Raw genomic sequence first — 144,179 nt, forward strand, 5'->3', positions numbered from 1 at the left:
CTTTTTTCTAAATTATAATTAGGGCCCGCCGAATGGCTGACGCCCTATAGTGATCAGTCTGTCTGTCCGTCCCTCCGTCTGTCCGTCTGTCCGTCCGTCCGTCCGTCCGTCCGTCCGTCCTTAACAAATTGTGTCCGCTCTATATCTAGAACTGTTATGATTTCAAAGTTTATACTTGACATGTATATTAACCAACACCAGAGGGTGTGTCATAATGTATGTACAACTTCCTAGATCAAAGGTCAAGGTCAAAAACTTTGGTTTTAGTTGACAACCCCATGTCCTATTGTAAAGATCGATCGTGTCCGCTCTATATCTTGAGAACTGTTATGATTTCAAAGTTTATACTTGACATGTATATAAACCAACACCAGAGGGTGTGTCATAATGTATGTACAACATCCTAGGTCAAAGGTCAAGGTCAAAAACATTGGTTTTAGTTGACAACCCCATGTTTTATGGTAAAGATCGTGTCCGCTCTATATCTTGAGAACCGTTATGATTTCAAAGTTTATACTTGACATGTATATAAACCAACACCAAAGGTGTGTTATAATGTATGTACAACTTCCTAGATCAAAGGTCAAGGTCAAAAACTTTGGTTTTAGTTGACAACCCCATGTCCTATGGTAAAGATCGTGTCCGCTCTATATCTTGAGAACCGTTATGATTTCAAAGTTTATACTTGACATGTATATAAACCAACACCAGAGGGTTTGTCATAATTTATGTACAACTTCCTAGGTCAAAGGTCAAGGTCATAAACTGCGGTTTCAGTTGACAACCCCATGTCCAATGATATAGAGATACAAATTTTTTACCACACATTATTTACAGCGGGCCCCACAGAGATGGCTCCCATCTCAATGATATCTAGTTGTTTTAATTGCTATTTGTATTATGTATTTACCTGCTATGACTTTGGTTCAAACGTGATATTCTTGCAGGTCATGCTACGTCATTCTGTGGCATTTGTTAAATGTAACTGAAAAAGAGTGGAAAAGTATCTCATTAAAATGTCACGACAATCCCGATGTTTAACACCATTAACCGAAATAGATTTATCTACCACGATCTTTTGTCTGTAAATCGATTCGGATCGATATTTTAAATATCAAGTGTGTGTAATGATTGAATTCTATGGTATATATTACTGCTTGTACAAACCAAATAATAAATATACGCTGACGCCGAGATTAACGATTTTGAATAGATATAAGAAGATGTGGTATGAGTGCCAATGAGACAACTCTCCATCCAAGTCACAATTTGTAAAAGAAAAACCATTATAGGTCAAAGTACGGTCTTTAACATGGAGCCTTGGCTCACATCGAACAGCAAGCTATAAAGGGCCCCAAAAATTACTAGTGTGTAAAACCATTCAAACGGGAAAACCAACGATCTAATCTATATAGGCACTGGCTACGGTTACATGGAAATGTAACAATAATAAAAAAGTTATTGTTACATTGGAGACTAATTGCCGGAATACATGGTTGGCTAAGGAAACGATTAATTACGAATGTAACAATAATATTTGAGTCTACGGTTACATTGCGTCATTGTTACATTAAAGACTGCAATGTACGCAAGATATATTAAACTTAAACCTTCTATAGTTTTGTTGCTTGATTCTTCGATATGTACTAGATACTATTAGTGATAAATAATAATAATAATAATAATATTATTCAACAAATAGTGTTTAAATAGTATTAAGCATTGATTTGATTGTTTTGATGTTCTTAGATATATTAAAATTGAGTATGGAAATCGGGAGTGTGTCAAAGAGACAACAACCCGACCAAAGAGCAGTTTAGTAGTGCCAAAGGCGACAAATATAGTTCAATGGTTCGCTGTTAAGAACTTGGGCTGAGAAAATGTATTTACTGGTTTGTGATGGCTGCTTGGAGTGATTTCACAAAAATGCGTCGGACTTAAGCATGGTCCAAAAAAACAACATACTGGCCTGATTTGTGGAAACTGTCATTGTAAATAAAAAAATTAATTAACTATGACGTCATGTACATAACAACATTAGAAAAACAACAAAACTAAAGCAAAATGTTGTTTTTTATGTTGACACTCTATGAAAAAGGTCTGAGACCGAAACGTAGAACTTGAACATTGTCTTTTAAATCATTGGTGCAAATTCAATTCATTGTCCTATAAATTATCGATTGTTAATTGATCTGCACGAGAGGGTGACTTTAAAAAAATGTTCCCCAGTGAGCCATTGGATACATGCAATAGGCTCCAAATGCAATGTTATCCGAAGTTTTACGAAACTGCTAAAATGGCGAATGTTGCTAATTTTTAAAAGTATATTTTCTTAAGTGGCAAACATATTTGAATGCCTCTGGGGCCCTACCTTTTCACATTTAAAACCCTTTAGTGGTCGGGAGAGTTGTGTACCGCATGTAGTTACACTACACCACTACTGATTTTTCCTTTTTGGTCCAAAGATTCCCCCATAAACCTTCAATAGATAAAACAAACATATGTATTCTGTATTGCTATGAATCTCAGTTTATGACCAAACTCAGTAAAGACACGTCATTGTTACATTTGGTTGTGACATTCAACAATACCTTCCGTTATCTGGGTGATATTTTTTCGTTAAATAATCCAGAGTTCTCTAAATATACTACCGAAATTTAAAAAACTTACTTTAACTAAATCTAACATAAACAACAGTAGTTGTCCTTTTTTGGATTTGGACATTTCAATCTCTAAAGGAAAACTCCATACTAAAATTTCCGACAAAAGAGACGACTTTTCATTCCCTATTGTTAATTTTCCTCTTTTAGACGGCGATGTTCCTTTGGCTCCATCATACGGTGTTTATATATCCCAACTCGTTCGTTATGCCCGTGTGTGTAGTGATGTCATAGATTTTAACGAACGTAATCAATGCATCACTGGTAAATTATTAAGTCAGGGATTTCGTTACCATACATTACGTAAAACTTTTATTAAATTCTTTCATAGATACAAAGATCTGATTAGTAAATTTGGCTGTACCTGTAGAAAACTGATTGAAAACGGTATTTCACATCCTAAATTTTACAGTAATATTGTACTAAAAGCGCGGAAATCACTATGTGATCCGTGTAAACTCATCGAACCTTTAAACAAACTTATTAGTAAAGGTTATCTTACCAATGTTGTAATTAGATCTTTGAATATAGTTTACATTGGCACTAATATCGATTTTGTCATCAGCAAATTAAAACATAACTAAATTTGTATTCTTTTCAAACGGGATGTATAAAGACACACCCACGTTCATTTTGATCTATGAAGAAGTTAACTCCTAACTATCCTACTGCCTGTCGATACATTCATTTTTGGCATTGCACAAGTCATGTGTTTTTTGACTGTCCATGACGTTAAAATACTAAATCCCTGGGATGTGTTTTAGTTGATTTTAGTCTCTGATGCATGATTTTTTATTATTAATTGTTTTTGGCTTTTAACTAGCTGTCAGTAACTGCGAGTACTCTCAAATCGTACTTTCTTGTTTATTTGACCTGTTGATACTAATTGTAATGCTTTTTTGTTATTTAATGTTTACTTATTCAGGGTTATGTCTGGTATATATACCAGCTTTGATAAGTGTTTGGTATTACTATAAATTTTTACTTCTTCGTACTATGAACATCAAAATTATTTATTGTGTTAATATATTTCCTTTCTCCATTTGAACTGTACACGTATACCTAACAACAAAATTATTTTCATTGACTTGTGTTTAAAGTAATTGCAAAGGGCTGATATTTTTGTTCAAGCATATTGTTTTTCTTAAATTGTTTAACATTTCACAGCGATATAACATGTTACTTTAATTATTCTTCCCTTAGTTTATTTATTTTGTATTTACATTGTATCATAGATCAAATTTATTTGTTCAGTGTATGTTCACTGGTGTTAATATGTCTTTTGATTGAGTTAAGCCATTTCAATTGATATTTTATAGTGTGTCTTTCTATGTTGTGATATTACACTATTGTTTCAGATGAGGGTGAAGGTTTGGTACCATTAAAACGTTTAAACCCGCTGCAATTGTTTGAACCTGTCCTAAGTCAGGAATCTGATGTTCAGTAGTTGTCGTTTGTTGATGTGGTTCATAAGTGTTTCTCGTTTCTTGTTTTTATATAGATTAGACCGCTGGTTTTCCCGTTTGAATGGTTTTACACTAGTAATTTTTGGGGTCCTTTATAGCTTGCTGTTCGGTGTGAGCCAAGGCTCCGTGCTGAAGGCCTTACCTTGACCTATATTGGTTTACTTTTATAAATTGTTACTTAGGTGGAGAGTTGTCTCATTGGCACTCATACCACATCTTCTTATATCTATATATGGTCCACAATTTCACAACCCCTACAAGACATATCATTATTTTGGTTTAAAGTCAATTCTGTACTTTGAGAGGACTTAAGAATTGCAGACAGACAGACAGACAGAATATTATATATCCCTAAGCTATCACTAGCATGGGTATAATAAGTCTCTTTTCAAAAGGATTAAATGGATTCAGGACAGCCAATAATTACATGGTTGGTTCACTATTGTGGATACTCATATGAATCTTTCCAATAACGTGTGGAGAAAAAATTATCAAATCACTATATCTAAATTAAAATAGCATCTGCATGAAGTCTGCGTCATACGACGTAACAATTGTTTGTCAATGAACAGCCGACATCTTTATGAGACTGTCCCTTGCCAAAACAGAATGGATTTATGTACGTGGACTCTTTAATTGGAGAAATTAACTATTTTTTTAATCTGTCGCCATCTTAGAAGAAGAAATACTTAGGTTAACAATAGAGTAGTCAGATGTTTAGAATCATCCTATACTACTCCGTTTAAAAAAAAACGTCTTGTTGTAATATTTGAAATAGCTCTCGCCGCGATATAGACTTTTTGTGCTGATGTAGCGTAAAGCAATCAACAATCAATCAATCAACATATACTACGACATCCAGATTATACATTCGATCTTCCTTATTTTTATTCTTGATAAAAATATAGGTGGCACAGTTGCCTCATTGTCTCAATGGAAGCTACGCCCCTGTTGAGAGCTTTTAAATGCTTATATTTGCAGAATGCCACAAACGAAGCATCAACGTAACATGCCTGCACTTAGCTAGACTGTTTATATTATATGTTATTCTATGTGATCTTTCTCTCTTTTTTGATAACTTAGTTGTTCATAGTTGTTGTGGCTTGCTGAATATAGAATACTATTTTATTCGGCGATCCTTTTCTCGTCACTTGGCGTCCGTCGTCGTTAACTTTTACAAAAATCTTCTCCTCTGAAATTAAGTACTGGGCCAAATCTGACCAATCGTTCCCACATTTATTATCATAATATGTGGTATCTTGTTTAAAAAATGTTTCCGTTGACCCAGACTGCTAAAAATCATGGCCGACATGGCTAAAAATAGAACATAGGGGTAAAATGCAAGTTTTGTCTATTATCTTGAAAACCGTTATGAATATAGAAAATCTGACAGGGCAAAAATGTACAGAATGTTTAGATCTATCTGCTGTTCATTGGCGTAAACACTGTCAGACGGCTTCTTATATGAGTTATTGCCTTAAGATGTCAAATTATACCTTTTTTTCATTTTTGCCTATCATTTTGAAAAGTATAACAGATAGAGACAAACTTTTATTATGAAAAATTATCAGTAAGACAAGATCTACAAATCATTTAAGTAATCGAATAGACGATTTTTACCGTTTTTTGCGTGTTTGCCTAATATCTTAAAACTAAAATGTCAAAATGTTCAACAAGTCAAGATCTACAAATACGTTAACATGACAAAAAACGTCAGTCGACTCCTTATTGAAGCTGTTGACCTTTTATGACGATACTCCCCAATTTTTTTAATGTTTCCCTATTACTATGAAAACTATAATAGATAAATAGAAACTTTAAATAGCAAAAATGACCAACAAGATAAGATCCACAAATTTGTTATAAGTTAGGCCGTTAGTTTTCTAAATCGAATTGTTTCATATTTTTCATGTCGGAGCCTACTATACGGTATGGGTTTTCTCATTGTTGAAGGCCGTACGTTTGCCTATAATGACTTACATCCACTTCATTTGAACTTTGGTGAATAGTTGTCTCATTGGCAATCATACCACATCTCCTTATTCAGTATATCTACGGTATAGTGTATAGTGCAAGACCAGAATATTAAAATAAAACATTAAAAATAGAAAAAGGTTTATTATGAATATAATTAGTTAAAACATATACTAAGGGTAAAAAAAGGTAAAATTGAACGCAATATTTATTTAACAAATGTGAATTGATAAAGAAGCTATATCGTTCTTTCGTGTGCGCGTAGTGATTTTGTATCAGTAACTGACACACCTCATCCTTTCTTCTCCGTTATAAAAAAAATAGCGTTTCGAGCTGGAGGTCGTCAAATTCTCCGACTCATGCTTATTTGTCAACTCTCATATAGCTTAATCATGTTTATCGGACTAAGACAGGTTCAACATAGTAATATTTTCCACTGGAGGTTTAATTATCGGAACATCGTCAAAGCGCTAACGGTGTACTTTCAATCTTGTGTTGTAACAATGCTTAACTTGACAACGTTTTTCGTTGCATTTCGGGAAGCCGACGTTGCATTGCATTGCATTGCAAAGTTTGGCAGTCAAATCAGCTGTCTGAGATATTCAATTATCTTATAACCACAAAATGGGTACATCTTGTACAAAATTCGGAAGAGGAAGACAAGAAAACATCAGGAGAAGACATTTTTCAAGACTCAGAGAGTACCTATCGGCAAAGTTTCAAAGACTGAAGGGAAATCGAGTTGTTGAAATCAGACTACAACAATCACCTATGCCATCTTCATCCAAAGTGAGTAACCGTACATACATTTTATCAACAAAGGATGAAGCCACACGTGAAAATATGGCACCAAATGACGTGGTAATGGAACTCAACAAAAGTGCATCCATTTGTAGCGCATTCAAAAATGATGAACAAGACCTGGAACTTTTGAAATTAGAAAACAATGATGAAATAGGAGCTGCATCCACTATTTCCATTGAAGATGCATCTACTATTTCCATTGAAGAAGTGCTACCTAAGGCCAAGGGTGGTCGTTCAACTACTCAAATTTTTAAATCAAATATGATTAAGAAGGAAAGACCAAAAGCCGCAAAAGGAGTGAGAACCTCCATGCAAGATGTTTCTCTTCCCGGGGAAGTTGTGCCATCGGATCAGTATGTGTCAAGATCAAAACTGCCACTCGTCTCTAGAACACAACTTACTGTTCCAGCGATTAAATCAGTTCAACAGATTTGCTTAGACAATTGGATGTATCGACATATGGATGATAATTAGAATGTTTTTTTTAACCTTTTTTATGTATTCATAACTTAAAACTTTTTTGTGACCTATCATCAGTAAACATAACATGATGGCATCGCGTTCATTATGCATATGACACGTGATTTGCAGAACAGGATTCAACCCTCTGGCGCACCGTGAAAAGTTGTAAGGTTGTAAGTCACTGGCGTAGATGGAATAAGCTCGTAAACTTGACCTGCTGCAAATCAAATCTTGATTATGGTATGTTTATTGTTATAAATTCATGTCATTTGATAAGGGACATCATAAATATAAATATCATCATATATGTTATTTTATGTTTAAAACAATCATTTGCCTACATCTAAGTCATGATTTATGACTTTGAGGTTTTTCCATGGTTAAAATCTATGATAAAGTTAGTGTTAGGGGGACCAATAATCTTCAAGGTAGTGGTGAAATTCATCTTGACTGTTTTGCAATGACACATTAATATCATGCCATTTTGTATAAAAAAAATTGAAAACCAAATGGCAAATGTTTCATTTAAACAGTACATGTACAGGTAGAAGAGCTTGCTTTGCGAAGGAGGTTTTTTTTCTACTGAAAGCCAATAATGGCGATTAAAAAATCATTTAAATAAAATCAAGCCATAAGTTGGTCACTGTAACCTAATTTTTACTCTTTATTGATCTATTGGTTTAAGTTTTTGTCCATAATTAGGAACCAATCAGTTGCCAGTAAACTTAATTTGCGACAATCAAATACAAGATTGATGCCTCAAAAATTGCCAATTCAATACAGTTATCTCCTAATTTCACTTCAATCATGATGATTCAGTTATACATTTCAAAGTGTTCAATATTTGAAAAAAAAATTAAAGACCTATAGTTATTTTGGGAAATTCTACAAACAATTAACAAATTCTGAAATATGTCATATACTCATATTAGGATCTATTTGCCACTACCAAAATTTAAGACATTTTGTGCAGTATGTAGAAATTATGTTTATCTACTCACTGAATCATTGTGTTAATGTAAATAAAGTTATTTATTTTTATTCTAGAAAATTGATCTGAATGTTCATATATATTGTGAAGCAATATTTAATAAAATTATATCTTTTCAAATGACATATGTTTTAGGGAAGTTTTAAAGGCAACATTTATGTAACTGGGAAAAAATAAGATTTTTGTGGTTTTAACATTTGGTGAAAAATCATTATGCATACGAAACATGATTTGTAGAACAGGATGCAACCCTCTGGCGCACCGTGAAAAGTCGTAAGGTTGTAAGTCACTGGCGTAGATGAAATAAGCTCGTAAACTTGACCTGCTGCAAATCAAATCTTGCTTCTGGAATATTTATAGTTATAAAATTGAATTCATGTCATTTGATAAGGTACATCATAACTATTCTATGTTAATTTTATGTTTAAAAAAAATCATTTGCCCATTTATGTCATGATTTGTTGACTTTGAAGTTTTTTTCATGGTTAAAATCTATGATAAGGTTAGTGTAAGAGCTAGAGACTTAAATGTCAAGTCAATGATATTTGGTATGTAGTAAATTAACCATTGACACATATAGTATGTATTAGATTATTCAGCCTTACATTTCTAGTCATGGTTCATTGACTTGTAAAGTTATCATAGTTTAAATTGGGCAACGAGACCCTGCAACCTCGGGTGCTCATGAAAGGTAAGCATGTCTTGTTTCCTGTAAGACACCCCTGTTCGTAGCTGAAAGATTCCTTTTATTTCCAATTGGTCATAAGGTTGCCTTGAAATGATTTAAATGAAACTTGAGAGATGGAATGTCTGTAATTCTTTTGAGTTCAACATTTACAAATATTGGTCATTTTCAAAGATTTAAGTTTCGGGATGATCAAATTAACATTCATTGTCAATTAGATTCAAATAAATATTAGCATATGGCAATTATAGTGTTTGACTAAAGTATTCAGCTTTCTGTCCGATTATTTTTATGTTTCCAGACAATAAATTATATTGACAAGGAAGAACATATTAGTTTTGAGTTATGTAGATTAAAGTTGAAATCACTTTGTCGAAAAAAATAGATTTTTCACTGAAACAATGGTTTCTGGATGATAACTTAGTTTGTCTTGGCAGAATTTGATGATGTTTACATATACTTTATAGATGGTTACAAACAAAAACAGGATTGGTTTTTCAGACCGCCTCGGTGGTGTTATGGTTAGTGTGATCGCCTTAAGTCGTGGAGGTCGTGGGTTGAAACCTCGGCCAGGTTAAACGTGGGAACAGTATAACTAACGACTTGAAAATTGGTATTTGCTGCTTATCCGCCAAACATGGCATTACGGAGTTGGAGCAGAGACTACTTGGCCCGGAGTCAGAATAATGTTTCAGGGCAAGATGACATGTCTTCCTGCTTACTGTTGAATTGTGAGCTGGCACATTAAAAATCTGGCTCAGCATGTTGGTATAGTATAAAGCAGGGTCAGTATTCATTTCTCATTATCATATTCTCGTTCTGAATATGCATCTGATTTGCTACTGGTTGTTAAACATCCATCCATACATCTTGGATTGGTTTTCTGAAACATATATACGTCTTAAATCACTCCTGCATATGGTGGCCGCATGCCATTTCGCGTTTTCGCGTTTTCTCCTTTCACTTTCACCCGAAATCGAGAAATCGGGAAATCGGGAATTCGAGAAATCGGGAAATCGAGAAATCGAGAAATCGGGAAATCGAGAAATAGAGAAATCGGGAAATCGAGAAATCTAGAAAGCGAAAACGAGAAAACGCGAAGGCGAAAACGCAAAAACGGGAAATAGATTTCGCTTTCTCGATTTCTCGATTTCCCGATTTCCCGATTTATCGATTTCTCCATTTCTCCATTTCTCGATTTCTCGATTTCGCTTTCTCGATTTCCCGATTTCTCCATTTCTCGATTTCTCGATTTCGCGTTTGCAAAGTGAAAGGAGAAAACGCGAAATGGCCGCATCCGGCCACCATACCTGCAAGGATTTAACAAATAGCTATACTAAACTTTAATAAATACACTAGAATATGAATATATCGACAGTCAATCATCCTAACGGAATAAAGAATATTCATTCTAGCAGGAACAGATATTATGTCAATTGTCAATATAAGTAGCTAAAAGATGGCAAGCTTTTTAAAAAAGCTATTACATTTTACCACAACGATCATATTGACTAAACATGTAAAGTAATAAATGACTGGCGGTTCAATTGGCTAGGGTTCTATAGCACAGGTACAGGGGGTCATGATGACGTATCCTGCCCTCCCCCCTTTTTTAGAGGCAATATTTTTTTTTCAAAGTTCTGATTGCAAGCCATTTTTTCATATAACATGTATAAATAACGTTTATCTATCTATTTCCTTTCCACCTGTACTCATATTTTTACTCATTTGTGTCGTTTTACTATCCAGTTATTTTTTCGACTATTATATAGTTTACCGATATAAAAATGGCTTCCTTGCAATCAGGAACTTGGAAAAAAATATTGCCCATGTAAAGTTTTGTTTTGAATATTTACATTAATTGGACAATGCAACACTAATAAACCACTTAGATACAATTGAAGGTTGTGTGTGTGAATGAATAATCAAAATATTTTATAAACTAGTGTCTTAACGACTGCCAAATTGGGGCAAATGAGAGTGTTTTGAAGGGCGAGTAGGGTAAAGAAAAGGTATGGAAACGACATTCCCCCAACGCTAATTTATTTGTTGAATTATTTTCAATAGAAATGAAGTTTTTTTTATCACTTAACATCGATCTTTAACAATTTAATAAAAAGGCGGTTGAGTTTTGTGAGCGTAACTTAAACCATGCAAGTAAGATTTTGCTTAGTTTATTAATATGTTTTATGCATACCACTGAAGTATAAAAGAAGAGTTTCTTAATTTAAAGCGATCAATTACTACATTAGTAAGCCGCCTACCAAAACCAATAACAACAGCAATTTAAAGGGAAACTTCGCAAAAAAATGAAAAATTTATATTATGTTCATTATGTATAAAACGCACAAATTCATAAATATTAACGTTTTATTCCCCTAGATAAGAGATCAGCATCGTCTATTCAGTTCGTAGTAGGCTTTTTGAATGTTTTATTGACGAATCAATTAAAAGAGTGTCCTGTGTTAGCATTCCTTCAAACAATTTCAGGAGAAAAAAAAACAATATTAATTGAGCAGCAATCGATACAACAGAAATAGAAAGAACGGAAAGAATCAAAGAGACGGGACGGAATAGTTTTTTGGAGGAACACGGAAAGTAAATATAGGTGGATGTGGCTGTAGGAAAAATACTTTATTGGGTTATATACAGCCAAAGAACATGTTTTTCTATTTTTGGAAAAAAGAGACGAAAGATACCAAAGGGATATTCCAACAGGAACAGACATTAAGTTTTCAGTATGATTGTTTGACTTTTCGCAATTCGTTCTTCCAGAAAACAATTAAGAACCATTTAACACAAATACACGATATAAAAAGATGTGGTATGATTGCCAATGAGACAACTCTCCACTAGAGACCAAATGACACAGAAATTAATACAACATAACACGTATGCTGTAAAGGAACAAAGGGATTAGGTTAGATGTATATGATGTATACATATATAATTATTTTTTTTTTCTTTTTTGATAAATATAATAAATAAATAAGATTTTTTTTTTTTTCATAATTTTGTTTTACGTATATGCAAAACGACATCATTGAATTTTTTTTTTTTTTTTTTTTTTTTTTTTTTTTTGCTGTACTTGTTGAAACTGTATTATAAACTGGATATCACATATCCTAATTACAATTACAATTACATTTTTTCTCACATATAATGCATTACATTACAATTAATTTGCCTGTGTAATGCATTACATTACACATTACTTTTTCAATATAAAATCTAAAAACATTTAAAAAACAGATTTTTATAAGAAATTGATAAATATTACTGGGGTATATGTACATATATATACAGTGTTAGTGACATAGACTTCAAATACTTGAAAAATAAATAAATTATCATATAATTTTGTTTCTAACATTGATCACTTACTCATTAAGACATCATAAAGGGATTTCAAAGGGATATAATAAATGTGCCATTAAAGGATTATCTTGTTAAATGCCTAAGGACTCTGTGAGGACAAACATAAGTTGAGAAGATTTGATTGCAATAAAAACATTTTGATATTAATTAGGTGAAATAACAACCACAGTTTGGTGTAAAAATGTTGATTGACATATTCAATCTTTCATTGAAATACATGTAAGGTGTGTATAGAATTATGAAAATTTCATCTTCATATTTTTTCCATTCATCTATATAGTTTTGTTTGATAATTATTTTAGAAGATTTTTTTAGGGCAAACTATCTATAATGATTTAATACAGTAATTAACTGTGACAATAATTTTATTCAATACTTTCTTTTGTTTTTGTTAATATTTTATTTTTATTTTACTATATTCTTCAATTTTATGTATTTTACCAATTTGTAATGAAAAGTAATGTACAGTAATGGAGGCATTACATTGATTTTTAACTAAAGTAATCATAACATTACATGTAATTGTAATGCAGAAAATGTGCATTACAAATTACTTTGCATTACATCGAAAAAATGTAATATTACAATGCATTACAATTACAAATTACCATTACCCCAGGCCTGGTTGTAGGTTAGGGCTAGGTTTTAGGGTTAGAGCTAGCGTTAGGTTTAGGTATGGGTTAGGGTCAGGTTCAGAGTTAAGGATAGTTGAGTATAGCTGTATATGGGTTTAACATTGGAATAATGATGATGATGATGATGATGATGATGATGATTTTTTGAGGGAGTTGGGAGGCGGGAGGTGGGAGACAAAAAATAGGTGGGAGAGAAAAAAAGATTTTAAAAGTGGGAGGTGGGAGATAGGGGCGGGAGGTGGGAGAAGGGTACCCCCTGTCCACCCCCTCAAGACTAGAACTTAGTTTATATTTGTTCTGCATTGGAATTATAAAAAGGTTATGTTAAACTGAGACCGTAGTTTATGTAGTCATGCTACAGTACTTTCCAAATAAATCCACTTCTTGATATTGACTACTACAATAGTCAAATCATAGTTTATATTATGCTCATTTTTACCCTCTTCTTCCTTTCATTTCTATAACAATCTTGTCCCGACACATACCGGACTTAAAAAATTATAAAAAAAAAAAGAATTAAAAAATGCAGTAGTCGGGATCAAGTAATGGGTTTTAGGTATGAACTGGTTTCCGAAATAGTTGTCCAACTATTATTCTTGAAAAAAAATGCATTTTGTTACCAGATAAGCCATGGCAGAAAAGTTTGATTTGCAAATAAAACGGGAACTCTTAGACTCGTCATTTAACGGGTATAAATTGTCGTTAGACAGTTTGCCCATATACAGTCTACAACTTGGAAATGGTAAATTGCTTCATTACTTTGCCCTAGTACATCTGATCTGAGACTACTATGTGTTATCTGCTGGGAACAGTATATATAGACAATAACTGTTTAGTGTCTTTAAATATCAGCTGTATTTGTACGAGGCTAAGAAACAGGTGTAATGCGAGCTATTACTCCTGTTTCGAGCCGAGTTCAAATATAGCTGATATTAAAAGACACTAAACAGTTATTGTCTTTATCCTGCAATTAAATTTGTACATTTTCTCCCACACCCAATCGTTGAATTTGTTTTTGAAAGAAATGGACATGACTTAAACGTGGACCGCAATGAGGACCCCAAATTGAACTGTGACGTAAACAGTAATTTGACATAACCGTTCACTCGCAACAGAAGCAGGATACCAGGAGACTACATACGTCTAGTATACGTATATAGCTTCGTGTTATCTGTACACCTGTATTGGTATAGTAGAAAGGTCGATTGCAGGATAACAATATATATGTTCCTGGTGTTATAGTAGTCTCAGATCTAATCAGTTCCAAATAAAACACCTTGTCTCATTGATTTACCATCAGTCAGGGGACTTATTGAAATAAGTGATTTTTAAATCACTTATTTAAGTAGCAAATTTGAAGTATTGTCACAAATTGTGATTTTGTAGTTTTACCAAAATTTTAAACACATAGGTTTAGATAATATCTTTTCATTAGTAAAATTGAAAGAAATGAACTTTTTGCTTCTTTTAAGCAGCAAGGTTTATGCCTTTGATGCAATTATTTAGCTGCAAATTCTATTTTAGTTGAAAAAATGCTATAAAAATGGCTTTACAGAATAAACTGATACTTTCTTAACAGATTTTTCCCAGCAGTGGGAGTATTTTTCCTGTAAAATTCAAGGTTTCATCTATTAGATTATGTAATAAAATTCTACTGGTCGCCATCAAAATTTCACTGTTCGGGGGTGTTAAAATTAGTGGGGGTTATTAAAATAATGATACTTGAAGAAGTGATTTTTTGGAAGGAAATTGAGGTATGATACTTAAACAAGTGATTTTTATGTCATTATCCTAGATTTAGTACAAGGTCATCACCTGACATGACCCGGTCACCCTATCAACACAGATGTTGGTTCTGATAATTTTAGCAACATAATTAGTCCTTGGATCATTAGTATTCTATATTTAAAGCTACAATAAAATTTAATCACTTAGTCTAGTGATTAATTTGTACTACTTAAATAGGTGATTGTTAAAGAAAGACAACTCTTACTTCCAACCTTTATGGACATAATGTTACTTGAATCAGTGATTTAGAAAATCACTCATTTAAGTAAGTCCCCTGACTGACCATGGTTGATCAAAAATGTATTAATTGAATTGGAAAATTAGTTACATGTACATGTATCAAGGTTATGTATTAAGTTTCTGGCAATTATGCGCAAAGTTTTTAGAAATCCCAAGAACCCACTAAAAATAAGAATATTTTTGATATATTAACTAAAAACAAACATATGTTACTACAGATTAAGAAAGAAAGAGCAGACAACTCAAGAAAGTATCTGTAATAACACATGTATGTTTTTTTTCTCTAATAACTTATTTAAGTTACACCCTTGACTGTCTCCCCTCAGTTTCTAGCTGGGTCACATGAAGGAGTGTGAAATTGGGTATTACAGATACTAATGTATCATAATCAGGTCAGATAAATGTGTTATATATTTGAGATATATAACTCCCAACTACTAAGGTATGTACAATGTAGCAGTGGCAATCATGGCAATACAACTTATAAGTGAAGGAGACCTCATGAGTAAAAAGTAAAATAACAAAAATAGCGAAATCCGAGGAAAATTCAAAACGGAAAGTCCATAATCAAATGGCAAAATCAAAAGCTCAAACACATCAAACGAATGGATAACAACTGTCATATTCCTGACTTAATACATTGATTTGCATGACACGTAATGAATAGATGGGCAATATAAGAACAAGAAAGAGTTGTGGTAAAATATCTAAAAAGTTCAATAAGCTTGTTATTTCTATAGCATTAGAAATAATATTTTTACATCTTTATGCATATACCATGTATACAGGTTCAATCTATGATTCTTAACAGCATTCCACCAAAATGAAAACAAATGAAAAATATATGTCTGAATAAAAAGATTGTCTTTTTGTTTCATCCAGTTTTCTTTAAATTAAGATGTTTTGTGCTTAATTTGTAGATAATCTGCAAATATGTTCCAGTGCTATAAGAGATGAATTAGAATAACGTTTATTATTAATTTTTCCAGGTGTAGAGAAGGTGGATCTTACAGACAGTCAATATTCATATCATCATGCTAAGATTCTTGGACAACACAATCATTTAGCTTTAGATCCATGGAATCAGCAGACGGTCTATTATATTGATAAGCAATGGTGTATCAACAAAGCCTTTATTGCAGTAAGTTAATTGATTACATTTTTTAAACCTCTGGACTACAAATAAAATTAGAAGATCATGTTTAGTAGTAATAAGTACATGTGAGACTTCAATCTGGCAGGCAGTATACCATGAAAGTATGAAGAAAGAATGTTTTCTTGAAATTGCAATAATTTATTTCACATTTTTGTCTATTCTTAAAAATTCACAATAATGAATGCACACACTTATTTCTGAATTAAAAGTATATATTGAAATGAAGGGGACTAATGCAGCCCCTCTCAAAATTAGATGTATTTCTCCCTTGTAGAATCAGGAAAAAAGCAACCCCTTTTATGGCAGCATACATATCTAGATCTTTATATGTCTGATTAATTTTAGAACCTTAAGTGTGTTTGTATTTTAGTCAGACTGATGTTGGAATGCAACCAATCCAATATTGAAAAATTATATGTATATATTCAATATTCTATGAAGGGAATATTGAAAATGTATCCCTGAGGTGAAATAGCCTTCTTGCACTAATTTGACATAAAGAAATCATCAATAAATCAAACAATAAGAAATGTGGCTAACTAGCTTCAGTACTTATTATACATATATCTTAAAACTAATTACTAATGTTCTACATTGTAGGTGTTATTGCTGTATTAGGTGTATGGTAAATTGAATAAACACTGACATTATAGAATATAACATTACATTTCTCTCTTCACTGTGATGGCTTTACAACTAAATGCAAATTTGATAATTTGTTCCAACTTAATTGCATAAACACTCTTAAACAGTCTTTAAAAGTGCTCATTTATTGTTTTAGGACATGCAATTGAACCAGACTGAATCCATTCTACAAATCCCAGATTCAACCAATCAGAAACTGGTACCAGAAAGAGTCAATCTTTGTTTACAGTTTGTTTCCACAGACATGGCAGTTGTGACTGATGGAGCTGGGAAGTTGCATCTCATAAATACAGGAAACAGAGAGGACAGATCAACAAAATGGACAGTAAGTTAAAGTACTAACGCAAAATATAGTAAGAAATCATTTCATATATCCTGGTCCATAAGTTCAGGGTAGGATCTAGCTATCAATTGACAACCATCAATAAATTATTTAGAAAAATTATCCTTAAAAAACACTTGATCATTTTTGGAGTATAAACATGACAACAGAGTACACCATTCTTTTGCCTGATTATCTTTTTTCGAAACAACAATGGTGGCCATTAATAAATAAAACGTAAGGGTAAAGTTTCTATAATTACAAAGCCTCTTTAGACAGCCTTCTATGGAATCTGGGTTTAAGGACCTACACCATCCAGTCAATATAGCCACTGTTACTAATAATAAAAACTTCTGTATTTTAAAATTCTGATTAAATAATTGATATTACCATTTAAACCACTTTGGGCAAAATTGTTATTTGTATGATTCTATTTTCTCTAGCTAAATCCTTGTGAAATAGTCCTGTTCTTGTCTATCCTACATTGCTCATATTTTTATGCCCCCGCCGTAGCGGAGGGGGCATTAAGTTTTATCCTTGTCCGTCTGTACGTATGTACGACGTACGTATGTCCCAAAATTGGTTCCATCCTCTAACTTTAGTTTGCCTCAACCAAATGTTATGAAACTTATACACAATGCTTATTACCACAAAACACAGATCAAGTTTGAATTTTGGTGGCGTCACTTTTACCGTTCTTGAGTTATGCCCCTTTACAAATGGAAAATTGCTGAATTTATCGTCTCCGTTCTCTAACTTTAGTTTGCCTTAACCAAATGTTATGAAACTTATACACAATGCTCATTACCACAAAACACAGATCAAGTTTGAATTTTGGTGGCGTCACTTTTACTGTCCTAGAGTTATGCCCCTTTACAAATGGAAATTTGCTGAATTTTTCGTTTCTGTTCTCTAACTTTAGTTTGCCTCAACCAAATATTATGAAACTTATACACAATGCTTATTACCACAAAACACAGATCAAGTTTGAATTTTGGTGGCGTCACTTTTACCGTTCTAGAGTTATGCCCCTTTACAAATGGAAAAATTGCTGAATTTTTCGTTTCTGTTCTCTAATTTTAGTTTTGCCTAAACCAAATGTTATGAAACTTATACACAATGCTTATTACCACAAAAAACAGATCAAGTTTGAATTTGGGTGGCGTCACTTTAACGGTTCTAGAGTCAGTCAGGGGAGTTACTTGTACAAGTGATTTTTAAAATCACTTTCTCAAGTGATTTTTTCAACAAAACTAGAGTTAATTCCCTTTCATTACTTTTTAAAAATCACTTCTACCAGTGATTAGAAATATTTTTTAAAATCACTCATTCAAGTGATTATTATGTTTGGAAAAGTTTCAATAAGAAACCAGGGTTATCTCCCTCTTTCAGAGGACAACATCACAACAGGGGTCATTTTGACATTAGCTAATAGAAGACACCTGTTTAAAAGGTGAAAATAAATAAAAACTAACTTGTAAGGAGAAAAATTTATTTTCTGAACAAACAATAGCATTAGAAATGATTAGTAGCAATCTGTTCAAATGGTCTTTCAAATAAACTGCTTGCATATACTGTAATAAAGGGACATAACTCACAAACTGTAAAACTGATGCTACCATATTTGTACTCGTGCTGAGTTTGGCGGTAATAAGCATTGTCTATAAGGTTCATTACATTTGGTTGAGGCAAAGTTAAGTTAGAGAACGGAAACCAATTTTGGGATGTACAGACAACATGGACAAGGGTAAAACTTAATGCCCCTACGCTACAGCTGGGGCATAAAAAGGAACAATAAAAACTCATAAACTGAAAATGCTATATATATATATGACCAAAAAAAATCACAAACATTTTTACATACATTTGTAGAAAACTAAAGACTCAAACAGTAATAAATAAGATTTTCAGGTCATAATTATAATTTGTAGTGAAGTTAATGGAATATAATCATTCATTAAAAAAATAGTATTGATCACTGGTATAAATAAAAATAAAACACTTCAAAGGGTGTCTTTCATCACATACATTTTGAAATAATGTAAATCACTGGTACAAATGATTTTAAATCACAGCACAGAGTGATTTCATTCAATTAGAATGTTAATCACTTGTACAAATGACTTAAAATCACTGCACAGAGTGAATTAAAATGTGTGTTTATCTCTGATACCAGCAGTATTTCCAATTTACTTCTATGGTGAAAAACAGATATGTTTTTTTTTTAATTCAGATTAAAAAAATAACTATATTTATCAATCAAATCAAATCTGTTGTAAATTGTATAATTTCAGAGGGCTGAAACAAAATGTGTGCAACAGCAATTGAATCTTAATAAACAAAAGGCTCTCAAGAGCCTGAATCACCTACCTGTTATTTTTTGCTTAAATCTTTCATCAATGATTATTTTTGCTTTTCAATATATATTAATAATGAGTGGCTTAAAAATACCATTTAAATGTTCTTTAATGAATTGGTGGCCATGTTTGTTGGTGGATCAAAACTTCGGATACAATTTATAAACTAGATACCCTAATGAATATTCATTTAAAGTTTGAAGGTATTTGGCTCAGTAGTTTCAGCGGATAAGTTTTTGAAATAGTTTATGACGACAGACGCCAAGTGATGACATAAGCTCACATAGGGCACTTCCGGCCTCAGTCAGCTAAAAAGGGGGGATGACTTGAGTGACTTTTATTTACTGTTTAGAGTGATTTCAACAGAACACTGGTAGAAGTGATTTCCAATTAGAAACCCCTCCCCTATTAGAAATCCAGTACCAGAATATTAATCTTTATTTAATGACCAGGACTAATCATCAATGATTGAACTCTGTTGCAGATTTTAGTCTTTGTAAGGGTTGAAACAGAATGCAGAGGTCATAAAAGTTGTCAAATTTTGCAGTCCTAGGTCATTTGAATGTTTTTGTCAGAATATAACTATTTCTATAAATTTAAATTCAGATAACATTTTGTTGTAATCTGGTTCAGCAAGGGGTCCTGACTGTCCAGCACAAGATCATTTATGAAGAAAAAATTGATTTATCCAGGTGCTTAAAACCCAAATCATTTCAAATTGCAATTAAAATTTATCTGTAAAAAGGTTACATGAACTCGTTTCCATATTTACCATTATACATGGATGAAAGCAGGGTTCAATTCTAAAAAAATGTTTATTCCTCTCACATTGTCATGTCCCTGGTCAGGATCCTTAAATTAATTTCAAATTACCTTCAAAAACTGACTTACTAAAGTAAACTCTTTGCATTGATTACAAAAAAATTATCAATCAGATCTAATCTATAATTTTTTAAGAAAATTTCATAGGGCAAAAACACGATAACTGCCAAACCATTTATCAATTGAAAAAAGGGAGGGTGCTATGCTTTCTTTTTTATTTTTTTTGCTCACTTATTTGAAAGGTCAGACAAACTAACAAATTAATGTTAGGCCAGGTCTAAATTTAAATTAGGTCGTTAGTTTTCTCATTTGAATTGTTTTACATTTTTATTTCGGGGCCTTTTATAGCTGACTATGCGGTATGGGCTTTGCTCATTGTTGAAGGCCGTACAGTGACCTGTAGTTGTTAATTTCTGTGTCATTTGATCTCTTGTGGAGAGTTGTCTCATTGACAATCATACCACATCTTCTTTTTTATATCTATTACAAGTATTAGCTTCATTGTACTACTACAAGTATTTTCAAATGTATTTTTTTTCTTTTATGTGCACGATGTGTTCTTTATTTCAATAAATTATTTGAAAATAGGTGTAGCTTGAAGGAAACTGTTGGTTTTTTTTTTGGGGGGGGGGGGGGGGGGGGCAAAAGTACAAATATCTCAAATTTTCACAATCCTTTTTTTTAGTATGTTTAGTTGTTTAGTTATAATAACTTTAACTAATGTAGTGAATTTGAATCTTAATCACTGTGTAGAGTGATTTTAATTAATTTTTCTACGTGCATCACTTCAACCAGTGATTTTTTTTTACTTTAGCTTCAAAATGCCACAGATCAACTTGATCATTATGATGATGATGTACAAATGCTTTTTAAGTGTATTGGTTTGGGGGGAGGGGGGTATTTGAGTGCACATGAAAGGTTTTCCTGACAATTACACCACAAAGTGTTGACGCCAGAAGGAGATAATATATATAATACAGCTTTTGACAAGAATATTTTGTAGTATTTGTGATTATTGTTACCCCTTGAATGTTTTAATTGATAAGAAATATTTATAGCACACAAGGTATTTATAGCCAATTGACCCAATTTATTTATTGAACTTGTCAGTGATCATGGTGATATTTACCAACTAATGTATAAGGGGTGTTAAACCATATTTTCTCATTCAAATGCATTGATCGTCCAAAACTTGGCTATCATGTGTAAAACGATACAAGTGAGTGTTCGGTAAACAGGAAGTAACTTTTAGTTGTTGAGTGATGAATCTGAAAACGCATCACAGGGTATACATGTGCAAATGAGCAAATATTTATATTATTTGAAGAAACTTTTCCCAAAGAACTGTAAATCTATCTTGTATTAAATGGTCAAAACATGTCCAAGAATTTTGTAATATTTCTGGACTTACATGTATATCTTCTTTATTATTAAAAATAAGTGTACCCGTCTTTTAGAAAAGTTGTTCCAAATTATGAAATACATGTATAATAATTTTTTCCCTTTTAACAGTCTATGCCAAACAGTTTTAGAGTTTGTCTGACTGAAAAAGAAATTTGACCTTTTCGTCTATATTTTCAACTAAAAAAATCTGAAAATTTCTGTCTGACCGAATGACTTTTTGTCTGACATTTTGTTGGTCAGTCAAAGTTTGGGATAAACTGTTTTTAAGTTAAAAAATATAAGTTTTACGTTTTACAACAGTGACCCCTTGTCTGAGGGACAGTCCCTCATTAAAGGGATATCCCTCATTTGGGGGTTGTTCCCAACCTGTTATAATAGTTAAGAAAACCCATAAGACCACGCAGTCCAGGATAAATAATAATGTAAATCACTTGTACAAATGATTTCAAATCTGATCACTGCACAGAGTGATTTACATTAAATAATATAAATCACTTGTACAAATTAAATGATTTCAAATCACTACACAGTGATTTTCATTATGGTCAGATCATATGTTTTCTTACCTCATATGAATTTGTACTATGCATGCTTTTTTAATGGACATTGTGACGTCAAAATGCATTCTTAATAGAAAGACAAGGGTGCAAACGCTGAAATGTCTCGCCTTCTTTACTAATCATTGATACATGTATCATGTTGATAGTCACAAATATAAAGCTTAACTACAACTATCACATAAACTTAACATGATCCAATAAAATGAGGTCAAGGTCATATAAACCAAACAAGAAATACATTTACACCTTACAATCATTCAATACACTAAATATAGTTGACCTATTGCTTATAGTTTCTAAGAAACAGACTTAATCAAGAAAACTAAACATTGACCAATGAACCATGAAAATGAGGTCAATGTCATATCAGTGTTCTAGCTTGAATCTCAGGGCAGAAGGGTGCTAGTTGTCTGAAAGGGCACTTTAGCGTTATAACCCAGATTTTAAGGGTAATGTTGGACAGTGTATAAATTACCTTGAATATTGCTAGGCTCAGCTGGAGAACATTAGTTGTATGATATGAACCATGCCAGGCAGACATGTACAGCTTACAATTCTTCCATACAACAAGTATAGTCGACCTATTGCTTATAGTTTAAGAAAAACAGACCAAAACACAAAAACTTAATACTAAGTAATGAACCGTGAAAATGAGGTCAAGGTCAGATGGCATCTGCCAGTTGGACATGTACACCTTACAGTCCTTCCATATACCAAATATACTAGACCTATTGCTTATAGTATCCGAGATATAGACTTGACCACCAAAACTTAACCTTGTTCACTGATCCATGAAATGAGGTTGAGGTCAAGTGAAAACTGCAAGCTACGCACATACCAAATATAGTTATTCTATTACTCATAATAAGAGAGAAATTAACTTCACAAAAAATCTTTACTTTTTTTTCAAGTAGTCACTGAACCATGAAAATGAGGTCAAGGACAATGGACATGTGACAGATGGAAACATCGTAACATAAGGCATCTATATACAAAGTATGAAGCATCCAGGTCTTCCAGCTTCTAAAATATAAAGCTTTTAAGAAGTTCGCCGCCGCCGCCTGATCACTATCCCTATGTCGAGCTTTCTGCGACTTTTGTCACAGGCTCGACAAAAAACCTATAAGACCAGGATAAATAACAATGTAAATCACTTGTACAAATGATTTTAAATCACTGCACAGAGTGATTTACATTAAATAATATAAATCACTTGTACAAATGATTTTAAATCACTGCACAGAGTGATTTCTATGATGGTACAAATGATCTTACTGCACAGTGATTTTTAATAATTTCATATAACATGCATAAATCTGAATGTTAGATTGTTAGATCAACAAGCATTCTGGGAGTATTGCATGGAAATATATAGTCCCCTACCCGTTAAAAAATCATTGTACTGGAACAAAATGCTAACTTGATCTGTAACTTGTCATGATAAAACTATATAACAATTATCAAATTAATATCTTCAAGCATGACGAAACAAAGTGAGGAAAACTGATTATTTGAGTGAATTTTCCAAGTACAAGGACCATAACTCTGCACGAAATCTTCAGATTGGAACAAAATTCAAACTTATCTGTGACTTGTCAGGATAAAACTATATACCAAATATCAAATCAATATCTTCAAGCTTGACCGAAAAAAGTGTGGAAACCTGATTATTTGAGTGAAATTTCTAAGTTCAAGGACCATAACTCTGCACAAAATCATCAGACCAGAACAATATGAAAACTTGATCTGTAACTTGTCATAATAAAACTATATACCAAATATCAAATCAATATCTTCAAGCATGAAGAAAAAAGTGTGGAAAACTGATTTGTCGGACTGACGGATGGACAGACAGATGGACGGAGTGCAAACCTAAAGTCCCCTTCGACTTTGTCGGTAGTTAGAGGACTTATAAAAACAACAAATATGAAATATGCATGATAATGTGATAGAACATTTAATGCCTAATGCAGTAATGGTTAATCACATAGTCTATATATGCAACTGTTTATCTGTTTATTTTCCTGAAACACATAGTACATGATATGCACAATTTATACAACTGCATGTACAAATGTAATAAACTATATAAAAAATACACTTGGAGATAAATATGCAAGTTATTTGTTTACCATTTCTGGCAAAAAAAAATTATCTTTGCATGTTAGTTGTTACGAAGTTTGGTAAAGAAGATCTGCTTTATTAAGTCTGTATTTATCAAATAAATATTTAATATTTCCGTTTGCAGTGTGAAATTATAATAAAAAAAGAAAACGCACAATGATTTCATATTTATTTTATCGTGCCAAAATTAATTTCTGACATTCTGACAAACATGCACGGGGAAATTGTTTAAACTTTTTAAGTCGTCAGGAGTTAATCCCCTTTAAGTTAATACCATTCCCAAAAATCACTTGCTGAAATGATCTTTTGTACCTGAATAAAAAATATCACTCATTGGCGTGATTTCCAATCTTCAGAAGGTCCAAATTTCTGACCACGCGAGTACTTGCATTTCAATCGAGAGTACGTATATTTTTCAACGTCAAAACGTAGTTTAAATGTAGAAGTTTATCGGAAAAATAATCACAGTATCAGCAAAAATCTTATAAAATCCCCAGACTATTAATATTTCGAGGCTATTTTTAGTCATTTTCAATCAATTTTTGTAAACTCCTTATCTTGTCAATGTTTACAGTATTTTCCCACCATATCTTTGGAAAACCATGTGGTTTTCGCAAAATCTCGCGAGATTACAACGAGCTACAAATTGCGGGAAATTCAAATTTTCAATTTTCTTTACCGATCGCTATGTTTCTATGCAAAAATAAAAAATCACGCAAATAAGTGATTTTAAAAATCACTTGTACAAGTAACTCCCCTGACTGAGAGTTATGCACCTTTAGAAATGGAAAAATTGCAAAATTTATATTTTCTAAATATCAAGTAATTTTTATAATTAGAGTTATCTTCCTTTGTCCATGATTATAGTTGAAGCAACTACAATCAATGCTTTATACAATGCAATGTTTAATTTTGACTTCCACTGATAAAACAAAGATCAAGTTGAATTTGGGTAGTGTCACTTTAATCATATTATTGAGTTATGCCCCTTTATAAATCGAAAGATTGCAAAACTTTTAGTTTCCATTCTGTAACTTAAGTTTGCCCCAACCAAACATTATGAAACCTATACACAATATTCATTACCACAAAACTAAGATCAAGTACAAATTTTTTGTTTCCGTTTTTCTAACTTTAGTTTGCCACAACCAAATGTTATGAAACTTATACACAATGCTTATTACTACATTATACAGATTAAGTACGAAATTTGGTGGCAACACTTTTACCATTCTTGAGTTATGTCCCTTTATAAACATAAAAATTGCTGAATTTTTTGTTTCCGTTTTCTAACTTTAGTTTGTCTCAACCAAATGTTATAAAACTTATACACAACCGTTCTAGAGTTATGCGTGTTTACAAATAGAAAAATTGCTGAATTTTTAGTTTCTGTTCTTTACTAAGTTAGCCTCAACCAAATGTTATGAGACTTACACACAATGCTTATTACCACAAAACTCAGATCAAGTTCAAATTTGGGTAGAGTCACTTTTACCGTTCTTCAGTTATGTCCCTTTATAACTATATGATATGCAAACGGGGGCATCATCTGTGTCCACATGTGGACACTATCCACATTTATTTACTTCATTTCTTTGTGTATTGTGTATATTTTCACTAAAAACTTGCATGTTTTATAATATAATCATTGTATTATGATGTTTATGTATCTTGCCTGACAAGGGCTCATGATTGGTAAATAAAAATAATGTCTAATGTTTAATGTCTACTTTTACACTTTCTAATATTTTTTCAGTTATCTGTAATTTTACATTTACGGTACATACTTTTCTTGTCTTTAGATTGTATATTCACATGATGTCTTGGATGACAGTAAGCCATTCAGCCTGACCTATACTGTTTACCACAGAGAAGGAGAAACCCACAGTGTAGAATGCCTGTGTTCTTATGTCTTAGAAACAACCGAGGAACAGAAACACAAATACAAAACATCATTCCTGACCGTCTTAGAATGGATCTCTATTTCTTCTGGTATTAAAATTTTATAGTTGAAAATGTATAATATATAGTTATATTTATTATTTGATGGAACATTATATTATCCACTTACTTAAAAGGGGGTATATAGTTTATATTTTGTAGGTTATGAGTCTTCAAAATTATGGCACTCAAATTTCATCATATCGTGACAGATATTGAATTTCAATCAAACTAAATTCTTGTGATTGGATCCTTATTTGATTTCTAAAAATTAGAAAGTTTTAATTAAATGCTTGCATGCCATTGTATTATGCCCAAATTTGTGTATGAATTATTTTCTTCCTGTTGATGTAGTTTATGATACTGCAAAGCACTCCAAACCTTTTTAGAAAGGTTAAACGTGTGATATTTTATTGCACTTTCAGAAGATTACAAAGCATGGTCATTAAAAAGACACAGAAGACTTTATGGCAGGAAGCCATTTGATTATGCTGCTTTTGACCAATCAGGGGACTGCATTATAGTTGCTGCTGAATCTGATGTTGAGTTTGTGTATGACTCTGTTAAACCCATTGTTGCTAGTGAGAATGTAAATGTTAATGCAAGCAATACATCACCTGGTATGTTTATACAATATGTAGACCTGATTTAAAAGCAAATTGTTTGTCATTGGTCAGTCGACTTTAAAAAAAAAAGTAGGCCATTTGGTCAACAAACAAACAAAGTTGATTTGGAAAAGTGAAAAATAAAGAGTAAATTTTTCAATAGACCAAATAATTTTTGATTTGATATGGCTATGGCAACCAATACTGATTTTAGTTATAGCCTAAATAATGAACTAAGCAAATTGTCATAAGTCAGTGAAATTTATTTCAGTTTGTATATCAAACATCACAAAATGAAATAATTCTTGTGATCTTATTCTGAGTTGATCAATATACTTTCCCTGGCTGTTGATTATTTATTTATAATCAACATGTGATTTGTTTGATTTCAGATTGTCACGAAAAAAGGTGACCATGTCTGATGACTTCACATAGAAAGAACACATCTTTTTATAGACCATTGAAAAAGAAGAACAAAGCTTGCCTACATATTGTCTAAAAATCATTGGGAGAAACAGTGTCCACCACAGAAACTTGGTTTTCTCTACTCTCCACAAATAAAATTTTAAGATTTAAAATGCTTGACAAGTCTTAAATTTGAAAATCTAACTGTCTCACTCATGCAGAAAAATATTGTATGACACTCAAATGCAATGGTAGAATCTATATTTATCATTCTGTTATTTAAGTCTGCTTATTTCAGAATCTTGTCCTGAATACACATGGAACCAGAATGCAGAGGATGTCAACATCCAGTTTACTGTACCAGAGGGCACAAAAAAGTCTGACATATATATGACCTTGACCCATAATAAAGTCAACTTTGGTATAAAGAATGGCAAAGTGTTACTGGAAGGAATGTTACATGGATTTGTAGATGTGGATGGTAGTACCTGGATAATGGAGAAACAAATGTAAGTGTATAGACTTACTCTAATGCATTCAGTTTGATACAATATATCTTCTTTGGAAATATACCCTTTTCATAAATTTCAAAGCATGCTCTTATTGTCCCCCCGTAACGCATTGCGGGGGACATGGAAATACGGGGTGTGTGTCCGTCCGTCCAGTTTTGTTAGCGCTCTCACAGTTACAGTTCTTGCCAGATTTTTATAAAACTTACACTATAGGTTAATATCAGCAATATCTCATACAAGTTCTATAAATGTGGCCAACCAACTTTTTATGCCCCTGCCATAGCGGAGGGGGCATTAAGTTTTACCCTTGTCCGTCCGTATGTACGTACGTCCCAAAGTTGGTTTCAGTTCTCTTTAGTTTGCTTCAACCAAATGTTATAAAACTTATACGAAATACTTATTACCACAAAACACAGATCAAGTTTGAATTTTGGTGGCATCACTTTAACCGTTCTAGAGTTATGCCCCTTTACAAATGGAAAAATTGCTGAATTTTTTGTTTCCGTTCTCTAACTTTAGTTTGCCTCAACCAAATGTTATGAAACTTATACACAATGCTTATTACCACAAAATACAGATCAAGTTTGAATTTAAGTGGTGTCACTTTTACCGTTCTTCAGTTATGTCCTTTTATACCTTTATATGATATGCAAGCGGGGGCATCATCTTTGTCCGATGGTCACATTCCCTGTCTATTTTAAAAGAGTTATCATGGTTATGCCCTTGGAAATATTAAATTTATGGAAAATGGCCTTGTAAGCACTCTCACGGGTACTATTCTTGTCAGATTTTTATAAGACTTATACTATAGATTAATATCAGCAATATCTTGGATAAGTTCTATAATGGTGGCCGATCAAATTTTTTTAAAAGAGTTATGCCCCTTGGAAATATTAAATTTATGGAAAATGGCCTCATTAGTGCTCTCACGGGTACAATTCTTGCCAGATTTTTATAAAACTTATATTATAGGTTAATATCAGCAATATCTTGGACAAGTTCTATAATGGTGGACGATCAACTTTTTATGCCCCCGCCGTAGCGGTGGGGGCATTAAGTTTTACCCTTGTCCGTCTGTACGTACGTACGTACTACGTCCCGAAATTGGTTTCCGTTCTCTTAACTTGAGTTTGCCTCAACCAAATGTTATGAAACTTATACACAATGCTTATTACCACAAAACACAGATCAAGATTGAATTTTGGTGGCGTCACTTTAACCGTTCTAGAGTTATGCCCCTTTATAAATGGAAAAATTGCAAAATTTTTAGTTTCTGTTCTCTAACTTAAGTTTGCCTCAACCAAATGTTATGAAACTTATACACAATGCTTATTACCACAAAACACAGATCAAGTTTGAATTTTGGTGGCGTCACTTTAACCGTTCTAGAGTTATGCCCCTTTATAAATGGAAAAATTGCAAAATTTTTATTTTCTTCTAAATATCAAATTATCTTTAAAATTGGAGTTATCTTCCTTTGTCCATGAATTAACTACAATCAATGCTCTATACAATGCAATGTTTAATTTCGACTTCCACTGATAAAACACAGATCAAGTTGATTTGGGTAGTGTCACTTTAACCATTATTGAGTTATGCCCCTTTATAAATCGAAAGATTGCAAAATTTTAAGTCTCCATTCTGTAACTTAAGTTTGCCCCAACCAAACATTATGAAACCTATACACAATATTCATTACCACAAAACTAAGATCAAGTACAAATTTTTTGTTTCCGTTTTCTAACTTTAGTTTGCCTCAACCAATTGTCATGAAACTTATACACAATGCTTATTACTACATAATACAGATTAAGTACGAAATTTGGTGGCGTCACTTTTACCATTCTTGAGTTATGTCCCTTTACAAACATAAAAATTGCTGAATTTTTTAGTTTGTCCCAACCAAATGTTATAAATCTTATACACAACCGTTCTAGAGTAATGCGTGTTTACAAATAGAAAAATTGCTGAATTTTTAGTTTCTGTTCTCTACTTAAGTTAGCCTCAACCAAATGTTATGAGACTTACACACAATGCTTAGGCCACACCAATTTGATTAATAGTTCTTTGGATTTTCCAGCTCCTGTTTTGGAGAAATTGACTTTTCAATAAAAAAAAATAATAACCGCTTCCGCAAATCTTACGGCCGCATGCCGCTCCAAATTTATTTTCTCTTTGAATTTTTTTTTTTCACATAGACTTTTTATTGCTCCGATCGATTCAAACGCACGTGTGATAATTCAAATTGCAAATAAAAGGTCAAAAATCGGGATGCCAACATGCAGTTGTGTCAGCTCATTGCCTTGGAGAGGTAGTTACTGAACACACAGTTATCCGAAATGCATCTCGTTTTATCTATGAAGACCTGTTCTAGGAGACAAATATTAAAAATCTGTCTTTAGATGACCATGCACGATTATATCAATGTTCGTTAGAACCATCGTCATCCCCAATCATTGTTTCAACAGACATAGACCTGAATCTGAATAAGTACATTGCAAGGCCATGATATGGCATCAATGGCAACGGAAAAAAGGCGATGGAAAATTAGTCCCACGATATGAGAGCAACCGAAGTTTTACAGCTATCAATTGTCTTGGCACACACGAGATTGTTTAGTAGTCTATTCCAATAAAACATTGTTCTTACAAAGAATGACTGTTTATATTGACTCTATGTTGTTCAGATTTGCTACGTGGAATTTTGAAACACTGGCTGCTATTATGTACAAATTTATCTACAATGCTTGTTATTTTATAGACTTATCTATCTTTGATGAAAATAATATTGAATTCCCATGAATTTTAGAAAAAATCACAGATTTATCTTATTTTGATGAAACCCCATGGCCATATGTCCTTGTTAGTCTATTGGTATGGAAGCAGAACTCTTTTGTAAGGGAAAATTTAACAGTTCCAACGTTCGAGACCAAAGAGGTGGTATTGTGATTGGCATGCTCATAATAATTAGGGATGTGTAATTGGTTCAACCACTTCTAGTCAAGCTAAAGAGTTTAAAATGCATTGCAGCCTTTAGGAGCAAAATGAAAGAGTATTTTGCTGTCAGAATAATGCATGTGAATGTGGGGACAGGTATACGTATTCTAAGGGAATATTTTAATACATTGAGATCTACATGCATAACAATATAACTATCTTACTCATAATGTTGTTGAAATATTCACCCCATCATTATGTTGATCATTAGTAGGTATAGATAAATAGTTCCAAGTGGACATCAAGCAGCCAATAAACAATCATTACCATATATTGATATAATGAAAACAACTATATATAAAAAATATTTAATATTTTCCAGGGGCATTTTTTTAGATACATACACATATTTAAATTTATTCAACATATGTCATTTACCTAACTAACATAATTCCTCTTGTTAAATTGCATCTGCTATGCTTCCTTAATATATACACATGCATGAATTTTAATGCAAATTCACGCAGACAAAGCTTATTTGACGAAAATAATCGAAATTAACTAAACCACAGCGAGACAAGAAAGTTGGGTATGGTTCATGCACCAATTCATCAAATTATATGCATTAGAGCATGTTTCTTCTCCTTTTTCTATGAAGTAACCCAGTTTTAGCATGTACATAAATTCTAAATCGCACAATTTAAAAAAAAAATTATACTGCTCGCTTCACTTGCAGAGCACCCGCCTCATAAAAACTAATTTTCAAGAAAAAAATACAATTAAAAAAATTTCGCTCGCTCGCCCCATATTTTTTGGAGCTTTTTTCCGAAGAACTACAAATCAAATTGGTGTGGCCTTATTATCACAAAACTCAGATCAAGTTCAAATTTGGATAGTGTCACTTTTACCGTTCTTCAGTTATGTCCCTTTATAACTATATGATTTGCAAGCGGGGGCACAATTTGTGTCCACATGAGGACACTATCCACATTTATTTTAAAAGAGTTATGCCCCTTGGAAATATAAAATATGTCCAACGCGGGGGACATTGTAACTCTGTTCTTTTATTCATTAATAAGAACTTCTGCAAATGCCAAATTTCCCCATCAATATTTTAATGACCTTACTAGAAAAACATTTTAGTGTTTACATAATCTGATCCAGGAACAATATTATTTATAGGGTAATAACAATTAACCTTATTTGAAAAAAGAAAAAAAAATTTAGATGATAATGCTTTTGTAGTAAATTAATGATTAATGACATGGAAAACATTAAAATAACAATAAAAAATAATTTTACTTGTTAAAAGAACAAATTTATTGAAGTTTTTATGAAAAATTACTTTTAAGGGATAGTGGTGCACACAATATTATTCATTTAATGTGAACATTAGTCCTTTTTTCTCTGAAAGTAAGAGACCACTGTCCAATATTTACTGGTGACCCTCATACAGACACATCTGTACTTAGTGTCTTTTTGTTGTTTGGATGTACAAGTACACGGCCACGTCCACTTGTATTTGTATTATTTGTATTTTTATCCATCTGATGAGTTAAGCCTCTTTCAACTGATTTTTTATAGTTCGTTCTTATGTTGTACTGTTACACCACTGTCCCAGGTTAGGGGGAGGGTTGGGATCCCGCTAACATGTTTAACCCCGCCATATTCTGTATGTAAGTGCCTGTCCCAAGTCAGGAGCCTGTAATTCAGTGGTTGTCGTTTGTTTATGTGTTACATATTTGCTTTTCGTTCATTTTTTGTACATGAATTAGGCCGTTAGTTTTCTCGTTTGAATTGTTTTACATTGTCATTTCGGGGCCTTTTATAGCTGACTGTGCGGTATAGGCTTTGCTCAATGTTGAAGGCCGTACGGTGACCTATAGTTGTTAATTTCTGTGTCATTTGGTCTCTTGTGGAGAGTTGTCTCATTGGCAATCATACCACATCTTCTTTTTATACGACCGCAAAAAAATTTTGTGGTCGTATATTGGTATGACGTTGGCGTCGTTGTTGTTGTAGTCGTCCGAAGACACATTGGTTTTCGCACTCTAACTTTAGTTTAAGTGAATGGATCTCTATGAAATTTTACCATAAGGTTCAATACCACAAAAGAAAGGTTGGGATTGATTTTGGGGGTTATGGTACCAACAGTTAAGGAATTAGGGGCCAAAAAGGTGCCAAAAATGAGCATTTTTGTAACTTCCAGACATAATTTGTGTGTTAGTGTATGGATCTCTCTGACATTGTACCATAAGATTCCATATCACAAAGGGAATGCTGGGATTGATTTTGGGGGTAATTGCCTCAAAATTTTAGGAATTAGGGGCCAAAAAAGGGGCAAAAAACAAGCATTTTTCTAGTTTCATGACAATAACTTGTGTGTAAGTGTATGGATTGTTCTGAAGTTGTACTACAAGGTTCCATATAACAAAGGGAAAGCTGGAATTGAGTTTGGGGGTAATTGTCCAAAACGTTTAGCAATAAGGGGCCAAAAAGGGGCCAAAAATAAGCATTTTTCTAGTTTCCAGACAATTACTTGTGTTCAAGTGTATGGATCTCTCTGAAATTGTACTGCAAGGTACCATACCACAAAGGGAAGGCTTGGATTGATTTTGGGGGTAATTGCCTCAATATTTTAGGAATTAGGGGCCAAAAAGGGGCAAAAAACAAGCATTTTTCTAGTTTCAGGACAATAACTTGTCTGTAAGTGTATGGATCTTTATGAAATTGTACTACAAGGTTCCATATCACAAAGGGAAAGCTGGGTTTGAGTTTGGGGGTAATTGCCCTAAACGTTTAGGAATTTGGGGCCAAAAGGGGGACTAAAAACAAGCATTTTTCTAGTTTCCAGACAATAACTTGTGTTCAAGTGTATGGATCTCTCTGAAATTGTACTGCAAGGTACCATACCACAAAGGGAAGGCTGGGATTGAGTTTGGGGGTGATGAATCATAAGGGGGTTCAAAAAATTTGGGGGAGGGATTTTTTTTCCTTTTTTTCCTTTTTTTTTCTTTTAAATTTTCCATTTTAAATTGGTTATTTCTGATTTATATATAAAAGCAAATAATAATGATATGGTTTGAATAGGTAAATTAAAAATTTTGAAGTTCTTAGACCACATTCATTCTGTGTCAGAAACCTATGCTGTGTCAAATATTTAAATTTTTTTTAATCACAATCCAAATTCAGTGCTGTATCAAGCTTGTTTATATTTACAGATAGCAATGATTATGTTTTAACATTTTCTTTTGTAATGATAATGATGAATCAATAATAGGTGGTTCATATAGAAATTAAAAGATGTGGTATGATTTCCAATGAGACAGCTCTCCACCAGAGACCAAGTGATGTAGAAGTTAACAACAATAGGTCATCGTACGGCCTTCAACAATGAGCAAAACCCATACCACATACATGTAGTAAGCTATAAAAGGCCCGGAAATGACAAATGTAATACAATTCAAACAAGTAAACTTACTTCCTGATTTACATACAAATCTAACCATCAGAGACAATGAGGGAAAATTAATATATATCCCAATATAGGTTATTGCAAGTCATTAAGCGACAACCAGGGGGCTTTTTAACGACCTTGACTACCTATGAGGGTCTTGCACGGTCAGAAAAAATTAGGAGTGGAGATGCCGGGGATTGAACCCAGGACATTTCACAAGCAAGTCATTTAGCAGTTTGGAAAGATCCATATTTAGGGTAAGCTATGGAAGCTTATTTGCAGAAATATGCTACTTTTGTAGGATTGAGTTAACACTATGCAAACAAAGTGGTGAATCTTGGCAGGGTGTTGTCATGGGTGATAATAGAGGGGAGATGACCCTTGATCCTGCAGTTGTAGAAGAAATACATCAAAGATTAGCTGGTCTTACTTCTTATGAAATGGTGAGAGTTTCTTTATATTTTAGAAGATGTATTTGTATTTAGACCCCTCTTCCAAGAAATTTGTTTTGCATGCACACGTATAAAAATAGCAGTTTTTATCCAACGCAATCATAGGTTTGAACGTTGTTTTCAGTTTAGACTTGTTTATATTTTAGAAGATGTATACATCTTATATTTTTTTATGTTGAAGTAATAAAGTATCTTAGGAGAAAAGCAGATTGAATAAACAGTTGAAGTTGGCTCTTCTCATAAATGCAAAGTACACATAAAGAATAAAAGACTTCTACAAAACTGAATAGTACATCTTATTACACATCACTGATCTTTGTATAGTGCCATATAAAGTATGAATATAAATGGAAATCACTACAGTCACAAAATGCAATAAAAGTTTTACTTTTCATTTTGAACATTGGACTGTGAGGTCATTTCAAGAAGTGACCTTGGTTGCTGAGTGGTCTAAGCATTTAGTGAAAACTAGTTCAAAGCCAATTAGAGGAATTTGGTGTTAATGAAAGATCTTTGATGGTCACTGTTAAATTTATTCACAACTTTGTTTAGACTTGGTAATTTATAACTTCACATATTGTTTAGACTCTGTTGTTGACAATTATATGTTGACCTTCATTATATCTTTTTAATTTTTTTGTTTGGTTGCTGCCTCATTGATATATATTCCACCTGTTTTATTCTTAAGTAAATATATTTTTTCTTAAGTAAATATATTTTTTAAATTAGTTAACATTTGTCCACCAAACACCTGTCTAATTAGAACATACATCAGATAAAAATCTTCAGTTATAAATGCATTTTGGTACAGTTGCTTACACCCATGTTGTGTGGACTCTGGTGGATAGTTGTCTCATTGGCAGTCATACCGCATCTCCTTATTGTTATATTAATTAATAAAGTTGTAATTTCAGAATCCAGACCCAGAAAAGACGGGCAATCAGCCATTTAATGCACAACAGCTAGAAGAATGTGATGCCTTTCCCGATGATGGCTTTGGTTTGTTGAGGATTGATGGGAATTCCCATAAAATTACACACAAGGTTAGTTACAAGTGTTTTGATTACCAAAACAGAGTAATACACATGAATGTAAAAAAATGAATTAACAGATACTGTGATATTTACAAAAGATGGAATTTTTAAGGATTTGTTGATTTTATATGATTTGATGAATAAACTTTCATCATTATGTAATGTTTGAGAGCATAAAAATCAAAAGGGCCTAGAGAATAAAAATTAAAAAGGACCAATGCATAAAAATCAATGGGTCTATACCGAACAGCCAAAACTGTTATATAATAGAAAAGCAAAATATATGGGGTATTCATCCATGACATAAAATCAGTACATGCACAGCAAAAAAACACACAAAAAGCAAAGGAACAGCACTTTTATTGTTGTTCTTCATCTCAAAGTCACAGTGAGGCTTTCAACACGGAGCAAAAAAACTCTCACTTCACTGTAAGTTTAAGACAGCCCCTAGCACCGGCTTGAGCAGAATTCTTTGCACAAATAATTTGGATAGACTTTGTAAGATATAACAGCCAAATCGGGCCCGGTCAAAAAGGAACATACTGGAAAGTAGAACAGATTTAAAACAAAATAGTTCCTACCCATAGGCATAATAGGTGTAAATATCAAACTATGTAGAATATATTTTAGTAATTAAGGTATCAGATGAAAGGTGAAGGACTGGTGATCCTTGCAGAACAAATATTGACTGATAATTTTTAATAAAACAAAAATGTATGAATGAATTCTAAAATTGAGGGCATATATTGCCTGTTTCTCAGCTTTGCCTAATGAAGTTGCGTCCTTATTGTGTGTAAAATAAATGATGATTATTCTGTTTTCAGACAAACCTTGGCAGTCACCAATGGTTATTCCAATCAAGACTGGAAATTGACCAGCCGCCAGCATTATGTCTGAGACATGATGTCGATGGTTTAATGATTCAACCTCAAAACACTGTGAAAGAAAGTGAAACGCCTTGGCATCACACAGCCACATTCAATGCATTTGGATATGTGCAGGCTTCTAAACAACAAAGACGATTTTCAGTCTGTGCGCCAGATTGTTCATATGCTGCAATTTGTGACTGTGTTCGACACATTTATATTTATAGGCAGCCTACAGCAATTCTTTCTCCATTGAGAAACAGAAAAACAGGACAGGAAGTTGGTGCTGTTGCCAAGCAACAGTTGGTTTCATTAGATGCTGTTAACAATATTATTGGGATTCAAGTGACAAATGATTATATTTTTGTTACAACTGAAAACAAACTGTATTGTATCACAGTGATTTCAGCTGTAGTGTAAATAAATAAAAAAATATTGAAATTATAATGTTATTGATTTTGTTACAAAGGAAACCATGTCATAAATCATGATATTTCATATGTAAAATTAGATAGATACTAAAGAGCAATGAAATGCTAAATTTGAAATGGACAGACAACACAATGGCAAAAGGATTAAAAGACAAAAAAGTCCACTAAACACTATATTATAGACATTTAAATATTGAACCAATCTTATCAAAAGCAGGGATGAACTCGGGTAAATTATGAAATAAATTCATAATGGAACAAATATAAGGGTTGTCATTTTCCTGAGTTGGTACAGACCAGGAAAGAATTTGCTTTAACACAGAAGTAGCCTTTTCACAGTTTCACTAGTATGTCTGTATTTAGATTGTACTACTTGAACCTAACTTGAAACAGTAGTTATTAATTTTTACTTAAACATAATATTTATCTTTTTATCATCATGATCATGTGACTTTTTGTCATATTATGGCATATGTAAGTTGACATGATAGTTGAATTATAGATTTTAACTTCCAGTGGCAAATATAAGATGTATTTCAAGGAAGAGAACATTTTTGTGTGATTTGAAATTTATGTGCGCCAATCCAAGTCTTTGCTCATTTTTGTCTTGCCTCAGGTAAGCCGAAAAAAGCCAGACTTATGCATGCTGATTTCATCAGCTTCAACAATGTATTAGTTTGTGATTACGTCAGTTTAAGGGGAACCACTAGTGGAAGGTCAATGATATTTGGTATGCAGTTTTATTAGCATTTCCAAATTTCATTTCTCAGTCATAGTCTATGGAATTGGAAAATTTTTCATGGTTTACATAAGTTTGTTTCAACAGTTTTAAGGGAACCACTTATATTTAGTCAGGGGTATTTGGTGTGCAGTTTTATAACATTAGCATTTCTCATTTCCACTCAGAGGTTATTTGGCCCTGCACCTAGAGTCATGGTTCATTGACTTTGAATGGTTGCATAGTTTATATGTTTAAAGTATTTTCATTTTAATTTCATTATTTGCATTATACTATCAAAATTACATAAAGATGAGACATATCTCTGTGTTTTTTTTTCAAACTTTTATATTTAGCCAAGTTTTTGGGTTAGAGAATTTACATGACTGATTGTTTTTGAATGGTGGCATCATAGAAATAGATAAGAGACATTTACCAATTTGCTTGTTGTGGGATGCCTAATCATCATAACTCCAATGTGGTTAAACAGGAGTAAGACAGAACAGAAAATGTTACTAGTGAAACCTTCAAGAGCTGATTTTACCCTCTGTTTTTTGGTAGGGTTTGTGTTGCTCAACCTTTAGTTTTCTCTGTAGTGTTTTGTGGACTTTTGTTTGTTTTAAGTTGCATTTCTTCGAATTATGGTTTGTGAATGCCCCTTGGTATCTTCCTTTTTTTTGGGGGGGGGGGGGGGGAGGGAAAGTGTACCACTGTTCTTCTACATCATCTTTTTTTATCCCAGTTTTACCTTATTGTTGAGGCAGTACTGGTATCAAAATGACCATAAAGCCTTATTCTAAGAACGGTTTTCAAGGGCAAATACCACAAAAACATTTTCAGCATGTCCAAAAGTAGTTACAAAAGTGGATATTAAAATTTCTGACATGAAATGAAAAACTGCAGTAAAAAAAGACCTTAAATACTGTAAGAAATTACATTAACAAGACCATAATAAAAAAAAAAATTCTTTTACAATAATTACAGGCTACTTGCACTTTATAACATGTCTATAGTAGGATTAAATTGTAGTTCCCATGGCATATATTATTAAGTTAGGAAATCTGACAATGAAACTATCTAAAAAAAATAACGGAAACACTTGTCAGAAATGGACAAGTTCCACATAATGGCCGCTAGGTATAAATGAATTATTTCTATAATCAAACAAAGCTGCCACTTTTAAACTGTGTGTACATCAAATTTAATATTGTGTGGTGGCAAATTATCACACATAAATGTGTATGTGGTGTTCCATGATTGGAAGGACATACATGAAAAAGAAATAGAAGAAAGAAAAAAAACAATTGTACCCTTCAAAGATAGATATTTCTTTGATGTAAAAACATATTATTTACATCATAAAAATATGTATAGTGCAAATGTTATTTTTTTTCATTTTATAACTCAAGCAGGTGTCAAAGATTGCAAATATAACTAAAAATATGTGTAGAAATATTATGGTACAAAATGTAATATTTAATTTAGCACTTTTATACGACTGGGTTTCAATTATGTTCCTGCTATTGTTTGTGAGCTCACCACTAGACATGGGACCAGATTGAACTAAATTTGGAATGGGATTTTCCAGCAGACACTGGGTAGCGTTAGTTTTACTTTGAGGAATGCAGTTTACACGAGTTCTTCGACGAATGTCATTGTTGTGTTAGACTAAATACACATTTACTTACATGGTAAACACAATATCGAGTTAATGCTTCATAACAAAATGCTTTAAAAAACGGGGAGAACATTTTGATTTATTACAGTCTAAGAACAAGAAAATCCTCATAATTTTTTTTTACAAAAGCGAAAGTTATCAGGTCTTGTTTTCTTAAAGAGGCCTATATCTGTTATTTTATTGTGTAGGGTATTTTTAAAAGAAACAAATGCCTGTTTTTTACTGGCTCAGGTGATATAATTACAGATTAATTAATTACAAGGTTAAACATTGCCATAAACTATGAACCCAGACTACAATACACCTTATTGCTATTTAGTTCATCCGGGAAAACAAGTCTTCTTCTGAATACGGGACTAGACTCCTAGGTAGGAGTGTAAAACTTCCCGGAACTTGTGTGCTATGTACATATGGACTTAATTAAAATTAATATAATAAAGAAAAATAGTTTACAATAACATATATACATTATGTACAGTGGCTTGGTAGTTTAATAAGTTGTTGTGGGACCTTCAAATGTTAGAGTGGATATGCCACTTTTGAAGGATTCCAGGGTGTCAGACATACCTATTGCTTCAGGTAGTGAATTCCAATCAGAAATAGTGTGAGGGTAGAATGAAAATTTGAAGAAGTCTTTATTGGTATGACGTTGGCGTTGTAGTCGTCGTCGTCGATGTCCGTCGTCGTCCGAAGACACATTGGTTTTCGCACTATAACTTTAGTTTATGAGAATGGATCTCTATGAAATTTTACCATAAGATTAAATACCTTAAAAGGAAGGTTGGGATTGATTTTGGGGGTTATGGTACCAACAGTTCAGAAATTAGGGGCCAAAAAGGGGCCAAAAATAAGCATTTTCTAGTTTCCAGACAATAACTTGTTGAACGGTGTATGTATCTCTCTGAAATTATACCACAAGTTTCCATACCACAAAGGGATGGTTAGGATTTGCTTTGGGGGGGTTATGGCTCAAACCGTTTAGGAATTAGGGGCAAAAAAGGGGGAAAAACAAGGTTGTCCTGGTTAATGGACAAATACTTTAGTTCAAAACACAATTTAAGGTAGCACAATACAAAAGCAACTAAATTTTATCAAAATTTCATTTTCGGCTGTTTTTGTTACTTCTTAATATTCAAAAACCACAGAAGAAAAAATTATTTACATATCTTGCAGTGTTAATGAGTTTTGATGATAATTAGTTTTATAAACAAATGCACGTGTCTGACTGATACAAGATAAGAACATGTGGGCAGTACTATGTGGTTAATTAATAGAATCATTTGATAGCTTTACAACCACTGGCCAGCAATGAAAATAACAGTTATGAAAAAAGAGGTGGATTAGGGATTTATGGAAAAATGAAAGATAATGAATTCCAAATAAAAATACATTTCTGTATTGGAGATGTCAGGAGAAAAAACAAAACAACTATTCGGAGCTATAAAAGAGGGAATCAAAATATAAATATACAGATATTAAACAAATATAATTGTACAACAATAAATGTTGCTGGTGTTTATACTAGAATTTCTTGAGGAGAATGTTTAAATATGAATTCTTTTTAAAAGAAAATACAAATTAAATACCTCATTTTCAAACTGCAAAAAATGAAAAAAATCTACTTTGTGTAAAACACCATATTGTCATTGTATACAATTATAATTCTAAAAATCCCCCATAAGGATCCTCTAGACTGACCAACTGATCATTTTGTGTACACATGCATAACTTACTTTTTGTAACAGTGCAAAAAACAAAAGATATAATTTTATGTACTAAAAGAATAAAATCCATATTGAAAAAAGTAAATGCAATGTGTAATTAAACTTCTGAGATCATTAATAGTAAAGGTTTATCATGGTGGGCGGAGTTTTGACCATATCAGTAGCAACTGACTTACAGCAAGGTCAATAATGATATAACATCTCCCGCCAGATCTGATTGTTGACGCATAGGGTGTGCATTTTCTTTATATATTTAGAATTGCAGAATTGGAATGCTTTCTTACTGGTCAAAACCTAATTGATTTATGATTAAAGGCCAATCCTGAAGTATTCCCATGATACTATATTGAAGTTAAAGGGGTACAAGTAGGAAAATCCTTATTTATTCAATTGTGACACATTCATTTTTGTCATGAAAATGTAGTTTTAAATAAAATTAGCTCCTAGATGGGTGCCTCTATATGCTTGATTTTCACACATGTTGTTCCTTGACCAGTTATCTTCAAAAGGATGTCTCAGATTTCCAATAACATCAATAGAACAAATTTTATATCCAATTTAATTTGGAGATCTCTTATGAATTGAGGTTGCAAACTTCATTGAAGGTTAATGAGAGAATGAAATACAATAGGAAAAATCTGAGACACCCTTTTGGAGGTCAAACTGTGTTGCACAAGAATCTATGAAATATTTTGGGATGGTATGAATAACAAAGAAGCTAATTTCATTCAAGTGTGGACATCACAATATAGCAACTAATTACATAATATTAATTATGTAATAATCATGTCATAATGAAATAATCACCATTTGAAAGATTAATCTTTCTTCTTTCTTTTGGTACCTCATTTATAAAATTTAAAGCTGGATGAAAGAAATTACATCAGTTTAAAGTTGTCTGATTGGGGGTGAAAAAATCTTTGTATTGTGCTACCTTAAAGCAGTGTAAGGGAGATAAATCAAATACATCATTTGAATTACCTCCCTTACACTGCTTTTAAATTATGTATAAAGTAATGATTAATGAACAATTAAGACAATAAAAACAGTGTAAGGGAGGTAATCCAAATACAATGTTTTGATTACTTCCCTTACACTGCTTTAAAATTATGTTTAAAGAAATGCATATTTATAAAGGAAGACCAGTAAAAATATCTGCAAATGTTGCATCTTTTTTTTATACAAAAAAATCCATATGAAAGATTTGACACCATATTTTAAATTCTATTATAAAATAGATTAAATTAGCACTATGGTAAATTTAATTGGGTAATTATGGTTGCAAACTCCATTGGAAATTTGAATTGAGATTATGACCATATCTTGAGGGAAAGAGTTTTTTGGGGGAAAAAGAGGGGGGGGGGGGTAAAAGAAATTGTGGGGGTCAATTTTTTCTCATTTCAGATTTCAGAAATTAAAAAGAATTATTCTTCAAATATTTTTTTTTTTCAAATTTCAAATATTGAAAAATTTCAAGAAGTATTCTTTTAATTGCACAGTATGGCGCATTAGATTTGTAAAATCTTTGACCACATTTATTTATTTGTTATACCGAATCTGACCGTGTATTTAGATTTTTAATTTTGGGTCCAGTTTTCAAATTAGTCTTCATTAAGGTCCAAAGGGTCCAAAATTAAATTTAGTTTGATTTTAACAAACATTGAATATATGGGGTTCTTTGATATGCTGAATCTGAACATGTATTTAGATTTTTGATTTTGGGCCCAGTTTTCAAGTTGGTCCAAATTGGGGTCCAAAATTAAACTTTTTGTTTGATTTCAACAAAAATTGAATGTATGGGGTTCTTTGATATGCTGAATGTAACCATTTATTTAGATTTTTTATTTGTGGGCCCCGCTATCAAATTGGTTCATATTGAGGTCAAAAGGGTCCAAAATTAAACTTTGTTTGATTTCATCAAAAATTGAATTATTGGGGTTCTTTGATATGCCAAATCTAACCGTGTATTTAGATTTTTAATTTTGGGTCCCGTTTTTTAAATTGGTCTACATTAAGGTCCAAAGGGTCCAAAATTAAACTTAGTTTGATTTTAACAAAAATTGAATTCTTGGGGTTCTTTGATATGCTGAATCTAAACATGTGTTTAGATTTTTGATTATGGGCCCAGTTTTCAAGTTGGTCCAAGTTGGGGTCCAAAATTAAACTTTGTTTGATTTCAACAATACATGTAATTGAATATATGGGGTTCTTTGATATGCTGAATCTAACCATGTATTTTGATTTTTGGGCCCCGTTATCAAATTGGTCCACATGGAAGTCAAAAGGGTCCAAAATTAAACTTTGTTTGATTTCATCAAAAATTGAGTTCTTTGGATTCTTTGATATGCTGAATCTAACCATGTATTTAGATTTGGATATTGGACCATAATAGGAACATTAAAATTTTTTAAGTTCTTAGACCACATTCATTCTGTGTCAGAAACCTATGCTGTGTCAAATATTTAATCACAATCCAAATTCAGTGCTGTATCAAGCTTGAATGTTGTGTCCATACTTGCCCCAACTGTTCAGGGTTCGACCTGTGCGGTCGTATCAAGCTGCGCCCAGCAGAGCATTTTATTAACCTTAGGTGTGCAGTTTTTAAGTTTCTACGAAGAAAACCTAAGGTTTTATTTGCCTTACAGGTTATATTGTTTATGTGTGTTCCCCAGTCAAGATCATGGCTTATAGTTACACCTAAATATATACTGTCTTTTACTGATTCTAAAACATGATTGTGCAATGTATAATCAAAAGCGGAAGGGTTAATTTTTTTAGAGATATGTATTACGTAACACTTTTCAGGATTAAAATTCATTTGCCAGTCCTCTTCCCATTATACTAAACTATATAAATCTTTTTGAAGTAATTGTGCATCAGAATTATTATTTACATTTCTATACAAATAACAGTTCCATAGACAACTTCCTGTTTAGGTCAAGTGGAACAAAACAAAGATCATCAGCAGTGAGCTGTGGTAGGAAAAAGTTTGGAAAATGGACATTTTAAAATTTTAATAGTTTAAGTACCAATTTTTAAAAGCCAAATTAAAGTCATTGAAAATGCTTTTTTTATGTGATTACGATGGTTTAAACATGTCTCTATGAAAAGTTTGACGCACAATCGGTGTTTGAACAAGGCCCCAGATAGCCTCAACTGGTTTGAAAAGTTGTGTAATATTAGAACTCATCCTCTATAAATTGAACTATTACGGTATCCAAAATGAAACACTAAACTGGGTCTCTGCCTTCTTAAATGATAGAACACAAACAGTTGTCCTGGTTGGAGAGTCATCTGACCTGGCTCCAGTCACCTCAGGAGTCCCTCAAGGCACAGTTCTGGGCCCAGTATTATTCTTGGTATACATTAATGACCTACCAGAATTCTTATCATCCAGTAAGCTCAGACTGTTTGCCGATCATCTACAAAACCATAAAATCTCAAAGTGACTGTGATGCACTACAGTTAGATTTAGATGCAGCTGCTAGGTGGGAGCAAGACTGGTTGATGGCTTTCCATCCAGACAAATGCACAGTACTTACAGCCTCACAAAAGAAAAAACAGTTTAAACATGACTTTATCCTCCACAATCACAAACTTGAACTGGTCTCTTCAGCTAAATGTCTGGGCATTACACTACAAGCAAACTTAAAATGGTCAAAACATACAGACAGTGAGACTAATCTATAGCTAATGGCAACAAATCTTTGGGCTTCCTAAAAAGAAACTTAAAAACATGTTGGAACATCAAAACTCAGGCATATCTGGTGCTAGTTCGACCAAAACTGGAATATTCATGTTCAGTATGGGACCCTCACACAGTTGAACAAACTTCTAAAATCGAGATGGTCCAAAGACGATCTGCCAGATATGTCTGTAACAGGTACCATAACATCAGTATAGTCCTACAGACATGATAAACTCATTAAACTGGCATACACTACAAGAAAGAAGACTATGCACAAGATTGACAATGTTCTACAAAAAACTACATCAAATCGTAGCAATCCCATCTGCTATTCTCATACCATCAGACAGTAGAACCCGAAAAAATAATAATTTCACTTTCAGACACATTTCAACCAAAAAAGATACATATAAATTTTCATTTTTTCCATATACCATAACTCGGTGGAGTTTACTGCCAATCCATACAGTCGCTGTCACTACAGTCAACACTTTAAGAGAATAGCTCACACCAGCTGTTCTCCACAAATTCATTTAATTTATTATTAGCCTATGTACATAGTTTTAATCACAATTTTAAAATATTTATGAACTCCAAATTCATTCTCAATTATTTTTGTGTTCTTGTAAATATATATATATAGGCCAGGCTGCGCACAACAGTAAATAATCTTCAGATCAATGAAGGACTACTGAAAACCTAAAGAAGAAGATCCGGATAGGAATAAATAGCAATAAGGTGTATATCAACCAAGAGTGACTTTCTACAGTCTTAAATAATTGTCAATTAGGAAAATTCCACCATTTTTGCACTGTTTGAAAAAAAGAACTAATCTATCCCCAGTTATTATAAATCTTTTTCAATCACATGTAATATAAGGAAACTATTGGAACACAACATGAAACATTATGAAAAATTCAAAAAATAAAATTTGATAAACATGATAAATGTTATTCATGTCTGGGCAAACTCCATTGAGAACTGGCAATATGATTGCAAAAGAAACAACTATCTCATACCTGCCAACTTTGCAAAATCTCCATGGGGGATTTTAAGAGCAAGAGGACCTAATGCTCCTCTTGTATTGTCATAAGTGTTCTTATCTACAACTATATTGTTTGAATGAGTATATATGTGCTTAAATACCCTTTTAACTCATTTTTTGAGGTCTTCAGTTTATATTATAAAGAATTTCAAAATTCAAGTCAACACCTCTCATGGGGGATATCCCCCATAAATTGGGATAGTTGGCAGTCTGCTATCTAAAAGAAAAAGAAGTATCCAACATAGACCAAAGGACAAGATCATTTGATGTAAACAACTATAGGTTACTATACAGCCTTCAAAAATGAGTAAAACCCATTTTAGTGTATAAAATATAAAAAGCCCCAGAATGAAAAAAATGTAAAACAATGGAAAGAGAAAACTGATGGCCTGATTTACACTACAACAATAAACAAACAGACTTGATTATTATTTATAACTTGTAACCCAAAACAAGTACACATGTTAATGTGCCTGATATAATTGTAATAATTATTTCAAAGGTGTATACTGTAAATTCAGAAATTATTATGAGGTTTATATTAATGCGAATGGGTGAGAATAGCAATAATAAGAACTTGCTTTCTTATATATGATACATATAGCTATATGAAGATATTCCTGAAATAGCAATAATAAATCTCACATTTTTGTCCAATCTTCAAAAATCGCAATAATAAATGCACGCAATAATTTCTCAATTTACAGTATTCAAATGATATTAAAAAATAACTTATAGAAGGAACATTTGTGTCATTATTTTTAAAGTAACCTATTATCTATATGCTCCTCTCAATTTTGATTAATTCCTTATATTATGTAATAAAATAATGTAAAAATTCATAAAACTTCATGTAAAAATAACTTGTAATAGTAATACCCCTGACTGATAAGGGGTCATGTTCAGATGACCTTTTTGGCAAAATTTTAATCAGCAAATTTTTTTGCGTGACATGTATGGAGCATTTTGATTACAATTACCGGTATATGCAAATGTATGAAGAAAATAAATACAGGATAAATGTCAACGAGAACACCAAATAAAACAATATTTTTCAGTAAATTGTTTAAAGCAATTGGATCACAATTTTTGAACATGAATTATCAACTTTCAATTTATTATATATAAAACGGACAAATTAATGGTATTCAATGGTTAGAACATATAGAATTTCCAGACTATATCCTGAGATATTATGCAGAAATCCAACACTGCTTCTGTTAAGGTTCATAGAAAAACATACCAAAACTATTTGAAAGCAAAAACTTTATTGGATGCTGAATGGTCATCATTCAGATCATGACCCCTTATGGGATGTCATCAGATCCTTACAGGAGCAACAAGCGAATCTAATGGATTCAAGTGAGAGATCTGCCTTTAATTAGGTTGGTCTTTTATCTTATTATGTCTGACCAGAAGTGCATCGTATGTAATGTTGTATAGATATTTAACATTTTCAGAATTTTTAAACTACACATTTAGTACCATGGCAACACAAAAAGTAGAAGTACCAGTAATACCCAGAAATCAGTTTATGTTAGAAGAGTTCCCAATTGGGAGAGGAGGATTTGGCACAGTTTTTCGAGGTCAACATACAAAGCTAGGCTTGGTGGCTGTAAAAACTCTAATTGATACAGGTCTCCTTCCACAAAAGTAAGCATACATGATAATGATGATAGCATACCATTTGCCCATATGTTATGATATCAATATTAGTTTATGATTTAAAGTGAATAATGAAATATGACTATTTTAAAACCATTCAGTACTATATATTCTTTTTGATTTGAAGTCATTTCTAAGTTATTGAAAAATGGAATATGGCTTAAATGTTGATTGGTTGATTGATTGATTGATTGATTGTTGGTTGCTTAACATCCAATGGCAAATATTTCATGCATGTTCAGGATGATTTAAATATTGACATGATTGAAGTATATGAATGAACTGTGATGTTAAATATATGTCAATGAGATACACCAACTCGAAAACCAACTAAACATAAAAAGACATTTAGAGGACATAATTACCGATCTACATAGAGTGGATGTTTTAGTTGGGCTATACAGATTTTCATTCAAACTGTTTTTCAGTCTTAATTGTATTTTTTTAATGTCAATTTACTTTTTTTATCCATTTTCAAATTAAAGGAAAAATAACTTGCGTTTTCAAAATGTTGGAACTGTAAGGCAAGTTTATTGCAGCAATCTACTCAGTGATTGAAATATTGTTTTTTATTTAAAATAAATTTTATGCTTTAAATGTTTTGGATAATATAAATACATGTACAAGTATTTAAACTCAAACATTAGAAAACATTAATCTATACTCATAAGTATAGCACACCGTATATATGTATATTCATATCACTATATTTCCCTTTGACATTGCATGGAAATTGTTTGTAAAAGAAAACCAACATAGTTTCCAGACTAGAAGATATTTCATATCAAATTTGAAATAAATGCAATTTAAAGAAAATATATTTCATTTGAAAAAATAATTTTCATTATAACTTTGCAAACAGAATTTGAATTAATTATCATTTTTTAATACATTTGTTCACAGAGAAATATGTTAATAAATTCGGAACAGATATGATTTAAAAAAATTAATTCTAAAAAACTTAAAATTTCCAGGCATTTAAGAGCATTACGGAATGAAGCAGAAAGACTAAGAACTGTTTGTCAGCATCCATGTATTCTAAACTTGCATGGCATTATCACTGAAAAAGACAATTATTCTCTTGTGTTGGAATACATGCCATTAGGGAGTGCAAATGAATTCCGTAAAGATTTCACCGTCCAGTGGCCGTTAATTGTCCAGATTATCCGTGATGTAATTGATGGGATGACATTTCTACACGGCCATAATCCAATTATTCTTCATCTTGATTTAAAGGCTGATAATATCTTATTGGATAAAGGTGTCAGAGCTAAGGTAAATACAATACCAAATGTGGTTGCAATTTTAGTCTGGAATTAGCATGCCTTATGCTATCAAGTGATAATATAAGACTAGCTTGCATTCATTTTTATTTTGGTGGCCTTGAGCTGTTTTCTGCTCTTTGGTCGAGTTGTTGTCTCTTTGACACATTTCCCGTTTCCATTCTCAATTCTGTTCTGTCGGATTTCACTTCTGTGAGAAAAAATGTACTGAAATTATAGTTCCTTGATTTTCTAGATCTAGATCATAAATAAGATATATAAATGATAAGCATGCAATAAGTCAGAACTCTACAATAACATTCTTTCTACTTCTCCTCTTTTTGCCCTTAGATTCAATATTGAAATGTATATGATATTTGTCACTACATATTTACAAGAAAAATTTTAAATACAGATTCACTTTCAATATTGTGTCCGTTTTTCAAGATTATGAATTGCACTTAAAAAACATTATTTTTTACAAATTTAGATATCAGATTTTGGTCTGTCTGAATGGAAGACTATTACAATGACTGTTACAAGAGGTGAAGGAGGAGGTCAAAGTTCAGCTAGAAGATGTACTGTTTCACATGTACCTCCAGAGGTATGGAGTAATGTCAACCTGCCATCTGATAGATACTATGACATTTATAGTTTTGGTATCATTATCTGGGAGTTACTATCAGGAGAATTCCCTTACAAAGGTAATGATGCTGATATAATCATATGATATTGGAAATTTATTAAATGTGAAAAATGTTTGCAATAAACATACATTGATATGAATAAAAGGAAATGTGGAGTACACATATATTCATCAATAAGACAGCACCCAATGGGTAGATTACCGGTAATTTCAATTATAGTATAGAAGATAATAAAAGTAAAAAAAAAAATTGTTGTACATTGGAAGTAAAATTTACACATGTACTACAACATAAAAATGTAGTTTTAATTGTATTTTGAAATAAAACTGATAACAGGTATGTGCCTCCAAAACCAATTGAGGTTATACTATGCTGTCAAATCTGATACTTGATATATTAATTTTTGTATAGCTATTATATTATCAATGTAATTGAGATGGTGATGAAATAATTGTTTATGAATGGAGAATGTACTGTGGTCCACAGTAAATTCATTTATTTTCGTGGGAACCAATTTTCATGGATGGAGGAAGACTCATATTTTCATTGATATTTGATTTCGTGGATTCGACAAAATCTACACACAAGCATAAAGGAAATGTTTATTTCATTGACCTTTTAAATATGTGGTTTTCCTTTTGCCATGAATTCCATGAAAACTGATCTCTAAGGAGTTATAATGAATTCACAGTACTTAATTTTTGGGCAGTTTATCTATATATTATCAGCAATCAGTAAAAATTATAATTCAATTACAGAACCAATTTAAGAATTAAAGTAATTAGAATTATTTTGAAGCAGTTCATTTATGTTATGTTGATGAGTGAAAGGCAGAGTTAAGACATCAATAAACTCTGTAAAATAACCTTTATTCCTTTCGATAACAAATAAAATACATTAAAATTTATGTTGAGATAAAAAAAAATCCTCAACACTTACAGAACTATTTATCAATACTGATGATGTCATGAAATAGGTCATACATGTATAAATTGTCAGTTGCTGTCATGCTCACCATTAAAATAAGATGTAACATATAAAGGAGTTGGTTCACTAACTCATAATTTTGGCCTTAAAAATCTTGAAAATTTTAAACTGCGATAATGTTAAAATTTGATGAAAACATATGTTAAAATTTCCAATTGTTTAACATTTTTAAGTTAAAAAAAGAATTTCACCAAATATGTCATTAGTGACGTATTCGTGATGTCATAAATGTAGGTGACTTTCCTAAAAACCTGATTTTTGGCATAATTTTGCATAATTTATGACAGTTTTCTGGAAAATTAACAGTGGTGCCAACCCTCACCCACAAATATTTTTACTGAAATATTCTTTACATACCGTATTCTTTACTTTGCAATAAAAATGTCAATGGGCAAGGAGTGGCGCCACATCAAATTATGAAAAAAATTCAGAAAGGTGACAAATATCCGAAAAATACCTGAAAATGAAATCTTTTCCTTATAAAAATAACACAGATATACAATTTTTCTTTTTACACTCTCAAAAATAAAAAATTAAGCAAAACATACAAATATGATTTACTCAAACAATTGAAATTTTGAAAAATACACCTCTTCAGGGCCATTTATTAGGATCACTGGCTTGTACTCCTTTGAAATTATTGACACATTAAATTTCTTGTTTCAAAATTCCAATAGGGAAGATATCTTACGTTATTGTAATAAATAAACCATTTTTATGCCCCCGCTGTAGTGGAGGGGGCATTAAGTTTTACCCTTGTCCGTCTGTACATCTATACGTCCCAAAATTGGTTTCCGTTCTCTAACTTTAGTTTGCCTCAACCAAATGTTATGAAACTTATACACAATGTTATTACCACAAAACACAGATCAATTTGGAATTTTGGTGGCTTCACTTTTATCGTTCCAGAATAATGCTCCTTTACAAATGGAAAAATTGCCAAATTTTTCGTTTCCGTTCTCTAACTTTAGTTTACCTCAACCAAATGTTATGAAACTTATACACAATGCTTATTACCACAAAACACAGATCAACTTTGGATTTTGGTGGCGTCACTTTTACTGTTCTAGAGTAATGCCTCTTTACAAATGGAAAAATTGCTGAATTTTTCATTTCCGTTCTCTAACTTGAGTTTGCCTCAACCAAATATTATGAAACTTATACACAATGCTTATTACCACAAAACACAGATCAAATTTGAATTTTGGTGGTGTTACTTTTACTGTTTTAGAGTTAAACATTGCAACGTTCATATTGTGGTAGTGATAAGTAAAATGTACCGAGGGGTTGTCCAATTAAGGAACATAATGGAAAAAATGCCCTTCACAAATGGAAAAAAATGTTGAATTTTTCATTTCCGTTCTCTAACTTAAGTTTGGCTCAACTAAATGTTATGAAACGTATACACAATGCTTATTACAACAAAACTCGGATCAAGTACAAATTTGGGTAGCGTCACTTTTACAGTTCTTGAGTTTTGTCCCTTTTTAACGTTATATGCAAGCGGGGCATCATCTGTGTCCCATGGACACATTCCCTATTTATTTATTTCAATAACAAAAATTTTTCATTTTTCAGCTGCTGCAGAAGAACTGATTAGATCTGCTGTATTGAGTGGTCAGAGACCAGATTTCATCCAAATTCCAAAAGACTGTCCGATGTTCCTCACAAAAATGATGACAAGATGCTGGCATCAGAAACCTACACAAAGACCTGCTTTTAAAGGTAGTATTTGTGAATGGTTGAAGAAGGATTTGAAACTTTACATTCAAATCTGATGACCTGGTCAACCTAATATGACTGCAACCACTGTAAATACAAATGTATAACATAGAGCGTAACAGTTTGAAGATCAGAGTCATATAAGTGTTTAAAATTTTTTGAATTTGGTTCTTTGTCAGAATTATATGGGATGCTAAATTGTACCTATCAAATATCACCTACATTAGTACAAGTAGGACAAAAATAGACTGGATTTGGATTTAAATTTTATTCTTTGATGTGATGGATTTTTCAGATGAGTTTCACCAAATAGTTTCTTTATGCCCCCACCATAGCGAAGGGGGCATTAAGTTTTACCCTTGTCTGTCTGTACGTCTAGCTCTGTACCTCCGTCCGTACGTTCCAAAGTTTTTTCCATTCTCTAACTTTAGCTTGCCTCAACCAAATGTTATGAAACTTATACACAATGCTTATTACCACAAAACACAGATCAAGTTTGAATTTTGGTGGCGTCACTTTAACCTTTCTAGAGTTATGCCCCTTTACAAATGGAAAAATTGCTGAATTTTTTGTTTCGGTTCTCTAACTTTAGTTTGCCTAAACTAAATGTTATGAAACTTATACACAATGCTTATTACCACAAAATACAGATCAAGTTTGGATTTTGGTGGTGTCACTTTAACCGTTCCAGAGTTATGCTCGTTTACAAATGAAAAAATTGCTGAATTTTTGGTTTCTGTTCTCCAACTTAAGTTTACCTCAACCAAATGTCATGAAACTTATACACAATGCTTATTACCACAAAATACAGGTCAAGCTAGAATTTGTGTAGCGTATCTTTTACTGTTCTAGAGTTATGCCCCTTTACAAATGAAAAAATAGCTGAATTGTTTGTTTCCATTCTCTAAAATAAGTTTGCCTCAACCAAATGTTATGAAACTTATACACAATACTTATTACCACAAAACTCATATCAAGTACAAATTTGGGTAGGGTCACTTTTACTGTTCTTCAGTTATGTCCCTTTATAACTTTATATGATATGCAGGGGGCATCATCTGTGTCCCATGGACACATTCCCCATTTATTTTGTTGAAATAAAGCATGGATTTGAGAAATTCATCTTGTTTCTGGGCTAATAAATACATTCAATGTATTGGGCTTCGACATTTTCTGATGTTAAAGTGTGAGGTGCAATCATGATATTAATATGTTCCTTAATTGGACAACCCCTCGGTACATTTTACTTATCACTACCACACTATGAACGTTGCAATGTTATTTGTAGATTTAAAACCTGAGATTGAAGATGAATTTGAGAAGAATTACAGAAGAACTGTTGTTAAATCACTGAAAAATGTCAGAAGGGAGATAACTCAGAAATTTGTAAGTAACTTGTTTTTTCAGTCAAATAATTACCAAGAATTTGAGTGTAAAGAAAGGGACTTTTCAACAACAGAATATTCAGAACATGTGTAGACCTTATCTATGGACACCAATGCAACTGGAATGACCTAATCTTGTTATTGGATATGGGATACTTAGCTTATAAATCAAGACATTCCAGCAACCAGCAAGATGAAAAACAACAACTAGGTCCATTGTGGGGTAACTTAGCAATCACATAATGATAAATCTGTTGCCTTTGTAATAAAATAATGAAAATACTAAAGGGGGTTACTTCTGATATACTTTGAAATGCATATCAATAGGGCCACCCTTAAAAAATTCTTTGTTTGATGTTGCCTAACCATGCCTTGTAGTTTGGGTAGGTAGGTAGGAGTTTTATTTTTCTTTAGCCAACAAGATAAGTTACATGTTTTAGACAAAAAAAATGACGTTAGAGCAGGAAAAAATCTTTAAAAAAAAAAATTGAAACAATTTGTGTCATAAAATTTTTCTTGTAGTCTGCATTTTTAGGTGGATAGGTAGGCAACATCAAACAATTGAAATTTAATTTTTGGCCTAGCATACATTGTTCAATATTGAGAATTGTATGTTGATCTTTAAGATGTTTGTGTAATGTCATGATGTCTCATTGATTTCTCCCTGAAAAGATTTTGTCTGTCCGTATATCCTGTCTTTCTGCCTTTTTTCCGTCCTTCTGAAGGTTTCCAGATGATAACTTGAGTATCACTTGCTTTATTGGAATGAAACTTATACAGATGGATTTGGGGAAAAAATTAGCAATGTTAACAGGATGGTAAATAGAGTTTCCCGTATAATGCTGCAAAATTCAAATCTTAGCGTCATAAACAGGGTTACAGTTCTGCAATCAAGTATTGCCATGAATACATCTTTAAGGTTAGAAAATAAGACATATCTGCAAGGTATTTACCAGAGTTCCAGCTAAGGATGTTATCACTGGAGAGAGCAGGGATTCATCTTTATTGGCAGTGGAAAGTCCAAAGTCTAAGTCAAAACAAAAGGAGAAAAAGAATTGAATTTACATTCCTTTTTTTAACATAACAATTTCTTTATTGCACATTTGCTGTAGCAATTAACTAGCTTTACATTTTATTATTATTTCAACTTCTTTAATTGAATGACAGTGATGATTTGACTTAGTCGATAGTTTCTAAATGATTATTGCGACTCACTTGTTAAAAAATTATGAGTTTGGTTTTTTGATGTAATAATTTAACTTTTAATCAAAACAGTGTCATGAATATGGCAGTTGTTATCAAATAGTTAGTTTCTATGTATGTTAGCGTTTGTTTTTGTTGCACTTCAGTGTTTCTGTTGTTCCGTTGTTTTCCTCTTTTAGTTGATGTGTTTCCCTCAGTTTTAGTTTGCAACCTGGATTTGTTTTCTCCATTAAAATCCATTTATGACTTTTGAACAGTGGTATACTACTGTTGCCTTTATTTAGGTGGTGTTAAGTGTCTTCCACAAAAAAATATTTTAATAATCTTCTTTTTTGTACAGCCATCAACAGATCCAATATATTTCTTTACAAATGAAATAGACAGTATGGTGGAACCAGTGGAACCAGTTGCATCAACTTCAGCAGACACAACACCAAAAAATGTGTCAACAACGCCTAAAGTTGTTGATGAAGGAACTCATCCACAAACTAAGCAGACGCAGCAAAAGAAAGAAGAGGAAAAGGTCATCCCTAAAGTTTTGTTTAAAAAGACAGAAGATTTAACGACAGAGGAAAAAGAAATTCATAAAATTCTTTTTAGTCCAACAGCATGTAGACTTGCTAAAACACGTTATTTTAATGATATATTTAAAGTATCAGAGGACACTCGGCAGACATTAGTTGATCCTGTGAAAAGAAGGAAATTAATAGAAGCTGACGAGACACTTGCTCGACAAGTAAGATACTCAAAATTTAATGCCTTTGACGAACTAGATGGAGAGTTTTATGATTTTAGAACTTCTGTAGGAAGGCAGTGGACTGAGGCTTTCCAAAAGGACATATATGATAGACAGAGACGTAGTTATAATAAAGATCGTGGTTATGGAAGCTCCAATAGTGAAGAAACTGAAAGAGGAAAGAAGCACAAAAGAGCTAGTGATTCATTAGAGAAAAATCCAGCTATGAAAAAGCTTAGAAATGGAGGTATATATTGCTTAAATTTTTTTTAAGGTGGGTACATGTACATTGAAAATACTCATTTGAATAGTATTTTAAAGCTTAAATTCAAAAGGGAGATTATTATGTAATACATTTAATAGACTGCAATGATATGCTCAGGGTAGATTAATTTGTTGAAGGAATACAAGCTTAAAAAGATTATGGAAAGAAGGGAAATGATGTTTTAGTTTATGACAAAAATTCCCTACTCACAAAAACTCGTTTGTGTACCGGTATGTTAATAAGTAATCAACAAGATCTAGCAATAGACATGAATAATTGAGGCTGACTTGCACCACTAATAGAAAACTGTACAAATGAAACTTACTTCATATACCACTAAAACAAAAACATTAAACAATAAACACAAATTTTATAATGGCTTCTAATTATAAAAACTGTACAAAAATACTCAAAATTCAATGCCTTTGACAAACTTGATGGAGAATTTCAAAATTTGAACACAAAGAGGTATGAAAACTTCACATTATAAATGGAAATACATAACATATATAAGGTTTGTTGAAAATGACAACTTATAATATTTATAAAAGATGGCAATGACAATTTAATTCAGTATGAGGATCATGCCACCTCTACGTAAAAACCATTATTCAGGAGAGACTACAAACATTTGACACTAGAAGAAGAAATTTTGTTAGGAAAACTCATCAATAGATACCAGTATATGTTTTTGAAAAAGCTGGATTTTTCTTCATCTACAGAACATAAATATTTAAGAAAAATTTATTTTCTCTTAAAGGTTGAGAAATATTTAGCATGTTTTGTCATGTCGTTATTTCATTTTGAGATCAAACAGAAATATAGTGATAATGAAATGTCACGGAAATATCAATCCAAAAAGTTAGAATATATCAATATTAAACTTAACTTTAAAAAAATGCCTGATTTTTGTCTCGCCTTGATAGAGTCAAAAAGCGAGACATAGGTATGCTGTTTCCGCCAGCGGCGGCAGCGTCAACAATGTATTAGTTTCAGATTAGGTCTAGTACATGGTGAACCACTAGTGGTAGGTCAATGATTTTTTGTATGCAGTTGTATTAGCATTGGCACATTTCATTACCATGGAGATTATTTGGCCCCGCCCCCTCAGTCAAGGTCTATTGACTTTGAAACTTTGCTTTGTTTACATGTATTAGTTTGTGATTAGGTCAGTCTATGGGGAACCACTAGTGGTAGGTCAATGATATTTGGTATGCAGTTGTATAAGCATTGGCACATCTCATTTCCATGGAGATTATTTGGCCCTGCCCCCTTATTCATGGTCTATTGATTTTGAAACTTTTGCTTCGTTTTCATGTATTAGTTCGTGATTAGGTCAGTTCAAGGGGAACCGTTTATGGAAGGTCAATGATAATTGGTATGCAGTTGTTTAAGCATTAACACTTCTCATTTCCATGAAAAATATTTGGTCCCGCCCCCTCAGTCATGGTCTATTGACTTTGAAACTTTTGATTAGTTTACATGTATTAGTTTGTGATTAGATCAGTTTAAGATGAACCGCTAATGTTAAGTCAATGATATTTGGTATGCAAATGTATTGGCATTTGCAAGTCTCATTTCCATGGATTATATAGCCCCTAACCCTCATCATGGTTCATTGACTTTGAAACTTTTACATAGTTTACAAGTCAATGTTTGTGTTTAGGTTTGTTGAAAGGGAACAAGTTATGATAAGTCTATGGTATTAATAACCGTATTTGGTATGCAGTTGTATTAGCATTGGCAAATCCCATTTCCATGGAGATTGTTTTGCCATGTACCTTCAGTCATGGTTCATTGACTTTGAATATTTGCATAACTTGCATGTTAAAGTATTGCTATTTAAATTTCAACATTTGCATTATCAAAAGTACAAAAAGGCGAGACATATCTCTGTGTTAACAGTTTATTTAAAAAGAAACTCAAAATAAGTGCTTGGTAAGATGTGAATATAATACAATCAACATACATTTACTTTGTAACTTATGTTACAGTTTAGGAGAAAATAGTAGACATACATGTATCCTCATAGCAAACATTTCACTAGTTGGGAATGGTTCAAATTATTTTAAAGAGCCAAAACCATATATATCATGAAACATGTTCATGCTGAGTTTATACAACATGTTGATTTTTTAGGAGCTTATTACAAGGTTAAAAAGATATTGGAAAATCCAGATATGTTAAAACAGTCATTAGAAGATAAAAGGAAGGGTGTTGATAGTTCGTTACGATTAACTGCCATTGATTCGGAAAGTTTAGAACTTTTAAAGAATCCTTTCCTTTTAATGATGGTATTTGGTAATGAGTATGATATAAAAGGCAAATTCAAGGAGTAAGTTTTCTGAGTAGGTAGTATTTTTGTTAAGAAAAATGATCTAATGTGGATTCATTTATTTTTGTGGATATCAACTTTTCGTGGATTGAGCAAAAACTGTATTTTAATGAATCATTGATTTTGTCTGCAAACAAGCCTACTCAAAATTTGTACTTCGTTGAACATTAAATTCATAGTTTACCCATATCCAGGAAATCAACAAAAATTGGTATCCAAAGAATAATGATGAACCCCCCATAAACAGCTATTTGTGTAAAATCATTGATAAATTTGCACATAAGGTGCATTAGAAAAGCATTGTATATTTCCATATAAAATATGAAGGAGATGTGGTATGATTTCCAATGAGACAAGCTCTTCTATTGTAATTTTGGTCATTTAAGCAGATAAAAACTTTACAAAATCTGAATTTATCAACATAGTGACTACGTCCTGAATTATATTAATTTGGTTGTATCTAGATATCATGAAATTCTTTTTGCAGAATACAATGTTCATTGGAATAGAGAAATTAAAGTAAATAAAGTCTTGAATTTGGTCCAAAACACACATAGATTATATAAAGCCATTGTGATGCGTTTCACACAAATTATTTACTGCTTTGGTGATGCATTTCACATAAGTTATAAATGAGGCAATTGACTTTTGTAGTCGAGTAAATGATTTTCTAATACAAGTATATGTTTTATGTTTTACAGTAATTATAGAGATCTGTTTATGCAGTTATTTTCCAATGCTCCATACAAAGGTTCATTTCCTACTGGTGGTTATAAGCTACCAGAAAGGTTAGTTTCTTACTGAAAGACAAAAATGAGTGTGAATGAAGTTTATTTTTTATATAATTACATTACATATATGTTTCATTAGAATACAAAAATTTGATTGGCCGACAACAATCATGAAGTACTTGAATATCAAATTTTATTTCCGTATAAAATACAACAGGTATGACTGCACATGCTATTCATGACTATATTAAAACAATGAACAGAAAAACAAACAGAAAGCTTGATATAACTCCTAAATTCATGGTTGTAGCATAAAAATGTAATTATAAGAATTGAATGCTTCTTTTTATAATTTTATAGGGTATTAAAAGCGTTGATCGTGCGCATATTTTAAGAATGAAGTGCTTCCCTTCGTCAAACAAAATTAGCTTTGGTCAATGCTTTTGCACCCCAAAAAAATTATAAAAGAAGCATTCAATTCTTAGATAATCCACATGACTGATTATTAGAAAGATTTCTTTAAAAAATAAATCCTGTTCAAAGATAGTTTTAAACAAGTTGTAAATTAATTTGTTGTAACCTAGTTACTAGTGGAAGAGCTTATATTACATTTTAAAACAAAAGAAAAGTAATGTTGGATATATATATAACTAAAAGAAACCACAGTACATTTAATAAGCACAATCTTTCTACAGATTTGATTAAAATCAAAAGAAATTGACATAGTGGTCTTATTTTAGTATGAAAGATATGATACCACATTGGTTGGAAGGAGAAATGATCAAGGAAGGTTGGGATGTTGATAGGATACAACAAATTCAAGATTCAGACCGTCGACGTAGGCGATACCATTACGGCATGAGCCCAGATAGTGATGACGATGATTATGATGATTATCCCCCCATGAGATATCTCTCACGAAGAATGATGGACGTCAATGTTAAACCAGGAAGTGGTATATCAGAAAGTAAGTCAATGTGATTGAAAATACTCATAAGAGTAGGAAATATCAAATGAAGTAAACTTCAAAATAAAAAAAAGAAGAAGTGGTATGACTGCCAATGAGACAACTCTCCACCAGAGTCCAAATGATGTAGAAATTTAAAACTATAGATCAATGTACTGTCTTCAACAATGAGCAAAACCCATATTGCATAGTAAGCTATAAAAGGTCCAGAAATGACAAATGTAAAACAATTCAAACAAGAAAAGTAAGGACCTGATTTATGTACAAAACAATAAACGAAATACAAATATAAAAGTAATTTCTATTGAATCATTTATACTGGCTAATATTGTGGAGACATTGTTCTAACCATCCTTGTGGAACAACTTGTCCTGTCTAAAAGTCTTTAAAATGACACAGAGTATATACCCTTAAGGAATTGATTTTGTTGGCAGATCTTTTGCAGTTGCTGTTAAAAATTGATTCACAACTTGACTATTGGTTGATTCATGGCAATTTAAGTCTGTAGTTGAATGTCTTGTGTTGACTACCACATGTTTTGGTTTTTGCATCATTGGGGTGCATCTCATTGAGAAAGAAACATCAAATCTCCTTTTTTTCATAAGCTTCTTCAGGCATATGTGATCGGAAAATTTGGCTCATCAACAAAGATAACATCTCTTTCTTGAAAAATAAAGTAAAAAAGATTCTTTGATTGTATAGCACACTTTAGTATGTGTTTGTCATCTTTATAGCTGAAGTTAAAGTTTCTAAAAATTGCAGGTAGTACTTGACTCTCCACTTGCTTCAGTTTACAAAAAGTCTAAAAAATATTTCATATTGAAGGTTATTTGTTTACACAAGACACTCAAATTTTAAATACTTAATTAACCGAACACAAAACTAATTAGAAATAAAAAAATATTCAACTTTTAAGAAAACAAACTTTATAATGTACTTGACCTTGATTTAATGTTATAATGTTGATATCATGATTCAGTTTGTTTCCATTTGCAGAACTGGATGGTTACCAGTTAAGGCGTATGGTGAGTGATGTGGAGAGGAATTGTGGAAACAAAACAGATTTAGCTAAGAAAGTAATTCGTATTTTATCACGACCACCAAAGGAAGAAAGAGATGAAGAAAGGAAGAGAGAAAAAGAAAGAAGGGCTGCAGGTCATTCTTCATCTGCGTATGCACCTATGTCTCATGCTGTAAGTCATACAAAATGTATAATGTTTAGGTTGACAATCACAGTTGCTCAAGTTCAGTATAGTCACACCATTATAGCAAATTAAGTTTCTACAAAGATATATTTGTGAATGTAGTAAAGGCATTGGTTTTGTGCATGAGAGACAGTAAATAAAAACATAGTTACAAAATGAACATTTATGATTTAATAATATTTTTCTTGAATTGGTCATTTCTACCTGTTTGCATGAAACACTGATTTGGAATACTGGCTTTTAAGCAAGTGTTTGAAAGCTTGTGAAATAAAAACAGGTTAACACAATGGAAATGTTTATTTGAAGAGGTTTTCTATGTATGCAGGGTTTCTAAAGACAGGTTGATTGCAATATTTAAAAATAATTCTTAAGTTGCATCTGGTTGAAAAAAAAAACCTTTTCTTTATTTTTTCTTGAAACTGGTTTAAATAAATGATTTTTTTTTCAAACTTCAGAGAGATCCAATGGAAATGATGATGATGATGGGGATGGGAGGTGATCCTTCCAGGATTGATGAGAAAACAATGCGACAAATGATGAAAATGGAACAACGTAATAGAATGAAAGAAATGAAGTCTTCAAAGTAAGATTATTTTTATGCTTATGAAACTTGCTTGCAGCTTTTCAAAATAACAAATAAATTTCTGCTATAAAAAATATTCTTAACATATTTACCTAAAAACCATTAAGAATATAATACCCACATTAATGTACCTCTGCCATAGGGAAAGGGGTGGAATGAGATAAATAGAAATGAAAACTCAGAAGAATTAAAGAATCTAAAGTCAGGCATAGGAGAAATGAGATGAAGTGAGTACATTTGTGAAAATACAATAAAGAAAAAATTGGAGACAGGAAAAATGAGTGTATGACATTTGAATAAATAAGTAAATTATTTTTCACCTAAAATAGATTGATTACAAAATTAACACCATATTTTATGCCAATTTTGGGCTGTTTGAAAAAAGAGGTAATGAGAAAGCATGCAGAGCTACTCTTTTGTTAAACTTTTATCAATAGATTGAGTGCATATGTCCAAAGTGTAAGTTGTACACCAGAAACAGTGGTCATAGTTGTCTCATTAGCAATCATACCACATTTTCCTAGTCATGTGTCTCATTGGCAATCATACCACATTTTCGTAGTCATGTGTCTCATTGGCAATCATACCACATCTTCTTATTTTCATAGTCATGTGTCTCATTGGCAATCATACCACATCTTCTTATTTTCATAGTCATGTGTCTCATTGGCAATCATACCAAATCGTCTTATTTTCATAGTCATGTGTCTCATTGGCAATCATACCACATTTTCGTAGTCATGTGTCTCATTGGCAATCATACCACATCTTCTTATTTTCATAGTCATGTGTCTCATTGGCAATCATACCACATCTTCTTATTTTGGTAGTCATGTGTCTCATTGGCAATCATACCACATCGTCTTATTTTCATAGTGATGTGTCTCATTGGCAATCATACCACATCTTCTTATTTTCATAGTCATGTGTCTCATTGGCAATCATACCACATCTTCTTATTTTCATAGTCATGTGTCTCATTGGCAATCATACCACATCTTCTTATTTTCATAGTCATTTTATCATTGGGTATCATACCACATCTTCTTATTTTCATAGTCATGTGTCTCATTGGCAATCATACCACATCTTCTAATTTTCATAGTCATGTGCCTCATTGGCAATCATACCACATCTTCTTATTTTCATAGTCATGTGTCTCATTGGCAATCATACCACATCTTCTTATTTTCAAAGTCATGTGTCTCATTGGCAATCATACCACATCTTATTTTCATAGCCATGTGCCTCATTGGCAATCATACCACATCTTCTAATTTATGTAGTCATTGACTGAATTAATCTTTTATGTAGATTTCTATCAATAACCTTGACCACTTACCAAAAGAGACCCTGTGTAAAAAGAATCACACAAGTCTGTTTATTTGGCATGTGTGATAAGTCCATTTGTTTCTTTGACTTAATGCTAAATGCATTGACTTCAAATATTTTTTCAGAATCCGGTAAAGTGCCCTTTTTATTGACAAAACTAGGCAAAATATTGGATTAAATATTCTGTTAAAATGTGTATGATCATAAAGAAATGTAATGGGATATACACACAATGTTTATATTTAGGGCATTAGGTTTACCTATGTCTGTCTGTCTGTCTGTAAGTTTCAATATTGGTGTCCTTTACGGATGTTCGCTCCTCTTGTTTTTGAATTTTTGCAAGATTTTCGGAATCCTTTGGTTTTATCCATGTTTTGCCATTAAATAATTTTGTCAACTAATCCCTACTTTTCTTTTCATAATTTTATTACATATAGTTTAAAAAGCCATATTTGAAAATCTTATAAAATCCTTATTATTTTTTCATTGTTTTTGAAAGAAAAAAGGTGTCAATGTTAAATGTTTGAAAAATCTAGAGAGAATCATTTCCCGCCAAATTTTCAAAGGCTTATATCTTGGAAACAAGCACACGGACCCTTCATTTTTTTCTGCTTTTTTATTTCGTTTATTCATATACTATCAATTTATATCAGTCTTTTAAAAAGCTTGTTATTTTGAAACAGTGTAGCGAACATCCTTAAATAATTGATGTTAGCCTTCACAAAGTTATATGAAATTTGGATAGTTGTTTGTGACCACAAAACTCAGGTCAAGTTAAAATTTGACATTTTAAAAAAAAAATTATGGTTTTGTTATTACTCAGCAGTTATCTTTCGATAATGTGGAAATATTCTAATTTTAGGTTTTTATGCCCCACCTAGGGGCATTATGTTTTTCTGTCTGTGCATCCATTCGTCCGTCCTTCCGTTTGTCTGTCCCGTTTCAGGTTAAAGTTTTTGGTCAAGGTAGTTTTTGATGAAGTTGAAGTCCAATCAACTTGAAACTTAGTACACATGTTCCCTATGATATGATCTTTCTAATTTTAATGCCAAATTAGAGTTTTGACCTCAATTTCAAGTGCGAGTGGGGCATCCGTGTACTATGGACACATTCTTGTTACTCAATAATTTGAGTATGTTTTCATGAATTCATTTAAAATGTTTTAACAAAGAGGTAGTGTTTGGTACATATACCACTAAAAATTAATGTGTTTAAGTTTACATTTCATATTTGTAATCCCAAAGGTATGCTTTGATGAAATAATTTTTTCACAATGTTGAGAAACATTTAAGTGTTTCCCATGATTATGATGATGATGGATGAATGCTTAACGTCCAGCAACAAATAGTTCTTGCAAAGTAGGGACGATTTCATGTTAATATTGATAAATCAGACAACATTCTTATTAGATAAAAATCATTATAAAGGTAAGCCACTGTAAAACTGATTGACTAATTCAATCAGATGGGGCTAAGCTGATGTTCAAACAATCTCAGGCTTAAAGAATTTAGAAATTAGACATTGCAATGTTGAGGTTGTGGAGTTGCACAAATTCACAAATATTTCTCAGTTTATTATTTTGATAAATGTACAATCAGTTTTTATAACATCAAACTTTTAAGTGAACAATAAGTTTCTAAAACATATCCAGAAAAAAAACAACATAAAGTATCAGAAAGGAGTACAAATTATCAAAGAATTTTTGCCTTAAAAATCTGAGTAATTCTGATGGTACAGGTACTAGCAATCAACAAGTCAAGATTATACAGAAAATTGGGAATTTACGTGCTACTGTATACAGATACATTACAGATTACCATGCTTCTAAGCACAAGGTTTTTTTCTGTTGCCTTTGAGCACCGGGGTAAACTGTGACAAGGATAACTAATAAAAATCAGAAGAGTAATGTTTTTAAGTAAATAATATATGAGTATGTATTGCAGAGTTTTATAATAATCATCTTTCAATTTTGCATACAATTTTCCAAGATATTAAAAAAAAATCCTGAATTCTGTAAATACATGGTATCAAGATAACATAACTAAAATGTTCAGGAAAACCATTTTGAAAATAGGAATTTTCTGAATTTTTTTATCTTAAATGGTTGCTGTGCGACAGTTATTTTCTTTGAAACACTTATTTTTGTTAGAAATGTCTACCGTACACTGTATCAAACTACTGAGACGTTTTTTTCATTCAAAGGAAAATATTTTCACATTGACAAAACTGAAAGCTTAAACCAAACATGAATATAAAAATAGAATGTACCATGTAAGGTAATCGATGAAGGGAAACCATAGTATTTTTAACTCCATAGCGACACACTTTTTATAATAAAAACATGACAAAACAGTTATGTGTGATATTAAGTCCTTTATTATTCTGTTTTAGAAATTGAAGTCAACTGGTGGCATCATGATCTTTGAATGGAGCTTGTTTATAGTGTCCACAGCCACCTTCATTATACATCAAATTTATGAAAATTTGGAAGCCTTTTCGAACAATTCTCAAGACAATATTTCAATGTGTTTCAAAATTTATATTGTAAATTTACTCACTGCAGTTATTCATAAATAAATTTTTTAAAATATATAATACCCTTACATCAAATCACGACACTCAAAAGTTGACTTCCTTCACCTGCCTTGGTTACACAAAAGACCAATCTAAACTAAAGCCGGGAAAATGCAATACTACTTTTTTCAATAAAAGGGGAACATATATTATGGACCAGGTAAATTAAATTGAGTTGTCTCCCTTTAAGCACAGTTTGAGTCTTTATCATAATCGTCCAAATTAATAACATTAAAATCAAAGGAAAACCAAGTAAAATCAATCTGTTACATTGTTAATATAACTAGAATAAACAAAAAATAATAATAGGTCATTGGAATAAAAACTGGCATTTTTATTCTTTTCATAAAAAAGATTTGAGTTACAGAAAGATATGTGCAAATAAGTATTCTCTTGAGTATTAATTTCCAGAATTTAAGAAGATTTTATTGTTAGCCTGCAAAGAACATTTTATGATTTCAGAATTTTTGTACAAAACTTTTTCTACATTTTCCACTGCTTTACTTGAGAAGTGATTTCTAGTAAAAATAAGATAACTGGATGAAAGGATATGTGGGATAAACATTTTTTATTACATTTGTTGCTATGAATACCATGATTTCCTTGTAAAATAAAAGCGGATATTTCACATATGAAATAAATCCTGTAATTTGCTCCTCTGATGTCATACAACAAATGATGTCAAGATATTGCATCACATCAAAGTGAGAGTTCATAGAAAAAGATATATTTCTTTGCATTTTCTATCTTAGAATACTCCCGCAAACAAAATTTGTTTTTAGGGAAAAAAGGAGGGGGGGTTATATTAATGTTATATTAATCACCCTGTCCGTCCGTCTGTCTGTCTATCTGACCATTTGCCTTATAAAAACAACTCCTCTTAAACGACTAGATGGGTATTGATTAAACTTGGCACAGTTGAAGAACATTACCGGAAGATGTGCTCTAAGGAATATAATCCTAGTCCAATGTGTTGCTGAGGAGATAATCAAATTTACTTACTTCAAATAATAATAGTATTGTGGAATAGCAGTATCTCACAGTTCTAGTTTACAATAAAAGTTTGCACACAAGCTTATAGAAAATTTGTGATTCATTGAACTTTAAAATTTGAGGTTCACCTGTACTTATGAAATCCATGAAAATTAGTATCCAACGAATAATAATGAATCCACAGTAGATATTCTATGATATCTGATATCTGGTTAAAATTCACTTAATTGTAAATTTGATATACAAATACCTGAAATGGTTGAAAATAATAGACATATACTTGATAATGTTAATATTGAAAAATATAATATTTTCAGTCTCATGATCATATTTTTATTTTAAAGCTCCAATTGAGATTTATTGTTCCTTCATTTCCACTTTCATAATGTCTAACAAAAGATTTTTTTTTAGGAAATGTTTTGGCACTTTCACTTTCAGATTTGTATATTTCTTAAAATTATCAAGAAGTTTCACTTTCATTTTACTGGGTAGTTTAACCCTCTTTGAGTATAGATTCATTTTCATGTTTATTTTTCTTTAAGTTTCAAAAAGTTTTACTTTCTTTTAATACATTTGATCTCTTGTGGACTCTAGGAGGAATGTTTTATTTTCAGATATTTTTTTTCATAGAAGTATCAAGAAGTTTCACTTTCATTTTAACATTTCTGATCTCTAAAAGTATAGTTTTGTTTTCAGATATTATTTTTCATAAAAGTATCAAGAAGTTTCACTTTCATTTTACTGGGTAGTTTAACCCTCTTCAAGCATAGTTTCATTTTCATGTTTATTTTTCTTAAAAGTTTCAAAAAGTTTCATTTTCTTTTAATACATTTGATCTCTAGTTGACTCTAGAGGTATGTTTTATTTTCAGATATTTTTTTTCATAGAAGTATCAAGAAGTTTCACTTTCATTTAAACATTTCTGATCTCTAAAAGTATAGTTTTGTTTTCAGATATTATTTTTCATAAAAGTATCAAGAAGTTTTACTTTCATTTTGATTTTACTATTCTCTTCTATTTTTAATACCTGTGTAATAATTTAAATCACCTATTTATTGAAAAAATTAACCAAAAATGTGAAACTTAAAACACACAATAATTTAAGTTTTGAGAAATATTTATTTTCAGTTTAAATGCAATTCAACTTTGGCTGATCAAATGTTAACTTGATATTCAACTTTGTGTATCAAATTTTAATATTTTAGGTTATTAAGTATGAATTAAAGAAGTTGTTTACTAAATTTCAATGATACCAGAACACAACACAAATTAACAAACAACATCTGTACATAAAGTTTTCAGCAATAGAAAAGTATCTAGAAATATATGATTATTTATTTCTGCAAAAGTGTCTATACAATATATGATCATTTACTAAGCGCTACCAAATTCTAAAAAAAGTTGTTTATAGATTGAACAGAATCTATCAAAGATCTGTATGGTTTATAAGCAATCAGCTAATATTTTAATTTAGTATTCCAGTGGTGCCATTTCTTCTTAAATGTTCAGACGTCTGAGTTCATAGGTAGATTTTTTTCAGTTTAAAAAATGCTAGAGTTATCTCCCATAGAACATAACTGCAGTTTTGATAGCATGAGGTGGTAACATTTTTCCCTTTTTCAAATTTCAGTGTATCAGAAAGACTGAATATCAGAACCCCTAGTATGTTCCAAAAACAAAGTCTGCTTAAAAGGTACTGTGCTTTTCTGTAGTTGAATGAAGATAAAATTGTATGTTGTGTTACGCATAATTTATTTTATTGTATAGTGGTACTACTCCATGCTATCAATTTGATCTGCAAAATCATTTATGTTCTTTTAAAATACCTGAGTAAAAGAGTGAGTTATTATGTCACTCAATATTTATTTGGGGAGACATCATCTTTGTTTAATTCATGTAGATCTGCTTGCCTGTCACTAAAGTTTTTCATAACAAAACGTCCTGGTTTACATAGGAATCACTGAACACAACAAAACTTTACAGTATAATTTTTTTTCAATGTTTCATTCCTTTGATTTTTTCATTAGATTGCAGTTTGCAGTTTCCTATTGGAAAACGCATACTTTGCCATTTTTAAACATAAGGAAGTTATGTCAATGAAAAATCTGTATTTAACATAGAAATATAACAAAAGTAGACAAATGTCTTCATACCAAGTGTTGTTGTTGTGTACCTCCTATTTTATGTTGTGATGTTTGTAGGTTATTTTTTTTTGGGGGGGGGGGGGGTTTCTTCCCGGTTGCAAAAATGGACTTTGACATTTTTGATAATAGGGAAATGTAATTTGACTCTTTGCTTGCTTCCAGATAAAGGATAGGGGTCCAGGTTTTGAAGTAAGACAGTGTTTAATTTTATAATTTCCACAAGTAGAGGAAGGCACTAAATTTTAATGTTTTTTATGACAGAAAATGATATTTTTCTGATTTAAGGGGTGTTGGCTCGCTACAGCCCCACCTGAATCAGCCCCTGCTAAAATTGATATTCAACAGCTTCCTTTCTCTAATAAAATATTTTATCTTAAGACTTTTTTTTAAGCATGACAGTTATGGAAAGATAATGTATTTGCATAGTGTTGTATAAGAGATATAAATACTAAAAATATCCCATTAATTTTAGGGATAAGATAATGATTCAAAGTACAAAGTAGTTTTGTATATATAATTAAGTTAAAGGTATATATAAAAGGAATTGTTGAATCAGACTTCTGGACTGATAGTATTGGAAAAGATGTTGGACTAAAATGAATTTTAATGGACATTGCTAAAGTTTGGCAAGTTTTGTTATGTTTGAATATGGTGCATCCATTGTTTAAGATGGTATCAGGCGATTCATAAATGTCCATTTTAACTGGACATGTGTTGTTAATTTTCTGTCTAATTAGGATCATGCTGATAAGCTGACGGCATATAGTTATAAACTTGTCTGTGTGTCAGAAAGTGTTTACTGTTAAGTTCTTTCAAACCACTTGGAGTTCAGTGATGAAACATAGTGTGGTTATTCACCAGGACTAGAAGATGGTTTGTGTACAAAGAAGTGACAGTTCATTGAAAATTATTGTGTAAAAGGCTAATTAGACTTAGCTATCCCTGTACATATGAACAAAAGCTATTTTCCAATTAATTATAAAATTGAATAATAAATATAATTTTTGTCTCAACTGCGACAAATGTAGCAGTATGCAAAACATAGGGATTACTATCCGGCGGCGGCAGCCTTAACTATTTGTATAAAGCTTTATATTTCAGAAGGTAGAAGACCTGGATGCCTCATACCATGTATGCAGATACCTTATGTTACACAGTTTCTGTCTGTCATATCTCCATTGTGTTTGACCTCATTTTCATGGTTCAGTGACTGCTTGAAATGTTTTTTTTTTTTTTTTTTTCTTTTTCAAGTGAATTTTTCACTTTAATATTATGAGTAATAGGATTACTATGTTTGGTATATGGGTTCCTTGCAATGTATTCATGTCTGTCAGACAGGGTTCACTTGACCTCAACCTCATTTCATGGATCAGTGATCAAGGTTAAAGTTACGTGATTAGGTCCATTTCTCAGATCCTATAAGCAGTAGGTCAACTATATTTGGTTTATGGAATGATTGTAAGGGGAACATGTCAGTCTAGCAGATTTCATCTGACCTTGACCTCATTTTCATTGTTCATTGGTCAATATTAATTTTTTTGTGGTTTGGTCTATTTTTCGAATAGTATAAGCAGTAGGTCAACTATATTTGATGTATGGAATGATTGTAAGGCGTACATGTCTGTCTGGATAGTATAATCTGACCTTGACCTCATTTTTATGGTTCATTGGGTGAGTTGTGTTTTTTGGTCTGTTTTTTAATAGACCACTTTCGAGTTCGTTGCAATTCCTTCAAAATTTGGTTTTAGTGAACAACATTTGTGCCTTTGGGGGTATCTTCACTTCCTTCCTGGTTGAAAAAAATATGATGCTATATTGCACAAATTATTTGGCAAATTAATTCTTATAATTGATAATCAGCACTGCTGTCATTAGGGAATTGTGATTAAGTACCTACAGAATAAACATTATTTCTAGTTTATCCTGTATAATGACGATGATGAACTTTAATAGTGCAGGGATACAGGCGGTCCCCTCTATCTGGTAAATGGCGTCATAAAGGCGCGCATAATTGACGAACTTTTCCAGTGAAGGACATAACTGGAAAGTGGTATATTACCATAAGCAATAGGTCAACTATATTTGGTGTATGAAATAATTGTAAGGTGTACATGTCTGTCTGAAAGGATTTATATGACCTTGACCTCATTGTCATGGATCTTTAAAAATTTTAAGTTTATGTGATACATGTAGTACAATCTTTACCTTTAAGACTTTCAACATAAAATCAACTGTCAGTAAAGCAGGCGAGACGTTTCAGCGTGTGCACTCTTGTTTTACATACAGCCAGGTCTCAAGATTCCCTTGTTATGACTCTCATAACTATCCTGTAGTTGTCATTAACATCATATCTTCCTTTATATTTATTATAACCCCACTCTTTAAAATAAATGTCAAATTTTTGATGGGTATGTAATTTAAATTCATTGCTGAAGGAGATGCCCAAGGAGTTACATAACTTCTGACTTCTGATGATTAAACATTCTTATGTAATCATTTAAAACATTGCATATCAAACATTAAAAAAATATGATATCCGATGTAATAACATTAACAGTACCAATTTTTCTGCACCAGATGTGCATTTCAAAAATATATGTCTCTTCAGTGATGCTTGAGGCCAAAATATTTGTAAATCTCTAAATCTTATTAAAAAAAAAGAAAAGTACTGTTAATTTAGGATTCCAGTGTCCTAATTCAGGAATTCAACATCCCTCTGCCTAATTTTTGTTGCTAAGTCTCAGTAATCAAATAAATGATTGATTGATTGATTGTTGCTTGTCAAATGTCCAGTGGCAATTAATTCATGCATATTCAGGATGAGAAAGCATTAACAATTTTAAAATACAATAGGTATGCTCTGTGAAGTGGGATGACCTGAAGTGCAGGAAATTTGGACTGCCACTAGAAATATTGTTATGTTGGATATATGGGGTAGAAATTTAGCTTTGTAACAGACCACCTACTAACCCCTTAAAGAGTTGATGCAAGGGTTCCTCTACATGGGTCATTGGATTTCGTGTCCTTATTCTGACTGAACATAATTGCGATAATCCAACATTTAAATGAACACCCCACTTTGCAAGGGTATTACTGCTAGTTTTAAAAAGACCACGGTAACCATATTTCTATACCCCAGTCACCTTTTGGGTGCTCATGAATGCCTTGACCAATCAGCAATATACAAAAGTTTCCCATAATGCAAAATCATTACCCAATTGGTCCATTTTCATCTCTTTTTATTCGTTAATTGTTTTTCAATAAAGTATTTATATTAATAATTATATATTCTTTTTTCACTTTTCATGTCTACAAAATATTGTTATATTTGTTAGAAAAAAACACTCATATCATATCAACATGATAATATGTGAATCATAACAATAACTCCATGGAACAAATGCTGGATACTGTAATTTATTTAATTTACTAGATACATAGTTGATAGAAATCCTTTGGTTTTAGACTTTTGAAATAGTTCCAGTTTTTGCAAGTGTATCATCCTTGAAGCAGCAAATACTTTTGTACTGCCAAATGACATACTGTGGATTTATTTTTATCTGTGGGATACCAATTTTCGTGGATTTCGTGGGTACAGGTGAACCACGAATTTAAGTGTTCAACGAAATACAAATTTTCAATAGGCTTGTTACATGCAGACTTGGCAAAACCACGAAATCAAATATCCACTAAAAAGCAAGTTTTCCTCAATCCACGAAAATTGATACCCACGAAAATAAATGAATCTGCAGTAAATGATAAAAACTCATTTCATAGTTGTAGTTAGTAAACCATATAATTATTTCTGGGGAAAAAAAAATGGCGAACAGGCCTACATCCAAATGGGCTGTAATGAGCGTGAACCCTCATTTAATGGAAAAATTTTAAAAGAAATTATAGAGATATGAAAAATATGTCCCCTCTCCCTTAAACCACAAACCTAGATCAGCAACTGCTCAGTCAAAGTTGAATTGCATAGATTAAGCTGTTTTATTTCAGCATTTGATAATCATTAACCTTTAATTATCAGCTGTTTATACAATTCTGGCTTCCAAACTTGATCTTAAGCTGACCTGGTGAAGGCTTTTTTGAAGAACTGCATTAGTAATTGTCTCACCATTTATAACACTGATGTCAACAAGTGCAAGACAGTTATATGCAAATGATGGCTAAATATACCATTTTTGTGGTTATCAAAAAATGTTAGTTCATTACAGGAACATGAAATCTGTGGTTTTAACTTCCAGACATATCAAATCAGGTATAAATGATTATGCTGTTCAGATTCACTGTTTTGAGAGAATCTTTAAATCATATTCAAGTAATAATACTACATGTATCAAAGTACCTTGGAAAGAGGATATGAGTAAGAGACTTAGGGCATTGAACGAGAATAAAGTGGTTAAAGACAGGTAGACATTAAACTATTAACCATGTGGGTAATAAAACCAATATACTTGTACTACAAATAATAGCATGTGTACTGGATAATTATTTGATATATAATCCAATAATACAAGATATATGGTTGTTATCAGATCAAACAGATGCCTCATGTAGGGTGTACTTAATGCTCTGTGAACATTGATGAACCCATGCAACAACTGAGGTACCAGTAGCTAGGCAAAAGTGGCTTTTTGCAAGGCAAAAGTTCTGCCCTATTCAACATACTATTATTTCGAAATGAGAGTTTAAATAGCCTGTCCTATAGGTTGCAATTCTGTAAATACTGACAATGCAATTTCTCATAGGAACTCCCTTTGCGGCTAAAACTGTGACACTTTTACTATGAAGTTTCGTGAAAAATAATATCCCAGAACGGAAAGTTTATATGCACTACTATTTTATTCAAAGGTCAAAATATAGGGCTGTGCGGCATATTTTCAACATTTATATGCCCTGAACTTCTAAGAGTTTAAACTTATACTAAAATTCTATACTACCCTTACCTCCATTTTTGGACCTCCTAAGAATTAAAATTTAGCCGCTACCATGTTTTTCAATACTGGTTACATTCCCAAGTGATGTCTCTATGAGATGAAACACAGAGATCATCAATGGGAACCAGTACGTTAACAAATTAACATACCTATGAATATTAAATATCTCCCCAAAAGAGGCGTGGTTTGAGAAACAGCTATATTTACAAAGTGCAACCTATACAAACATTTATTCAAATAGAAAACTCTCTAAAAACACTTTTTCTCACAACTATACTTATTTATCAGAATTATAGCCTTAAAGAAATCACTGCATATACTCTAAGTTTCCTTTTACAGTAAATTTTATATCCCTACCCCTGTGTCAATTTTTTAAAGATTTAGAAAACAAGACTCTAATTATTGCCAGCTTACCCTATGTGCATGTTATCTGACATGAACTGTCCAAAACCTGTTTGAAACTATTCTGATAACAAATTGAAAGCATTTTAGAATACTATAAATGTATTGTTTAGTAGTTAAGCATTCCAACATTCAAGATTATACAAAGTATCCAATCCTGCCTGTGTCTCCAGTCCACATCTTACTGTATGCCTATTTGTCAATGAAAGTTCTCAATTTCTGCCTCAAATGGTCAGTTTAGAATTCTTGTCACAACAGTATCATCCCTAACCATATATCTAACATAAGTTAGTTAATATATGAACTAGAAGTGTTTAAACAAAGCCATATTTGCAAAAGTTATATTTATGAAGATATCAGTCTGGTGCATACATTCACTAAAAGTTTGATTGAAATGACTGCTTACATCTGATTTTTGCATAACTTCCTAGCACAGTTATTGTTTACTTTACCAAAGACCTTTAAAATAAAAAAATCATAGCATTTACAAGTTTAATTATCTGTTTTATGACTCAGGGGTAGGCATTTTTCTCTGTTTTTTGCCCATGGGGCCTCACATTTCCTAATTTTTTTTCCCTGTTTCTAGCAATGTGGAATATTTACTACATATTAAGGATAGAACACACTATTGTAAGTTTTTTTGAGGTCTTTTTGTAATTCTAGCTTGTACTTTTTTATGCCGCGGTCACAAAAAAGCACATTTAGGCGTTACGGCTTACTTTTGGGTTATCGACAGGACAAAAACACCCCACCAAAAATATTTAGGAAGGATCAATGAGTTGCAATTACTGCGAAGAGTAAATATAAGCACTTCTAAACAATTTAAATTACAAATAGGCATATATTATGAATTTATTTTGAATTCAGGGCTTTAAGTAAACCATGCATACTGTAAACTGTGAATTTATGCTGAGTCATCATAGTTAAGGCCCAGGATTTTCTCAATCTTCATGAAAAATTTATAAAACTTCATATTTGAGTTAAATTCTTTAAAATCTCTGAGATAAACCAGATTTTGTGAAATTCTGTATGTTCTATTTTTTGACCCTATATAGGTTGCAATTCTGTAAATACTGACAATGCAATTTCCCATAGGAACTCCCTTTGCGGCTAAAACTGTGACACTTTTACTATGAAGTTTCGTGAAAAATAATATCCCAGAACGGAAAGTTTATATGCACTACTATTTTATTCAAAGGTCAAAATATAGGGCTGTGCGGCATATTTTCAACATTTATATGCCCTGAACTTCTAAGAGTTTAAACTTATACTAAAATTCTATACTACCCTTACCTCCATTTTTGGACCTCCTAAGAATTAAAATTTAGCCGCTGCCATGTTTTTCAATACTGGTTACATTCCCAAGTGATGTCTCTATGAGATGAAACTCAGAGATCATCAATGGGAACCAGTACGTTAACAAATTAACATACCTATGAATATTAAATATCTCCCCAAAAGAGGCGTGGTTTGAGAAACAGCTATATTTACAAAGTGCAACCTATAACCTGATTTACTATCTTTCAGAAAATTCCTATTGTTTTAATTGTTAATTTGTTCTTATCTTTAATATGCATGAAATATTTGCCACTTGACATTAAGCAAGCAACAAAGCATTTTTTTTTGGGGGGGGGGGGGGGGGGGGGGCATTTTATAGCTTACTATGCAGCATGGGTTTTGTTCTTTGTTGAAGGCCATACAGTGACCTGTAGTTGTTAACTTCTATGTCATTTGGCCTCTGTTGTCTCATCGGCAATCATTCCACATCTTCTTATTTTTATATTCAATCAATTAGATTGGAACACTGCATGTATATTTCAAAGTTTGTAGTTTATTTTGTATTTGATGATTACAACCAATCAATCTCCTTTTTGAAGTCATACATAAAAGAGGTCAGAGGTGAGGTATCATGCAGTGAACTTATCAATTGTTACCAAAGGGAACAACCATGAAGAAGGAAAGATCAGACAAATAAGGTGCTTTTATATTCCTGTCTGAACAAGAAAGGGATCTCTGTACTTGTCCAAGAATGTATTATGACCAAAATAAAACATTTTTTTCTAAGAATCAGAAGCAGATTCAGGGGGAGAGGACACAGCCCCCTTATGGAGCTACATAAATGGTTTAAGTGCATAGACTTTATACAAGTCCAACTCCTAATGTTGTCTTTCTGTGGTGCCCAACCTTTTTCAAAATCCTGGATCCGCACCTGAAAATCTGTATACATGGTGAGGTGTTGTATATTTTCTAAATGTATCTTACATCTATTTCCTGGCATGATGGGGTAATTGGTCATTCAGGTTTGTGTGGTCTGTTGTAACAGTCAAATTTATTGGGTATTTCCTGTTAACGCCTTTATGTATTAATTAAGACACCTCCTATTTATTGTATTAAGAGGAATAATCGTGCACTAAGTTCAAAATAAGATGAATTGTAAGGTGTGTGTGTGTATATACCATGGTGTGTTATCCAAAATGTGTAAACGAGACACCTTCTCATTCTTTATGTCTTATAATAATCCAGAGTCGTAAATAATAAAGCTAATAATAAAGCGTACAATGTTAAAAATAACATAGGATTAATTAATTGTAAGGTGTGTTATAAGTAATAAGATAGTGTAAAAAGTTAAAAGTAACATAGCATGTACAGTGATGTATAGGAATATAATTATATAACAATGAAATAGTATATAATTTGTAGTAAGGATCAAACATACACAGTTTACTGACTGCAAATTCTAATAACAGTGTAAGCAAAAATTTGACTCTTCATACAACATTTAATTTCTTTCCAATTAGTTATTGTGTCAAATACTTTAAAAAAAGTTTGATCTTTAAAAATATATACTACATCCTTGATGGTGTCTTTAAATTACCGATGAAATGAGTAAAATTGAATAATTATACTTAAAGTGCAATAGGAAGACTACAAGAACTTTAAAATAAGTATAACATTTTATTGCTTTTCCTTATGTTTTCCTGTTATTTATAATACAGATAAAAATAAATAAGAAAACAGTACGTGATATAGGATGTATTTAGGGTTTTATATGCTATATTTAGATAAGGTTTTTCCCTAATTGTCTTTCCCTTTTCAGAAGCTAATTGATAAAGAATTTCCTTTAAGTTTATATGAATTCCATCAAAATAAAGTCAAATGTCAAATTCTGGGACAGGAAAAAGAAAGAAAAAATCGAGAATCATGTGATTTTGAGTAAATACCAGTTAATTGGGATTGTTTGTCTGAAACGGAAACATTTTGATGAAAGTGGGATAGCAAAATAAATTAAAATTGAAAGAGGAATTCATTATTAAAATTTTTAAGAGTTATTAATAGTGCTATACTTAAGATTTTTTTTCATACTTCCCACTTCGGTTAAAATGTAGAACTGTTAAACAAATGTGTTTTAAAAGAGGATGCAATTTCCTATTGTTGGATGAATTGGGGTAAACATTTGAATTTTAAGTGGTTACAGGAAAAAGACAAAAAAAAATTGCATCATATGAGAAAATAAAATATAAATAGGGATTGTAATGTAGGAAATATTTTTATTGGAGTATTGAAGAGGAAAACAAATATTAAAGGAAGAACTAGCTCATTGAAACAATTAAGTATTTTTTTCAACTGAAATTTCCTCTTGAAATATAATTAATTCCCTTTTGTTGATTTGATAGCTATATTAAGTACCTCTTCAGATAGAAAATTTCGATGTGATCAAAATTTTAATTTTTCAACAGATATTTACTTTATTGAAATGTTTTCCAAAAATTTGTGATTTATTATGAAGTTAGGGATTCAATTTTTACACTGATTTCATTGAGGTCACATCAGTGTATTTTAGTTGAAAACAAAGAGATTTACAGTACTCAGCTTTAAGTTGCATTAATGCAGCAGGTTACATTAGCCCAATTATTTGTTTACATTTACCCTTAAGATAGTACTTAAAATCTTGTGCAACTTTTGATTGGATGATATAGTTATTTGAAAGGTTATCCATTTAGGTTTTAAAGTTCCAGAATTTTTTTTTTCAAATTTAAAGTGTATAAAATATATTCAATGTTTCAATGTATTTACAAAGGATCTCCCCATAAGTCCTAGTCAATCAAGATATAAGTCAAAGCCATGAGCTATGTTCTATCTTACAACCTCAGAGGCTAGTGATCGCTGTATATAAACTCCTTAGACCACTCCATTACCAAAGCCCCCCTCCCTATTTGATATATGGTATAGACACTTAATTTTAAAAACAAATATTGTGAATCAATACTCATATCCATAAAAATTATTTAAAATTAAGAACTATTAATTTATTTGTTAAAATATACAATTAAAACTATCATCCATATTTTAGGCCCAAAGTTTGTGAATATTGTCTTTTTCTCATCTTTGTGTGTTATAAATAAGAAGATGTGGTATGAGTGTCAATGAGACAACTATCCATCCAAGTCACAATGTGTAAAAAGCAAAAAATTATAGGTCAAAGTATTGCCTTCAACACGGAGCAGTGGCTCACACCGAACAGCAAGCCATAAAGGGCCCCAAAAAGACTAGTGTAAAACAATTCAAACAGGAAAACCAACAGTCTAATCTATAAAACCAGAAATGAGAAACACTTATGAACCACACCAACAAACGACAACCACTGAAAAACAGGCTCCTGACTTAGGACAGGTGCATAAAAATGTTGTTTTGTTGCTTATTTATAGACATGTACCCCCCTATCTCCTACTTAAAAAAATGTGGAAGATACCAATGGGAGAATCAAAACTCATAAGTTGAATAGAAACTGACAAAATCATGGTAATGATAAAAATAATGATGAAAAGACAAACAATAGTCTACAAAATACTACATAAAAAAACTAAAGACTGAGCAACACAAATTAGGTAACCTCATCAAAAGCCTGGGGTGATGTCAGGTGCACTAAGAAGGGTAAGCAGATCCTGCTCCACTTGTGATACCCATCATGTTTATCATGGTGTACAAATCCTGTGATAAGTCTCATTCGTTGATGTCACAATCCAGTAAAAGAGAAAAAAAAATTATTTAAAGTTCATGAAGTTGACATGATTCAATGATAATATATGCCTTACTTTATTTTTTTACCAACTAAGTACAGATTTTCATGGCTTTTAAAGAAATTAATTTTTCAGGCTTTCATCATTCACCAAGAATTTAGTGTTGAGTACTTTTCATTCATTCATTCTTTTCTCTACTCTTATCTTCATTCATGGTATGTGTTTGAAAATTACTCCCATAAATTTTATATATCAGAAGAGAGTTTATCAGATTCTCCAAACATTTTGCCAGAAATGGAATTTTAGATCAATTATAAACAGAATCAATTAATATAAAACAAGTGCATGTACTTAGACCATGCCTATATCCTTTCTATCTTATAAATTCTATTACCCTTGTATTGTAGACATGAATCCTGTCACTTAAGTACATGCATATCCCATATCTTATGTCCGGGTAAAGTTTTTAGATACATATATAGATAATTCATAAAAGATTGAAAATGTTAACCATGATTAGTTTTATAAATGTATTTTTTATGATGTATTCCATATTGTTTTTCATTAGACCTTTTAAACCTCTATAAATAATGATTTGACAAAAACATAAATTTTTTTGCTGACTATTATTTTTATTGGCCTGATTGTATCTAAATATCTTTCTCATTATATTTAAGTTTTATAATATTATATTATACTATGATTGTTGATGAAAATATTTTAAGTAAGACCTATAAGTGAAGCATGCCCATATCCAGATTAAATATCGAAAAGAATGTTAATTTGTTTGCTGATTTCATTAATTGTTTTAATAAAACTAGATCAAAATTAGTGTCTATATATGTCTCTTCATTTTCTCTTCTTTTGTGATGTCATTTACCAGTTTCTTTATTTATTGTTAAAGTCATTCATTACATAAAAGCACCCTATAATCCAAAACTGTTAAGTTTTATTTTCCAACCCTGGCTTTTATGAATAACTTTACTTAAAAATGTTGTCTTACAACACCTGTATTCCTCAATATTTAAAAAAAAAAAACCTGCATCTCAAATTCACTTCTTCCAAAATATGTAAAAAAAATATTATTTCTTCTTTATTTTAATACAGTTTATCATGCATTTCTTCCAATACTTTTTTATGCCCCCCTCATAGGGGATGGGGGCATTAAGTGTTACTTGACTGTCCATCCGTCCCATTTTTGTTGCAAAGCTTGAGTGGGGGCATTTATGCCCTCAGACACATTCTTCTTTCATTTTAAATCCCGATACACACTTCTTCCCAGGAAAAAAAATCAGATCTGGAAACAAGTTTGTGGACTGTTTTTTCCCTTAATGTTGATGTATATCATTAGTCCTCAATTGTGAAAAACTTCATTTGATAATTTTATAATTTCCAATTTCAATAGTGAAAATCCAAGTACTCAGTTCTGCTCTTGCTGTTCCAAGGACAGGATAATTGAACCTAATTTTGCACATTTACAAATTTAGAAAGTAACATTTTTATACGACCGCAAACAAAATTTTGCGGTTGTATATTGGTATGACGTTAGTGTCCCTGTCGTTGTCGTCGTCGTCCGGTTTCGACATTGTCGTCGGAAGACACATTGGTTTTCGCACTCTAACTTTAGTTTAAGTGAAGGGATCTCTATGAAAATAGTTTCATGATAATAACTTGTGTGTAAGTGCATGGATCTTTCTGAAATTGTACTACAAGGTTCCATATCACAAAAGGAAAGCTGGAATTGAGTTTGGGGGTAATTGCCCAAAACGTTTAGGAATAAGGGGCCTAAAAGGGGCCAAAAATAAGCATTTTTCTAGTTTCCAGACAATAACTTGTGTTCAAGTGTATGGATCTCTCTGAAATTGTACTGCAAGGTACCATACCACAAAGGGAAGGCTGGTATTGATTTTGGGGATAATTGCCTCAAAATTTTAGGAATTAGAGGCCAAAAAGGGGAAAAAAACAAGAATTTTTCTAGTTTCAGGACAATAACTTGTGTGTAAGTGTATGGATCTTTATCAAACTGTACTACAAGGTTCCATATCACAAAGGGAAGGCTGGGTTTGAGTTTGGGGGTAATTGCCCTGAACGTTTAGGAATTTGGGGCCAAAAAGGGGCCTAAAATCAAGCATTTTTCTAGAATCCAGACAATAACTTGTATTCAAGTGTATGGATCTCTCTGAAATTGTACTGCAAGGTACCATATCACAAAGGGAAAGCTGGAATTGAGTATGGGGGTAATTGCCCAAAACCTTTAGGTATAAGGGGCCAAAAATAAGCATTTTTCTAGTTTCCAGACAATAACTTGTGTTCAAGTGTATGGATCTCTCTGAAATTGTACTGCAAGGTACCATACCACAAAGGGAAGGCTGGGATTGAGTTTGGGGGTGATGAATCATAAGGGGGTTCAAAAAATTTGGGGGAGGGATTTTTTTTTTTTTTAATTTTCCATTTTAAATTGGTTATTTCTGATTTATATATAAAAGCAAATAATAATGATATGGTTTGAATAGGTAAATTAAAAAAATTTTAAGTTCTTAGACCACATTCATTCTGTGTCAGAAACCAATGCTGTGTCAAATATTTAATCACAATCCAAATTCAGTGCTGTATAAAGCTTGAATGTTGTGTCCATACTTGCCCCAACTGTTCAGGGTTCGACCTCTGCGGTCGTATCAAGCTGCGCCCCAGCGGAGCATTTTATTCACTCTGCTCTAAAATTGTTGATAAGAAGCATTTTGCTTTCTCATTGAAGAATATTTGTGCAAAAATTTCATTCTATTAGCATGATTATAGTTGCAATAGTTGTGGTGTGTTCATTTTTAATCAAAATCTATGCAAAAACCTGCAATTTTGAGGAATTTTCAAGTTCTTCAAATGAAATTTATTTAGCTACATCCACAAAAGGCAGTTAAATGCAACAGCATCACAAACAAATATGTCTTTACCTTCCTTTTTACGTAACTAAAGAGTTGCGTTACCTTTCGTCAAAGATATCCTAGCCCTTCTTGCAAAAATTTATTTAATTTAATAATGAAATTAGGGAAATTGGTACATGTACAAAAACATTCTGAAAAGCATACCTTATCCGTGTTTTAAATGTCTTCTGGGGAAAAATGTCCTTATGATATATACAAGAAAAAATTAGTACCAGTTATTTTTAGGCAGATAAGTAACTATGAAAATTGTACTAGAATATTAGTAAGAGACAAAGACTACAGTTGCAAGTCACATAGTGAGAAATTCATAGTCTAATTTAGAAGATTGGAATTCATTGATTGGCAAATTGAGACTGTGCTGCATAGGAAACAATGAAATACAGACAATTAAATAAAGCAAGCAAAATGGATGATTATGGGTATACAAATATCCTTTTTCCCCAGAAACATTTGCATAGGGATGCTTGGACATTTTACTGTAGTGTATTTACTGAGACAATAACTAATTATAGTAGCTAAACAGTTATACGGATGCCACATGTGGAGCAGGATCTGCTTACCCTTCCGGAGCACCTGAGATCACCCCCAGTTTTTGGTGGGGTTCGTGTTGCTTAGTCTTTAGTTTTCTATGTTGTGTCATCTGTACTATTATTTGTCTGTTTGTCTTTTTATTTTTGGCCATGGCGTTGTCAGTTTGTTTTCGATCTATGAGTTTGACTGTCCCTCTGGTATCTGTCGTCCCTCTTTTATATCTGCAGTAATATTTTACAGGAAAATAATAAACAATATTTATACAAAATACATACTAATAAGAGAGTTAATTTCAAATTTTCTAAATAAAAAACCCTTGTGGTAAACTAAAGAACATATAGTTTACATATATCCTATTTAATTATTAATTTAGTGTTGCATGTTGATGCAAAGGGAATTTAAGCTCAGTTTATAATACATGTCATTGTGAAAAGATAATGACATTATAAAGAAAGAATTTCTTTGTCCTATGTGCAGTAAATACTTAGCATATTTCCAGATGTATCAAAATAAATGCATGTTATGAATCATACAAGTGCATGTACAATGTATATATGGCTTGCATGGTTTTTCTGCTTGCATCATAAGATTAAACATTTGAGTCATAAAATTCCAAATAAAATATAATGTACAAATTTTGGACTATGAGTTGCACGTTTATTTTTAATATCATTCCATGCCTCTTAGTTGCAGTTTTCCAGTTTGAAGAAATGTGTAGGAAAAAATAAGTGAGCCAAATTCTAATTCTGGCACTTATTTCATTGACTTACTCATTCCTAGACTCACCATTTAAGGCTATCTACATGAATATTCTCTGCAGGGGACATTTTGAAAAGAAACTCGCCATTTAAGGCTTATTCTACATGAATATTCTGTGCAGGGGACATACGGAAAAGAAAGACATTTAATAAGCGTAATTTAGATATACTCGTATGATCTAGTATCTACCGGAATAGACATGTCTTTGTTGATGGACATATATATAAAAAACATTGAAAATGGCCTTGATTTAATTGATTTTGGATTTTTCCAGGGTTTTTACCCTCTACATGTTATTCATTGCCTTTTAAATCATGTATGTACTAATATAGACAAGTAAAGTCGTTTACTATGACATAAACAAAGAAGATATATTTAAAAAGCCACAAACTAAATATGTCTGATAAGAAATATTTTAAGACAGATTCGATGTCCATTGTACCTGACATTCGACACTGCGGTGGTCGACCTGGCTGGAAAATACATATTATAAAGATATGATTAAACATTATGTTAAAAGGAAGAGATTGTGGTGATATTGTAGACATGATAAGGTGAAGGAAGTAATGGTTATGTAGGATTTGATGGACATATGTACTCAAATGTTTTCATTTACTTTATTGATTTTTCCAGGGAAAGATAAATTTGAATTCTATTGTTTAACTTTTTGCTTGGAAAAGGAAGGAAAAATGTTGAGTTGTTGATCCAGGATTTCATAAATTAGGAAGAGGGAACTTTACACAAATTTATACATTTTCTGTCAATTTTAAAATTGAATTAGGATTTCAATTTGACAAAATGAACACTACATTATATCCTGAGGGTTTTTGTTGTTGTTTTTTTTTAGCAAAAAAAAATGGAATTGATTAGTAGGCATTTTTCCATTAAATTTATTTATTTTGATTTTTTTTTTTTTAAATTTGATTTGCTATAAGGTTTGTTATAATAAAAACATGAATGTTTGATTGTTTTTGTTGGTCTAAAATATTGCTATATTATTTACAGCAAGGATGTACATAACTAACTAATAGTTTGTAAATTTGCAGATTGCGGGGTTGCCCTCTGCAATCCAGACTGTTAAAATGAATTGAAATAGATATAGTGTACTAATACACCATGCAATAAAGTTATAGAGGGTACATTTGTTGGTCTGTCTATCCGTCATCACTGAGTAGTTTCTGAGACGAAGCCTTCACTAATGATCAAATCCAATTTGAATGAAGGTTTACTCTATTTAAGACTTTGGACAAGTTTAATTATCCGAAGAAATATAAAGAGAAAGTGATACTTTTGTAGGGGTTGTACAAGAATCTTATATACACAAGAATTCCCCATTCCATACTTAAAGACAAACTGAAAGAAATTGGTCTTAAAAATGGCAATGAGGATACACATTTGACAGAGTCAAAAAGCGAGACATAGGTATGCTGTTTCCGGCGACGTCAACAATGTATTACTTTGTGATTAGGTCTAGTTCATGGTGAACCACTAGTGGTAGGTCAATGATATTTGGTATGCAGTTGTATAAGCATTGGCATATCACATTTCCATGGAGATTATTTGGCTCCGCCCCATCAGTCATGGTCTATTGACTTTGAGACTTTTGCTTAGTTTACATGTATTAGTTTGTGATTAGGTCAGTTCAAGGGGAACCATTAGTGGTAGGCCAATGTTAATTGGTATGTAGTTGTATAAGCATTAGCACATCTCATTTCCATGATTTCCATGGAGAATATTTGACCCCGCCCCCCTCAGTCATGGTCTATTGACTTTGAAACTTTTGCTTAGTTTACATGTATAAATAAATTTTGAAATTATAAAGAATCTAAGGTTTCAACTCCCTCAGGCAACGTTGACCTTAGATAAATTTGGCTATTTGTTTTATGTATTTTTGTCATATAGCTCTTCAAATGTTTCGGTACTTATACATCCCTCGGATTTCAAATGTTTGGCTTTGAGCGTTCCTGATGAAGGTAAATCGAGAAAAGCGCTTCGGACGCATGAAATTATTAAATGTGTTGTTTTCAATTTTTTGTGATTAGATCAGTTTAAGATGAACCACTAATGTTAAGTCAATGATATTTGTTAAGCAAATTTATTTGCATTTGCAAGTCTCTTTTCCAAAGAGATTATATATAGCCCCAAACCCCTCATCATAGTTCATTGACTTTAAAAACTTTTACAGAGTTTACAAGTTAATGTGTGTGTTTAGGTTTGTTTAAAGGAAACGACTTATAATAAGTCAATGGTATTTGGTATGCAGTTGTATTAGCATTGGCACATCTCATTTCCATGGAGATTGTTTAGCCATGTACCTTAAGTCATGGTTCATTGACTTTGAATATTTGCATAACTTACATGTTAAAGTATTGCTATTTTAATTCAATCTAATTAGAATTAAATCTCCGCACTTGCTCCTCGTTGTTTATATGTCGCAGTCCCACGCGCGACATATAAACAACGAGGAGCAAGTGCGGAGATTTAATTTTAATTAGATTGATTTTAATTTCAACATTTGCATTATCAAAATTACAAAAAGGCGAGACATATCTCTGTGTCAACAGTTTTATATGACCGCAAAAAATTTTTGCGGTCGTATATTGATATGACGTTGGCGTCGTCGTTGTTGTCTTCGTCCGGCATCGTCATCCGGCATCGTCGTCCAAAGACACATTGGTTTTCGCACTCTAACTTTAGTTTAAGTGAATGGATCTCTTTGAAATTTTACCATAAGGTTCAATACCATAAAAGGAAGGTGGGGATTGATTTTGGGGGTTATGGTACCAACAGTTAAGGAATTAGGGGCCAAAAATAAGCATTTTCTAGTTTCCAGACAATAACTGTAGAACGGTGTATGGATCTCTCTGAAATTATACTACAAGTTTCCATACCACAAAGGGATGGTTTGGATTTGCTTTGGGGGGTTATGGCTCAAACTGTTTAGGAATTAGGGGCAAAAAAGGGGGAAAAACAAGGTTGTCCTGGTTAATGGACAAATACTTTAGTACAAAACATAATTTAAAGCAGTGTAAGGGAGATAAATCAAATACATCATTGAAATTATCTCCCTTACACTGCTTTTAAATTATGTATAAAATAATGGTTAAAGAACAATTAAGATAATTTAAAACAGTGTAAGGGAGGTAATCCAAATACAACGTTTTGGTTACTTCCCTTACACTGCTTTTAAATTATGTTTAAAGAAATGCATATTTATAAAGGAAGACCAGTTAAACTATCTACAAATGTTGCATCTTTTTTTTTTACAAAAAAATCCATATGAAAGATTTGACACTATATTTTAAATTCTATTATAAAATAGATTAAGTTAGCACTATGGTAAATTTAAATGGGTAATTATGGTTGCAAACTCCATTGGAAATTTGAATTGAGATTATGACCATATCTTGAGGGAAAGAATTTTTTGGGGGAAAAAGGGGGGGGGGGGGAGGGTAAAAAGAAATTGTGGGGGGTCAATTTTTTCTCATTTCAGATTTCAGAAATTAAAAAGAATTATTCTTCAAATATTTTTTTTTTTTCAAATTTCAAATATTGAAAAATTTCAAGAAGTAATCTTTAATTGCACAGTATGGCGCATTAGATTTGTAAAATCTTTGACTACATTTATTTATTTGTTATGCCGAATCTAACCGTGTATTTAGATTTTTAATTTTGGGTCCAGTATTCAAATTGGTCTACATTAAGGTCCAAAGGGTCCAAAATTAAACTTTGTTTGATTTTAACAAAAATTGAATATATGGGGTTCTTTGATATGCTGAATCTAAACATGTATTCAGATTTTTGATTTTGGGCCCAGTTTTCAAGTTGGTCAAAATTGGGGTCCAAAATTAAACTTTGTTTGATTTCAACAAAAATTGGATATATGGGGTTCCTAGATATGCTGAATCTAACCATGTATTTAGATTTTTTATTTGTGGACCCCGCTATCAAATTGGTCCATATTGAGGTCAAAAGGGTCCAAAATTAAACTTCTTTTGATTTCATCAAAAATTGAATTATTGGGGTTCTTTGATATGCCAAATCTAACTGTGTATTTAGATTTTTAATTTTGGGTCCTGTTTTTTAAATTGGTCTACATTAAGGTCCAAAGGGTCCAAAATTAAACTTAGTTTGATTTTAACAAAAATTGAATATATGGAGTTCTTTGATATGCTGAATCTAAACATGTTTTTAGATTTTTGATTTTGGGCCAAGTTTTCAAGTTGGTCCAAATTGGGGTCCAAAATTAAACTTTGTTTGATTTCAACAAAAATTGAATATATGGGGTTCTTTGATATGCTGAATCTAAACATGTATTTAGATTTTAGATTTTTGGCCAAGTTTTCAAGTTGGTCCAAAATGGGGTCCAAAATTAAACTTTGTTTGATTTCAACAAAAATTGAATATATGGGGTTCTTTGATATGCTGAATCTTACCATGTATTTAGATTTTTTATTTGTGGGCCCGCTATCTAATTGGTTCATATTGAGGTCAAAAGGGTCCAAAATTAAACTTTGTTTGATTTCATCAAAAATTGAATTATCGGGGTTCTTTGATATGCCAAATCTAACCGTGTTTTTAGATTTTTAATTTTGGGTCCCGTTCTTTAAATTGGTCTACATTAAGGTCCAAAGGGTCCAAAATTAAACTTAGTTTGATTTTAACAAAAATTGAATTCTTGGGGTTCTTTGATATGCTGAATCTAAACATGTGTTTAGATTTTTGATTATGGGCCCAGTTTTCAAGTTGGTCCAAGTTGGGGTCCAAAATTAATCTTTGTTTGATTTCAACAAAAATTGAATATATGGGGTTCTTTGATATGCTGAATCTAACCATGTATTTTGATTTTTGGGCCCCGTCATCAAATTGGTCCACATTGAGGTCAAAAGGGTCCAAAATTAAACTTTGTTTGATTTCATCAAAAATTGAATTCTTTGGATTCTTTGATATGCTGAATCTAACCATGTATTTTGATTTTGGACATTGGACCATAATAGGTAAATTAAAAAAATTTCTTAGACCACATTCTTTCTGTGTCAGAAACCTATGCTGTGTCAAATATTTAATCACAATCCAAATTCAGAGCTGTATCAAGCTTGAATGTTGTGTCCATACTTGCCCCAACTGTTCAGGGTTCGACCTCTGCGGTCCTATCAAGCTGCGCCTAGCGAAGCATTTTATTTAGGAATGGGCATACCATACACTGTAATCAACCACTCTGATTAAAAAAAAATGCATTATCAAGATGTTTGATTTTTTTAATTGACAACAGACTTGCTACATTTGAAAGACAAACAATCAGCATTCCCATTGGAACCAACTGTGCTCCCTCATCATGCTGACTTGCTCTTTTATTCATATGAGGCAAACTTCATTCAAGAGCTTCTTAGGAAGAATGCAAAAACCTAGCATTAGCCTTTATCTTCACATTCTGCTATAATTATATCTTCTCACTGAATTATTCAAAGTTTGGTGACGTATGTTGAATGTATCTATCGAACTAAATAACATAAAGGATACAACAGATACAATTAAGTCCACTTCATGCCTTGACCTACATCTAGAAATTGGCAATGAGGGTTTGTTGAGAACAAAACATTACGACAAAAGAGATGATTTCAGCTTCCCACTTGTGAACTCTCCAATTCTTTGTAGCAACATTCCATTTTTCTGATGGTATTGTCTAATCGTTTTTGAGTTATGACTATAACTTTGGTATCTTCACCTCTCCTTTAGTGGTTTTGTCCATTCTAAGGAATTTTGTGTTTTTGGTAGACTTTCTATGCCCCACTTAGGGGCATAATGTTTTTCGGTCTGTGCGTCCGTTCGTTCGTCCGTCCGTCTGTCCCTGTGCCTTCAGGTTAAAATTTTTGGTCAAGGTAGTTTTTAATGAAGTTGAAGTCCAATCAACTTGAAACTTAGTACTCATGTTCCCTATGATATGATCTTTCTAATTTTAATGGCAAATTAGAGTTTTGACCCCAATTTTACAGTCCACTGAACATAGAAAACAATAGTGCGAGTGGGGCATCCGTGTTCTATGAACACATTCTTATTGAAGTTTAATTTGGATTTCATTCAAGAATTGTTTACAGTTTGAGATACCTATATAAAAAATATTGTTATGACTTTTTTAGCTTCTGAGGCAGTTGTTCCAATATTTTGTTTGACTTGATCTTATTTTGTAGCAATATGTCAAAAATGTTTTATAGAATTTGTACAATGTCCTGAAATGAGTCAGAAATAATAGCAAGAATTTTTAAGAAGTTGGCATATGTTTTAAGATGTTGAGATATGTTTTAAGATGTTTTGGCATGTGTTTTTAAGATGTTGGCATATATGTTATGGACACTTTTGGCTATCAATAAAGACTCTATGTCAGCCTCTGATTCTTTATTTTGTTGTTTTGTTGGTTTACTGTCTCTTTGGTATTATGTTCTTTTTTAAATTTACAAAAAGAAATTCCTAGTTCATCTAAAAATGTTAAATTATGATTGTTGGTTTAAATTTTTTTGTATCAATTATTTATGAATGATTCAGTGTATTTTAAAAAAATATTTTCATTTTAAATCACTTTTTCTTTCAGAAAATTAAGCAGTAGTCCTACATCCTCGAAGCCTATGGCAACAAAAACCCAGTCAGATTTAGAAACAGACGCTTCAGGATCCATTCCAGATATCTCTGTTAAATCTGGAGAAAAAGCGCAGACAAATCCACCAGACCCTAAAAAATCAAAATCTGATGTAAGATTTCTAGTAGGGCTTTTAACAAGTATTTATTATTGGTTTGTTTAGCTGATAATGAACTTGCTATAGATATAAATATAAATTGATTTAAAAAAATTAATAATAATCTTACTACATGTATACAAGAAACAAAATTTTGTTAAAATTATTAGGATGTATTGTTTGCTTCTTAAAAACTGAGATGGTTTTTTATGTGCAAAAAAGCACAAAAAACAAATAGTGAGCAATCTTAATTTTACAGTAAGCTATCATTGGTTCTGACATTACTCAAAAATATCCCTTCAATACATAAACAAATATACACTGAACAGATTTATACTCGACACATTCCTAGTCAAAGGACTTTAAACCAGTCATAAATTCTTAAAAAACTGTGTAAAAATCATACTAATGAACATAAACATTATCATATATCGTGAATACAGACCAATAATTTACCATTTCTTAATTAGGCTTATTTTTCATCAAAATTATCGCTATCCAATTTTGTATTCAAATGAACCTTTCTCGCTTTAATATAACAAGTACTAACTAACTTAGTATTATACTGTCTACTTTATAGTTAGAGACTGATGCTAAAGGTTCTTCAATTGAAAGTACACCAAAGTTATCTACCAGTACAGATGGCTCAGTGGAAATTGAGCATAAAAGTTCTGGAGGTAAGCACACCAGAGAATTCTAAATTTTATGCATGTAGAAAAGGAGCTGTTGGGTAAACATCAACAAGAAAAAAAATCACCAAAAACGTCTAGATTTGGCCATGTGGTGGAAAAAACATCAATTTTTATGATTTTTTTTTCCTTATTTTTTTTACCTGTGACTGAGGAATAGGTGCAGCTTACTGTAACCTACATAGAGAGTGGACCCATGTGAACACATAAACTACAAAAGTGATTATGTCTGAGAGAAACTTATCTGAGATTATTCAAATTATAAATGATCAGTAGTTCTATTCCTGTAGGTTTACATGGTTTTTGGAAGTTCTAGATGTCTATACTACATGGGACAGACACAGAAGGGAAGACTTCCCCTCCAGAATTACCATTTTTCTACAATTTCAATTTTTCAAAATTCAAATTTGAGAGCAATTTGAGACAAAAAAAAAACAACATTTGGAGTTAGAGGCCATAATATTAAGGCCATAGCTTGCATGGTAAGGGTCACAAATAAATACAGATTTATTCAAAGTTTTGCAAAAATCCATAGTTTCAAACAAAAAAACTATATTTGATTAATAAAAATGACCTCAGAATATTAATGCGGTATCTATAGTAAGATTCTTGATCTCTTATTTCAGTATTTGGAGGACTAACCAAACTATTTTTTGGTAAAAGTGCAAAAGTACCCAACATGCAAGTTGGAGACAAGAATGTAATGCACATTGGTCGGCATTTTGATGACAGCGATGATGATGATTATATGCCAGATAGCTCATATGATAAAACATATCAACCTCCAAGTAAGTATGATCACCTAGTAAGTATGATCAAATTGAATTCAAAACAATCATTTTGTCATGTCTGGCCTTTCATAAATGACTATATGGAATGGGTTTTGTTCATTGTTTAAGGAAGTACGGTAACCTACAGTAGCTTAGATTCATGTTATTTGGGCGCTGGATGATAGTTATCTCATTGGCAATCAAACACATCTCTTTATTTTAAATTGATGGAAATATTTTACTTTAATATTTCAACTATATGCATCAGTAATAATTTCTCTTTTAAGATAAATTTATTCTTGGAACAATAAGTTTTCTAGAATTCCTACTACTATTCTTCTTTTGGTTCCAAGGCCAAGGAAAATCTTCCCAGGTAAAGTGAAAAAAATGAAAATTTGTTCAGGTTTGAAATTTGGTTGAAATATTTTGTCAATAAAATGAGTGTTTTGCTCATATATTTTATTAACACTTTCCTATGAAAAGTACAAAAATTTTAGAAGTTTTAGAAAAATGTAATAGCCTGATCTAAATAAAATTTCATGTTTGTAAAAATGAATTTGTATGTACTTAGGGTTTTATTGAGAATCCTTAAATTTAGCTATGAAGTCAAAAAGTAGAATTCTTTTTTTGTAAATTCTATTTTTTTATGTCATCCAATTGTCATAAAGGTGAAATGTCATTACATGTATTTTTCAACATAATAATAACACTTTATAAATTTGGTGCGTCCAAAGTGCTTTCCTGTTAAACCTTCATCGGGAACACTAAAACCCAAAAATTTGAAAGGAACGAATGTATAAATACTTGAGTACTTAAGGAGCTATTGAAATGTTATTTTACCATGGGTTATGCTATATTTATCCTGATCTTGTAGGGGAACTGTGAGTACAATCTATGGAAATATTAGTTTTATAAATGGTGAAATCAAATCACAGAATGTTAAATAGAACTTTATTTCAAACAAAAAAATGTACAAAAACTACCAGAAACCAGTTCAGACAAAGCCATCAGAAAATTTATGGAGTTTTTGTGCCATGGTCATCCTGTCAAACGTATATGTGTTCCGCCTAACAGATGTTCCACTAGAAACTTTGTTATAAACAATGTCATAATATCTGTTCCTGTTGGAACAAATATTCTATACCATTTGTACCGTTAGGAACATATACAGTAATACTAATATTTATTCCACTGGAAATAATATTCCAGAATACTTTTTCCATTTGGAACTTATATTATGAAGGAACTTCTATTTCGTGACAATCCTTAATTGACCTTTTTTTTTCTTAAACATACCTCATGGTGAAAAATAGGACCTCTTATATTCTATTTTTTATTATAGGTAATGAAAGACCACCAACAAAATTAGAAATAGATAAAATAGCCGCAAAAATACATGGAGACTATCGTAATTTAGGGAGACAGCTGAAAGTACCCTATAATGCAGTAGAGCAAGTTGTTGAGGACTATCGTAAGGAAGGAATGCACGAAGTTACATATCAGATGGTCAAAAAGTGGCAAGAACTTAACGGAGATGCTGCAACAAATGTTGTTTTATCTAATGCTTTACATAAAATGAGGCGGGACGACTTGTCCAGATATTTAAGATTTTAAAATATTTGTTGTTCATATTTGCATACGTATACATAGACATTTTATCAAGCATTACCCGGTAATATTTGTGTGAAGTGAGTGCTCACAAAACAGAGAATGCACAGGAGTACTGTTAAATAGTATTCATGTGACAGGAACATCTGTGTTTTTTTCATGTAAATATATATGTGTACTAATATTTTAATTCATTACAAGAAGAAAAAAATAAAATTGTTGTATTATCATTCATCTACATTACATTTGGTGTACTTTTCATTGAATAATATAGTTGTGAAGTTTGAAAAAAATATTTCTCCATAGCGGATTGAAGCACAAATTTCAAGACAACACAATCTTTCATGACAACCGATTCAATGCAACAATAGCAGTGCCAGTTGCTTAAGATTTTTATAAAGGAATGCCAATTACAAAAGCAGATTAGGATTTTGACTCATCCATCAAATGTGGATTGATTAAAATAACAACAACACTGGTTTTCTGTTATTATTTGAACAGGTTTTACTGTACTCACATCAATTAACCATCTTACACCTTGTTAAATATAAACTATGTTGTTGTCTTCTTTATTGTTTAATATATTTCAAAGTTTCTTTGAGCTTTACATTGAATTATATAAAATTGTTTATATTTACTAAATATATAACAATCCAGACCATTTATATTTACTTAACATTAAAAAATCCAGGTATTTGACGAAAAGGTTTTTCAACTGTTGCATGAGAAATAAAAATACATGAAAATCCAGCATAGCATTTATCTGTCAAACTTAATTTGTTTTATGAAAAGTTTACCTTGTCAAAATTTGCTTCTGTGCATTAAGGTGTTCACCAAAATATAAAAAAAACAAGAATAACTTCACTAATAAAACTTCAACTTAAAATTGTCAGAGTTGTTTTATTCTGTTTTACAGGACAATTATAAAGATCAAATTATCTTTACTGCAATGTGGTACTTCCATTACCCTTGTCTGTTTATCAAATTAATCATTTATTTATTTATTTTTGTTAGAATTGTCAAAATATTTTTGTTTTTTCCTTGTTTTAAAAAATCAGTATTTTTTTTATTTTTTTTTCATTCAAGCTTTTTTTTATTGTCATTTCATTAATACGTTCTTACATTTTTGTTTCTTAAACTGCATTATGTACATAATGGTTAAAATAAATAATATTTAATACAAAAAAGTTGTAGGCTGGATCTGAACATGTGGGTAGTCAAGGTCGTTTAAACACCCCTGTAGTTTTTCAAATTTCCCAGTTTGGAGAATATGGGGAATTTAATGCTAAACTTCTTCTGAGTTGAGTTTCATATTTGGTATATACATATATTTCTTAGTATGATACACCAAAAGTTATATAATTTTGATGACTAATTGCATGTATAGTATTTGAAAGAGTGTTTGTCCTTTATGTAAGTTAAAATGTTTCAAAGAAACCATAATGTGTTCCCTTTTGAGAAATACAGTTAGTCATCAAGAGGGCTTGCCATGAGGCCAGCAACTAAAAGGACTAAAAGACAGAAAGAAGAAGTAATTATATTTTCATCTGTAAGACCCATAAACTAAATGGAAAGACACCATGCCAAATATATTCTTAGGGCAGCCCTACTTTCACGATTTATTGGGGATTTCCCTTGAGAGGTGTTGATCTGAATTTTGAAATTCTTTATTATATAAAATGAACACCTCAAAACAGACATTCAAATGAGTTAAAAGGGTATTTAAGCAAATACATACTCATTCAAACAATATAGTAGTAGATTAAAAACACTTATAACAAAATGAGAGGATTATAAGGTCCTCTTGCGCTTAAAATCCCCCATGGCAATTTTGATAAGTTGGTAGGTATGTTTATAGAGTATCTTATGAAATGTTTTCTATAGATTTTTCAACTGTACATGTACATGTATTCACCTGGGTCATTTAGCTACTTATATATGCTTATCTATGATACCTATATATTACCTAATTATGACAGCTTTATACATCCCCAGCTTTCCAAGTTTTGGTTACGAAGCTAAATCCAGAAAAGTGCTTTTTTGACGCACCCAAAGTTATAAAGTGTTATTTTCATTGTTTCAAGAAGTTGTTTTGAACATTATTTAATGTTCACAAAAAAAAAAAATAGAATAGAATGATGAAATTGCACTTTCTGTTTTGACCACCTTACCAATGGAAAAATTGCTGTTGTAAGAATTTGACAGTAGATGCAGAAATTTATCATCCTCTAAAGTAATTGTGGTTGATGATATGATCAATTTTCAAACTTGGTGGCAACCCTTAATAAAAAAAGATAATTTGACATTAAATAGATTCTTGAAAATCAAGAACCAACCAGTATTTTGACAAATTAGTTGACTAATACATATAATTCCAATCCACTTGAAAACAACACACTCCTATCACAGCCAAAAGTAACATTTATTAAATTTTATAAATTTTGAAATGCAATGTAAGTCCTGTGTGAAGCTGGCTATTTGCTTCTGAACTTCGTGAGAGTGAATATAGGGTTGTTGAGAGGTCTTGTTAACATTGGTGAGTGAATTTCAATTGACTCCATGTTGCAGTTTTTTCCCTTGAATGATGGATGTGTTTTCCCTTTTTTCCCTCTTTTTTTTCGAAAGCATTAGTAGATAGAGAGAAAATTGTAAAGGCAAAAGTGATCACAAGATCTACTAATCTGTCAACATTGACAAAATCAACTTACATGAGTCACTGCCCTTGACTGAAGATTTCTACCGATTTTGTGTTTTTGTGGAAACTCTAATAAATAGAATGAAAATGTTTTGAAAAAGGGATCATTAGGAGACAATTTACACACTAGTAAGTCTTCATTGCAAAAATCGTCAGTTAACTCCTTGTAGGAGTTATTGCCCTTGATTAACGAATTTCATCCACTTTTGTGAGGTTTTTTTTCAAAACCTTTAATTGATAGAGAGAGGGAGAATTTTTATAAAGAATAAGAAAAAATCAGATCTGGAAAAGTCAACATTCCTTAAATCATCAGTCCACTCCTTATAGGAGTTCTTGATCTTAAATGACGATTTTTCTTATTTTGTGATTTTTGAAGAAACTATGGAAAGAAATATGAAAAATTATCAGTAGGACAAGATCTTCAATTAAGTCGAAGATAGACAACTCCTTATGTTGGTGTTAACATGGATGAAAGCACCAAACTTTTTTTTTGCGGAATCAATGGTAGACAGAGAGAAGATGTAAGAAAATAATGAGAGTAGAGGGACAATACTTATAAACAACAATTATTTAATGAAAAATTATGAAAACAAACAAAAAGGGGAAGTAAGGAGTAAGTTTCTTTGTTCAACTTCGATCGGATAATGTAGTATTATAATGTCTGAGTTTAAAGCCGTTTATACTGATGTTCGGCTTGCCAAAGCCCAAAAAAAGCTGTATGTGTAACAAAATATTTGTAAGGAGACTTCCCTTTAAAAATCCAATCGCGTGAAAAACAGAAACAGGCCTGCCCAAAAGAAACTACAGTTTTGCGTCCTTATTTTTCATGTAAGGCCAAAAGAGAGGATGCAATTAAGTGATCACAATAAACACAATACGTTTCAAAATTTAATGAACCTTAACCAATATATTTAATGACCAGTAGCAATAGACTAGTTTAAGACAATAGCAATAAGCTAAAATATCAATTATATATCTTAATTATTTTTCATTTCTCAAAATTTTCTACGTTGAGATGAAGTGCATGTCATGGTGTGTAAGTGTATATTGAGCTACGCCCCTGTTCTCTTTAGACGGTGGTGTATAAATAATTGAACATCACTTATTATTACATTATTTTGTAATAATAAGTGATAAATGGCACGAATGTCTGCATAATTAACTGTGTCTTTTCCAATGAGTGCCATGGATGTACCGTCAATAGGGTTTAGGCGCAGATCCAGCCATATTGAAAGGGGCTTGGGGTTATCCAATTCTATGTCTGATTTATAACCAGAGACATATATGGTGCTGAATCAACGTCAAAAATACTTATTTACGTACACTATATACGAAATTCTATTTGCGTATACAGCGAATTCGACTTACGTATATACGTAATTCGATATTTGTATATATATATATTTATCTTATCTATATATACGTAAATTGAATTGCGCATATACAGAAATAATTATGTATATACGTAAATAAGTATTTTTGACTCTGATTCCGCTCCATAGACATATAATACAACGAGTTGCGATGTATTTTATATCTCTGTTATAACGGACAGCAAAATTAGCTTGTGTTTATTTAGTTTAATTGGTTGTAAGTGCTTTCCAAAGCCAATGTTTATGTACATATGTGCCGACAATACGTACAGTAATTCAGGTTGACAGGAGTTGCTTCCCTTCTATCACAAACGGTGTTTATTTAGTAACAATCCTATTGTTTGGATTTTAAACTAATAAAATTCTTATTCTTATTCTTATTCAAACGGTTGAAGCTTCTCATGATGTAAACACATACTAATTTTAAACTTTCATAATTAAAACCTAAACCAGTTACGGCTCTTTATGTTCAATGAACCCAAGATATTGTTTTTATTGAAATGAAATGATATCAAAAAGTCTTATTATTAAAATTGATCGTAGCTTTTACCAAAATTTTCTAGGAACTAACAGGCTGGTTCAGTATATTAGGTCCAAGCAAGTGAAGAATGAAGATTTCAAATCTTGCTTAACCTTCCTTGACGCATTGGACCAACACCCGGTACTTGGTGGGGTTCGGGTGTATATGTAGTTTTTTAGTGGACTTTGTTTATCTATTCGTTTTTTTTTAAATAAACGCCGATAGATTTATCAGCAAAGTAATTAACCACACGCGAGTCAAAAGGTAAGCATGAAAAAAATGAAAGCAGACTGTTCAGAAGTTATATATTCAATTCGGCCGTCTGTAAAAAGAAATAGCAGCGTAATCTTACTGACTAGAATCTGGTACCTACTATAACATTATTAGGTCCAAGAATGTAAAGAGGTTTAGACTATTGTGAATATATATGAACTTAAACAAGCTTCAAGCTATGATCTAGGATAAATTCGTTTAAATTTTTCGGCAAAAACTGAACCTAGTTTAACCGCAAAAATTGCGCATGAAGAAAATGAAATTGCGTATATATTTGCACCATTTTTTTCAAGTGAGCAACGGGACGGACATAACCGGGTGTCCGTCTGTATCAGCTCGGACTCATTGAATACATTTATCTATTGGTCCATTTTCAGCCTTTCTGTTCCAAGATAATTTTGGTATAAATACTCGCCGATGATTGACGGGGCTTAGACTAAACAAGATGGTAATTTACTTTTCTCGGGTACCCCCATCCCAATCAAAAATGCCATGAAGTCAGGGTGTGATGCAAGATAAGCTGACTACTGCATGACATGATATTTACGGTTGTTTGCCGGGAAGGGCATGAAGCTGTGATTAATTTGCTTGGAAAAATTGTTTACAAAATTCTAGGATTTTGACCACTAGCCTCCTCCACTGAATCCCACGACATATTAGCCAAGCCCCTGTAAATTATTTTTTATTCTGCTATAGTTACTGACCAGAGACATCATATAATCATTATATATCTTTAATGATAATTTCTCAGTTTATATACGATCATGAGACATTTTTTTTTCCTGCAAACGATCATCCTTGTCTAGCTTAGGTCAATGGTTGACTAAATAATACTGAATATGCTTTTAACATTCCTGGTCGTTCGCGAAAATGCAAGAAATGTCTCCATCGTTCATCAGCTTAAAACTGGATAATTCCATACACTTCCCGTCTGTATTGTTTACGTGTGACTGAATGCAGTCAACAACTGTTGTGTATAACCAGATCTCTGGCATAACTGAATACATGTATGTAATTGAAATACATTCTACTTAATAAACCTTGGGCATTGTTATCTGTATTAAATTAAATAATATATTTACATTACATACCAATGGGAAAACCTTGTTTGTTTTTAATAAGCAATATTGCATACAGTTTATTTCCATTATAATAACATATGAAAATGTAAAAAGATTAATTCCGAATTCCAAAATTCATCAAAATAATTCTTAATTTGTAGTTTCCCACAGTTTCTCTTCTCTGTTGTGTAAATGAAATAAGTATATTTCCCGTAAGTGCCTCTCGTTTGACCTCAATAACCGACAGGGGAAAACCAGATGGGAAACCCCCTTCGAAACTTCCTCGATTGATTGAATGACACGCAAAAGGTGACTGATCTAAATTACTTGGATTTTCCAGACCGGCTATTGTTGTTCGTTTTTAAAGTAAAGGATTTCCATTAGATATTCCAGTTTTAAAACAGAATTTAATCGACAGCGTTGTACAATTTATTTACAAAGTTAATTTCTTTCGAGAAGTAAACACAAAGCAACTACAAGCTATAGTCGGACATTTTGAATATAATTTTACACAGAAAAGTATGGATGCTCATTGTCGTCATAAAGGTGGAGATATCGAGACTGATGGTGAACAATTATTAAAACATCAAACTGATGAAAGATTTGACTCTGCTTATTCATCATACAGTTCAGTTAATTCATCTAGTTCGATACAAGGATTTAAAAGTGATTTAGAACTTAGACGTGAAATAACACAAATTTCCAGCATGGCTAAATCAACACACAACTTTGACTCTTTTAATGCAAAAGATAGTGGTGTTGGACTAGATTCAGTTGACAGTGCAATCGGCAAATCACTTAAATCAGTCGAAATTGAAGATGACATTTCATGTGAAATAGCCTCTAATGTTGAGGGAAAGACTCAGATTGGTGATATTTCAGAGCGTCTTGGGGATATGAGAATCAATTCTTTAGATTCATTGGGATCTAGTTGCAGTTCAATTGATTCCGACAGAGTAACGCCAGAAGCTATGGTCGTATATGGAAAAGACGAGGATGGTGATACCTTATTGAACATTGCAATTTTAGAGGGACAAACACAACTCGTCTCAGAGTTTATCAAGCTTGCACCAGGCTGTGTCTGGTTGGACATTCAAAATAACGATATGTGGCAAACACCTTTACATTTGGCAGCTTTAACTCATCGGATAGAGATTGCAAGGAGGTTAATGGTTGGAGGTGCCGATATTGAAATTCAGGACTGCAATGGTGATACGCCACTTCATATTGCATGCCGTCTCGGGGATATAGAAATGGTTTCAGTTTTATTGCGGCCTATTGAACTAAGTGAAACGCATCTTAATGAATACAGAATTCCTGTAAGACAAGTTCCCCAGAATCTTGAAATTAGAAATTCAAGTGGATATACATGTTTACACGAATCAGCACTCAATGGACAACTGAACATTATGAAAGTATTGATTTCAAAAGGAGCTCAAGTAAATACAAAAGAATGTAAATGTGGAGCTACAGTACTCCATATGGCCATCGACCAAAACAATTCAGAAATGGTCAGTTACTTGCTATCGCGTAGAGACACAAACATTGACAATAAACTCTATAATGGAACAACTCCAATGCTTTTGTCTCATTATCGTAAAAACACTGAAATTCTTGAAAAATTGAAGCGAGCCGGTGCATCATTTGGAAATCTTAGTTTGACTGGTAGTCCAAATTCAAGCGAGGACGATGATATGTAAACTTTAAACTGTACAAAATTTGACTTTTCTTTATTCAAATCTCAGGAATTTTTCATTAACAGGTTGTTCATACTGCTGACAAAATTAAAATGTTCATATAAATATGTAAATGTATTTATTTTTACTAACTTAAACAGATTCCACTGTTTTTTCACTTTGATTGTGTAAGAAAATGGATCATCTGTGTAGATAGATTTCATACTAGTATTAAAAGTTTGATATTGAAAACTTTTGTATGTTATTTATGATATTTGAGTTTTATCAGTTTTACACAAGTGTTGATACTTGTAGGATATTCTATGAAGAAGTAATTATATATATAATAAGGTGGTATAATTGTCTATGGGACCAGTAAAGCAGCTCTCTTGGTTTCTAAAAATCTGTTCTGGATTTGGCTATGTTGAAGTGATAGTTAAATTTGTAATGAGCACATTTAAAATTGGTATTTTTTATTTTACTAAATGTATCTTGGGAATTCAAAGTTTTCATAAAGTGGCTAAGAATATATGCGTATAAGGAAAACAAATAAAAATCAAACAAAACAACCAAAAAACTATTCATAGACATATTCTATGTTATATGTCTAAAAATTTACACCAAAAAATAAACCAATAGAAAACAAATAAGATCAACAGGAATGGTACACAGAAACAGGAATAACCTTAAAATGAAAAGTAATTGGAAAAACTAGTTTTACATCTATATTTACTTGAGATAATGTCCCAAGTATATACAGGTACATTATTCTGTGGAGTTATAAGAAAAAAAAATAGTCTGACTCACTGTATTGTCTTCAGCAATGAGTAATTATACTGATTTTCTGACTTTGGAGCAAAAACAGTTTTCTTCACTTTTTGGCTATGGTGTAGACACTTGTCTATATATTGATCAGCAGATATTTTGTTGGGTTAATGTCAAAGTTGTACTTTGTTCATACAATTTTCTCTAGCAAAGTGCATTCACCTTTTATATTTAAAATTATCAGTAACAAAGAAAAACTAGATGGAAATTTAATTCGCCCTGCTTTTTAAAGTTCAACACATGCTATTTAGGTCACATCTGCTTATCATTATTTAACAGTTATTAAAACAGGTTTAAACTTGCATGTGTACAGTGCATGAGTATGTAAATGAAATCAATTTCATGTAAGTTTCAGGAAGGACAAAGTGCGCCGCATTTGTCACATCTGAGAAACTAGCCAGAGTCATATGCAAAACCATAATTGGACTTTGTTCTCTTAATATTGATCAATGACTCATTTAACAAGCCAACCTTACAATTGTAACTTGACACATCAGCACAGCTTCAAGAATCACACAAGCCATATGTAATCAGTTATGCGTGAATGAAATATAGCTTCTGCAGTAATTTTAAATGCAGTGGGAATCAAGGTCGCGTGCATACGATGCACGAACCATCCTATTAAAAGACTCCCACATGTACAAAGGATAAACATGATATTGACCCGACTGGCGCAAATGTATTTTTAAGGCTAGACAACATGTATTTGGAAATTAGATCTTTATGTCATTCATATTTTATACTGATATTAAGCTTCAGCAGCGACATAATACAATAGTATTATATTTCGCTGGCTCCAGACAATGAAAACGGTGTTATACATTTTAAAGGTAATAGAAACTGTTTTCACCTAAAGTGTTTAAAATGGGTTTTAATGAAATATGTGCTCGTAAACATTTAAGGAACGCATTGAAGATAATGGGGGGGGGAGAGATAGCACGAGAAAACGAGATCTACGACATCTGATATATTGTCCAAGAAGTTTCAAGTATGAGAACGACCATGGAAGTATTAAAATTTTCATTTTACTTCCATCGTACGACCTTCACTTTTTTATTCCCATGTTAATACGTATGACTGAACACTTAAATGATGAAAATTCAGATTGATACATTAAAGTAACATTTATTTAAAGAGTTCAATGAAATAATTATTTCACCAATAGACGCCAGTCAGGGCCATTTTTAATGTTCTGAATCTTACCATGGTAAGCATTTTGTGTGTTTTGATAGTAAACAAATATTTTTTTATGTTTCTGAATATCGAATCAATTTACAAGTGCTAAAACAACACTAAAGGAACAGACGTGATCAGAAATTTTCACAAAATTCATCCGGATGTCCTACAAGGTAGATTAGACTAATCCATGGCAAATCAGAGTTTGGCGGGTCCTCTAATGGAATTACACATATGGTTTAATTATAGACTTTTTACAAATTCCGCACCTTAAGTTGCTTTGGTGCCCTTTAAAATCATGGATCTGCAACTGCAAATGACCATAACAATGGAATTGATACGATAGTTGTTGACAGATGCAAAAATCTTACTCTCATACTACAAATATAACTCTCGGGGATATTTGCAAAAACAATTATCGTTGATTCAGATATATAACCGAACTGTGGTTGAAGTTAAAATATTGGTGAACTTGTCCGGAGTTATTCGATCTACATGTGTACCAATATTCACAAGAGGCTAGGCCACCACTGCATGACCGTGATGGAACGCTACAAACGAAGGATATACTAGTAAATGAATTCGTTCCACTACCAATGTTTCAATTAAGATTATTTTTTTGTTGAATTGTGTCTTACTTGCAAAAAGTTCATTCATACAATGTATTTGTTTCATTGGATTTTCAAAGTTTGCCCAGTGTTCTCGAAATATTTATTCTCTTGTTGTCGTTGAGGTCCTCGCTATTGTTTCTAAATTGTGTAGGTTCTTTGCAAAACCTTTGAACCACCACTTTTCGAGAACTCTGATTTGCCGCCAAAATCGTTAACAGTGTGTCAACAGTATTACAGCTAGGCTTACAAACTTCATAAAAGTTTACTATAATTTTATTGAAAATAATGGACTATTATACCCCAATGGAGTTGATGGCAAACATGAAAACAAAATAGCACATTACATAATACATCACAAAAATAATTTAAAAAAACACATGAATTCATATATGTACATAACATGCAGTTGTTGTTTACTGTTTAAATTTTTTTGATGACTTGACGTATCATTTGCTAACTTTAATTCGTAGAAAAAGAACGTAGAGCTTAGGTGTAGCCAACTGAACAACGCCAAACCTGTTGCCTTCACGGCATATAATTATTCTTGGTCAAAGCTCGGGTCAAAGTACCACCCAAAGCTTCGTCATGAGGTATACACTATGATGACGCTCTAATGTTACATAAACACTTGAACTGGATTACTAGTAACCAATTGTTTATATATGACTGCAATTCAAAAGAATTTTAAGTGTGTAATTTGTAACGGAAAAAACATTTTCACAAAAATGTTGTACAACTGCTTGTTTGCCGCACACACGGTAATAGAAACTGGAATAACCACTCAAACATAACGGAATTCCCTCAACTTTGTTTAATAACATAGTTGGCGCCATTTTGCAGGGGAAACCATTTCATTCAAACTAAATTGACTGGAAAATACAGGCGTTTGTAATTTTTTACAACACAACAAACTTCACTTCAATTAATTTATTTTTAGCAGACCACGCAAAATAATTTCGTAGATTTTCTGATCTGATTTGAGATGGAAAGTCATGCAGTTGCGGATACAGGATTTTGAAGGGCACCAATGCAACGTAAGGAGTGGAGTAAAAAGTCTATGCTTTAACCACATATGTAGCCCCATAACTCGACCGGTTAGCGTGGAAGGAAAATATTTAATTAGATAAAGGGACTTTGAACTGAGCTAGTGACTGGAATGCAGACCTGCAAAAGATGATGAAAGAGGGGAGTATTATGATGAGAACAAAATGGAAATAGTAGTGAAGACTCACAACTCCTGTCCCAGCCCCGTATCCATTGCCCTATATATACTTAGCTTCACGTTTTGAATGGTTAAAATTCAAACATTTATGTGTATACACAAATCAATAAATAAAAAACATGTAATACTATAGAGTAAAATACTACTACCCTTTCACAGAAAACTGATAAAGATTGTATTTTAAAATTTCATAAGACGAAGCTTGACAATTGATTAAACGATAATTTCCTAACTATTTTAAGTACTTTAACCGAAACTAGCACCACATCATATTAACACCGAAGATTTGGACGACAACACCTGGCAATGAAAACAAACAAAAAACGAACTCACTGACAGACAACCAAAACTTATCCTACAAAAACGAATAAACCGTAACTTAAAGAACATGACTGCAAACTAAATATAATATTAAACTGATTGTGACAGAGAGTGTAAATATACGTTGTACAGGTTGAACCTTCTTGTGTTTAATGCATTTGTGGTCTTCTTTGGAACAGATATAACAATGTAAACAAGTTTTAACATCGGATTTCTGAATTTGTACCAAATCGATGTAATCGTTTAGTTTAAACGACAAAAATTTCATTGAATTCCAACATAATTTGCAGAAATCTGTCAAGTTCAGTCATAGATATAATACTACGACGATGAAAACATAGTGATAGTGATCAATTAAAACTAAATAGCGTTGAACATCCGCAGGATCTTACGAAAATTCAATTACAGACTAAAATACGCTTTCTTAATAGCTAAGTAAAGACTAATGTAGCTATTTTAGAACACGGTATCTGAGATTAATAAGATATTTATTAGCCGACAAACTATTTCTGAATCTTTGTTCCTTATCAATAATTTATTGGAAAATTGAGCAATTACCATCCAGCAAACACTGGATTTTTATATGATATTGGAAATACCGAAAAATACATCTAGTTTCTATTTGCATTGAAAGATGTAAGGGAGATGAAATGCCTTGATATAACATTGACATGAGATTTAAATTCCCGCTCGAATAATTGAGTTTAAATTTTCTTAAGGTCCATTGTACTTAAATAGAAACACATTGGTAACATTTGAAAACTCGTTGTTAAGCACGGAGTGTAGATTATAAACCTGACAAACCTTCAAGTCAAGTGCAATACGTTTTGTATTGGGAAAAGTCTACAGATAATAAAATATGATCTGAAAAAGGTGGTGTTATGACTAGTTTACGAAGAAATGAAGGTAAGGGATGCACGTCAATGGACAGCAACTCAACGACACCAAATACTTTAAAGACATGATACGATCTAGGGTGTATACAATATTTCAAGCCCTAAATTATCCAAAAAAGTATAAAAAATAATGGTTAAATAATATTTATTTGAGATTACCAAAGATCTTTCTAACAACACCAAATATCAAGTTTACTGGCTTGAAATTATTTCACACCAGGCCCATTTTCAAGTCCTTCAATATTTTCTAAAATTCAACACATTTGCATAGATTTAAATGTGTTCTATAAAGTTTTGTAAAATTTGGATGTACTTTAGAACATGTGACAAATTATAAATGCTTAAAAAGTAAAATAACGAAAATAGCGAACGCCAAGGAAAATTCCAAACGGAAAGTCCCTTATCAAACGGCAAAATCAAAAGCTCAAACACATCAAACGAATGGAAAACAACTGTCATATTCCTGACTTGGTACAGGCATTTCTTTATGTAGAAATGTATAAAGATGATTCAAAACTGTAATTTTGACAGATTTTTTGCAAATTTTAAAGTACTTATCCAAATATTGTATATGAAGGAAATCTTTAGCCAATACTAAAATTCAATGGGAAGCAGAGCTATATATTATCTTTCGAATACAGATTAATTCATTTAGGTTGACACATAATTTTACAAAAACGAAATGTAAAATTTGCAATATTGTCGTCAACATTTTGCCTAATTGAAATATATATATAAAAAAAGATAATTTGTGTCAGAATATTATTCATAGATAATTGATATTCGAGAATTAGTAGGTTTTAACAATTTTCAGATTTTGTCAATGTGAGTAAAACAAAGATAGGGGATACTGGATGCCTTTTTAGTGCATTTATTACCAGTAATCATAATACTTTTTATTTTAGTTTTGCTCCGACACCTTTGTACGTTCGACTCACAAACTTCTCTTTCCTACTATAAACAGTAATGTTTTATTCATGATATAAATTGTTGTACAATGTAATTTTTAATACAGCTTAGCAATAATTGGGTTTTGCTTATTTATGATCTATTTTGCTTCTGAGAGGTTTTCCTTTATTAAGACATATTTATATATATCCAAACAGATTAGTTTATATAATCAAAGGTTTCATCATCAGTTTGTAATCAACATATTGAATCATAAATAAACAACACATGACTAGTTGTGTAAACATATTTGTTTATTGATCGAAAGAATAAAAAAATATTGTTTTTCGTTCTACATAAATATGTACCTGGCTCTATAATTACTTTGAACTTATTACCTGGATTTCCCAGGTGGGCTTTTGCTAAGTGATATCAATAACATATTTCATATACTGCGAAAGGTAAATGTGACACTTTTACTTATGTAGGTCATATACATTGTATATGGTTTACAGAATAGATAATAATGGACCAAAAATAAAGAATAGAAAGAATAATAGACAAACAAATAGTGAGCTAAAAATGTAAATAAGAGAGAAAAATGGCGTAAAAAATAAAGAATACAGAACTGAGGGACCACCTTCTAGACCCTCATATATATTATGACAATAACAACGACGACTTTCTAATTAAGAATTTTAAGTAGTAGCTGAAGAACTTTGATATTCTTAACCAGTTGGATTTAAATATTGTTATAAGAGATTACAAAGACCTTTACGCACCCAGAACTTGTGGTCGGCAATCTATGTAAAATTACCCTATATAAACTTAATTTTAAATCTACCACAACTATCTGCACTTTTGAATTTAAAAGAGCTAATTAGCATTTACAAAGACACATCCATTAAAGGATGGACCATGCATTTCTCCCTAATGTTGGAACGAAATATTCCTTTATTAAAATGAATAATTGGAATGCAAGGTAGCAAAACATCATCAGTTTACACTATTTTAGTATTTATTCAACTGTTTCCTACGTGCATATTAATAACCTGGGGCTCTTTTCACACGGCAAAAAAATTGTACGATAAAACTTGATCGTAAGTTATACTGAAATGTTCATGACTTAAGAGTATTTTTTTCTCGTAAGTTGATCGCTGGTCTTTCCACAGCACGGCTGCATATTCTTCTTTGCATTGCTTGTCCTGAAAATGCATGAAATATTAGCCAATGAACGTTAAGCAAGAAAAAACAATGAATAAACATTGAATTTTGAGTTGTTCTTTAAACACAATGTGCTCAGACAAAGAGATACTATATAAAGCAATTAATGGTATTGGATGTCTCTGACTTCGAGTAGTAAGTGTCAATTGAGTAGTAGTCCATCATGTATCTTATCAATTTGCATATATACTTTTATAAGTGACAATCTGCCTAAGAATCAGGCAGTGGTGAAAACACGACAAACAAATACCCACTCAAGGTTACATTAATCTATGTTCCAAATGTACAATGTTGCAAGAATATAACATTCGTTTCCTTTTCCTGTTTTGGTATTTCAAGATATTATTTGGTTCAAATGCACCAGAAATTAACAATTAAGGGGAGCTAACTCCGTAATTTGCTATCATTCTAACCAAAAGTTTCCTAGAGAGTTCTCGAATTTCCAGACACGCAGAAACGAAAGACCTACCAGGATGATGGTAACTTCATAATAGGATGGTTAGGTCGGTGGGTTTTTTTTTCGGCCTTGTTTTGAAATTCTTCTAAATTGCCCGATTCTTACAAAGACTGGCACTTAATCTCATGTATTTGCTTTTTTTATCAATATTTGTTATACCTAGCAAACAATATAACATCATTCAAGTTAATTATTCGAAGCATTCTTCCAGTCAGCTATCATGATACCTTCATTTTGAAATGAATAATTTTGAGTGTGTGTGTTGTTGTTTTCAATACTACAAGTTGACTTGTGAAGGATTTTGCCATTGTCGATGTTTGAATAGTAAAATTCCAATTGAAAGGGAACGATTCGGAAAGTGGTGAATGTGAATATTTTGCATCTGAGATGAAAAAAGTGTTTTTTCCTTTATATCCCTGCAGACCCAATATATAGATAAGTTTAACACATTATTTAACAGAGATCATCGCTCTAACATTCACAACTTCGCAAAATTTTGTAAAATTGTGCTATCAGTTTCAAAGTAACACATATGTTGTCTCTCATTTTTCTCTCATTTATCATGCATTTATTATATGTTTATTCATATTTTATCACATGTTTATCAATTTTCCTTACTGTATGTGTTAATATGTTATTTTTTTTAACTCGCATACCGTGGCCCTGGAGGCCTTTATGCAAGGGGTCTTTAATTACTAGTTGAATAAATCTTGAAACTTGAAATTAACTTGTTTGAAATAATATATGTTGTTGTATGGAGAGGACCTGCAAAGGCTTAGCCTGTTACCCAAATCCAATTCAATCTATTTCGAATAAAATGTCATGTATTTTATTTTTGCATCTTTCGAGTCCACTAACAATTGATTTATATATGAGTGTATTTTTATTTTGTCACAAACATGTTAAATTTGTTTTTTTGACAATAAAGATTATTAATATCGTTGTTTTTTAAATGATAAAAAGTAATGTATTGCCACTTAAATCTAAATAAGTAGTGGCTCTCTTGCCACCACAATCGCCCAGACGTGTTGCTCTAGATTTTATTAAATAACTTCCATGAAGTGTTTTTTTTTTTTGTTATTCAGAAATCATTGAAGTACTTTCTAATATTAATTTCATTACAATTAAGACTACCGGGGAAATTCCCTTTTAGTTCAAATTTATATGGTACAGTGAACTTCCCTTTAAATTTCATAATATATATGTAAACGTATAAGTAAAATCTTTTCAAATATCAATGTATTATATTTCAAGTGACCCGGCTATATTTAGTTACATGTATATGTTTCCATTATGCAATTGGAAGAACCGTGGCGTTTAAATATATATTTTCCATTTAATTTTTTAAACACACTTTATAGACATATTTGTTGTTTTCATTTTTTTAACTTCATCATTACATATACTCTTTAATCACTTCCTTTTTACAACCACTTGACGTGATGATAAACATGAATGATACTTCCAACCTGTCAGGTGTATACTAAAAAGGACGTTGCACGTAGGGACGCCTAGAAACAAATTTCCCTTTGCACTGAATGTATATATCAGTAACAAAGATATAATGATTGAATGATTGCTGCTCCATATTTCCATTATATAATCTGAAACTACTATCTATATTTAAACTGTACTTCATAGAAGGTCTTTTAAGAAAATTTCTTGTCTCATTAAGTTTGAACAAAACGTGCCAACCGAAGGATAATTCTTGATTTTGCCACGAAAGGGAATTTTTCTGATATTCCCTTGAAACTGCATGGTCAATTCCTTTCAAATTACAAAAAAAAAGGATAACAATCGCATTTTTTGAACGCCCCTCATGCTGTTTTGATCAATTGGCATACATATAAAATTGTAATGAAACCATTTGGGAAATCAGCCTTTTCGATGATCTCTGAAGATATTTTAAGAAATCTCTTCCTTCTGTTATGATATGTTGAAGACAAGATGACAGCAATCTTTCGTAACAATTTTAGAAAGTATTTTTCTACTTTCATACTCTGTTTTGGTTAATATGAACCAAACGTGCATGATAGGAGTAAAGTATGAACGTTTATATTTCTTCATTTCATTCCGGTCAGATAAAAAATGGCGGGGCCCTGTCATCAACACCAAATTTGGTAATAGAAAACGTGTTAATATATTGTTCAAGCCAATCACTAACTAAGTTGCTGACTTTGGACAGGCACATAAATTGACATATAGCGCAATATCATGTTATTAATCATATAAAACGCAACATTGTTGAAAGACCTTATTAATTTTCAAGTTTGACAACGCACTGAGCTTTTTGACCTTAGACGTTGGAAATTAGAGACTCAATGATCACGAATCGGTCACATAGAATACTTTAGGCAGAAAAAAATATAACAACAGCTACGATTGCAAACCATTTCGTAATGTAGTTGTTTTGAAAACGGGCCAATGAAAATCAAAGATTTCATCTGGCGATCTTTTTTCGTCTGATCGGAATCAACTCGTCGTTTGAAAGGGCCGCCATGCATCATTTCTATCAAGTTTGTTTGAATAAGCCCATTTATTTAGGGTCGAAGATGAATATGTGAAAAGTTTAGGGTCGAACTGGGACGACCATGGCGGTCGCAAAGAGATTACGGCGATAACTCACTTGACTTTTCTTTAATTTGAGTGGTTTCCGACCCCCCCTTCACACGGTTGCACACAGATTTCATCTGCATAATTATAATCTGGCTTATCTTAATCAAACATCATGACTACATTTTACCATTCGAGTTCATTTATTTTGTTCTAAAAAATAAAAAACAAAACAAAACAACATAGCCACCTTTGTCTAATTTAAGTAAGGGTTTACAATTGATATTATGTTCCAAAGGTTTAGCAATTTTAAGCCGAAGAAAAAATGGTAAATTCCCTTCTTATTCAAATTGAAACGGTACCTTTAAATTTCATAATAGATATGTATATGTAAAAGTTCACATTTAATCTTTTCGAATGTTAATGTATTATATTTCAATCGACCCGGTTGTTTTTTAGTAATATGTTTGCGTTATAAATTCAACTGGAAGAACCGTTTGTAAATGCATTTTAACATTTATTGAACAAACTTCATCCTGTTAGCTCTATCTTATACTGTTTAATGATTTCCGTTTTATAACCCCCTAACGTGATTTTAAACGTGTACGATATTTCCGCTCTGAAAAGAACGTAGAGACGCAAATAAGCAAAATTCCCTTTGTAACACATATCAGTACCAACAGACATTAATTTAATAAAGACCGATTGAATGATTGCTGTTTCATTTTTTTTTATTATATCCTCTGAAAGTTCAAACTACTACCTTTGTAACACATGTATAGTAAAGGAAGGTCTAGTAATAAAAATTCGGCTTGATTTTTTGCCTCATAATAACTATTGAACAAAATGTGAAAACCGGAAACAATTCTGGATATTTATCCCCTGAAACTGCAAGTTCCAAACTCTTAAAATTCTTAAGAAATGATGATAAAAATAACGCCCCTCTTATTGTTTTTATCTATTTGCCTCACATGACGGTTCTCATGAAACCATCTCGGAAATCAGTTTGGGTAATGTCTGTAGATATTTTAGGAAATCTCTTCATTTTTTTTCTGATATGTTGAAAACATGAACACTAGAAGCGATTCTAACAAAAATAACACACAGATCCCTTTGAACAATATCAGAAAGTTTCCTCTTTTTATTATATACTCTGACTTTGCAAGTCTGAGCCAAATGTGGAGGGTGTATGGAAAGTCTTTTTATTTCTTCATTTCATTCAGGGCAGGTGAAAAAAAGCCAGGCCCCGTCATCACCATAAAACTTCGTAAAAGATGTAAATATTAACGTTTTGCTCAAGCCAGCCTTTGACCATGTTCTTAATTTTGAATAAGCCCATGAATTGAGATGTGACGCAATGTCATAAAAAATGAACCACACAACCCTTTTTAAAAACCTTATTCAATATTAAATTTTTAAGTTTAAGCAACTTTTTTTTCCTTAGATTATATGCTCCAATGCTCCTAGGAGTACAGATCGAAAAGAAATACAACAGAAACTTCGTATCTTATGGGAGTAACATGACGGATGTCGCATGTGGATTAGGATCTGCTTACCCTTCCGGAGCACCTGAGATCAACCCCGCATTTTGGTGGGGTTCGTGTTGCTCAAACGTTAGTTTTCTATGTTGTGTTTTGTATATTGGTTTTCTTTTGATAGTTTTTAATGTTTGCCATGCCATTGCCAGTATGATTTTGACTTATGAGTTTGAATATCCCTTTGGTATATTTGGCCTCTCTTTTTCGTATTTTATTTGGCCATGTAACTGTTTTGATTCGAGCGTCTCTGGTGAGTTTTATGTAGACGAAACTTGCATCTGGCGTACACAATTATAAGCCTCGTATCTTTAATGAGTAATGTGTTAGAGTGTTTACCATTAATCAATCCTTTAAAGTTTAAAACATTTCGCGAGGTAGTTTAAGATGTTCGCCAGGTAGTTTTAGATGCTCGTCAGGTAGTTTTAGATGAGAAGTGTTTTGAGAACTGATGTTTTTCCATCTGATTGGAGCATTCTGAGGATCGTTTAAAAGGACACAAAACATTATTCCCGCTAAATTTGGTTGAAATAGACCTGGTGTTTATGATTGAAGATGGAAATGTAAATACAAATTTACAGACAAACGAACGCCGACGGCGGACGCAAGGTTATGACAATAGTTCACTCGGCTTAAAAAGTGAGGTGAGCCAATAAACAAAATCTTCTTAAATCAACAAAATTTCAGTAATAATCAAGACACAATACTGTCAAAAACGGTACCAGTTGTAATATAAGTCAATTTTAATCTACATACATTTGCTTTCAATTTTGAGACTTCTCTTGCACTTTGAAAGGGAAAACTGACAAAATATTTTCTTTACAAGATCACCCCATCATGAGATACAACCACAGTAGCCCTTGTGGTTAAAATTTGGACAAACATCGGGAAAATGTCTTTACTTCATTAAGTATTGCACAATTTCAAATCCTGCCAAGATATCCTTTGTTGAAAAATACATAATGTATTGGAGTAATTATTTCTTAAATTGTCCGTCTATAAATTTAAAATTATAAAGAAACTAAAGTTTCCACTCCCTCATGTAAGTTGACCTGACATGGATTTGGCTATTATTTTTTTTTATAGCCCTTCAACTATTTTTGTTCTTATGCATCCTTGGCTTTCACATATTCGACTTTGAGCGTTCCTATTGAGGTAAATTCGGAAAAGCGGTTCACACGCATGACAATTTCTTCATTCATTTTTATTTTGATGTCAATTTGTTAAGAGAATGTGAAGAATTTCATGTAACCATGTGGCCAGGTTTCCATTTTAGGACAGGTTGTAGTAAAGAGGGGAAAAAATAAAACTCAAAGTTGAAATAAAACGTACAACAATTTCCGGATAGTGCGAGAACGTCCTGGTCCGGAATAAAAGGATGTACATTCAGTGCTTGTCACACTGCACCGCATCATATTTCATCGCCATTAAAGGAATTGACTGTTGATTAACTAATTAATATTGTAAATGTCCTTAAATAGTTACGGATGAGAATTTAAGAAATAAAATAAAGATATATGCATGTTTGTACTTTGAAAGACAACGATATGAATTAAGAATGCCATTACATATTTATATTAATAAGTCTAAATTGAAAACAACGTTCAAACCTATGATTGCGTTGGATAAAAACCGCAATTTTTATACGCGTGCATGCAAAACAAATTTCTTGTTAGAGGGGTCTAAATACAGCACAAACAACATTTTCCAAAAGACCAAAAAAGTGAAAAAGTATATTTAACAAAACGCATATGACTAACAGGTCGAACAACAAATGTTCTTAAACCCTGCTGACTGCCATTGGCGATTGCCAAATAAACGGATCACCGATGTAATAAATGGATCTTAATTATAAATTTAATACTAATAAAACAGAAAACAATAAACTTGCGGAAAAGATGATATACCGCAAACAAAAGGTGCAAAGGTTTTTGTACACCATATCCGAATTTCGACAATTAATGTCTCTTCAGTGATGTTAGGAATCGAAACAGTATTTGGAAAGCCATACAATTTACCTCAATTTAGGATAGACTCTTGAATTTTGAGGAGTCAAAATAGGATGAACGGATCATATAAACCCGAAGGCAAATATAATACAAGCCCAAACGAAAAATATAAATAAGTCTAAATTGAAAACAACGTTCAAACCTATGATTGCGTTGGATAAAAACCGCAATTTTTATACGTGTACATGCATGCAAAAAAAATTTCTTGTTAGAGGGGTCTAAATACAGCACAAACAACATTTTCCAAAAGACCAAAAAAGTGAAAAAGTATATATTACAAAATGCATTTGACTAATAGGTCGAACAACAAATGTTCTTAAACCCTGCTGACATATTTATATTATATACAGTCACAATAGCCCGGTTACAAGTATATTATAACTCATTGTATGGTTCTCGTCCGTCCTTGCATACATGTACATAATTTATCTAGGTCTCTATAGTTAGCACAAGGAATGGTCTACAATCTTTACTTAAAACTGTTTTCATCTTCTTTTAATTATTCAGTAAGCCAATCCTGGAACTGTTAGTTATTTATACAATTGAGGAAGTAGAAATTACTAAAGGAATTATATATCAAAGAACCTTAGTGAGCAAGTATATCAAAGTAAAAAGTTAAAAAAAAACAGACACCATCATGTTCATATAAACCAAACAAATAATAAAAATGCCAAATCCATCCAACCGTTTTCTTTAGAATGGTTGAGCTAAGTGGAAAAGCGACCAAAAGGATAATCAACAGGATTAATAAAACACTACATATACAACATAAGATCGAGCAACTCGTACCCTATGAAGAACCATTTGTGAAATCAGGTGCTCCGGAAGATCAAGCAGCTCTGTTCAACTAATGAGCGCTTGTATCTGTATACATATTTTGGACAATGATCTTATCGCTTGTAAACGCATGCAACACACGTGTAATGATTATAAACTAAGACAACAACAAAATTTCTGTGTATGAAAATAAGAAGTTGTGATATGATTGTCAATGAGAAAACTCGCCACTTTAGCCCAAATGAGGTAAAGAATTAGCAACTTCATACCGCATGGCAATCTATAAAAGGCTCCGAAGTAATGAAAATGTAAAAGCAATTGAAACGAGAAAACTAACGGCCTGATTTATGTAAAAATCAATATACGAAAAACAAATATGATATACAGCAACAAATGACAACCACTGAATTACAGGGACCTTACTTGACACAGGCACAACAGAATGTGATAGGGTTAAACATGTTTGCGGCGCGCCAACCCTGTGTGCACTAGTGTATAAACACAACTAGTGATAAAGATTTCTAAAAATGCTTAGATATCTATACATTTGCTTGTATTATTTCTGTATATGACAACGAAACAAGTTGTTTGAATGTAACTATATTCGCGACATAAGTAGAAGTTAGGAATTGTATGTGGCTCAAAGTTATATTGTTCCGAATGACGTCAATTTAATGTTTGTTTTACTTTTTTTCTGGTAGCATTTAATTATTGAATAGCTGCATATTATATCATACGATATCATCGTTAATTTTTAAATGAATAGACCTCGATAGCTGACAGTTCATTTATACTCAACTGAAACCAAAACTCAATTTAATGGGTTTTCCGACAAGGTTTAAAACTAGAACACCATTATATCTGTTAATCATGACAAAGCTTATTTTAAAAAGTAAGAATACAATAGCGCTTCCTCGTGTTGATCAAATTTAAATGAAGAAACAGTTTGTCACACGTTTTCGATTGCACTAGAATGGACGTCTTCCATCTGCTGTGCTACTACAGTTCTTAAAAATATGGCTTCTCAAAACCTGCAATTTCCCGTCTATGTTTATTTGGATAGATTTTCTAAGGGACGCCAAGAGTGGGCCTCACTAATTTTTCGACGTGAGGATTTGAGTTCTATAGATACAACCGAAAAGTCAACTTTCGTGCATTTTAGCATAAAGAATACTTCCAAGTTTTCAGGAGATGTCCAATTGTGCAAACACATTTTATTATACGGTTGGTATAGGTTAAAATACATTGACATATCAATACAAAATAAAGATATAGTAAGCTTGAGTTTTCTGCTACAGAGTGGCACCATAACGCAAGTAAATGCAACATACAATTTGTTTTCCATATAACTCTAGCCATATTAATATTATCTTTCACAATGTATTTTAAAACCACAAAACACAAGTGTTCACCGATTGGTTGGTTTTGACCTTCTTTTACATTATTTTGGTCTCATTGCTTCCAACATTTGATATTATTAGGTTTCCAACATTTAGACTACTGAAAAATGAATGACATAATTTATGACAAAACAATAAACGAAGAACAGTATACAAATAACAAATAGCTGAGAGGGTGATAGAGCAGATTGTTACCCCAAGAAAACATTGTCAACTGAGGCGAAGCCAAGGTTGACAATGTCTTTTCGAGGGGTAACAATCTGCTCTATCACCCTCTCAGATACGTGTTATTTAATTTATTATACTGAATGTTATGTTATTACTGTCTATTAAATTTCAAATTCAAAGTAATAAACTATGACGTCTTGTACATAACAACCGTCCGTATTTAATAAAGCGCACACCTGATCAAGCGTCTCCGTGAAGGGTGATAGAGTATTTACCATAGAATAGAGTAAATTGTCTCCCTCGTATTAACCAATCAGAATCTGGCATTTTGACATGAAGTATTGATTGGCTAAAACGAGGGTGTTAATTTACTCTATTACCCTTCATGGAGACGCTTCATCAAGTGTGCGCTTTATTAAATACGGATGGTTGTTATGTACAAGACGTCGTAGTTTATTACTTTGAATTTGAAATTTAATCGACAGTAATAACAGAACATTCAGTATAATAAATTAAATAACACATATCTGAGAGGGTGATAGAGCAGATTGTAACCCCTCGAAAAGACATTGTCAACCTTGGCTTCGCCTCAGTTGACAATATTTTCTCGGGGTAACAATCTGCTCTATCACCCTCTCAGCTATGTGTTATTTATATAATAACGGACGGCAGCAACCAACGACAACAACTGAATGAAAGGCTCTTGACAAAGGACAAGCAAATGCAAAATATGGCGAGGTTAAACATATTAGTAAGTGCTCAACCATCCACAAACCTTGGACAATGGTGTACCAGCACAACGTATGAACAAACTGTAAAAACCAGTTTGAAACGGTTTGACTTGTTAGATCGACTCGAAGCAAGAAACAAGAGTCTGTTTTGATTTGTTTTATCTTATTATTTTACTAGTAAAGTGAGGTGATTTGATTGCCAAAGGGACTACAACCAACCAAAGGACAATAATGTAAACTACTATACAGGTTACCGTATGACCTTCAATAATGTACAAACTCAATGTCGTATATTAAGCTAAAAAGGACCCTTGATTACGAATGTCAAATAGTTTAAAAGAAAAAAAAAGTTATCTTATTACTTTGGGAACTCAAATTAAGGTCTGAAAATTAAATAAACAGCGCCACCTGATGATTCCATTATGTCTGTTGTAGGATTGTAGAAGTATGATATTTTTTTTACAATACTATATTCAGTCATGATCAAGTTTATGCGGTCATTAACCTACTTGTATTTTAAATGAGGACCGACAGAGCGGTTCCAAGAACTAGTTAGATTCGGTTACAGAATGTCAAGGTTTCAAAAGCTAAATTTAGCTGTCATTAAGCCACTTTTATGGGACTGGGAATACATTGATATGAACAATTTGTCAGGTTATATTTTTTTTTGGAAAAGTCTCAGTTAACTATAATGTGAATTTTAATTCATTCTATTTTTAGCTGTCATTTATCTACTTTTTTGGACTGGGAATACATTGATATGAACAAATTGTCAGGTTATATTTTTTTGAAAAAGTCTCGGTTAACTATAATTTGAATTTTTCATTCATTCTAAATTATCCGATACACCCAACAAATGGAAACAAGACGTACAATCTCAGTGTGAGCAATGACAATCACAAAAACCAACAATTCTTTGGAAAACATTGTTACATTTCAAGTTTCATTGGTTTTGACGCATGCTTATTCATAATCATTGTCATGTGCTTTTTTGGTTCTCTGCAGGAGAGTTTTAAACATCAACAGGACAATACAGTCATTGTGATTCCCATCATTAAGATTAGAGGTTAAGTTAAATGTATTTCGTAACAGTTTTAATTGTGACGTTTAAAACCTTGAATACGTAAAATATCAGTTTGAGCAATAACAGTTAACTACAAAAACCAACAATTCTTTGGAATAAAATAATGTTACATTTAACGTTTTATTGGTTTTGACGCATGCTTATTCATAATCATTGTCATGTTATTTTTTGGGGTCTCTGCAGGTGAGTTTTAAACATCAAAACGAAAATACAGTCATTGTGATTCCTATTATTAAGATTAGAGATTAAGTTAAATGTATTTCATAACAACCTTGAATATTAACATATGTTTGATAACCTGATAGAGTTAAGGAGACTTCCAAGAAATATGTCAACAAGGGGTATCAGATATAGATCAAGGTTACTTATTGTATTGCTAAATATAAGTAAAACAAATTTGGTAGTTAAAAATTTAATAGTCATAAGTATCTAAAGTTTTTTTTCTTTGTTTTATATTACAAAAGAGATGAACTTGAGAGAAAAATAAAACTAAACATAAAAACTTATTTCTGTCTTTTTTTACGCACCAGTACTTGAAAATGTTTAGATTATAATGACTATTTACCAACGTTGTAACTGTCTCAAAATACCACCATGCTTTTTTTAGAGATTGCCATTTCATGATTAAAAATTTTATATATATTTTGTATTAAGCCAGTTTTACATGGTATAGATTGACGGGATAACTACATGCTTAATCGGTTGATTGGTTGGTCGATTGCGGTTTAATGACACATTGGCACGCATGGGTCATTTTTGTAGTGAAAACAGTATCAAAATTGTAAAAATGCTTGTGGAGCAGGATCTGTTTACCCGTCCAGAGAACCTGAGATCACCCCCGGTTTTTGGTGGGGTTCGTGTTGCTCAGTCTTTAGTTTTATATGTTGTGTGTGACTGTTGACTTTTGTTTGTCTTTTCGTCGTTTTTCGGTGTTTGCCAAGACGTTGTTAGTTTGTCTTCGACCGATGAGTTGAATATACCCTTGCTATCTTCCTCCTCTCTTGACAACCTAAAATACGCACATTAATATCCTACTTTGTACGCTTAGTACACATTCCAGTAGATTAACTATTGCAGATTTTTCTGGCTACGACGAGTGTCGTTTTGATAGCAGAATATGGTTAACTTCACGGACCACCTGATATAACTCTTGGTTGCAAAACTATTAGTTTCATTTTGCATTATATGCTTTTTTCGCCAAAGTTACCCATTCTCGTTTTTTTTATGTCTTGAGTTTTCTCTCTTTCTTTTTGCTGCCTCGGTCTTTTATATTTTCGATTGTACCACAGGCATTTAGGATTGTGAAAATATTTTAAATTCAAAATGAGATGTGATTTAAATCAGTATATGATGGTAACTGCGTATCAAAATAGTTTTCAAGGACCGATCTACAATTTTTTAGAACGGATTATAATTGAGTCGAATGAGTGCAGGAAGAAAATATTCTGTTTTGATCACTTAATCAGTTGAATACACAAATTCCACTGCATTTGAAGCACTTTTTTTTATTAGCTTTCATCCAAAACAATGACACCATACATGTTATATATATTCCTTAAATATAATGCAGTTTTCAGTGCGGGTGTGATATATGTTCATTAATGTTCAAGATTCTACAAGTTTTATATTTCGACCACGAATATTTCAAACCGACTCGGTGGATTCATTGGTATCGTACTCGCTGCAAGTCGGAGGTCGTAGGTTCGATTCTCTACCGTGTCAACAAAAAGATTAAAAAACTAATACTTGTTGCTTCTTTGACAAACTTTTGTCCACATTCATATCTCATTAACATTTCTCCTGATATGCACGTAATATATACACGTTTAACACCAATCTTTTATTACCATAATAAAATATTTCGAATTTCATTTAAACAAACAGAGTCAAAATTCAAATTCTCAGACCTGTATTGTAGCCAGATATGGTTGATTAAAATGATTAATTGCTTACATTCACTTCATTTGAACTTTGGTGGATAGTTGTCTCAATGGCAATCATACCACATCTCCTTATTTTTATAAGTCTGCTTTTCAACGGAGTTGGACATCTTCTCTCTCTCTCCGCTCTCCGCTCTCTCTCTCTCTCTCTCTCTCTCTCTCTCTTTGTATGTGTGTGTATGTGTGAGTGTGTGTGTGCTAAGAGGCTTTAAATAGGGATAAGGGAAATGTATTAAACTGTTTTTCAACATTCTTCTAATTCAGCCACATTTTTTAGTTTTTGCCCTTTAAATACCATCCTTGTTTTCAGCCTCATCACATGGCCAATCGTTGATTTATTTGTATACATTTATCTCCTTGAAGGTGAACGATATAAGACTGTCACGTACTAGTATCTAAAATCTAATTTTTCGAAAATCGTGTATAACTTGTGACCATGATCTATAATTGAGTAAAACAATCTTTAAGTTTGAGCAAATGTTGTTATACATGTATACAGTTTTTACTTTCTGTTTCACTGAAACTCTTTATTCGAAAGACCATATTAAAACAATAATCTCTATACTCTATATATTGTGTTATGTTTCAAGGTTTTTACTGATTGATGGCATTTTTTAAATCTGAAGTCACTTTAAAAACATTGACGCTAGAAATCATATTTATTTAAAAAAAACCCCAAAAAACACGATTATTTATTGACAAACTTGTGTTTTTTCCTAAAGAAACTCGTTTGAAAAATAAAAATACCAAAATGAGGTTTCATTTAAAAGTACTGAATTGAATAGATTTCGAGATTTCTAAATGTAAATTTTCTTATTTTTTTACAACGCTGTCCAGATCATTCTTTTTAAATCTTTGTGCAAAATGTATACCGTTGTACAAAACTTAACACTTGTTTAAACTGTAACTTGATGGAATTGAATTATATACGTTGCACTTTTCGATACCTAAACAATACCCGACTAATCTTTCAATTAGTCATTTATTCAATTGAACCAAAATTTCTTATCAAAAGCTTTTTTATCAAAAGCTTTTTTATCAAACGCTCAATAAACCTGTTTTAGGTTGTAGGGTATTTGTGTTATCGTTTGTAACAAATGAAGACACGAAGCAACATGAAATGGGCCAAAGTAATAAGTAATAAGGCAGTTACTGGCCAAGGAAATTAATTTGAAAAATTACAAAACTATGTTTTTCTCAGGAAGCTACAGTTTGAACCTAAAACTCACTTTTTGGTTTTCGTTAAATTCGGAGAACAATTGAAAACCACAGAGATTTGATACGACAGAACGACTACACTATTCTATACTTTGAAAATGCTTCATTAATCGGTATTTCTGAAAACGTATTATTGTTTTAACCCACAATTTTACCATTAAGTCGTCACATAATGATCTTAAAGGTTGGCAATTCAAGTGAACAAAGTTTTAAAATTTTATCATTTTTCATTTCATATATTTTATATATTCAATATAAACCGTTTTCATATTACAATTCTTTTAAGATTTTTTTTCCTTGTAATCCGAACTACACATAAAGAAACTTTGTTTATTATATGTACTGTAGACTTTTGTTATGTCTAACCGCATTGTGTTTTTCTAAACAAAACATTTTTTGTGCACCTCACTATCCCGTCATATTAATTTCAAATGCTATTAATTTAATAATTATACTGTACTAATATATAGGAAGTAAATTTCCGACTGACCGATTTTGAAGTGGCTTTATACACCATCCATTTTCTCTACTGGGAAAATAAGTTAAAATAGAATTGTAAAAATTTCGTATAATAAAAAAATATTTTTAACTTATTGTCAGCAGAATTAAGAAAACAGAAATTCAATAATGAAACTTCTTACAGATCACAACTCATTAAAATGAAAAATAGGTCCAGACATATGCTACACACCCTATAACCGGCTATCACTATCATGGCAGATTTAATGGGATATGTGTTCACAATTACTCCCAAAAACATTTGTTTTTGTTTTTTGTCTACAGCAAATTTGTGTATGATATTTTGATTCCGACTGTAAAACAATGCTATCTAATATATTAAAATTAGTTCTCCGCACTTGCTCTTCATTAACAACCGCGAAGAAATATGAGCAAGCGACGAGAACTAATTTTAATTAGGTTGAAAGCAATGGATTTTACAACCCTAAACAACAGATTTGTTTCTGTGTTACCTATTGGATCTGCAGTATTGAGAGCCGCAGTACTAGGGTATGTGCCGACTTAAATGCGTTCGTGACAAGGACACGATGACTCAGATTGTGAACACTACTATGAAATTTGCTTTTTCTGATGATATGTTATTATTTTGCACACACATGCATGGTAATCGCCGACAGGTGTTTAAAATGGTAATAAATGCTTCTGCCGAGAGAAGTTTTAACAGACCATTAAAAACACACCATAAAACAAAAACTCAACTATGATCGTACCGATTTCTATAGTATGCACAAATCGTTTTTTGCATGACGGTAAGAAGTGTAAATGGAAAGTCCAAAATATGAAAATGTTTGAGAGCATTTACCAAAATATATAGAAACAGCCACAAGCGAAGGTTAAGATTAACAGTGGAAATTTGTAAGACATTGGGTATTTCAATAGGCCTTGCTTTAAATATAACCTTGTAAACTACAAATATAGTTAATCGTTCCACCAATCTTTCTCTTTGAATTGCGGTGTGCAATTATAAATATATACAATGTATGCCACTGCCTATACGCCCATTGTAAAAACTTAAAAACTATATTATCTGATAAGACTCTACTTGAACACTTGAATGTAGGAAGTATATTTCCGACTGACCGAGTTTGAAATTGTCTTATGTAGTTCGTACTACTTGGAAAACATGTTAAATTAGAGTTGTAAATTTGGAATTATGGACATTTAGTTTCAGTTTCAGTATTAAACTTTTTTTAGAGTATAGATATACTGTTGTAAAAAAAAACCCAAACAAACAAAAAACTATACTACGTACTCTGAATTGTTAATTTCAGTTGAATATTGTTAATTAAAACCTATTTTTTCAGAGTTAACTATAGAAATATTTTTTTTAATAGCACGGGAACTCCTTCGTTATATCTATTTTTTGTAAATTGTAATAATGATTAGAAGAAATCGTTTGATTATTTGCACTTGCTCTGATCTGTCCCAAGGCAAAATAATTGTTTTTTTCTCCGTCTCGATCTGTAATGCATGCCATTCTGAAGCATATTCCTTGCAAGATATTCTTCACAATTAAACGATTCTTTTTTCCGATGGTCCAACGATTTTGAAAATTTAATCGTCACTCACAGATATTGAGATACATTTTTTATGGGACTTCATGAAACTTGTAACAGGGTCGTTTCTATTTTTTTTTTGTTCTCTTCAAAAACAGTATTCAAACAACAGCTGTGGCTATCTAAGCTAGCTTCTTGTAGCAGGTATCACATGTTGATCCTGATTTCCAAATTGTGCACAGTGTTTTATTTCCTTGTTCATCCAGTCTGTGGCTACAACGCATGTGTCGGATCTATTTTTGGTGTTTTACTTTAACCACATGCTATGGTCTAGTTATGCAAAAGGGGAAGTTTGTGTGCATGTGAAATTGTTTCACCTCACCACATTTTGTTCCTGTACCAAAAGAGGGACGAAAGATACCAGAGTGACAGTCAAACTCATAGATCGAAAACAAACTGACAACGCCATGGCCAAAAATAAAAAGACAAACAGACAAATAATAGTACAGATGACACAACATAGAAAACTAAAGACTATAAGCAACACGAACCCCACCAAAAACTGGGGGTGATCTCAGGTGCTCCGGAAGAGTAAGCAGATCCTGCTCCACCAAGCCAGACAATCTAGACCGTGTTGTTCCTTGTTGTTTGTCTTACTCGGAGGAGTCGAAAGGTTGGTTGTTGTTGCCTGTTGTAATGTCCAATATTTCTATGTGTAATTTATGTTATCTTTTTATGCATCAAAACATTCACCGTATCATATTACATGCTTCCTAATTGCAGGTCTTGACGAAAAAAGACATTTATATTGTGGAATTGTTATAGGTCCTGTACTATCTGGAGTAGTAGCAAATTTTCCCACCTGAAGTTCAACTCACATGAAACAAATAATTTGATACAAAGTGTAACACATCTTACACAAACTTCTTTTTATACAACTATTTATGACATAACTTATAATATCAGTCACAGTACAAGTCAATTTGAACTACCATTATGCTACTAATGTGTTATATACTCAAATGAGAATTTGCACCAGTTAACTAGGTTCCACCAACTAATTACATTCATGAATTATATTTGATATTTTCAAAATTTACTCTAAACTGATTATGCAGAAAAAGTACTCTTAATAGTATGAATGGGAAATCACAATAGCGCTTGATAGTTTTTTTTGCCACGGCGCTGTCAGTTTTGCTTCGACTTATGAGATTTGAATATCACCTTGGTATATTACGTCTTGACGATTCAATGGCGCATTACATATTAATTTAACTATAGGGAAATAATTAATGTACATTCAGAAACAAATTAAGCTGTATTTAACAGAATAAAAGAAGATAAAATCCTGAACAGCGTTTGGATTTTCCCAGAAGGTGTTTATAACATTATTTGGAAATACAATGATTCCTTTCTCATCTAATTTGGAGAAACCGTTGTTTTACAAATATTATTTAAAATTCTACGATTTCCATATTTGTAAATGAGATTGTGTTAAAAAAATTTGTCATTCCTATGTTCGCCATGTCTTTCTAATAACTCATTTGCTTCTATTGCATTCGTTTAACATTGGGCCCATATCGATCTTTAACACAGATGTTTTGTATGCTTGAAATAGAAACATAGTAATATGAATGAAATCATTATTGATAAATGTTAATGTCAGTAAATTCCAATCATTGTTATGATGCTTTTGTTGACGTCATGGGTTTTGCAGCACCAACATATATAGGAACGTGTTTGTAAACAGTAGCTAAATTGAGTATTGGATTTTAATTCGCAAATCAATCGTCAGTTAAAACAATCGTGATAAAATTTATAGAAATTGTAACAAATCTATATTGAAACTGTCATTTCACTGTCAAATGTATTTACAAACATATGAATTGAGAATTAGATAATGACGAAATTAACCGTATTTGCAATCCCATTTGTACCCTACATCATACAAACCCTATCTCGGAAACATATATACATGAGCAAAATGTTAGTTTAGGAGATACGTTATGTGATCGTATTTTTATTAGCTATTCTAAAAACTGTTATTCGAGTCAGAACTTCGTTAGTCTCTACAATAAATCTATCCATATCACTGGAGTCGATGTTATTCTTAACATTTGGTAGAGCTAATTGTTTTGTGGAGTTATCTAATGTCTTTCTGTCATGTTGTTTGTATCTACGACTTTTAGGTTTTTGATCGCCTATTGGTAATGCATTTTTGTTTGTCATTTACTATGGGCCGTCTTAAATTTGCAGTGAGGTGTGTTTTTTGCCCCGTGTTGACGGCCTCACTGCACGGAGTGTGATACGAAAACTGTGTTAATTTGATTGGCTTATCCAGCACCATGAGACGATATTAGACATTTTCATTGGCTATTCGTTTGATCATTGATGTCTTTCAAAGGTTAAGACGATGTACATTTCGTCAATAGCAACGGACATGTGTGATTTCTTCAATAATATACAAAACACTTTTCACCTGAAAATCTTCTTTTTGACAAATTTTATTACATTCTGAAGCGTACAAAAAGTTTTAAAATGTCTGATGTTAAAGTTTGACGCCGGAACAGGATATATGATGACATACATGTGCAAAAGACTAGATCAACGATTCGCGGAATTTTCAATTCATTAACACATGTACAATAAGAGTGTTGACCATAAGAGAAATAGATTTAACAAGTCGTGAGAATTGGATATCGCTTTATATCCAATTTGCACTCGTTATGAAACCTATATTCACCCGATATGATTAAAACTTCAGGTAATGAAGAAATCAATCCAAAAGATGAACCAAAATGAAAACTATATACCGCGGAGACATGTCAAGTATAAGCATGCTCTCATACAAGTAGAAAGCGTTTTATTGGTTAATATGATGTTAAGTGTGAAACAATTCCACTAAGCTGATGAAATATCTGCATTTTCACCTTTTAATGCAACATATGAACACAAAGAAAGTTAGTGTTCAATTCCTTGTAAAAAATATCACAACGACTTTGTCAAGTTCATTACAGCCGTGATGTGTTCATGTTAATTCTGTTTTAAATTCTGGTTACAAAAGGGAGTTTTTCTTATCTTTTTATCTAGGCCACGGAAACATCCAAACCATCACAACCAACACTATAAACTAATCAAATATCAAGATGGTAATTTTATTAGTATAGTAAGGCGTTCGGTTAAAAGAAGGAGACATCATGCATAAACCACAAAACATGTTATTGTCATAAAACTGTAATTATAGTAGTTAGCAGACGTTGTATTAGACCTATATTTATCCAACTAGCAATGTAGGCCAGTTATTTTACAGGTATGGATATTTGCCGCTACATGCGTAAGTTATGTGAATGGAAGTGAAAATGATTGATGAACGACAGTTCATTGGTTGAAAGCCATCCAACTGATGTACACAAATAATGACAAATTGCAGGAAATAAACAACCTTTGGAATCTTTCGCCTCTCTTTATCAATACATACAACCAAGCTGATGGAGTATGCAATTTTAATGTATTTGCAAGACTGGGTTGATAAATTTTGTCTATAAATATTTATTTCACGAAACTATGCCATGAACAGTGTGGTATAATTAAGGTTTCGATTATTTTATGCAAATTTGGCCTTTAATCAGTGCGGCTGTTCTGTTTAGGTCAATCCAGTTTTATTTTTCGATTTTCCAAACTCTTGGTCTAATACCCCCATCACACTAGGACCACGATCCCGATACGACCTCAGAAATTACTAAAAATTTTGGAAGTCGTGGTGGTCATGGTAAGGACGTGCCAAGGTCTTTATGATTGTGGAGGTACACGACCAACTTTGAACATACTCAAAACATTCGTAGTGCAGTCGTGGCCAAAACTAGTCGTAGTAGAAGCGAAGAATGTCGTAGTAAGGACGTAGTAAGATCGGGATGGGCGAAGAAGCATCGTATTGGAAATTGTGGGAAGCCAATGGAAAAGATTTCGCTGCGACCTTACTACGATTTCACTGCGACTATCCCGATTTCACAACGTCTTTATTATGCTTCTACTACGATATATGATTATACTACGATGAGGAAGGCAATAGTACGCTGCTACTACGCGCTTGCCTTCCTTAGTACGACCTTACTACGATACTACTATGTCCTAGCCACTATAATTGCACGATCTCATTCTGTTGATATAAACAACGGATACAATAACTCCTACCTATAGTTCAACCATGGACACACATGAGCAAAACCTACTTCTGCAATCTTTAATTCAGCTGCACTGTATCGATTTGGCTGATCAGGCTACACTTTTAGTTATAAGAAGGAGAAGCCATACTATACAGCGTAGGTCCTGTTGGGTGCGCCCTTGGATTTCTGTTGAAAGAAGACTCCAGTTTGGGCATTACGACCGACTTATGAAAGAATTAAGGATGGAGGATCAACAGTCATTCTTTGGTTGTTTAAGGATGCCTCCAGAAATGTTTGAAGAACTTTTGAACAGAGTAAGTCCTCGAATTCTAAAGATAGACGCCCTATTCAGAAAGGCACTAGATCCCGGTCTGAAAGTTGCTATTACCTTAAGGCACTTAACTTCTGGCGATAGGTATCCAAAACTTCAGTACAATTTCAGAGTCGCGCGCAATACTATAAGTACTTTTATTCCTGAGGTTTGCCAGGCAATTGTACAGGAATATAAAGATGAAGTCATATCCTGTCCAACAGAACCAAAAGATTTTCAGGGAAGATGGAATGTGCCATACGCTTGTGGCGCACTCGATGGAAAGCATGTTGCTATTAGAAGGCCGCTTAAAAGCGGATCTTTGTTTATTAACTATAAAGGTTTATTTCTATTAGTGCTCTTTGCCTTGGTGGATGCAGAGTACAAATTTTTTTAATGGATAGATGTAGGAGGATATGGTTCCATGTCGGACGCCCAGATTAACAACACGGCAGAACTAAAGGAGTGTTTGGAAGATAAGAGTATGGATTTCCAGAAACAGATCCCTTACCTAATGAACATGCCATACTTCATCTTGGGTGACGATGCATTTGGGTTGAGAACTTATTTGATGAGGCTATATTCTAGAGCGCAGTGACAACGTAGTTGAAACGTAGTGGAGTCGTGGTTCGATCGTAGTAGACTCGTATTGAGATCGTAAAGCGATCGGAAAGGTCTTGGTAGAAGCGCACAGAGATCATGTAAGTTGTGGTATGGTCTTACTAGACGTAGCAAGAGCGTGACAAGATCGTAACTATAACGTGTTACTATCGTAGCGGAATCGTAGCAGGAACCTATCAGGATCAAAGCAAGGTCGTGGTATGAACGTGAAAACTATGAAATATTGAATATTCAAGCCGACCATACCACTATCTTACCTCGTTCATATTTTTTTTATTGATCGTAGTGGGATCTTCGTGGTCTTGGTCTAGTGTGACGGGGGGCTTAAGGCGTACCCGACAAAATGTTATTGTAGAAATATATAGAGAAGTCAATTTATACTTGTATTGCAAACCTCAATAACATTATAAAGGTACCAATTTCACTGTACCAGTTTTACTGCACAATATGTGCTCGAGGCCAACATAGTTTAAAATCAAAGACATAATGCAAGCGTTGAAGAGATGGTACAATCGAAAAGAACCAACACTATAACCAAAGATGTAAAAGAAATCAACTGTTCTGTTTAAGCCCTTTCGGAAACGCTGCTTTTAAAAGTTTTATGCATTTGCCAATCTGTTGGGTTTGAGATTAACCAATGAATATTATATAAACAATTGTTATGCACAGTAAAATATATATAATACATTTACATTGAAATATCCTTCAAATGGATATTCTACAATTTATAAATAAAACACCCACCACCTGTTAGTATGCCTGTCATAAGAAACATCGTCAAAGTTTGCCGTAGCTTAAATCTCAATATTTAGCCTGTTTTTTAAATTGGTGCTAATGGCAGTTCTTTGGTATGCGCTTTTAACATAAAAATAAGAAGATGTGGTATGATAGACAATGAGACAACTCTCCACTACAGACCAAATAACATAATAGAAGTTAACAACTATAGGTCACTGTTAAATTTACTAACAACGTGCAGAGACAAGGGGCGATACACAGCTAACCAGTTGTTATAAGCATTAGTATAATGACCTTTCGTGTTGTTCATTATTTCTTTTTTCTATGTTGTGTTTTGTAGTTGCTTGTCATTTGGTAGTTTTGTATCTTGCAAGACGTTGTCAGTTTGAATATCCCTTTGGTATCTCCCGCCTTTCTTTGTTTTATTGTGTTGTTAGGTTTTCATCTCACGCATATAATACATATTCTTTGATTCATAACCAAGGTGTATTTGCATTTAGCTAAAACTAATACAAAAAATAGCGGAGAGAGAGAGAGAGAGATTTATCACATAACTGTTAAGTATACTTTTATGTGGAATTAGTGTCACAAAATGTATCAGAAGTCGAGGAAGAAATGGTCATAAATCGGAGCGAAAACATTCAAAATCGCACGAATTGTTAGTATAACATGATGTAGGGATATAGTAAACATCCAATAACTTTATGCATCTATAACTCATCAAGACACTTATGCATAAAAGTTTTATATTCGAATATTTATATCATTTGTTCCTCCGACGGTTTTTTGTTAAAAGCTCACCAGTATAAGAAAGACATGTTTTTTTGTACAATTGATAAAAAGACAACCAACTAATAAGGATAGATCAGTAATGAACAGATACTCATATCCTGGTTAAAAGTAAACCTAAGAGGAAAATTAGACCTAAAAAATTTGATAACTTTGAAAGTGCCAATATAGTGACAAATTCAGTAAAGAACAATACGAAGGCACTAGACACTATTCCATACAACACGGATCCATATAAGAACTCTTTCTTTGTCAAGAGCATAATACATTCGAACCAACTGGAAGACAGTATTGTATGCGCAAATACAGTTGAGAGCTTCAAGGCAACTCTCCAACACCGTCAATATGTCTCTCTCTCCCGTTGAATACTTACAGTAACACAAAATACATATCTCCCACATACAGTTCAAATTTTGCCGCCATTTTGAATCCAATGTAAACAAACATGAACCTGATCAACATTCGAGTAGTATTGCTGTCGGTTATGCTGATAGCAATTCTCTACAATAAACAATTACAAACCACACCCATTAGTACAACGCAGCAAGTAAATATAATACATCATAACGAACAAACAACATGGGTTGCACGTAGTATTCAGCTAACATCGAAAACTAGGAAGCTACAGTCCCTGACCAACGTAACTAAAAAACTCCAACACACTCTGATATACTTGAGTTTTATTTTATTAATAAGATCAGCAGATATTGAACTAAATCCTGGCCCACGTACTCCTAAATATCCTTGTCAAATATGCTCCAAAGCGGTAACATGGAAACAGAGAGGAGTGGCATGTGATGACTGCAGTAAATGGTACCACGCAGACTGCATGTTAATATCTACACCTGTATATAACGCACTGGCCAATTCCAACATTTCATGGCACTGTGTTAATTGTGGAATGCCGAATTTTTCGTCATCATTATTTGAGTCCTTCATCATCGACTCAACTTACAACTCGTTCCAATCGTTATCCAGCTGTGAAACATCAATATCAAGTCCAGGACCACCAGCATACTCATCATCACCTAAGCAAAAAAGAAAAAATGACAAACAGAAGCAAAATAAGAAAGGCAATAACACTAAAATTGTTGTTGTGAACTTTCAGAGCATAAAAAATAAAAAAGAAGAATTACTGAACATGATAGACACTTCCAATCCCGAGATAATATTAGGGACTGAAACCTGGCTAAGACCGGACATATTAAGCTCTGAGATATTTCCACCACAATACTCAGTATATAGAAAAGATCGTATAGATGGATACGGGGGTGTATTGATAGCTGTAAGAGATATCATCATCAGCGAAGAACTACCCATACAATGGGACACAGAATCACTATACATTAGAGTAACAACACCTGACAGTAAATCTATCATAGTAGGATGTCTCTATAGACCACCAAGTAGTGATATCACCTACATGGATAAAATGAGTAACACAGCAGAAGAAATATTTAAAGAAAATAATTCATCAATATTATGGCTAGGAGGAGACGTAAACCTTCCTGATATTGACTGGAAATCAAATTCAGTAAGTGGCAACCAATATTCTACACAAATCAATAATAGGTTTGTAGATATGGTAAATAACTGCTGTCTAGATCAAGTGGTAACATTCCCCACAAGAGGATCAGCAACACTCGATATTTTCCTCACAAACAGACCATCCTTAGTAAATAGATGTGAGCCTATTCCTGGAATAGGAGACCACGACATCGTCTTTATTGATAGTAATGCCTTAGCAATGCACCCAAAACCAACACAAAGAAAAATTTACATCTGGAAGAGAGCCGACATAGAAAAGATGAAATCAGAAGCACAGGAACTATCCAAAATATTCCATGGCTTATACAACGCACAGAGCTCAATATCAGAGATGTGGGAGTTCATAAAATCAGGACTTAAAAACATCCAGGATAAAAACGTACCATCAAAAATGTCTTCAACAAGATTCCACCAACCTTGGATAAATGGTACAATAAAACGTATCACACGAAGGAAAAAGAAAGCTTTTAAAAAAGCTCGAACAACAAAATCAACTAAAGACCTTAAGAGATACAAAACTATCAAAAAGAGCTCACAAAAAGAATGTAAGAAAGCTTATTCTACATACATCCACGACATCATAAGCCCAGAGCAGAAATCCAATCCTAAGAAGTTCTGGAGCTTCATAAAGAATAAAAGATGCGAAAATGGAGGAGTTGCACCACTTAGAAACACAGACGGGCTCACATACTCGGATAACAAAATGAAGGCAAATATACTCAACAATCAGTTCTCTTCGGTATTTAACAACAATGAAGACAAGACTACCATAAAGAAAATGAAAACCAACCCGTACCCACACATGGAAAACATCACTATTTGGGAAAACGGAATACACAAACTACTGTCAAATCTTAACATACATAAAGCATCAGGGCCAGATGAAATCTCTACAAGATTATTGAAATCAATAGCTCCTGAAATATCACCAATACTTACCACCTTTTTTCAAGCCTCAGTCAACCAAGGCACATTACCATCTGATTGGAAAAATGCGAATGTCATACCAATATTTAAGAAAGGGGATCGTAGCCAAGCATCAAACTACCGACCTGTCTCGCTAACTGCAATATTATGTAAACTATTGGAGCATATCATCTGTACCAATATTATCAAACACCTAGAAAGTCACTCCATCTTGACTGATGCTCAACATGGTTTTAGAAAAGAACGGTCCTGTGAATCCCAACTGATTCTCACAATTCAAGACCTAGCAAAAAACATCGACAATAAAGAGCAAGTAGATCTAATTCTCTTAGACTTTTCAAAGGCCTTCGACAAAGTCCCACATGAGCGTCTACTGTACAAGATCGACCATTATGGCATTAGAGGGACAACAATAAAATGGCTGAGAAACTTTCTGGATGACAGACAGCAATGTGTACTCCTGGAAGGAGAATCGTCAGAAACCTCGCCAGTGCAGTCTGGAGTCCCACAGGGTAGCGTGCTTGGCCCGCTGATGTTTCTTATTTTTATAAATGACCTCCCAGAGTATGTGTCATCTTCAAATGTTAGACTTTTCGCAGACGACTGCGTTCTCTACCGACAAATAAGAAACGAAACAGATGTGAACACCCTTCAAAACGACCTGGATGGACTACAACAATGGGAGGCAGACTGGCAGATGGAATTCCACCCCCAAAAATGTCAACTCCTAAGAGTAACAACAAAGCGAAAAACAGTTAAGGCAAACTATAACATCCACGGCCATATCCTAGAAGAGGTTGACTCTGCGAAATATCTTGGCGTCTCCATACACAAAACATTGAGTTGGAACAAACACATTGACAACATCGCAAAGAAAGCTAACTCCACCCGAGCTTTTCTTCAAAGGAACATCAAAAACTGTCCTAGTAAAACTAAAGCTTTATGTTATCAAACGCTTGTAAGACCACTCATGGAATACTCTAGCACCATCTGGGATCCATCTACTAAGGACAACATAAACAAATTAGAAGCTATACAACGCAGATGCGCACGATTTGTACTTAATGATTACAGAAGAACAAGTAGCGTAACATCAATGCTACAGGCACTAAACTGGAAGACGCTACAGGAAAGGAGAGCTCAATGTAAGGTCATCATGTTTTATAGAGTAGTGCACGAACTGATTGCCATACCAACTACAAATCTACAGCCAGTAACATCAACAGTAAGAGGACACAAAGAACGATTCCTCGTTCCTTTTGCCAGGACTCAAGTATATCGATACTCGTTTTTCCCAGATACCATCAGAATCTGGAATGGACTGCCACAACACTTAGTAAGCTGTACAACCCTTGAATCATTCAAAAGGGGTGTGCAAGTGGTCCAGCTTCGATAGATGTACAACCTTGTTTTTATCGTTATTTTAAAGAAGCACCATTTTCACTGTAGATAATTCGCACTTACCCGCACATTTGTTCTCACATCGAACATGTACATAAAACAGTACGATAATACTCCCATGGGAGGCCTGTACTATAAAGGAAGAAGAAGAAGAAGAAGAATAAAAGCCAGAATTGGTATCTTCAACGTATACATACAGATACAGATACAAATACAGATATCATATAGAAAGCACTAATTGGACTGAAGGGTGCTAGTATTTACTACAAAAGGAAGAAAAATAACCTAGTTCTCAACCTTTTTATTTGACAGGTAAACAAATGTCAATGTAGTTTTCAGTGATTTGTACACGTTGTATAAATCGTGGGACATGTATCTATACGTGGACGACATGTCAATCCTGTTATTCTTTCTAATCACATGCCCCTGATTGTCTTTTTGTAGGCCACAGAAATATTCAGACCATCTCGACTAATAGCTTATAACTAATCATATATCAAGAAGGTTAATTTATTTGTATAATTAGATGAACAATTTAAAAAAAGACACCATGCGTAAAACCACGAAAACAAATTACTGTCATATAAATTGTCATTGTATCAGATTGTAAACGGAATAATTATTGTATTGGATCTATATTTATCCAACTAGCAATGTCGGCCAGGTATTTAATTTTACAGGTATCGATATTGCCGCAACATGCGTCACTAAATGTAAATGAAAGTGAAACGGGTTATTAAAGGTCTATTGGTTGAGAACCATCCAACTGAGTTAATTATAACGTAGAAAAGATACAGGAAATAAACAAGTCAAGTATTTATCAAATGCATAAAATAAAAATAAAAACGTAACAATTATTATAAAAAAGAAGATGTGGTATGATTGCCAATGAGACAACTCTCCACAAAAGACCAAATGACACAGAAATTAACAACTATAGGTCACCGTATGGCCTTCAACAATGAGCAAAGCCCATAACGCATAGTCAGATATAAAAGGCCCCGAAATGACAAATGTAAAACAATTCTAACGAGAAAACTAACGGCCTAATTTATGTACAAAATAATGAACGAAAAACAAATATGTAACACAGCAACAAACGAAAACCACTGAATTACAGGCTCCTGACTTGGGACAGGCACATACAGAATGTGGCGGGGTCAAACTGGTTTGAGGCGCCAACCCTCCCTCTAACCTGGGACAGTTGAAAAAGGCTTAACTCATCAGATGGATACAAATAGACATACATCTAACAAAAACACAGAGTGGACGTGGGCGGGTACTTGTACATCCAAACAACAAAAAGACACTAAGTACAGATTTGAGAGGACTCGCAGTTACTGACAGTTTGTTCAAAGCCAATAACAACTAATAAAAAAAATCATGCATCTAAGACTAAATTATCAATCAATACACATCTAACATCCAATGGATTTAGTGTAAAGACGTCATTAATAGTCAGAGAAAAACTTGACCTTGTGCAATGCCAAGATACAGGTATCGACAGATTGTAGAGCCATGAATGTGCATATGTATATAACAATAATATTTAGTTGATTTTAATTTACTGATAACAAAATCAATATTAATACCAATAAAAACAATATTCAAAGATCTAATTACAATGTTGAATAGGTAACCTTTTAGAATAAGTTTATTTAAAGGATCGATAAGTTTACCCGGATCGTTTCTAAACTTCCGGGCTCGGTAAACAACATCTCCGTAAAAAAGAGGATGTGCTATCCCGTTTGAAATAAGTTTTCTACAGGTACAACCAAAATTCAAAACCAAATCTTTATATCTATGGAAGAATTCCCTGACTTAATAATTTACCAGTAATACATAGATTACGTTCATTAAAATCCAAAAAGTCACAACAGACACGGGCATAGCGAACGAGTTGTGATATATAAACACCGTAAGATGGTGCCAAAGGAACATCACCATCAAAAAAAGGAAAATTAACAATAGGGAACGAAAAATCGTCCCTTTTGTCGTAAATTTTAGTTTAGAGTTTCCCGTGTAAAACTGAAATATCTAAATCTAGGAAAGGACAGTTATTTCCGTTTATTTTTGTTAAAAATTGAATGCTTCTTTTGTGATTTTTTTGCGAGGTAAAAGTGTTGACCGAAACACATTTTGTATGAAGCGCTTCCACTAAAAGTGTGCACACGATCAACGCTTTTACAACCCTATAGAATTAAATAAAGAAGCAGTCATTTCTTAGAATTACATTAATATGTTACAATTATGTTATTAGGTTTGTTTTCCCTACGCACTGTTGTGATGTTATCACGAGAAGCACGTGCAGTCATACATGTTGAATTTTATTGAGAATTTTATTTTTACAATTTTATATTGGAATGCCTCGCGATTGATCTCAGCTAATCAACAGTACGGATTCTTATAGACCATATGTACTGTAATTATTATTTAATGAACCCGGTTTTAAATTGCTTAAATACATGAGTTTCGATAATTTTATTATTTTGAAAAGGCATCTAATCAATAATCCATGCATTCCAAATATATCCGTATTTGGGGTATTGCATATCATATCTACCATAGGAATATATATACTTTAAGATAAATTATTTATTTCAATCACGCATTACTGGCAATTGTAGAAGTTTCTTTATGACTCTCAGCCTTTAAAATACTTATATATGCCTTTAATCAGATTTACCATGCCAATAAACAAAGGTAGAAACTCTGTCTATGCATTGTAATTTGATATACGAAAATATACAAATATCCGAAAAATTGTGTAATTGATGGTATGTGTCATAGAAATATAATTAAGAGACGGGTAATGTATCTAGAAAGGACACATGTTTTTATGTTTTGATCTATGACAAAGTCTTTAGATGATACATGTGAAAACAGCTCGGTTATATATATATATATATATATATAGGACACAAGCTCCAGCAATCAAGTGGAGTACTTCGGGAAGTTCGAAGTGCAAAGGATAATGCCTTTTTTGTTATTCTTGGCTAGTATATTTGTTTAACGAGATTGATTACATTATTGGACATGTGTTGTGGTTCCAATCATAAGTTTTTTTATCATTACTCTCTTAATCAGTGTTCAAGATGAATTATAACAGATCCAACAGCAGATAAGAATAAACTTAACCACCCGGAGCACAAGCACCATTCTCTCTTTCCGGAGCAATTCAGTGTACATTTCCAATTTTGTATATTTGTGCTTTCGATTTTGCGCTAAGTGTGCATGTCTCGGTGTCCTGTTACCCTATGGATTTTGAACTTTCTCTGTAATATTGCCACTTTATTAATCTATCAGTTTTATTCAATTGAAAATAAATGAAAATATTAATACAAAAAGTTTAGATTGATTGATTTGTTTGTTGTTGTTTATATTGGTTGATTTCTTTATTGTTATTGCGTCACGCCACAGTAGCATAAAAGGCATTACTGAACGATAATATCAAATGGACATAATTAAAAACCGCTCATCTAGGTCTATGTGCATCTTGAAAAATAGACACTCTCCGAAATTGTAGACTAGAATATAATTCATGACTAAAATTTCTTTTTTGTTAAACTTTTACTGTTGATAATTTTTTTCTGTTTACAATTTATCTCTATCTTCTATAGTTTTTGCCCAAAAAACAAAAAAGGCATTAACTTCTATGAAACAACTGACAATTTCATCCATGCTAGCTTATTGTAGATCTCGTCTTGCTGGTCCAATTTGCTTTTAAAATTTTCTATGTATCGATGATAATTACCAAGATAATATGAAAAACGCAAAACATTTGTAAATATCGTCATTTAAGGGCACTATATGTAACTTATATAAATAGTTTACCAAAAATTTCAGCAATATCGACATATTTGTAGATCTTGCTTTGGAGATTATTTTTGCTATTTATAAAGTGTCTATTTTTCCAGTAAAAAGGCAAAAATGCAAAAAATGGTAAAAATCGTCATTGAAGGACACTAAGTTCAGTAAGGAGCCGACTGAAGATTTCGGTCATGTTTAATTATTTCAAGATCTTATATTGTTGTCCATTTTTGAGTCTTAACATTTCTGTTTATTTATCATGATTTTCAAGATAAAAGGCCAAAAATGTAGTTGTAGTTTTGTACTGTGCGTATTGCTGTGTGTTTGTTTATTCTACATTGGCTAGAGGTATAGGGGGAGGGTTGAGATCTCACAAAACATGTTTAACCCCGCCGCATTTTTGCGCCTGCCCCAAGTCAGGAGCCTCTGGCCTTTGTTAGTCTTGTATGTTTTTTTTAATTTATATGTTTCGGAGTTTAGTGTGACGTCCATTTTCACTGAAATAGTACACATTTTTGTTTAGGGGCCAACTGCAGCCCGCCTCCGGGTGCGGGGTTTTTCTCGCTGTGTTGAGGACCCATTGGTGGCCTTGGGCTGTTTTCTGCTCTTTGGTAGGGTTGTTGTCTCTTTGACACATTCCCCATTTCCATTCTCAATTTTATTAGAGGAGAAGACGACAGACACCAAGTGATAAATAAGCTCACTTGTATCTTTTGGCCAGGTGAGCTAATGAATGGAAAGAGGGAAATGACAACTCACAATTGTTGAAGACGGTATATTGCCCTACCCCCGACACATGAAATGCATAATGCTCCACAGACAGGTTTCCTTATAACCAGGACGAGAATTAACAATTATACGCCAAGTAAGAAATATTTGGCTGCTCAGTGAGAAGAGCTACAGGTCGCCGCCAGTTTATTCCAAAGCAAAGATGTTAAAAAATTGATTTATTACATTATAAGGTATATTTGTGTAAGCTATTTAATGTATTTATTACATCTTTCAATACCATTAAGATTTCAATTTTTAACGATTGCGATCAGTGGTGAATATGTATATTATTTACATTGCAAATTAATAAATGTAAAAAGTTATTTGCAAAATAAAAGCAGCAATTAGAATCGTCTTAATCGTCTGATATGTCTTATTCATATGTTCTATAATCAGATTTAGAATCAACATCATATCACTTTGCTTATGATATTTCTGTATTAGAAGGTTTTACCAGTACTTTGAGTTTGTTTTCTGTAAACAAGATTGTTCTTTGGTACACCATTTTGTAACATGCATTTAATTATGCATGTGTTTTTGTGGTCTTATAAAGCGTTTCTAAACAGATTATTTAACGTTTTTCTATGTACTTGGTTATTCTAATAAACTCGAGATGAAAGTCAGTAGGTTTAAGTCAGCTCAAAATGTTTTTAACGTTGCGACATGTACAGTCAAGTTAACATGTCTGTCACAATTATATTAGTCGTCTTAAGTTATATGATTATGCATTTGTCTCTCATGTGATTTGTGTTGTTCGATTGCTGTCACATTAATGTAAATCCTATATCACATTTTATTCAAATAATACTATATTACTTTATCATTGCAATAGTGATACAAGACCAGTGTCTCGCATATATATACATGTTCGTGTCAGGAGTTACCGATATATTGTCACCAACATTCATCTCCACGACAACAACACCCGCAGTCGTTTGGGCATGCCCGCCACCGTCGTTATATGTTGTGATTAATTTGTTGTTGTTTTTATAAATAGAATAGTATGAACCTGTGGTGTGAGATACAACGTGAACAGAAATATGATACAGTCCGTCTACTTCACACGAAAATTTGCCGCTGGTCTTAAATGCTGATAAATTCTTTATTCCAATAGAAGTACGTACGTCGTCAAACTTTATTAATGTGTGAGCGTTATAGTTCTTCCCACTTGAAACACATGATGTTACAGCAACTGTAAAACAGATGGATATTGAAATTAATTGTTTGTAACTTAAATCAAAGTTTAATGTCAATATATGCATGAGCAAAAGAAGATGTATGTATATGTATATAAATAAACAAATTTAATAATATTTGAAAGATATATTGCATTAAAACAGTATTAAAACTTCAGTGATTTATGGTAACTTAAGATTTTTTTTACAGGTTATTCTTTAAGGAACTGATCATGAAAAAGTGAAAAAACAAGAATTAGGCAAACGAAGACATACAATTCAGTCCTACTTTGAAATATTTGCTAATTCCTATGGATTTTTTTGTCCTATATACATTTTAGCATAGTATCCTTTACAAATTGCAAACCAAAATAAACAGGAAAAAGAACTGAGCAAACATAGTTACCTTCATTACAAGAAAGAAAAAACGACAGGAGTGATAGGGGTTCTAAGACGGCTCAGCAAATCTTTTTTCTGTGCAAACAATCACTTATAATTCTCGGGTCACTTTTGTATAAAGTAGTTAATAATTTTATTACCTTTTCTACTATTATCCGTTATTTGCTGTTCTAGTTGAGCCAATGACATGTTTAAATTCATCTGAATGTTCTGGACTTCTTTGTTCAAATTCGCAAATGTACTATTTTCCACGGTTTCTGAATGTTCTTTAAAGTCCTTCATTCTCTTGTTGAGAATGTTATATGTTATATTTTGACCATTTTCCAGTTGATTAAATTTTAAATTGGTCATGTTCTAGTATTTTCCCATCCTATGATTTGTCGTTTCTTCAATGTAAACAGTTTTATTATACAAGGCCAAGAAGTCTTGACTCCTTGCACGTTCATTAACGCTGAGCGAATGTGTCTCTGAGGCAACAGTCTGTAGCTGCTGCTTGATATAATTGAGGTCTTGAAGTGGTTGTAAATTTTTTAATTGTTTTAATTCGGATAATTCTTTGCCGAATTCTGCGGTTACATTTTCCTGAAAGGCAAATTTAGTTTCCATTTTAATTCTCAACGATTGCAGTTCTTGCTCTTGTGTTTTATACTTCATCAATAAATCGGTAAACTCATTCCTCAACTTAGTGTTGTTAGCTTCTAAATCTCGATAATTTTGTCCCAAATCAATATATTTTTGTTCTAAAATATTAACATTTTGAGACGATTCGTTGTTGCTACAACCATTCTGTTTAAGTATTTCAAGCTGTTTTTTAAACTGTGATGTCATAAGAGCAAAGGTTTTCTCCATGTCATTCCGTAACTGATCTGTATCATGGCGCAATTCTGTTGTCATGTGTCTCTGTTCCTTCTTCTCTTCGTAAAATTCTGATATAGTTAGATATTGATTGTTTGAAGGAACTGTTCCTCCAGTGCTGTCAACATTGTTATCCAGCAAAAAACCAAAGCCTCTTTTAAGGAAACACAAAAGGAAGAGCTTTTTCAGTAACATGTTGAACAAAATAAAAATATTTGTTATATCCCCTATACAGATAGTTTTTATCTGAGAAACATATCACATGTGTTATCAGTGGATATAGAAAAATAGGACATCACAAATAGACTAAGGACTGCAATTTTATCTAAAAAATCAGAAGTATTCATGCACCGACACAATGGGGATAATAGTATTAGTAAATAAATAGAAAACGACTGTCACAATTCTGATTTTGTAAGAGAACTTTGCTTGGATAAACCCTAGCGTGCCATTTGAAGAACAGTCTTTCAAGGTTCAAACAAAATGCACGAGAAATCGTGAACTCAATTACAATACAAGTAATAAGCAAAAAAATTTACTCTAAACATATGTATCACTTTTAATGTATTTGTACCCTTTGCAAAACACGTAAAAAACATTGAAACCTCGTCAGAGCTTCAACGTACAACTTAAAGAATATAAGTATTGCACAATGTCGTGTACTTTTTTTTTATCACGTTGTTGTAGGAAATCGTCTGTAAAATGCGTCAACCTATATTGAGTGAAGAACGGCATTAGTTTTATATCAGGTGGTAAAATATTTAGAGCTTCCATTCAGCTATTTCATTCTTTAATACGGTATGGAAAGATGGAAAACATAATAACCATAAATAGAAGAAAAACAAACATCATCTTGGCCAAAACAAACAACAAAATACAAAGAAAACAAAAAAAACAATACTTAAACTCAGTTGCTCCGGACTGGTAAGCCATTCCTGTTCCATAAGTGACACTCACCGTGTTAATCATCGGAAGTAAAATTCGCTGATAAGTCGCATTCGCTCATATCACAATCGAGAGAAAAGATGGCGGGATTGTGTAATTATGTAGATCTTATATAATTATAAACAAACAAAATCGTGAACTTATACAAGTAACAATCAGCATGATTTATCATATCAAATATGTTTTTGTACTTGTGTTTTTATTGTCTGTTATTCCGTTATTTTTAGAGTTTGGTGCTAGCCATGCACTGCTTTTTATTGTATGTTCTTTTTTGAACCATTTGTTAGCTCACTGATCGAGATAAAAAAAAAAGGAGAAGATTGAGATTCCCAAAAACATAGTACAATCCCGCCACATATTCATTAGTCTGTCCCGATTTCGGAAATATTTGTCAGTGATTGTTTTATGTCATATATGCATGCATCTGACTTATTTTGCTATTTGGAAACTAAGCCAGTTGTTTGATAGTTTCTATTCAATTTATTACTAATTTTATAGACACGGGACGAATTAGAGCTGGACATATTGTATGGACATCTGTATGTTGTTTCAAAAGGTATGTTGCTCTATAAATGTTTCTTGGTTATTATTGTCCTCTGGTTTACCGTCTCATTATCACACATCTAATTTTTTTATATACAGTTTCTGTCAAACTATGTTATACATTATATTGTTATTTGAATGTCGATGTGTTTATTATTTTTCAGTTTAATGAATTGTCATGATATCCTCTTGATAGACACTTTAACGTACAACTGTTTCGTTTTGTTCGATTTTTTAGTTTCTAATAAGAGGCAGGTGTTAACGGTGAAATCAGTTAAAGTCCGCATAACTTGCTGTTAAAAAAAACAAAATTACTTATTGTTTCAAATTTAAATTCATAAATATAATATTGAATTTTTATCACATAGGCCATCAAATATGTTTATTTCATCTTTATTGGAAAAATTACATCTTAAAGTTTAACTAAATGATTCGGCACCGTCTTCTGTTTGCCTACAACGAAAGTATCGAGGGAAAATATAGTCATCTGGAAGAAGTTGTACGTTTATCCACAATAATGCATTGATACTAAAATATCAGAGTATATTTGGCAAAATAAATGTTCATATTTATTCTTAAGGGGTTTTAGTATCTATATCTCACATGTATTGTTGCATTTCTTGAGATCTTGTTCGCAATAGTTAGAATTGAAGCATTGCTCTTAGGAAACAGGTATTTATTTTTTTATGTTTTTGTTTGGCAGATAATAACTTTAATGAAAGGGGCTATGGTGTATATTGCAATACTATGAAATGATTAACCAACCAAACAATTGATATAAGTCTGTTGTTAAACTTTTTTTAATACCTATACATATGAATATGCCAATTTCGTTCTACGAATTTATTTATATTTTTTTTTTATTAACTCAGTGGTTAAATCTTGCACAAAGCTTCCGGACCCACTAGCAGAGTCAGTAATTATTATTAAATTGAAGCTACACTAACCCGAATAATTCAGTCCCTCCCCGTGATCGACTCTCCCACTCGTTAATGTAGCCATCGTAGAGCAGTGGAATATAACGACTGAATTATTCGGGTTAAAGCTACACATGGACAGTTGCAGTTACTCTCGAATTCTAATTATAACTGAAAATTTAGCAGAAGTAACAATTTCGATGAAAAGTAATGTGTAAATCTCCTTTTCCCGAAACATCCTCCAGCTTGTTCATAAATTCATAGTTCTACTTTGGAATGCATCCAATTTATATATTAAAACGTGAACTTTTATTGAAACGAATTTACATAGGTACAAATATGAATAGTATGAAAAACAAATATTCAAATAACACATTTGCACTCGTTATAAAGTACTTTATGCCTTTAAACTGTTTCTGAAGTGGGTTTTAGATTTTTACTAATTTATAAAACACACCCACAATTGTGAATGGTATGAAAAAAAAATTTAATATCAATTAAATAAGGTGGTGTTCCTTATTTGATGGGTTGGCA

At 32.4% G+C, this 144,179-nt stretch overlaps 3 protein-coding genes and 1 long non-coding RNA gene across 7 annotated transcripts in view; 3 read left to right on the forward strand and 1 right to left on the reverse strand.

Annotated features, from left to right (window-relative positions):
- Positions 1–13,637: 13,637 nt before the first annotated feature.
- LOC127701150 (nudC domain-containing protein 1-like) lies at positions 13,638–37,128 on the forward strand. Its single transcript, XM_052204961.1, has 9 exons — positions 13,638–13,797; positions 16,073–16,224; positions 17,021–17,209; positions 26,276–26,465; positions 26,840–27,034; positions 27,723–27,933; positions 34,631–34,772; positions 35,696–35,824; positions 36,640–37,128. Exons 1-9 carry the CDS (start codon positions 13,686–13,688, stop codon positions 37,099–37,101), a joined length of 1,782 nt encoding a protein of 593 aa, XP_052060921.1. The 5' UTR covers positions 13,638–13,685; the 3' UTR covers positions 37,102–37,128.
- A 2,250-nt stretch (positions 37,129–39,378) lies between these two features.
- On the forward strand, positions 39,379–93,977 carry LOC127701137 (uncharacterized). 4 transcript variants are annotated; one of them, XM_052204934.1, is made up of 17 exons: positions 39,384–39,521; positions 47,426–47,618; positions 48,605–48,905; positions 49,383–49,596; positions 52,105–52,251; positions 53,537–53,634; positions 55,177–55,819; positions 57,977–58,172; positions 58,874–58,960; positions 59,644–59,870; positions 60,867–61,063; positions 61,531–61,658; positions 68,188–68,250; positions 89,877–90,045; positions 90,599–90,695; positions 91,334–91,495; positions 92,820–93,977. In XM_052204934.1, exons 2-17 carry the CDS (start codon positions 47,452–47,454, stop codon positions 93,089–93,091), a joined length of 3,168 nt encoding a protein of 1,055 aa, XP_052060894.1. In that variant the 5' UTR covers positions 39,384–39,521; positions 47,426–47,451; the 3' UTR covers positions 93,092–93,977. The 4 variants fall into 4 exon arrangements, with proteins under 4 accessions (XP_052060898.1, XP_052060894.1, XP_052060895.1 ...); XM_052204935.1 differs by having other exon boundaries at positions 89,877–90,033; XM_052204937.1 differs by lacking the exon at positions 68,188–68,250.
- A 5,289-nt stretch (positions 93,978–99,266) lies between these two features.
- Positions 99,267–100,935, forward strand: LOC127701172 (NF-kappa-B inhibitor alpha-like). Its single transcript, XM_052204997.1, has one exon. The coding sequence runs from the start codon at positions 99,529–99,531 to the stop codon at positions 100,705–100,707; it is 1,179 nt and encodes a 392-aa protein (XP_052060957.1). The 5' UTR covers positions 99,267–99,528; the 3' UTR covers positions 100,708–100,935.
- A 38,037-nt stretch (positions 100,936–138,972) lies between these two features.
- The window catches only part of LOC127701211 (uncharacterized), a 6,994-nt gene continuing 1,787 nt past the window's right edge, over positions 138,973–144,179 (reverse strand). The window contains exons 1-2 of the long non-coding RNA XR_007981875.1: positions 140,526–144,179; positions 138,973–140,003 (exon numbers count right to left, since the gene is read on the reverse strand). The exon at positions 140,526–144,179 is cut by the window's right edge and continues 1,787 nt beyond it. This is a non-coding gene — a long non-coding RNA (uncharacterized LOC127701211). The remainder of the gene's footprint in view (positions 140,004–140,525) is intronic.

Source organism: Mytilus californianus, unplaced genomic scaffold, assembly GCF_021869535.1.
Source record: "Mytilus californianus isolate M0D057914Y unplaced genomic scaffold, xbMytCali1.0.p SCAF_5, whole genome shotgun sequence".
NCBI lineage: Eukaryota > Metazoa > Mollusca > Bivalvia > Mytilida > Mytilidae > Mytilus > Mytilus californianus.

Bases quoted from the DNA above. Each gene is read 5' to 3' on its own strand.
- LOC127701150 (XM_052204961.1), top strand. From the start codon at position 13,686: ATGGCAGAAAAGTTTGATTTGCAAATAAAACGGGAACTCTTAGACTCG. The intron at 16,225-17,020 runs GTAAGTTAATTG...TTATTGTTTTAG, and splicing joins TCAACAAAGCCTTTATTGCA to GACATGCAATTGAACCAGAC. The intron at 35,825-36,639 runs GTTAGTTACAAG...TTCTGTTTTCAG, and splicing joins CCCATAAAATTACACACAAG to ACAAACCTTGGCAGTCACCA.
- LOC127701137 (XM_052204934.1), top strand. From the start codon at position 47,452: ATGGCAACACAAAAAGTAGAAGTACCAGTAATACCCAGAAATCAGTTT. The intron at 68,251-89,876 runs GTACTGTGCTTT...TTTTTCTTTCAG, and splicing joins AAACAAAGTCTGCTTAAAAG to AAAATTAAGCAGTAGTCCTA. The intron at 90,696-91,333 runs GTAAGCACACCA...CTCTTATTTCAG, and splicing joins TGAGCATAAAAGTTCTGGAG to TATTTGGAGGACTAACCAAA.
- LOC127701172 (XM_052204997.1), top strand. From the start codon at position 99,529: ATGGATGCTCATTGTCGTCATAAAGGTGGAGATATCGAGACTGATGGT.